The 125,533-nt window shown below is 32.5% G+C and overlaps 8 protein-coding genes and 1 long non-coding RNA gene across 9 annotated transcripts; 4 read left to right on the forward strand and 5 right to left on the reverse strand.

Moving 5' to 3' along the window:
* The first annotated feature begins 8,990 nt into the window (after positions 1-8,990).
* Positions 8,991-16,653, forward strand: LOC11442457 (DNA-directed RNA polymerases II and V subunit 8A). The gene is made up of 5 exons (XM_003620743.4): positions 8,991-9,226; positions 12,997-13,126; positions 14,324-14,457; positions 15,566-15,663; positions 16,349-16,653. The coding sequence occupies exons 2-5, from the start codon at positions 13,054-13,056 to the stop codon at positions 16,464-16,466; spliced, it is 423 nt and encodes a 140-aa protein (XP_003620791.2). The 5' UTR covers positions 8,991-9,226; positions 12,997-13,053; the 3' UTR covers positions 16,467-16,653.
* Positions 16,654-24,610: 7,957 nt separating this feature from the next.
* On the reverse strand, positions 24,611-25,148 carry LOC11442666 (programmed cell death protein 4). The gene has a single exon (XM_003620742.4). The coding sequence runs from the start codon at positions 25,080-25,082 to the stop codon at positions 24,813-24,815; it is 270 nt and encodes an 89-aa protein (XP_003620790.1). The 5' UTR covers positions 25,083-25,148; the 3' UTR covers positions 24,611-24,812.
* A 145-nt stretch (positions 25,149-25,293) lies between these two features.
* LOC25496992 (arginine--tRNA ligase, cytoplasmic) lies at positions 25,294-36,038 on the forward strand. The gene is made up of 18 exons (XM_013597746.3): positions 25,294-25,556; positions 25,653-25,771; positions 28,030-28,181; positions 28,326-28,401; positions 28,728-28,829; positions 28,974-29,192; positions 29,727-29,807; positions 30,389-30,472; positions 30,555-30,659; positions 31,408-31,586; positions 31,819-31,903; positions 32,185-32,371; positions 32,498-32,567; positions 32,723-32,792; positions 33,609-33,698; positions 33,981-34,049; positions 34,250-34,351; positions 35,618-36,038. Exons 1-18 carry the CDS (start codon positions 25,478-25,480, stop codon positions 35,726-35,728), a joined length of 1,980 nt encoding a protein of 659 aa, XP_013453200.1. The 5' UTR covers positions 25,294-25,477; the 3' UTR covers positions 35,729-36,038.
* A 2,097-nt stretch (positions 36,039-38,135) lies between these two features.
* Positions 38,136-39,525, reverse strand: LOC11427632 (uncharacterized). The gene is made up of 2 exons (XM_003620739.4): positions 39,192-39,525; positions 38,136-38,615 (listed from the first exon to the last, which is right to left on the reverse strand). Exons 1-2 carry the CDS (start codon positions 39,419-39,421, stop codon positions 38,330-38,332), a joined length of 516 nt encoding a protein of 171 aa, XP_003620787.4. The 5' UTR covers positions 39,422-39,525; the 3' UTR covers positions 38,136-38,329.
* A 13,787-nt stretch (positions 39,526-53,312) lies between these two features.
* LOC11437265 (mitogen-activated protein kinase kinase 6) lies at positions 53,313-59,032 on the reverse strand. Its single transcript, XM_003620740.4, has 8 exons — positions 58,813-59,032; positions 57,132-57,216; positions 55,541-55,675; positions 55,029-55,253; positions 54,739-54,921; positions 54,188-54,411; positions 53,709-53,754; positions 53,313-53,606 (listed from the first exon to the last, which is right to left on the reverse strand). Exons 1-8 carry the CDS (start codon positions 58,884-58,886, stop codon positions 53,514-53,516), a joined length of 1,065 nt encoding a protein of 354 aa, XP_003620788.2. The 5' UTR covers positions 58,887-59,032; the 3' UTR covers positions 53,313-53,513.
* Positions 59,033-62,886: 3,854 nt separating this feature from the next.
* On the reverse strand, positions 62,887-64,443 carry LOC11435754 (30S ribosomal protein 3, chloroplastic). The gene is made up of 2 exons (XM_003620744.4): positions 64,139-64,443; positions 62,887-63,343 (listed from the first exon to the last, which is right to left on the reverse strand). Exons 1-2 carry the CDS (start codon positions 64,337-64,339, stop codon positions 63,059-63,061), a joined length of 486 nt encoding a protein of 161 aa, XP_003620792.1. The 5' UTR covers positions 64,340-64,443; the 3' UTR covers positions 62,887-63,058.
* An 8,681-nt stretch (positions 64,444-73,124) lies between these two features.
* Positions 73,125-76,913, forward strand: LOC25496993 (glucan endo-1,3-beta-glucosidase 13). The gene is made up of 4 exons (XM_013597747.3): positions 73,125-73,328; positions 74,663-75,946; positions 76,242-76,272; positions 76,377-76,913. Exons 1-4 carry the CDS (start codon positions 73,271-73,273, stop codon positions 76,525-76,527), a joined length of 1,524 nt encoding a protein of 507 aa, XP_013453201.1. The 5' UTR covers positions 73,125-73,270; the 3' UTR covers positions 76,528-76,913.
* A 1,228-nt stretch (positions 76,914-78,141) lies between these two features.
* LOC11426971 (mediator of RNA polymerase II transcription subunit 4) lies at positions 78,142-83,458 on the reverse strand. Its single transcript, XM_003620685.4, has 3 exons — positions 83,240-83,458; positions 79,129-80,450; positions 78,142-78,438 (listed from the first exon to the last, which is right to left on the reverse strand). Exon 2 carries the CDS (start codon positions 80,371-80,373, stop codon positions 79,171-79,173), a length of 1,203 nt encoding a protein of 400 aa, XP_003620733.2. The 5' UTR covers positions 80,374-80,450; positions 83,240-83,458; the 3' UTR covers positions 78,142-78,438; positions 79,129-79,170.
* A 6,886-nt stretch (positions 83,459-90,344) lies between these two features.
* LOC120580847 (uncharacterized) lies at positions 90,345-91,883 on the forward strand. The gene is made up of 3 exons (XR_005646615.1): positions 90,345-90,479; positions 91,476-91,640; positions 91,807-91,883. It is a non-coding gene; the product is annotated as an uncharacterized lncRNA (long non-coding RNA).
* Positions 91,884-125,533: the final 33,650 nt, after the last annotated feature.

The raw sequence follows: 125,533 nt of genomic DNA on the forward strand, positions 1-125,533 counted from the left end.
AGGAACAAGTTCACGTGCTTCGTCTTCTTCGCCGCCAAAACCTCGTTCCGAAATTTCACTGTAGAGCTCGAACTATTACGCATTTATGTAACAAACATCCCAACAAAGAAATATTTTTTTAGAGATGTTTGATAGAGAAATACTTACATGAAAACAAACCTAAGAGCTAATTTTTAGAAACGACCAATTAAAACGCTACAACACATTAAAAATTAAAAAATATATTATAAATTAAAAAGTACAAACCGTTTCTTTTCTCTCTCTTCAATGAACTTTTTTTTTCTTCCTACTATTGATACCGGGTCATTATCTTTTTCCTATTTTTTATTGAAGCTATCCTTAAATCAAATTGAAAAATAACATTTCACTTTATACTAAACCATTCTCATCTATTTGCGCACCTAAATAGTAAATATTGTGTCTGAATATGATTTTCTTTATAGTAAATGAGATTTTTTAGTACACAATACTTTCTATATGACACACTTTTCATTCCACATGCATTATTCTACTGTTATAATTAACTATAACATTGTTATAATTACAATACATCAGTTTTAATTTTTCATGCTTAAAGACAAGATTGATTTGTCGTGGAAGCAAATGAGTGTTACGATTCTCTGAAGGATAGATTGGGTCTCTACGATCAAGCTATTATGTCTCATTGTGTCAATAATGTTGAATGTTTACTTTGAAATGAAATTTTTGTATAATAAAATTGTATTTGAAAGAAAAAGTAAGGATGGTGTGTTTTTTTTTTTTGTACAAAGGATGATGTTTTTTATTTAAAAGAAAATGTGTTTCAAATTTTAATTATCATATTTTTTTTTGTAGGTCGTGAAAGAAGAGTGAGTGAGCATTAGTCGAAAGCACCACTTTGAAAAAATTCATGATTATTATCTGCTTTTAGTTATAGGTAGTGGATCAAAGATATTTTTTAAAAATTAATTTACTACACACACACCATCAAATACTTCGAGTTATACTGTTAAGAAAAATACTTTGAGTTATAGTTTAACACATTATCTTTAAATATAACATCTTATTAGATTTCAAATGATGTTACAATTAGATATACCATCAAACAAGATAAAAAATACTCCATTAATATATTTAATTGCATGCACTGATCGGGATCTATTTATTCTTTTCATATTCATAAACTATTTCTTCCATATTTGTAAATTTATTTTCCATATTTTTCTGTAGGTACTCTGATACGTTTGTGTACATTTGCAAATTTCCGCGAACAATTACGTGGAAGTATCACGAATTGGTTTGCGTGAAACAATTCGTGATTCTCCATAGGGTAATTACGTTTCATATTTCAGTTGGTAAATGTCATAACACATAAGTTTATTTGAAAATAAAAGAGAGAGGTATGATGGATTTTGTTAAACAAAAAATGACATGAGATGTTGATGAAGGGAAAACTTTTACCCTAATTGGCACACTTGAGTTGGAAATACAAACTAACGTAGTTGGTTGAAGAATAATTTCAATTGTCATAGTTGCGTCTTAGCTATTGTGAACTTTGAAATGCTCCATACTTGAATTATATTGAAATAGAATGTACATTTGGAACAGTAAACAAGTTTGTAGTGAAAAACAAATGAATTGTTAAAGTTTGTGTGCTAAACAAGATTGATAGTTACATAATATGAAAACTAAAACTGAAGTATGATATTACCAAGTTTTCATTTATGTAATATAATGTTGCAATGTTAGAAAGCCTTAAAATTGGTTTGCACAATATAATTTTACTTTATAGTTAGTATAAAGTAAATAATATTTACCTTGTTTACTTTATAATTTTACTTCGTAGTGAAAATTAGTATAACTTAAACTATATCAATTGCATTGAAATGAAAATCACTAACTATTAAAAACTATTAAGGGTAAAAGATTAAATGATAGTTTGTTAAAAAAAAAAAAAAGTAAACATTGTATTTTTTTTATTAAAAAAAATATGTTCCAAATTTTAATTATCTTATTTATATTATTTTGTTTTGTAGGATTATGAAAGAAATACGAGTGAACGTCATTAAAAGTATCAAATAAAAAAACCCAAGATTACCAACTTGTTACTATTATATATATAATAGTTATACATCGAAAAAATGAATATAGAATCAAATATGTTGGTTCTTGGTACAACTTATATGGATATTCATGTTCGATAATTATGAACATTTGATCTGGTTCTCATTAATGACACATATTTACCTAATAAATTAATGATCTAATGAAGTAAAATGAAACCAAATGTTGTCATGGGAGTAAACATTTAAGACAAAAAAGATGTGCAAGAATTCAATGAACATACCATATACATCTTAAAATTCAGAGTCATTTGTGTCAAATATTTACCAGCATAATCAACAACTAAATCAACTACCTAATAAACTATGATATCAGTGATGATACCAATTTATTAATACCTCAAAACTTGAAAACTAAACCCTAATTCACTTGTAATCGAAATAAGGCATAATGAGCATCAAAACTCTCTAATAACCTTCACCTCAATAATTGCTCATTTATTCAAGTAACAAATAATCGAAATTCAAACAATCAGACACCAAACAAAGAACATGTAATTTAAAGACACCATAATCAAACAACTAATAATCATAACAATTCAAGTTTAAACTTACACTAATAATAACAATAAAATTAATCGATAAAATAAGAGCAACAACAACACTGACAATCCTAGAAAAGTAGGAAAATGCACAACCTTCATCCTTTAATCTCCACTATAACATGTCCAATTCGGTCTTCGTTTTTTAACTCTTCTTTATCACTTGAGGAAATAAACCATTTGAAAAATCTGTAGGAGATAAACTTGATTTCAAATGTATTGTCGTCCTCCTCGCCGTTCTCTTCAGGAACAATGTTGGGAATCTTTCCTTTCCAGTTTATAGGAGTATATACAATTGATGTTAAATCTCCGTCGCGCAAGTTATCATTAATGACACCTATTTACCCATTAAACTAATGATTTAATGGAGTAAATATTTACGACATAAAAGATTTGCAGGAATTCAATGAACATACCATATACATCTTAAAATTCAGAGTCATTTGTGTTCAATGTCTACCAACATAGTCAACAACTAAGTCAACTATCTAATAAACTCTGATATCAATGTGCAATGATTCCAATCTATTAATACCTCAAAACTCAAAAACTAAACCCTAATTAACTTGTACCTGAGATAAGGCGCAGAAGCATCAAAATTCTCAAGAACCTTCACCTCAATAATAAACACATTTATTCAAGTAACAAATAATTGAAATTCAAACAATCAGACAGCGAACAAAGAACATTTAATTTAAAAACATCATAATCAAACAACTAATAATCATAACAATTCTAGTTTGAGTTTAAAGACACAATAATCAAATAACTAATAATCATAACAATTATAGCTTAAACTTACACTAATCATAACAATAAAATCAATCGACAAAATAAGAGCAGCAACAACAACATTCTGATATATCAATCTTCAACTTCATCCTCTATTTCATCATCACCTTGTAGGTGTTTCAGAGGATCAATCCACAACTTCTTCAATGTATCTCCAATCTAGTCTCTATTTCTCAACTTTTCTTTATCAGATGTGGAGTTGAACCAATTGAAAAAGTTGTAGGAGTTAAGTTTTACTTCAAATGAACTGTTGTCCTCCTCATCGCTCTCTTCATGAACAATGTCGGGAATTTCTTTTTTCCAGTTTATATGTGTTGATTAGGTTGATATTAAATCTCCGTCGCGAAAGTTAAAATGTTTTGAAATGCGATCATCGTAAAAATTGTCATTTTTAGTGAAATCAAATATGATCGAAAATCCTAATTTTGAATCTGCCTCATATACAACTTCAATAGAAGTGAGATGGTTCTTTAAAATATCAGAATTTGTTTTATTCAACTGGTTACCAAGGTTTGGATCAACTTTAATCATCTTAAACCAGAATCCAGGTAAGCGCGTAATTTGTTCTTTGTGGTTATGACAATGAATGGTTAGTTTGTCAACAAAACTCTGACATATCCTTGCATGTACAATTTTCTCCTCATGGAGAGTCTAAAATAATAATAATAATCACAATTAAATTACATAAAAATGATAAAACCCTCACACAACCGTACACAAACAAGAGACTTAAGTTTGTTTTATTTAATATGAGTCTTAGAGTTCAATAAATTCAAGGATTTATAAGGAGGTTTAATGAGACGAATAAATAAAATAAAAAAATTAACATAATTTAAAATTTTTATTTCTAAAAATACTTGAATATGATAACTTATCATATTCAATAAATGGAATTCTCTTCAATATCCTACAAACATAACATTAGAAATAACAAGTCTCAACATATCATATTCAATTAATGGAAGCAAGTACAATTACAAATAATTTATAAGATTGAAACATACACATAACAATCTGGTTGAAAATGTCTAAGTCCTCAAGTATTTTTAGAAAAAGCATTCCAGTTAATTAAATTGGCAAACGATTCTTTTTATCATTAACTAATATTACAGACAACCAACTTATATTTAGTTTTGCTTGAACAACATATATCTAATGTCGTTTATTACATTGAAAATTAATAAACAACTAATGGATATATGAATACCTTTTTGATGTCATGTTTTGTTTTAAAGATATCAACAATTGTCTCCTTGATAATTTCGGATTTGAAATTGTATTCCAATTCGAACAAAGAGCAAACCGACGATCTTCTTATTTGCCCTTGGGTCATATTTCTTCGGCTTCTTCTTGAATGATCCATTCTTTCTCGTTAAAGTGTAATAATGAGAAAAGTGGGTTAAGTAATGAAATAGTTAGTTAAATAAAGATAAAATATTTGGGTAAAACAAATGTGAGACATTGAGTTAAAAATTATGTTACATGATTATGGTTTTGTTATTATACATACAATAACGAGTTATATAAAATAACTCTTTCTCTAGACAAAAAAGTATTAATAAATTTACTTTTCCTTCTTTCATTTTGTGTTTTTTTCTTTCAAATAATAGATTCTATTTAAATATATAATAATAAAAAAATGAATTTTTGAAATAAATAATGTTGTGGTATTTAAATGATAATAAATGTTAAATGTATGATAAGATGACCGTCTAATTGTTTTTCTTTTCTAAAGAACATCTAATCGAATTTATATGCAAACTTATGAATATATTATATATTTTAACGAGTAAATATACAACATCATTCAGTGAAATAGTTATCAAATCAAGATTTAAATCATTATAATTTAGATTAAATCAATATGTATCATAATGAATTATAAATCATTCAATGAATCCAGAGAATGAATCGTGATTCAATTTGATTATGATATTCATGTTCAAAATACACTAAATCAATTGAATTTATTTTTCATCAAATTGATATTTGCTCGCATGTAAAATAAAACAATGATAACTATATTTGACACATTATTTTAAGAAGCAAAAGAATTTTTTTATTAGATAAGAATAAACACACTATATGTAATTATGTATAACACCACACCAATGAGACAATAATTACAAATAAGATCAATTTTATGTAGGTGTAACAAGATCCAATGAACATGATCTTAATAATGGGGTTATGAAGATAAAAACAATGTCTTAAGTATAAGACAATTAAAACACCAAAGTTGGTCTCCTCCTCAAATGTCTATTTTGAATGCAATATATCAATTGTCTTCGAATAAATCCTAGACGGGCTTCTCCAAGGTTTTTGAAAGGGGTGTTTTGGCTTGAAGTATGACATCTTACTTTGAGATGAGTAGGTTACGGAAGAGAGTGAGGAGTGAGGGTCAGTTTGAAGAACTTTGAATAATTTTAATTTGGGGCTTTCAATATACTTATTTACAAAATATATTTTCTAGATTGGTTTTCCAATTAAAGATTTTACGAGTTTCTTTTTTATGAAGATGATGATGAATGGGACACCTCTCAATACAAACTCTTATGCAAATATGACATTTCTTCATTACAGTTTTGATTCAAGTAGAATAGATTGTAGTGATGCGTGTCATTGATAAGTGCTCAAAAGTAACATATTTCATGTGTTAACTTAGGCAAATTAGTGACTTGTTTTGCAAGTTATCTAAGGAAATGCTACCATTTGAGTGCAATTTTACCATTTATGCTTTACATGCCTGATTCTATCCAATTTATGCATAAAATGACAAGCAAGGACCAAAAGAAGGAAGCTCCTGAACCAATGTCCGTTCGCTTAAGCGAACTCCTGTTCGCTTAAGCGAACCAATTACAGAGAGCAACCGTTCTGTTCGCTTACAAGCACGCTTCCAGTTCGCTCATGAAGAAAGGTCATTTCGCTTAAGCGACCTATGGTTCGCTTAAGCGAACAAGTTCCAGTGAGCTCCAGGAAAGTTCGCTCACACGTCCGCTTGTGCTTCGCTTAAGCGAAGTTCATCCAACTTCAGAAGATAAGGACCACGTGGCAGCACCTCAATGGTCAACTGGAGATTTCCTGGATGTTCGCTTAAGCGAACTCTGCTTCGCTTAAGCGAACTAGCACGCAGTCAGCCCATATAAATAGTTTTCTCTTCTCTTTCCAAATATTTTTACATTTTTATTGATATTTTCTGGTTTTTAGAGAAAGACTAGAGCTTTTCTAGAAAGAGAAACACAAAGCAAGGTAGTTAGGAGTAGATTCAAACCAAGATTTGTTGAGACATCATGGATCTTGTCATGGAACCTTCACCCTTTCTTCATCCTTTGCAAAGCTATCATAGACATATGTAGCTACATCTACTCTTGTAGTTTTGAGGTATTCAAACAAGCTATTATGTAATCTTTTGATCTTTTAATATATGGTTCTAGCTTATTTATTCAATATTGTTGTTATTCTTGCTTTTATTGTTTTATTGAGATTCAAAATGATATGGACACATACTTTTGAATCTAGAAATAGAATAACAATCTATCTTAAGTTATCACTCTAGACATGGATGTTAATATTTGATAATCACTTTTAATCTAGAACTTAATGCTTTTGGATAATTTAATCGGTTGGGAAATCGTCGATTAAACTACCCAAACGACTTTGTGATCGTTTAAATGTTTGGGAAATCGATGTTTAAACGATCCCTTAGAAATAACGATATCATTTGGACACGAATGATATTGTCGAGTGATTGTGGTAATTTAACGCTTGGTTGATGTCTCTGACCGCAAGCGGAATAGCCCTATCTCTTCTCGTTTTACTTTTATGTTGATTAGGAAAATAGTTTTACACAAACAAACAATTTATACCCAAACACTTAGAACAATATTGATTGTTGAATGGCTTGAATATCGCGCTAGTCTCTGTGGAGACGATATACACAAAAATACTTACTTTTGATTGATAGAAAAATACTACATCAGTCATAGGTCAAAAGTCAAAATAGTGTTAGAAGTTCTTTCAATTATTGGGTTTATCTACTTCGTCACAAAATTGATTGAATAGGCCTAATTTATGTTTTAATTAGAAGATTTTTTTTTTATTATCACTACTAACTTGCAATTTTTTTTTTGCTTGGATAGCATTCAATTTTGAATTATATTTTAAAACTGATCAAAATATAACTCAACTGAATATATAAAATTTAGCACTTAACTTATTTTATTATAATATATTAAATTATATTATATGAACTTTTCATTTGAAAAATTAATATAAAGTACTTGTATTAGTCTAACTAGATCTCCTACCCGTGCTGTCGCACGGGTCATATATAGTGTGTAATAAAAGAAAGCAGAAAATAACATATAATATCTGTAAATGTCGAAGAAAGTCAAGTACAAAATAAGCTTCAAGACTCTGATATATAGTATCTAATAAAATAAAGCAGAATATGACATATGATATTCAAACATCAAACTACTTCGTATGATTGGTATTTCACAAAAGAACTTGATAAAAATACAATATAGAAATGAAAATCATCCTAGTATGCCTTTCAAGAAAATTTAGAAGAGGGAAAAAACGTCATACTTTATATATGGTTACAATATTTTTAAACAAAACGGCTTAAAATGAAATACTACATGATAACCTCGCTCAATAAAACTTACATCAAATCAAATTAATATGTAAATTAATAGTTCACAATGAAATACTCATGGTTGCTATAAATTTAAATGAAAAAAGTATTATCACAGTTGGATATGAATATAAAGAATTGAATACGAAATTCAGGTACTTTTTTTTTGGTACAAATTCATCAAGTTTTTTATTACATGCAAAATGAAGGTATTGAAAAACCACACCTAAGTACAATATATGCAAGGATGAAAAATTACAAAATTAAGTTTATATATTTGAAACGACTACAACGTTAGATAGAAATGATACCAAAATCATGATAAAAGCACCATTTCAACAATAGATGTATACATGGCACCACTTACAAAACACTCTATCTACCAACAAAGAAACACCACTACCAATTCCATGAAGGTAGCAATACATGAAAATATCTTCATGAATTCGTCAGTTATGGAGACACTTTTGCAAGAATGCAACACCAGAAACTTCTACATCTCTATAAGTTGAATCTTGCAATAAACACTCAATGGAGTGGTCAATACGCAATAAATGGACAAACAATATAGGGAAAATTCTGCATAAATTAATCATCAAATGCTTCAAAAGTTAAATAGCCTTTGGAATATAAATTAACATTAACATAATCATGCTTCTGACGATGTACCAATAGCTGTCAACTCGTACGCCAAGCCAATATGCTTCAAAAATCCTTTATATTTAATCCTAGCAGTAATGCTTACCCTAATTCTAATTTTTTGGCTCCAAATCGTTCCAGCCGTTGGATTAATCTATGTTGCTTAATTCAAACGAAAATTAGCCGTTGAATGCATATGTGTAGATCTCCACATAATCCATCTATTTTCAATAAACACCGTCTTTCAATTTTAAGTCAGAACTGCATTGGTAACATATACCCACTGTTTCTAATCCAATAAACACACACCAATATTCATTCTCCCACCATTGCCGTCTCTCTCTCCATTGCCTCCGTCTGTCGTCTCATCTTCCACGTCGTCAGCTGCGGTGATCCCGTTACAATCCCGCAATAAACGAAGAGTGTTTCATTAGGGTTTTCTTCTCTGCGAATACAGTCACACAGCAAGCACTCAGCAGCCGGAGTTTGCATCTGCATCTTCTTCAGCTAAGGTACAATTCAGTTACCCTTTTACGATTTATTGCTCTATGTGATTTCTCATCCTAAATCAATGTTAATTGAATTCAAAGTTCTCATTTTTAGTTTCTTTCTAAACCATATTTTTTGGTACAACGATGAGATGATTGGGTATTTTTTTCTGTTTTATTTTACTTTTATTGAACTTTCATTTGAAATTTAATAATGGGGTTTTTAGTTGTTGCATTTTTATCAAATTTTGTTGCACTGATTTATATGGTTAATTACTTGGCTTTGTTGATTTGTAACCTGATATGAATCTTAGGGCCTGTTTGGATTGGTTAAACCACTTATTTGAAGCTTAATTTATGCATAAGCTTCCATAAGCTATTGTTATATAAAGAGATAAAGGGTCTGTTTGTATTGGCATATGATTTGTGAGACAGTTTGGGAGAATTTATGAAAACAGCTATAGATGAAGTTAAACCTATTTATGGAAATAGGTTTAACTTCCAAAATGGAGTAGGAGATGCAGAAAAATTATCCTAACTGAAAATGCTCAATAACATAATGTTGTGATTACAATTTATATTTACTTATTACTTGAGACACCAAGAAAGAAATCCTTCTTACTAGTTACACCAAATTAGACCATTTCCGTTAAGTGACCAACAAACACCATTTGTTTTTCCTCAAGGGAAAGTCATGTTCCTTATGTGTCATCCAACCCATGGTGATATGGAGACTTAATTGGATATTTGATCTCTCGAGTTTTTTTAGGTTTCATTTTCGTTCCTTACATACTAAAAGTTTCATATTTGGTCCAAATGTCACACCCAGTTTTCATCTCTTCCTCAAAAAGAGATCTAGGGAGAAGAGAAGAGGAAAGAAGTATAAACTAGAAACGAGGAGGGGGAAGTAGCATGTGGTCGTGAGATATAAAGAGGGGATGAGGGCATGAGAAGGCCACCGCAACAGAAGGAGGAGATTTGAATCCACTGGATGGCTCTTGAGATAGATAACCCAATAGAATATTGATGCAAGAGACCACACTGGTTTAATTTCATTTCAAGGAGTTTACGGCTCTTTTAGATATGACCGTTTAACAGTCGTTTTTTGGATCTTTCTCAGATGGGTCAACTACAAACTGGAGTCCTATATTTCAATGCATGGACATTTAATCACATGAAACTCAGTGCCCTGTCATTCCAAATTTACCTTGACTGGCCTATGTTGCCAAATACAGGCAATACAGGTTTGGGTAAGAGGTATTCCAATTTTTTAATATGACGTATCAAAAACTAAGTAAGAAAAATGATTAACTTCTTAGGCAGAACCAGTAGAAGGAACCTCCATAATCCACATAATATGTGAGAGATTGAAAGAATGGTTTTATGGAATGGGTCCGCAAAAGATCAAGTGGATAATAAAAGCATATATTAGGGTTGAACTCTGTAGATAAATGTCTGCTTTTATACTGGATAAAAATATAATATAGCATGGAACCACAAACAAAATGAGCATTAAATTTACCTTGGTATTTAAAACAAGAGATGGAGATAAAGCCAGCAAGAATTTTTCCTTTCTGTCCATAGGATAAATCTCTGTATTTACATCTAGAAGCATGTGCATGCCATGCTTCTCGCTACGTGCAACAATCCGAGAAACTATAATAAGATGTTCATGAAATTGTTAAATTCATGCCAACTTAAATTTGATAATTTGAGCTTTAAAAGAATGTAGACAGGAGGAAAGCACATATACAAACAGAGAGGATTACAGAGCTATATCACTAAATGAAGCATGTAGAAACGAGTGTCAAAATACACAGGGATTTGATATCTAAAATGACATCTGAATAGTATAATTATTGCATATTGCACAACACATTGCAAAAACTGTATGCGATTTAAATGAAGCACGGACACCTCAAGGACTAGGCGTGTCGCGGTGTCCGACAAGCGTCGGTGTCCGACACTCCAATGACACTTGTACGACACGTGTCGAACCGGTGTCCTAAATAATTGTTTTTTTCTTTACTTCGACACTCCTACGATTGGTGTCCGACACCTATATAACACTCATACGAGCCGTGTCAGACAAATATCTAAAACAAAACAAAGAAAAATCTTTCTTGCTTCCGCACACCATAGATACAAGAGTTGCACATGTTTTGAGAAATGGTGATCAATTAAGAGTTAAATAAATGTCAAATACTATGATATCTTGTTGTAGAACTTTTTATGATGACATAAATTGCTCGAGTTAGATGTTTATATATGTATTTTAATTTTCACTTTAGACGGTCTTTAAATAAATTAACATATAAGTAACGGTGTCGGTGTCCTATATTTTTTACATTAGCGGCGTCGACGTGTCCGTGTCAGTGTTGTGTCACGTGTCCGTGTCAAAGTCCATGCTTCATATCTCTCTAACAGACTGCCAAATCTGCATCCTAAGTGGTGAATGTTTCCATTATTAAATATACTAGACTTCTCCAAGGTTCATAATATTTTGTCATCTAGTACACTTTACTTACAGAGCAAAAGCAAAACTTTTTTCCTCAATTTTCTTAATTGACTTCTGCTCTATATGATGCTCTGATTTACTCACACACATGATATGATTCCTCAATGACAATAACACCCTTAAATAAAATTTAATTCCCAATTCACCCAGAATCTTTGCAATTGCTCTCTCCTAAACCCTTCCTTCATTGTTATCTTCTCTCCCAAAACAGTTCTTCTCGAATCAATTTTGAAACAAACAAGGTTAGAAAATTGTGTTTTGATTTGGTGTTTTTCCCTCATTTCAATTCATGCCATTGTTGTGTCTTTTGCGTTTGATTTATGCTTTCAATTTGGTATGCATGTTCCTGCGTTTTCCAATTTCTATATAGTGCGTTTTGTGGGTTGCAGAGGCAAGCGTGAACTAATCTCACGTAGAACACGTGAACTTAGATTAGGTGAACATCAGTTTTAATTTTTTGTGTGTATAGTCAATTTAGATTACATTTTTTTTTTGGAAGGAAATTCTGATTACTCTTCATTTAAATTGCCATTAGTGAGTAGTGACTGCTTCTTCGATTAATCAAACTTAACTTTTATGATGCTAATACTGATGTATTTGGATGTGGGTGATGGTATCAACTTATTGTTCTACTCCAGTTAAAAAAAAGACTAATTGTTCTACTTTTTTGTATGCATACCATCTGTTTGAAAATTTGTCTCAACAAAGTTGATTGCCTTTTTATTAAAATTTGGATGACCTGAGTATGATAAGGGTAAAATGGTTACAATTTACCTCTGTCCATTTCTTCATTGAGTATTCATCGAGTTCTATGTAAAATGGTTCCTTTTGTTTTGTTAATGATGTGAATTGAATGATTCATTTGATTTATTGCTTCTTTATACACGAACATAAGTTAACCTAACAGTGACGAAGTTATACATAATCTGTGCCAGTTCATAAACATTGCATACAGCTGTTTATTAAAAGGACACCTTCGCTTTTATAAGTTTAATTCGGATTGAATTTTACTCATTCAGAGGCTAGAAGATATGATTAAATATATTATTGTAATTGCTGAAATGTCATATTTATTGTTTTCTGTGTATGTTCTACTCATGTTATGTTACATTAGGCATTATATGTGAAAATCTTTTGATTTTGATGTTAGAAGGTTTGTTGTGGAAGTAATTTCATTTTAATATGCACAATATTCTAATTTACAATATACTATTTAATAAATAGTACGATGCTTGATAAACTCTGATTCTAATATTTATTTTATTTGTGTGTTTAGTGGGAGACTGTTCTTTTGATCTGAAGTGGACTCAACACACCTAATTGACTTAGAAGGATGAGCGAGCTTCTTTTCGATGACTTTTTTAAGATTGTGGATGTAAACCCAAATGGTGAAAAGTATGACAAGGGTATGTTGATCTCTCATTTCTTTTTTATTTTTGAAGATTAAAGCAAAAAAGGTTCAAATTGTATTTGTGCTATGGGGTCTTTCAGATATGCAAAGTTGTTTTATTGAGTTGATTATGTGATTTTATACTGGGTGAAGCAGCACCCCGTGTCTTGAAGGTTGCCTCAACAGAAATCGTTGATGGTTATGCTATTTTTTTTCTTCCTGTTATCTATTTGAAATTACAATGTTCTGCAGATAGATATGTGATATTTACTGAGGAATCATATCATGTGTGTGAGTAAATCAGAGCATCATATAGAGCAGAAGTCAATTAAGAAAATTGAGGAAAAAAGTTTTGCTTTTGCTCTGTAAGTAAAGTGTACTGGATGACAAAATATTATGAACCTTGGAGAAGTCTAGTATATTTAATAATGGAAACATTCACAACTTAGGATGCAGATTTGGCAGTCTGTTAGAGAGATATGAAGCATGGACTCTGACACGGACACGTCGACACCGCTAATGTAAAAAATATAGGACACCGACACCGTTACTTATATGTTAATTTATTTAAAGACCGTCTAAAGTGAAAATTAAAATACATATATAAACATCTAACTCGAGCAATTTATGTCATCATAAAAAGTTCTACAACAAGATATCATAGTATTTGACATTTATTTAACTCTTAATTGATCACCATTTCTCAAAACATGTGCAACTCTTGTATCTATGGTGTGCGGAAGCAAGAAAGATTTTTCTTTGTTTTGTTTTAGATATTTGTCTGACACGGCTCGTATGAGTGTTATATAGGTGTCGGACACCAATCGTAGGAGTGTCGAAGTAAAGAAAAAAACAATTATTTAGGACACCGGTTCGACACGTGTCGCACAAGTGTCATTGGAGTGTCGGACACCGACGCGTGTCGGACACCGCGACACGCCTAGTCCTTGAGGTGTCCGTGCTTCATATAAATCGCATACAGTTTTTGCAATGTGTTGTGCAATATGCAATAATTATACTATTCAGATGTCATTTTAGATATCAAATCCCTGTGTATTTTGACACTCGTTTCTACATGCTTCATTTAGTGATATAGCTCTGTAATCCTCTCTGTTTGTATATGTGCTTTCCTCCTGTCTACATTCTTTTAAAGCTCAAATTATCAAATTTAAGTTGGCATGAATTTAACAGTTTCATGAACATCTTATTATAGTTTCTCGGATTGTTGCACGTAGCGAGAAGCATGGCATGCACATGCTTCTAGATGTAAATACAGAGATTTATCCTATGGACAGAAAGGAAAAATTCTTGCTGGCTTTATCTCCATCTCTTGTTTTAAATACCAAGGTAAATTTAATGCTCATTTTGTTTGTGGTTCCATGCTATATTATATTTTTATCCAGTATAAAAGCAGACATTTATCTACAGAGTTCAACCCTAATATATGCTTTTATTATCCACTTGATCTTTTGCGGACCCATTCCATAAAACCATTCTTTCAATCTCTCACATATTATGTGGATTATGGAGGTTCCTTCTACTGGTTCTGCCTAAGAAGTTAATCATTTTTCTTACTTAGTTTTTGATACGTCATATTAAAAAATTGGAATACCTCTTACCCAAACCTGTATTGCCTGTATTTGGCAACATAGGCCAGTCAAGGTAAATTTGGAATGACAGGGCACTGAGTTTCATGTGATTAAATGTCCATGCATTGAAATATAGGACTCCAGTTTGTAATTGACCCATCTGAGAAAGATCCAAAAAACGACTGTTAAACGGTCATATCTAAAAGAGCCGTAAACTCCTTGAAATGAAATTAAACCAGTGTGGTCTCTTGCATCAATATTCTATTGGGTTATCTATCTCAAGAGCCATCCAGTGGATTCAAATCTCCTCCTTCTGTTGCGGTGGCCTTCTCATGCCCTCATCCCCTCTTTATATCTCACGACCACATGCTACTTCCCCCTCCTCGTTTCTAGTTTATACTTCTTTCCTCTTCTCTTCTCCCTAGATCTCTTTTTGAGGAAGAGATGAAAACTGGGTGTGACATTTGGACCAAATATGAAACTTTTAGTATGTAAGGAACGAAAATGAAACCTAAAAAAACTCGAGAGATCAAATATCCAATTAAGTCTCCATATCACCATGGGTTGGATGACACATAAGGAACATGACTTTCCCTTGAGGAAAAACAAATGGTGTTTGTTGGTCACTTGACGGAAATGGTCTAATTTGGTGTAACTAGTAAGAAGGATTTCTTTCTTGGTGTCTCAAGTAATAAGTAAATATAAATTGTAATCACAACATTATGTTATTGAGCATTTTCAGTTAGGATAATTTTTGTTTCGTGCTATCTACAATAGATATATGTGAAAGTTATAGCAGTTTAAATGATTTTATTTTCTCACAAGTACTGGATATTGCCTTTACACTAAATTGGTTTTGCCTCCAGGATGGCCCTGTTTCAATTCAAGAGAAGTTCGAATATATCATGTATGGAAGATTATATGACATTAAAGCTGATGGACTTTCACGTTCCCCACCTGAAGTGTATGTAAATGCTTCCCATGTTATATTGTTGTATTTGTATTACTTCATTTTATTTTAATCAGAAATATCACCAAGGAATGTAGTATCTTATAATGTTTTGTCATTATACATGATATCAGAAAATGCTTTGATTGATCCATATAATCTAAGTCGACCTTAACTAGTGACATGACAAGCTCAGCTTCACCTGACAAAGTGAACCTCTGGATTAGGAGTTTTTAGCTTTCTGCTTATTTGGATGAGTTTGATTATATTACTGTTTGCTTCTAGCTAAATGAATCAAGCCTTTGTTCCTATAATTGTATTGCGTGCAACACAATAAAATGCTTTTCAAAGGGTCCTCAGGGTTGCAGGAATAACCAGAGTGCAAGTTCTTTTTTATGGAAGTAATGTATCATTTTTAAGAAAGGAAAGTAATATATTATTTTATAATTAATATCAATGGGGTTTGAGGTGTTCCGCAAATGATTTGTGGGCCTTGAGGTGCCAATCTAGTTTGGATTTCAGACTCCATTTTGATGGCTTTGCATGTCAATCTGGTTTTTATCAAGAAAAATAAAATCAATCGGGTCTTTTCTTCTAATTTTGTAGTTTCTATTTGGAAATGCATGAATCCAGTGACTTATAGTTTTGTTTCATGAGACTCTAGTAATTTCTCTCACTGAGCTATTTTATCTTGCTCCAGGGAGGTATATGCATCATTTGGTGGACTTCAGCTGATGCTGAGAGGCGATCCTTCCCACTGTGTCAAGTTTGCAGTCGATCAGAAGTTGTTTTTACTAATAAGGAAGCTTGAAAGTTGAACTGCTGATCGTTACCTGTTGCTGAAATGATAAACACACTAGCATCATCAAGTTCTAAGTAATTATCATCTTGTGTTGGTAATTTGTTTAAGATAAGTTGTGTAGCATGTATTTTTTGAGCATATTAATCTTTTAGGTATGGAAATACTCTAAAATTTCAGAATTTAATTCAGAACATTTTTACAGGCTATGACTATTTATTAAATTCAGAGATTTTCACAAAATTTGTTTCACCAGGTGGTTAAGAGTTAGATTTTTGATCAACAAGTTTATGTAGTTAAGTTCTTCGAATGAGAAAAAAAAAAAGTGTTGGGCTGAGTTTTATCAATTCAACAGGATTATCATGCTTAGATTTTGTGATATAAATGTGAAGAAACCACCTTCATTCGCCCACTTCTACAAGAACATTCCATCTCCACTCACAACTCAATCTCACACATGAAATCACACCTTTTCTTTTGTTAAAGAGATAGAAGTGTTGATTATTTTCGAAAGTACAATAATACCCTTGAACTAAAAACACATCCTATTAAATTAACTAATTGATTATTTGATTTCATTTATATTAGATTTATAAACTAGATCAACTTAATTAATTATTTTTGGGCGAACATGTATTAATTTAATTATTTTTTAAAATATAACTTATATAAGATACTATATTTAATTTGTACAAGTACATTGATGTTAATTTGTCATGCCAACGTGATGAGAGATAATGGCTACTTAGTAAATATCCAACTTTCACATATCTCTTTCTTCTTTCTTCGCATGCATGTGAAGCAAAGAAAAGGTGTGGGCCCCACAGAATTTTAGTCTTTCTCCTCTATCTCTCTGATGTGTCAAACGGTAGAAATTACTTATCTCTTCTTAAACGAACAAACCATTAAAGATTTGGATTGGTGAATATGCTTAAGGAAAATGTTTAAAAGAACGACTCTTTTAAAATAGTTTGAAGGTTGATAATGTTATTAGTTTGAAGCAATATTTCTTTTATGTTAGTTACAATGATAACTAATTTTTATGTTCTTGATATTATTTAAAATTTATATAGAATCGGACCCTTCTTTAACAATTGGATTTATATATCATAATTTCATTTTAATATTTGAATAGGGTCTCCAATTTGATTGGGACAACTCAGATTACAAACAAATGCATGCACAATGTATAAGGTAACAATAGAAACGTGCATAATGTATCAAAAATAAAAGATTTCTCCAAAACCAGAGGACTTTAAGCATCAAAGGTAATTGTATCATTCATTCTTAAGTAACCAAAAGAAATGATGAAAAGAACAAAGCCAAGATGTTTTAGATGATCATGTTGATACATCAAAACTTGAGATTCAAGACAAAGCATAACAAGACATTCTCTATAAAAATAATCATTATTCAAAGAAGAGATTATCTGATCGGAGATCTTTTGTCAAAAATTTACATATAAAAAATTCACACATCCGATCAAAAGAGGATCATAATACAAAAAGATCAGATTGCACAAACTGAGATCAGATTCGATTTCAATTTTTTTTTTTGAAGAGGCTAAAATGAAATATATTACCAAATCAAAGAGTCAATCCTAGCACAAAGTGTGCCAAGGAAAAACATCACGTCTTAAACAATATTTACAAAAATGGGAAAGTAAAGCAACATAAGAAAAATACAAAGATGAAAGAAACTAACAACTAGCCATAACCCAACATTGCTAGGGGACTAAGCCACCATCCATGGTAATTGAGGGATAATTGAACAAATTTTTCCTTCAACCACGAGAAGGATTAGTAACTTAATTTTGTCCACTAAACGCAAAATCGAGCAATCTTTACCATTAAAAATCCTGTTATTTCTTTCCTTCCATATTTCCCACACAGTAGCGAACCAAATGACGCTAAAAAATGCATGACACACCCTTGGACCACCACTACCATAACCGAATTGGGTGAAATGATTTCAAGTTAAAAATCATTCTAAAACATCATAAATAATGTCAAACTCTCAAGTTGGGTATATGATTTGTTTTGAAAAATAGATGGCCCTAGTTTTCCAGTGAGAGAAGCTTCAATTTTTGTCTAAACTTTCTTTCTCCTTCGTTCATCGAGGATGGAAGGTTTTAGGTCATTTTTTGACCTAGAATCACCCCTCTACATCTCTTTACCCATTTTCTTTCAATTTAAATAAGTGGTTTTCACATATATCAAGTTTTTCCTTTTGTGTTTTTTGTGATTTCGTCGTCTAAGTGTGGCGTTGTGTTGTTCGTCGTCTTGTGAGACGTTTGATTTCATGTCTTGTCGCGGTGTTCGTTTAGTTCCTATTGAAAGATCGAGATCAGTTAATTACAAATTCAACTAATGATTTGGGCGTCAACGTTGCAGATCCGGAAGCATGAGTATTTCAGTGACTTATGTTTTATCATATTATTTGTAGGCATTTTACTGTTGTATATTATTATCTTGGGTGTTGTGAGTTTGTCTGCAGATTTACCATTTACGTTTTTAGCGATGTTTGTATCTAATATACTCTATCAATTTAAATGAATGAATATCGTTTTGTTTTTATCAAAAATAATAATCTCAAATACACTTAAGCCTGCGCTATATCTTTGTATAAACAATTTAAAGTGTATTTCTTAGATAAGATCCACTTTGTAAGTGAAATCAAATTGATCAAATTAGACAAAGATCACAAACAATATCAATTGCATCACTAATCATCCTTGTGGTTACAAAATTATGAAGAGGTTGTGAACTACTTGCAATGTCATGTAGAACATAAAAAGAAGAGAGCGCAAAAGTTTGAGAGGTATCTCAAAGCACTATATTGGATAATCTCACATACTATAAGGAATAGAATAATCCAATTTTGGTGAATCATGATAACTTTCTTGTCATTCTCTATCCTCAATTTATTCACTGTAAAAGATAATAAGCATACACATACACTTATACTCGTCCTATATTAAATTTAGTTTAATACATACTTGATACTTCAAATTCACAAATTTGAATCACTTCTCAAAGTTGAGATCAAGCCAAAAATTTCAAAATGTCATAATTCAAACCTCACTGCATGTCTGCTATTTTAAATGAAAATAATCTCACAAATGATTGAAAAAATCTATATCATTCTCCACCCCGCATTGCCTCTTCAACATCCCTAAATCTATATCATTTTTCATGCTTAAAACGAATTAAATGAAAATAATCTCACAAATGATTGAAAAAATCACAATATCAAACCGATCATTTATTCAAAAAATTCTCGAACAGAAGATAATTTAAGCTGACATTAGTTACACTAATTCATACTCTTTATATCTCTCTATCTCTCTATCCATCTCTCTTTCAATTTAAGATAAATGTGACGTAGATTATAAACATATGCAAAATAAAACTTATTTTAAACTTTTTTTCATATCATTTATAAGATTAAAAGATATGCAGCGTCGATATAAAATTGTTTTACACTGACAACAATTCGTCAACACAACAAAAAATTAGTAGCCACGTTTTATTTATGATGACTGATATTTGTACAACTAATTTTGTACAACCTTTGTGATAACCACTTTTTCTCTCTTCTTATTGGACAAAATCAATAGAGAGAGAAAGAAAAAGAGAGAGAATAAAAACACATGTGAGTATGAGAGAGAGTTTTATTTATTTATAGAGTGTTACATGTGAAGCTGTTAATTAAAAAGTCTCGATTAGATGTCAGTGTCAACCAACTTTACACTAACAATGTTGATAAAGTGCCAATTTTCAGACAAAAATTATGTGATTTTCGGAATAGAGCTTTGAGAAATCATCTTCAACAATCAATATATCCTCTTCTCATCATCCATTGTAAGGTTAATGTGTGTAGCTAACTTTTCTTTTGTTTGGATTATTTTAAAATTAATCACACTTTTATGTATTAATTTTGATTTGGCGGTTTTTTACACTGTCAATATATCGTAACCGTCGAATCATTAAAAATTGTTTGACTTTTTTTTAGGCAGATAATCGTTTGACCTTAACTATAACTGCAAAACTTTTTACATTAACGGTCTATACAACTGAATCTCAACAAATTTTCGTATAAAATTCTTCTAATAATTCAAACACAACTTTTATATCACTCACATAAACATAAATCTAAATCTAGATTAAGCAAACTGCAACACGTTTCTTCATAATCTCATTTTCACATTTTTTTTTTGACAAATCTCATTTTCACAATTCACACTATTCAATTCAACACGATACTCCCCTCTCTTTTGTGAGCCGTCAGTTAAAACCGCAGTTTCTTCTTCTTCATCTACCAAAGAGGGGTGGTTTAGGGTCAATTTTTGACCCAACATCATCCATCTACGTTGTTTTTCTCCTTCCTTTTTATTTTAATAAGTGGTTTTTACATTGAATTAGGTTTTCGTCGTCTTAGTGCGACGCTGTTTTGTTTGTCGTCTTTGTACGACGTTGTTTGTTTTTCCTCTTGTTCAGGTGTTTGTTCAGATCAGATTGTCAGATCAGCCTCGATCTAGTGTAGATCCAACCAATGACTTTGGCGTAATCAACGTTGCAAATCCGGAGGCACGACTATTCCGATGATTTTAATATAGTCATATTTGTAGGCTTATGTACTTTGTCGTTTTATGCTATTAACATGTATGATGTGAGTTTGTTCACAGATTCATCCTTTTTGTTTTTAGCGAATTTGTATTGCATCGATGTACTCTATCAATATGAATGAATGAATGTCCTTTGTTTTGGGTAAAAAAAAGAGTAGTGATATTTGAACATCCATTTGAGACAACTTTTTTAACAACTTCTTTTCTCTCTCTTTTCATTGGTCAAAAACAATAGAGAGGGAAAAAGGAAGAGAGAGAATAAAGATATAATATGAGTATGAGAGAGAAAATTGTCAAAAAATTGTTGGTTGTACAAATATCATTTCTTAAAAAAATTCAACACGATACTCATTAACTACAATCGAAAGAAAATATGTGATTTTACCCATGGAACTTTGAGGAATCAACTTCAACAATAAACATATTCTCTTTTTTTTTTTGGACAGAAAATATATTCTCTTCTCATTATGCATTGTAAGGTTAATGTTTGTGGCTAATTTTTCTTTTATTGGGAATATATGCAAATTAATCATATCTTATGTAATGATTTTGATGTAGCGGTTATATATAATCTTGTTTTTATTATATTGATGAATTATTTTCGGTCTTAATTCTATTCAAACCACTTAGTAACACCTTACATGTATATCTTTTCTCTTTTATCTTTAATATTTTCTTACATTGACCACGTGACACATCTTAATTAACCAATGTTATATACCATTGAGATCCAAATGATATACAAGTGTTATCCCGAAACTTATACTTTTGAAATTGAGCTTTTGATTTACTAAGTATTTGGCATAGACTTTTTAGATAACCGATCTAGAATAATTTCATTTGTGGATGTTAGTTGTTAGACTTAAAACTAGGTTTACAAAACGGTTAATAGTGTTTTTGGCCCCTGTAATATAGTGCACTATTGGTTTTAGTTCCTGTAATTTTATTTTTTTTAGATTCCACCCTTGAAAAATGAAGATTCTTCAGGATTGACCCCTCACCCCAATGTGTCAGTAGAATCTCCTATGTGGCAGTGACATGTCATTTTTTTTTCATGCCACGTGGCATTTGTGATTTACGAAAAAAACTTAAAAAATTAATAAAAAGAATGATTTTTTTTTTTAAAAAAATGGAAAAATTAAAAATGATTAAAAAATCTGGTAAAATAAAAAATAATGAAAAAAATCTGGAAAAATTAAAAATATAATTTTAAAAAACGTGAAATTTAAAAACGAAAAAAAAATCTTAAAAAATTAAAACAAAACCTGGAAATTTAAAAATTCTGGTAAAAAGAAAAATAATGAAAAAATTCGGGAAAAATTAAAAAAAAATCTGGAAAAGATTAATATATTTAGAAAAAAAATTAAATTTCAAGATTTTTTTCAATTCCGGTAAAATTAAAAAATTCTGGAAAAAATTCATATTTTTATTTTCAAAAGTAAGAAGTTTTGTTTAAATCTTTTCCATAACTTTTTTTCGAATAGTTAGTTTTTTTAAATATGATATTCTGGAAAAAAAATATTCGAAAATTTCAATATATATTAATCTTTTCCATAATTTTTTAAAATATTTCCAGATTTTTTTTATAATTTTCCAGATATTTTTCACTATTTTTTATTTTACCAGATTTTTTTAATCATTATTAATTTTTCCATTTTTTTAAATTTTTCAGTATTTTTATTAATTTTTTAAGTTTTTTTCGTTTTTAATTTTTTTTAATTTTATTTAAAAAAATCACAAATGCCACGTGGCGTTCATTTACACGTGTGGCATGAAAAAAAAGAAAAAGAATTTGACACGTCACTGCCACGTAGGATATTCTGCGGACACATTGGGGTGTGGGGCCAATCCTGAAGAATCTTCATTTTTCAAGGGTGAAATCTAAAAATAATTTACAGGAGTTAAAACCAAAAGTGCACTATATTACAGGGGCAAAAACACTATTAACCCTTTACAAAAACAAACCACTGTTGGATCTTAATACCATTGTACACATCAATCAAGATTATGTAAGCTTGCAAAATTAATGAACAAAAGGGAGGGCATGACCAACCCCTGCATGCCTTGGTGAGCATCCGTCCCTGACACTGATTGGAGGCTCTTTTCTCAAGCCTTGAACCTAACAAGCACACCCATTAACTTCCCCTTCTAATCATAAAGAGGAAATAAACTATATAGTTTTCTTTCAACTTTTACATATTCTTTTGTTTTCTTATGATTTGTTTCGTCTATAGGACAAACTTTAGTTTTTTGTATTGTTTTGAGTTTTGTTTTATGTATTTTTTCTACCTTCAAGCCATTATTTGTTCTATTCATTTCAATATCTCTCTTTTTAACAATTAATCCCTTTGACTCCACTAACGTTCTCCTATTTTTTTTGTTTAAGATCTTTGGTTATTTTATCTCAAACCGTGGCGGAGCCAGAAAAAAATGTCAGGGTGGGCCACTAAAATTAACTATTGAAAAATTGTTTAAAGTCTCGCAAATTAGACTTATAATTGAATTATTTAAATTTTTCGGGTGGATCACTACACCAATTTGCGGGAATTTGGATCAACCGAAACCTAAAACCGACATAAAATTGTATAAAATCTCGTAAAATAGATCTATAATTGAATTATTTAAATTTTTGGGTGGGACACTACACCACTTTGCAGAAATTTAGATCAACCAAAACATAAAACCGACACAAAATTATATAAAATCTCGTAAAATAGACCTATAATCGTTGATTTTTTAATTTTTTCAGGTGGGCCGTAACCCATCCCAGTCCATAAAAGGCTCCGCCATGTCTCAAAGGATGACATTTGCCATTTGCCATGGTTCCTAAATTCATGAGACTGATTCTCTCCCGTGACATGATATAGTCCAGTCAAATATGGATCAGAAAAAACAAAACATAGGAAATTTAAATATCAAATGTATTTTAATTGTGTGGATTATTCACATGAGATAACTCAATTTATATTATTAAGGCTTATTTGATCAAATGGTCCCTCAAATAATTTTAAGTTTTCATTTTGGTACCACAATTAATAAAACGTACCTTTTGGTCCCTCACCTTTTCCTCCGTCATCGTAGATCTTATTAATTTAAGAAAGTGTACCGTTTGTCCACTTTCTTTAAAAAAGATCAAACGAAGGAAAAAGTTAACCATCGAAAGTTATTTGACAAACGGAGGAAAAAGTGAGGGATCAAAATGTACATTTTATTAATTGTGGGACCAAAATGAAAATTTGAAATTATTTGAGAATCATTGGATCAAATAAGCCTTTAATTAATTCAATCAAAATTATAACAAACACACTAAATACGCATTCGTGGCAAGTGTTATCGCTTTTCACATTTCCTCATTCGTAAACTACAGGTTAGTTTTCAATTATAAACACATTGTCAGTGTAAAAGTTTTTTACACTGTCATCAAATCGTAACCGTCGGATCACTGAAAATCGTTTGATCGTGTAAAACTTTCTACACCGACAGAGTATACAACTAATTCTCAACAAATTTACATGCAAATTACTTCTCAAAACAAATTTAAATAGTCATGAAAACTTTAAACTAGTTTAATATCACTGATTAATTTACAAAACTATATAGAAAATGACATAAACATAATTCTAAATCTAGATTAACCAAACTCCAAAACATTTCTTCATAATCTCACTTTCACAATTCACATTATTCAATTCAAATTACTCTATTTACATAACCAGTAACGAAACACAACCACCGCAATCAAACGGTAACAGCGGCGGCGACGGTGTCAGTGTCGGCGACGATGATTTCTTCATGATCTTCAAAATTCGGATCCTTAGAATCCAAAGCAGCTTCGTTTTCAGCACCGATCTGAAGGTGATCAGATCCGATCCATGTGAACTTCCCTCCGTGACCTCCTTTCTTCGGTGAACCGCTCATTCCAGAGGATGATTTGCGATCTTTGCGAGATTCTGATGCGGAGGAGGATTTTCCGGTGGTGGATTTGTGGCTTTTTCCGGTGGATTTCATTGTTGAAGCGTTGAAGATAAATGAAGTGAGAGAGTGATAGTGATGAATGAGTGTGAATAGTGGGTATGTGAGGTTTATATAGAAAAAAGGGTGAGGGTAGTTTTGTAATTTGGGATTTGATGATTTGATACTGTGTGTGATTTGAGATTGGGGAGGTGGAAATGGATAAGGAGGACGGTGGGGGAAGATTGTATGCGGTAAGGTGCACGTAATGTTATCGTGAAAACTGAATGTTACTACACTGTAATTTTTTTAGAATCACGGTGGTGGCCCACTAGAGCTATATCTTCAGCAACAATGCTTGCTTCTTCTTACTCGTTCTACTTCCCAACCGTGGAAGTTCAATTTCAAAACAAAAAACTGAAAAAGAAAGAAGAAGAAGAAGAAGAAGGAAAATGTTAGGGTTAGGTTGCTTAAACCTGAATCGATTATCTCATTTTCATTCTCCACCTTCTCTTCAACCTTCACGTTCTGGTCAGCTTCTTCTTCTCTTTCTATCTCATCGCTTCTTCTTCGTTTTCGTTTTTCAATAATAATAACAATGTTAATTTTTGCTTATTGTGTAGACAGATTTATTGAAAGTTGCAACTCGAAGATTCACTGCTTTATCTGTTGCCAAAACTCAACAATCTTCATCATCACCTTCATTGAGTTCTAAGACTCAATCATCTCCTCCTACCTTATCTATTGTAAGTTTTCATTATTCAATTCAAGTTAGTTAATTTACTACTAATTACTTCATTAATTCGATTAGTTTGATTAATTACCTGTTTGTTACTATGTACGGATACAGACACAGACACGTGCTGACAATGCTAATAGTTTGAAAAAAATCAACATTATTGAGTGAATTGCTTAAGTAGAATTGATTTTGGCTAAAAGTTAGTTGAATGTAAAGTGAGTTATGGATTCTAATTAAGGTTAACCGTGAGTTGAATTGATTAAGCGCCCGTTTGTTACTGATTAAAAAAAAAAAGATTTTGATGCTTAATAATTTAGAAATTAGTTTTTTAGTGTACTTGGTTGATTTTGGCTAAAAGTTAGTTGAATGTAAAGTGATTTGTGGATTCTAATTGAGGTCAACAGTGAGTTGAATTGATTAAAGTGACTGTTTGTTACTGATTAAAAAAAAAAGTAATTTTGATGCTTAATAATTTAGAAATTAGTTTTTTAGTGTATTTGGTTGATTTTGAGTGACTTGATTATGTAAAATTGATTCTTGTTGAAAGTGATTTGAATAATAAATTCTAGTATAAAAATCAATTCTCAATCATCACCGAGTTCTAAAACTCAATCATGTACTCCTACCTTATCTATTTTAAGTTTTATTTTTCAATTTGTTCATTAATACACTAATTTACTACTAATTACTTCATTAATTCGATTAATCTGATTAACAGACTGTTTGTTACGGATTATAGAAAAGTGATTTTGATACTTAATTGATTTTTAGAGATAGTTTTTTTAGTGTGTGTTTGGTTTTGCTGTGACAAGAATATATTTTGAGTGAATTGATTCTGGCTAAAAGTGAGTTGAAGATAAAGTTATTTATAACCCATTTGGATTGGGTTGACTTAGGACCTTGGAGTTTGCTCATCCTCAAGGTCTCAGGTTATGATTCTCCCGGTTTCAATTTGGATGGGTTAGTTTAGCTTATTAAAAAGAAAAATATGAAGTTATTTATGTTTGGATGCGTATTCATGTAAAAATGAGTTGAATAATTAATTTAAGTGTAAAAATCAATTGTAGAAGCTAAAAGTTTCAAATTCTAAATTCAAGTTAGAATCACTTAATTGATTCCATTAAGTTTCCGTTTGTTATGGATTATGAAAAATATGTGGTTTCGTTGCTTAATAATTTAGAGCTCGGTTGTTACGCATTATAAAAAAAAGTGATTTTGATACTCAATTTTTAGAGCTTTTGAAAAAAAGGAGAAGCAGCTTTGTGTTTGTTTACCGGAATGAAGATCATTTTTTAAAGAAAATCAATTATGAAAAAATGATTTTTTTGAGAAGCTACTAAAAACGTTCTCATTTGAGGCAGTTTTTAGATATTTTTTCAGATTATGGTTTTTTTGAAAATCTGTAACAAATGGATGAAAACTTTTAAAAGTGATTATTTTGTTTAAGAAAAGTGATTTTTTCATGAAAAAAGTTGTAACAAACAGGCTCTTAATTTTTTTTTATTCTTTACATCAGCAAAAGCCATTGTGTTTGTTTGTTTGAAAACACCAGTCATCAAATATGATTTTTCAAGAGAAGCTGCTCAAATCAACTTTCCATTTGAAGCAGTTTGTTTACTTAATTCGATTAAAAGTCTAACTTTAAGGTAAGATTTGTAGCTGGTGAGTCTAAACGTGATTTTTACTTTGAATTTTTTTGTTCAACTTACTTTTGCATATATGTATGCAAACATTGATTTTGAGTGAATAGTTTTTGTAAAATTGATTGTGGCTAAAAGTGAGTTGAAAGTGAGACGGTTTATGGTTAGATATATTCATGTAAGAGTGAGTTGAATAATAAATTTGAGTGTAAAAATCAATTCTAGAATCAAAAGCTTCAAGTTAGAATCAATTCTAGCGGCACAATCAATTTTATTCGAGAGCAACTTAACATGTCAAAATCAGTTTTGGTTCCTCCAAACGTGGAAGCAAACACACCAGAGATTTTTAAAAAAGATAGAAGTTGTTGTGTTTGTTTAGCAAAATGAAAATCACCTTTTTAAAAAAAAACCAGTTTTCGAAAGTGATTTTCAAGAGAAGCTACTCAAAACAGCTTGCCAATTGAAGCAATTTTTAGAGTCTTTTTGGAGTCTCATTGTTTTGAAAATCTATAACAAACAGATGAAAACTTCCAAAAGTTATGATTATTTTACATAATAAGCTGTAATAAATGGATTCTAATTTTGTTTAGTGATGTCAGTTTACGTGTTTTGAATTTGGTTATAGGACATTGATAATCCTGCTAGTGTGAAAAGACAGTTAGCACAGCTGTTTGATGTTTCTCTAAAGACAATTGTGCCAGATGAGGAAGATGTTGTGCCCTTAGTTGATGTTTGCACCGCCAAAACTGGCAGTGTAAAATTCGGTGATTATCAATGGTAAGTTCACTTTTTTGGTCACAAATATGTTTGTTGTAAGTAAAATAAGTTCTAAGGTTTTGTATTTCTATAAGCCAAAGTATTTGCACTGTACATTTGCTACTGGGCATATGTGGAAGGTAAAGAGTTTTTTAATTGGTGCAGTAATAATGCAATGGGTATATGGTCGAAGCTCAAAGGGAAGGAAACTGGATTCAAAGGCCCCCCTGCTATTGGACAGGTATAATCGGACACATTATTTTTGTTTTTCCTGCAACCCATATGTAATTGCATTTTAACTGATCACCAATGAGTTTAATGACTATGTACTGACAGTGTAAAATAAATTCTATTCATAGTTTTCCATCTTACTACAATATAAGTAAATTCTAATATGTAACCTGATGATGTTGTGAGATTGTAAAATATGATTAGATGTTTGTATAAAACTTGTTCAGAGTGTATATAGTCGTTAAACTCTTTAGTCATTTTTTGTTGAAATTAGGTTTTGATTTGTTGTCGTCAAATCCTAACCTGTGTTTTATTTTTAATTTTTAATTTCTGTAGGCCATCATTAAGAATCTTCCTCCATCTGAAATGATAGATTCATGCTCTTTAGCTGGTCCGGGATTTGTTAATGTTGTCTTGTCAAAGCACTGGATAGCTCAGGTGATTGCATTTTCTATCGTATAATTCTACTTTAGAAAGTCTGATATACACGAATTTTATGATTTTTACTTGCGTTTTGATTATTGAGCTTATTCAAGCCCTCTGTTCATGTTTAATGAAAAAAAAAAAAAAATCCTACTGCAGAGCGTACAAAGGATGCTAAATGATGGTATTGATACCTGGGCACCTCGACTTCCAATCAGGAGGGCTATGGTTGATTTTTCCTCTCCTAATATAGCAAAGGAAATGCATGTTGGTCACCTTAGATCTACCATAATTGGAGACACATTAGCCCGCATGCTTGAATTTTCACGTGTGGAACTTGTTACCCGTCGGAATCATGTTGGTGACTGGGGAACACAGGTAGATTTAATTTCTGAAACTCTGCTATTTTTGTCCTACTTGTTTGAATATAGTGTATGTTTAATCTGGAGATAAATTATTTATGCCAATTATCGGGGCTGGATCTTTGCTATACACTGTAAAAGCTAGGCTTCTTCATATATCTCTTGGCTTTGGGTGATTCATTATTGCATTTACATTAGTTGCACGGGAACTGATTACGTAGGGATAGTTGCTGATGTAAGTTGAGTTTCTAACTGTTTTCTTGATAAAGAACATGCATTACATTCCTCCTAATTAAATGTAGTTATAGTGTGTGCTCTGTGTTAAACAGTTGATGTCCTAAGACAGTGCTCTCTCCCCCTTAAATATAATATTTTAGTTATCAAAATAATCAATTAATTCAGTTAGTCACTAAATTAGTAATGGCCATTGATTTTTCGCTGGGATAGTCTAATGAGATATCTGCTGGAACTCTAAAACATTTTACTAGGAAAGTTCTCATTTTTTGGTATTGGCACCATAGAGCTCAAAGTCCATGCATTTGTTTTGCAGTTTGGGATGCTGATCGAATACCTTTTTGAAAAATTTCCAAACCAAGAAGATGTTAGTGAAACAGCCATCGGAGATCTTCAGGTGAGAACATACATTGAACTTACTTCTAGTTAATCTTATTCAGGTGTTTAATCATATATTATTTTATTGGCATTTTTTTGGTTCGGATAGAAACGACATAATTTTGAGTTCATCGTACCACATGCTCATGCTCACTCTAGTTCTAATTCTTACCGAATACATTTCAAAAAGGGAAGTAAAAACAGTTCCAAGCTATCCAGAAGTGATGTGCTATGATACCCTTAACCCTTGCTTGGAAATATAAGCTGCTATCACATGACCAATGGCATATAAACGATTGGTTTTCTATGCATGCAATTGTCACGTTTTACCCCTTAAGTACAAAGAAGTTAAGGACTGACATCTGAAAAAACGATTTCGGTTATGTTTGATAAAAAATGTTGATCCTTGTCAATTCTTATAAATGAACCTCCAGCATTGAAATGACAATGTTTATAGGTCTCTGAGGGGAACATTCTCATTAATTGTCATTGTCACTTATTTTTTCACCTTTTGGTTTTTGTCTCTTAAATATATTTCCTCTGGAAAAGTGATTTAGTATAAGCGATATTGAAACTGACATGAGTTGGTACATTTTTTAGGCATTCTATAAGGCATCTAAAGTGAGGTTTGATGATGATCCCGAATTTAAGCTGAGGGCACAACAGGCAGTGGTTCTGCTCCAGGTATAGCCCGAGTTTAGCCCCTACTCATGAGATATCGGGAAACTTAATTTTGACTTGTAGTATGCATTAATTTTTATCTCAGAGTGGGGATACCAGGTATCGCAAGGCATGGCAACAAATTTGTGATATTAGTAGGGCTGAGTTTGACAAGGTCTATCAACGTCTTGGAGTTCAACTGGAGGAAATGGTAAGGGTTCTAGTTTTGTGTTTTTCATTATCTGTGGATTTTATCCATGATGTCTATGTTTTGTACCTTCCTGAAGGAATTTCTGAACTGTTTTAGTACCATGCGTTATCAGATTATTATGAATTCTATACATACTTGGTATTAGTTTGGTTTATTATAAATTCTGACAGTTGCTTTGCTTTTTAAATTTATCACGTGGATTAGATACTCCCATTTAACCAGACCTACCGTATTATGACCGAAAGTTTGATTGGTTTCTGTAAATTAGTCTCAGGAACTCGCGTTATCTCTACCATGCGTTATCAGATTATTATGAATTCTATACATGCTTGGTATTAGTTTGGTTTATTATAAATTCTGACAGTTGCTTTGCTTTTTAAATTTATCACGTGGATTAGATACTCCCATTTAACCAGACCTACCGTATTATGACCGAAAGTTTGATTGGTTTCTGTAAATTAGTCTCAGGAACTCGCGTTATCTCTCTCTCCCCCCCCCCTCATAACATGACCAATAACTGTTTTTTGTTGGATGAAACACAATTCCACTAATGCTTTACAGCATTTGCAATGAAAATTATCATTATTGTGGATGAAGGGACATTGCTTTCTACTGACTATCATTAATGTCATGATGTGCGATTAGTGCATCACTAAATTTATGTTGCAGTAATTACAGATGTTTCTTACTTCAATCAGTGATTTTGACAATTTTTTTACAGCGTACTGAATGATATGTTTGACCACAGGGAGAGAGCTTCTATAATCCATATATCCCCGGGGTTATTGAGAAGCTGGATAAATTAGGATTGGTGGAAGATAGTGATGGTGCTCGTGTGATATATGTTGAGGGTGTAAATATACCAATTATTGCTGTGAAAAGAGATGGTGGCTACAACTATTTTTCAACCGATCTCGCATCGCTTTGGTTAGTTTTCTTCTTACAGGTTTTTTGTACATATTTTTGAGTGATCAAACTTTGTTATTAATTATTATATGCCAATTTTATTTTTTTTATCTTGAATGTCTAAATATTCTTCCCTGTAAATTTTTGGTATGCCTATTTCTATTTTTCTATTATTATCTAAGAATAGAACATGAAATATATTGACTTAGGAAAATAAACTGTTTTGTTTATCTGAGCTATTTGAACCGTGTAGGTATCGTCTAAATAAAGAAAAACTCGAGTGGATTGTATATGTTACTGATATTGGGCAACAACAACACTTTGATATGCTATATAAGGTATATCTCAAATCATGATTTTCATTGTATATTATGGTTACCACATTATATTGTTGTTGTCACTATCCTTTTTACTTGCTTTACCCTGTAGTGAGTTGTTATCAACTTCTTTGGGTTTTGCTGATATCACCCTTATATAATAGTTATCTGTTTAAGTGCTTTTATTGGATCAGTCGTTTCATTTTCTTTGCTTTTTTTGAAAGAGAATAATCACCGACTAGTGCTACTGCTAATATTTCAATGAGTTAAAATGGCTGAGTTCTCCTTTGATTTTCTTTCAGGCCTTTAGGCGTGCAGGTTGGCTTCCACGGAATGAGAACGCGTATCCAAAATGTACCCATATAGGTTTTGGTCTTGTTCTTGGGAATGACGGAAAACGATTTAGGAGTCGGAGCAGTGAGGTTGTTCGTTTGGTTGATTTGCTTGATGAAGCTAAAAGGCGCTGTAAAACTGCCCTTCTTGAACGTGGTAATGTACAAGTTGTTTCTGCTTGATCAAGATCTACGAATGACTGTGCCTATTTTATTTTCCTTTGGTGAGATTTTAGTGTCTAGACATCGGAAAGGTAACATTCCATATTCTATATTCTTCTAGATACAACTAATGATTGGTCTGAGGAGGAGATTGAGAGAACATCAGAGGCAATTGGTTACGGGGCTGTTAAGTAAGCTTCTTTAACTTTAAGCCTTTTTCATTTTCCTGCTTTAAAGCAAATCAACATCCTGTAATGGAAGTCTTCACAATCATGTCACTTGCAATTTCTAAATGACTCCTAGGCTTATAGTCCCCTATGTTTGTTCTTTTGATTTGCGTTTACAGGTATGCTGACTTGAAGATCAACAGATTAACGAATTACAAGTTCGATTTTGATCAGATGCTTAGTGATAAGGTAAGGTGGCATTCACTACATACAAATTGAGAGTTGGTTTGTGAACTTACAGTAAAGAAGCCGGTAGATTTAGTAGCCATTTTCTTTGGGCCCTGTCCCACTATATTTGGACCCTTTGAAGTATAGGATAACTTTTGATAACAATGGACTGAAAATATCACTATTCTAAATTTTTTATTAAATACTACAAGATTCTGTAATTTCTGTGTGTCTATCTAAGACCGCGCATGTATTTAAAATTGTGTTACAATAAATACATTTAATTCTTAATGAGTGAGCACTAACCTAGGAAGTTGTACATTTAAAGGAATAAGTACAGATTCACTTAATTCTAACAAATACCATCATATGGATAGCAAACCATTTATTTGTGGAAATCCGCTCCTTTGATTTTGTTTTCAGTGGTTATCACTTGCATTCAATTTTCTAAAGTGCAATTGATTGGAATTAAAAACCAATTGGAATGAACAATGAAATTGGTTTTGTATTTCTGTCAAGAGAGGAATAATTCCTCAATTACAAATACTGAAGTAGTTTTAGCAAAGGGAATTAAGTGAATGATGGATAGAGCAAATCTTCTTACAAGATATCAGAAAAGAAAAATGTACGAGTCTAAGGAAACCCCCTGCTGAGAGAGAGTCCTTCCTTACTCAGCTAAATTGCTCATGAAAACCTTATGAAAATTTCTTTCCAAACAGCTTAGAAGATTTGGTTTGAAGCTCCTTTAGCAATTGATGAACCATTTCTTCATCCCCAACAAAACTAAAAGATCTGAAGTTATTTATGTCTCACCTTCCTAAGTTTATTGTGTAACAGGGGAATACAGCAGTTTATTTGCTCTATGCACATGCTAGGATTTGTTCTATCATCAGGAAATCGGGTAAAGACATTGAAGAAGTAAAGAAGGTAAGTTTATTTTTCTTCCTGATTTGTTGACCTACCATATCTATTACTTTATTTATTTGTTTTTCTATTATATGCTTAATTTTACAATATAAGATACAATACTTGTGCCTAGTTTAGATCCTACGTGGTTGATTCGATACGAGTCAATTAAGCATTCATCTATTACAATTGTGATATGGCTCAGTATATCATGTGTATACATATTTAGTTATGTTCAGATGAAATCAAGTTGGCATATTTCTTACTGTGTATTTTATGTCCCTGTCATCTTTGTTGCGACAGAATGGGGTTATTGTTTTGGATCATGAATCTGAGCGTTTATTGGGGCTTCATATACTACAATTTCCTGAGGTAGGATACATGAATAGTTTATGTTGTTTTTGAGCTTTAGACTCTGCATACTACTTATAATATATATGCGTTCCATTTTCTTTAAACAGGAGACTTGATATATTATTATTAAAGTGGATCGGCATTTTTGCATAGTATTTTATAATCTAAAAAGATACTCTCGCTCATATACGGGCTTTGTGTATTGTTTAATTTTTCAGGTTTTTGAGGAGGCATGCAGCAATTTATTGCCTAGTGTGTTGTGTGATTACCTCTATACCTTGGCAGAAATCTTTACGAAAAAGTTCTATTCTAATTGTCAGGTATACTTCTGAAACAGTCATCTTATGCTACATATTCAAATTTATACGGCTTTTCTATTCCTATTTCCCAGTGATGAGATTTGCATAAAGCTGCCAAGTAGAATACTTGTTGTATTATTTACTGTGCAACATGTTAAAGATAAATACTATACATCTTACTGGTCATTGTTTTGTCGGTAGAGTTTAACATGGGAAAGGAGAATTGCTTCCCACCATGGGAAAGTTATTTTAAACCATTGGATCAAATAGAGAACATAGTTTTATCATGGACTTTCAGCATCAAATTTTTTTCCCACACTCACCACTCACCCACAAACGGCTGTTGCTGCAACTCTCTTTCCTCCTCTTCTTCAAACCTAGAAAAATTGATCTTCCATAAACCATTGCCTTGTTACTGTCACTGAAATTCCCATGGACATGTGATTCTCTCTACAAGTGACAAATAATTAAACATGAATAAATTAAAACTAACATCATAGAAAAAAATTTCATTTAGAATTGAGGAAAAGATACAAGCTTTGTTAATGGGGATTGAAGTCTCTATCCGATCTGCTACTTTGTACAACATAAAAAACCATTCATGTTAAAAATTCCATTGAACTTGTGCTTCTCTTTAACCTCTGAAGACAATTCCCCCAAACTGAAAAACCACACCCAAATCCAATCCAAGATTTTTTCTCTCTCTTTACTTTGCAATTCGTTCTTGGAATTTTGGGTCCTTGTGCTATTTTTATTATTTAATTTCTATGGATGTGTGAGTATTTTTATTGATTGAAATATGAAAGATGTTGCTTAATAATTATATGAGGTTGTGGATTGGGATTGACATGTTTAAGCCAGAAGAAAGCTTCTTGGCTTTGTTTTGTCTTTGAAAGCTTCATGAAGCTTTTGTGGAAGAACCACTTTTTTTGCCAGAATATAAAAGAAATTAGAAAACACAGATACCGGAGAGGATGAAGGAGAGTTGTATGTGGGTGAGTGTGAGAAAAAATTTGGTGCTGAATGTCCACTGTAAAACTATGTTCTCTATTTGATCCAATGGTTTAAAATAACTTTCCCATGATGGGAAACAATTCTCCTTTCCCATGTTAAACTCCACCTGTTTTGTCAAGTACTTGCTGATGGGTTATTAAATCTCTAAATCCACTAAATATTCTTAAACTTTACTTTCAATGTCATTACACAATCTAAAGTCCTATTTAAGATGCTGCCAAAGTATAATTTTTAGATTCAAGCCTTTTGATTCAATTTCTTTCCCTTTGGCAGGTTGTAGGAACACCTGAGGAAACTAGTAGACTTTTGCTATGTGAAGCAACTGCAGTTGTGATGAGAAAGTGCTTTTATCTCCTTGGAATTGAACCTGTTTACAAATTATAACCCATCTGAAGGAGTTCAAATAATATTTTTTTTTCATAGGATTATTATTATTATTATTTTTATAAAAAGCTTCCAAAATGAAATTTGTTTTGGCAAATTATCTCATCCTTTTTGTTTATTGTATTTGCATGAGAGGTGTAAGAGGGAAAGTTGTAATTTTTTATAGCATTGTTACTGGAAACTGATAAGGTTCTCAAATTCATTTCTTTTGTTACAAGAATCCATGTATATTCTGCTTAACTTGCGTTCCAAGTGAAATGACAAGATTTGGACGTTATGTGGATTCTAATGGACTAGGCAAAAATGAAAATGTAAAAATCATTGCACACTCAATTTAAGTATAAAGGGGCAATTGTTGTTAAAAGGTTTAGGATTTATGTCGAGTCTTTGAGCTGGTGAATTTCATTTGGTGTTTGTATCAATAACCATCACCATATTTTCAGTCATGATTTTAGTGCATATTTAGTATCATGGTAAGCTTGCAAATCACAGTGATGAGCCACCATTATAGCAAACATTCTCAGTTAGATTGTCAAGATTAATGTTGTTAGAATGATTATACTCCATCCGATCCGGTCCTAAATATAAGAAGAAAAAAAAAAATCCCTTTTTTAAGTTCATTGAATAATTGATGCATATAGTCTATAATACAGATTAAACACATCAGTTATTCAGTGAACCTGAATTTTCTTTCTTATATATAAGATTGGATGGAATATTAAATACCGTCCATTCTGACATGTCACAATGCATATACGATGATTTCAGATTTATATGACCATTATTGCAGTAGAGCCCTCTTTAACTGTCTTTTTCTCAATTCATCTCTTTTCTCCATCATGTGCCCATCATCTCTTCATTTCCTTTGTCCCTTACTCTTGTCTTTTTCTGTTGCATAGCATTTATATAGCATTGGACATGAGAGGATCCAAATACTCTTGATTAATGCCTGGATATTGCTCTAGCAAGATCATGAATAACCAATTTTAGTACTTTTCTTCGTTGACTTATGTATGGATTGTGATTGCAGCTACCGACTGAGTTTTCTGTGATTACCGCTATTTGCGATCACTACGACATAGATTGCGATTAATGTAGTTTTTTTTGAAAGATTGCGACTAATGTAGTTGTGAAATACTTTTATGCTCGCATTAAATATATATTTTCTATATATAAATTATTAGAATTCTTTATATATTTTTTATTTATACTTTAAGCTGATTATTTATAAGATTTTTTTAAAGCTAGAAGTAAAAGTATGATGACTGCAAGTTGGACTCAAATTTTCTTTCTCTTTGTAGACAAAAATTGTTATGTGCTTAATTGAAGTCAATTGATTATGTATTTGCAAAAAACAACAAGAGCTTATTTTGAAGTCAATTGATTATGTATTTGCAAAAAACAACAAGAGCTTATTTTATTTGTCAAAATTTGTTTCCACAGGACATGATTCAGTTCTTTCAATTGATATAATTTGAATTTGAAACTGCAAGGAATCAAAAAGTAGGTTCAAATTTTGTTACATATCCAGGTCAGTTCTACTCACACTCATACATTGAACAAATTTTTTAAATAAGATAGATTTCCTTTTTACCTTTATTTTTCAGTTGAGAAATGATATTTGAACATCCATTTGGTGATAATTTTTGTGATAACTTTCTCTTTCATACTCATATCATTTTTACTTTATCTCTTTATTGTTTTGATTTTCGTGCAAATACATACTTTTTCTTTGTCACATAAGTTGTCAACTAAATTAGTTGTTCAAATAACACTCATCTTTTCAGTTATCATGATTATTACCACTTAATTACCCGATGCATATACCTAATTAACAATATTTGAGTCAGTGGTAAGTGGTAACTAGTAACAAGTGTGGCAGACAAGGGATAATGTCATAAATTCACAATAGAAATCGCACATACAGAATTTAAGTATTTCTATATTGATTTATTTGAACTTATCTACTAGCATAAGTACTTGTGAGAGCTTATTTTTAGATTGAATTATTTAAGCTTAACTATCGGCATAAGCACTTCTGTGTCTATTTAGAAGAGCTTATGAAAACAACTTATGTTATGTCTATAAGTTTCTTTTTTTGAGGAAGTGTTATGTGTATAAGTTGTTTTCAACTTTTAGTTTATATGAAAATTTATGAAAACAACTTATGTTGTATCCATAAGTTATATTTAGCTTTTAGTTTATAATAAAATCATTTGCGATTATACTATAAGCAACTTATGTTGTATCTATAAGTAACTTATGCATAAGCCCTTACATGATAAACACTAATACTATAAGCATTTAATTAAATTGTTTAACTAAAGAGAGTCTTAATATTGAACCAATTACTAATATGGCTTTGACTCAAAATAAGCTGAAGTTGTAAGATTAAAAAAAATTCTGATTTTGCACATGGAACCTATAAAGCACAAACACATCAACACTGATACAATTTTGAAAAAATGATATAATTCAAAGTAGTCATTTGTATCGGTATTGTGTCGGTTTTTAGAACACATGTCAGATGCAGAACATGCCTTCGACTAAAAGTGTCGGTTCTATAGAACCTGAAACAAACTATCTCTAATTAATTGATTTTCAGAAGTTCTTGTGTACAACAATTGAAGGTCTAGAACGTTCTAAGAAACTCCCTCTTTTGCCTAATAAAGATGAACTTAATGGCCCTCTTGAAGCTTTTTTTGATATTGTAGCCTTTGGACTATACCATATTCTATGATTATCCAAACCTCCTCCATAACTTCTACATGACTTCATTCTTTTGTTGTAAGATATGCTTTTCTTTGGAAGATCTTCAATGTTTTCTACCTCAGCCAAAGAAGTGAATGATTGAGCCTTCCCTTGATAAAACATTGACAACCCTCTCCTGCAAAAGTCATAAACTAATTAATACAAAAACTCATACCAATTCACTACATCTAAAAATTAAACATCATCGATTATATCAATTGATCTATCTACAACTCTACATATTTATCCAGATCTATCAAGCACCAAAACAAACACATTTACAATAGAGACACATCGACACTGGTAATAATTTTAAAAAATAAAATATTTGAATACAAGTGTATGTGTCTTGTCAAACAAATATAGCAATTTTCTTTTGACAAAAATGGCTATCTATATTTGAGTCTTTGATACAATTTTCAGCTATAAAAAGTAAAATAAAATGAAGCTTGTAATAACTATGATTCTTTTAGCTTTTGCATCTCAATAATTTTAGAAAGTATCATGTGATTTCTTTGTAGATATCTATACTTATTAATTTGTTCTTTTCATAATCGAAGAATCATAAATTTATTTTGATCAACAAGATTATGTAAACCAAAAACTAATCTAAACTACGCATACATATTTGTTAACTTAATAGATAGATAGATATATACTAGAGACATTTTTTTGAATAAAACATATAAATATGTAGGATGAAATTACATACTTCATAGGAAGATTGTTCATGAGCTCTGAGAAATCACATAATGATCCTATTGAATGTGATGATGAAGAAGAATCAGCATCCTCAGTCAAATCAGATGAACAAGAACACATAGAATTATTTGAATCTTCTGAGAATGTTCCAATGGATGTTGTTGAATCACTATTAGTTTTCTTAACCATCCACTTCATGTTTCTTGCACTATCATCACCCATTATTCCCTTCACATTCATTTCAAGAAGAAATATTTTTTTTTGTATTAAGAAAGAAATGAAACAAGCCTTCAATGAAAAAGCATAGAATATGTTGAAGCTTATATATATAAGAATAATTGGATTGGATAACATTGACCAATTATATCCTAGATTGTATTATAAATTTTTGTCACTATCCGAAAATGTTATATATGGTGGGAAATGCATGGGTTGTATGAGACAACTAGGATAAAAGATAAGATCTAAATTTGAATACATCTATATCCATATGTTATATTGAGTCACCTCTTTAATTAACATATTTTAATTTTGGTTGGGTGAAGCTAAGGTCCACATCTACCCAACTTTGTTTCATAAAGGCACGACAGCTTGGTATATGATACATTCCTATCTTTTTAATGCACCATTATCTATGACAACGTATATATCTAAAATGTAAATTACAAAACTAAGGAAACTATTAAATTATTCCATCTTTTTTTTTTGAAAGTATTAAATTAAATTCAATTAATCCCTCTTGAGCAGCCCTCTTTTTTTTTGCCAGAATAAATGTTGAGTTTGAACTCCGATCATTGCATTTCAATGTCATGAGCTACCAATTGAACTAAATATTTTATCATTTTTATATTCAGATTTTTGTTTAAAAGGATTATTAGAAATTAAATTAACAACTCATTTTATGTGGAATCGTTGAATTTAAGTTTGTGTGATTAGTCGCACACCGATCATAAATGAGATAAATATATTAGATATATAAAAGAGATGATTCATACATATATCTATTGTTTTAAGAATAATATTAACAATATTCATTTTAATACGTTATATTTTTTTTACAATACGTTATTTATAACACTCTCTCTCTCTTTTTTATTTTTATTTTTTATTGTGTGGAATATATACGAGTGTGATCACTTCACGTGATGGCTATTTCTGAAGTATTGGAATCTAATATATTTCACCAAATAAAAAAGAAAATGTTAAAAAAAATATTAAAATGAATGTTACTATCAATATATTTTAGACGAAGATGTTACTTTTATTAACTCGTTGTTAGTTTTGACACACACCTCTTCCCCAACCCCAAACTCTTCAAGAGGAAAAAGAGGGGTTACTCTAAAGCATTATTTTTTTGACTGTTTCATGCAAAAATAATTTTTGCAAGAACTTATATTTCATGCAACATGCTCAACATTTAATACTTTGTATCATAAAATCCAAATTCTCCACAAGACATTGCCTTGCAGACTAGCAGCTAGGAGAGTGAATTTTACTCTAACTTCCATATACAACTTTAGATCAATGGCTAGTATTAATCTTGGTCCAAGTTGGACCAATCTTCTCATTGGTACAAATTATACGCAACCTACCGGCATGGGCCCTAGGCCGTCGCACTCGTGGTCTATGCCCTAGGGCCGGCCTTGAACCTTTCTAAGGAATAATCTTTTTCTTTTAACAAAAGATATATATGTTGAATTGCATAACCATTTTCACAACTAGTAGAACACTATGTCTCCTTTGTCAAACAAGAAAAAAGAACATTATGTCTCCATTAATCACGCATGTCATCACCATGGTCATATAACGACCAAACCCATTCTTCATCTCTAACATAAAGAACACTTGATTTTCGTGACTTAGCTCAGTTGATAGGGATATTGTATATTATATGTAAGGGTCGGAGTTCGAACTCAGACACCTCATTTCTCCACAATTAAATTGTGTGAGGTCTAACTACTAGGTTACTTGACCAAAAAATAAAAATAAAGAACACTTGAGTTTTGTCACAAATTTTTAACATAAAAGAGAATAGGATTATTAAAATCAGTTAAAATCCTCTCCATATTTTTTTTACAAAGAATCCTCTCCATATTATCAATTTATAAAAGAAATCATTAAATTAGTGTGATCTGAGTGATAAGCAGCTCATATAATATGAATACGTGATCATATATTTGATCTTGTTTATTATAAAAAAATCACTGTTTAAGAACAGAAGTTCTATATATTGTAATTAATTGCAATACAAGTTCTTTTGTTATTTAAAATGAGGTGGATTTGGATAAGAAGATTGACTTGGACTCATAAGTCATGAAGGGTTGGTGTTTCAATATATGTGGAGAATAAGAGTGCCACTCACTCATGCATATCTTGTTTTATTCTTGAGTCAAAAACAAAAAATGTTTATTCTTTTTTATTTTTTCGTATATTTTTTCTAATCTTTTAAATGATAATTTTCAGAGAAGAGAAGAGAGTCAAAGCTCATCAAAAGGGCATGGATTTTTTAGAGACTCAAAGCAAATATTAACCTATTTTGACATTAAAAACATTAACAACCTACATTATTCATTTTTTTTTTTAAGGTTGAACCTCTTACACCAACATTACCTTGGTTCAAGTGGAAAATACCTATTTAATAAATTATTAAATTACTCCATCTGAAATTAAATATAAACAAAAATGATATTTGAAAAATTGTTTCGTTATGGATTGCATATTATAATATGTATCTCAAATTATTTATCATTTTATATTACTTATATAATATTTATTTTTCTTTTATTAATTTTACTCTAGTTGAAAATATGTGATTTAACCAGTAGACTTGAATGATACGATAAATGATCTCTATTGATTTAACCAGATGTCTTAAATTCAAATCCAAGTCTTGAGACTTAAGATATTTGGAATATAGAAACATTGAATTTAAGTATGAATCTCAAGACTACTAATTAATGGTTAATATTCACATTTCTCATATACTTAAACTCAACGTTTCTTGAGTTCGAACTTATCTTGAGAGTGTAAAAAGTTTTTCTCTTTGTTAGTCCATTGTAGTTGTTTCGCATGTTTTTTTATTAGGGCTTCCTGATTTTTTTTTTTTGGTAAAATTAGGGCTTCCTGATTATTAAAAAGAAAAGAGAGAGCATGGATACTTTTCTATTCCACATGTATTTAGTATGGATAAATTTATAAAAAAAAAAGTTTTTCTTTTTCATTGTTCGAAAAAAACGGATGAGTGTAATCTTTAAGAAATCAATTGGGGAGATAAATGTATTTCTCAAAGAGAGATTATAGATAGATTTTGATTGCCACAATCTCGTTTATTTTCTTGACTAAATTTGCAAATGAATAAGCTTACATTTTTTTAGTGTAACTTGTACACGATAAACACTAAACTATTATTCTTCTTCTAGTCCTTAGGATCTCATTTGAATTGATGAGTTCTCTAAGTCTTTCTCTTCTCATTTTCAAAGTTCATTATCATATATTAACTGTTGCTTGATTAAATATTGAACCCCCGTGTATATTAAGTGTTAACCTTTCTTAGGTATAATATTGTTTTTTAAAAAAGAATGCATGGTATAATATAGCATTGAACATTATGTCTCCGTTAATCATGCATGTTTGTCTATCAAACCTATTCTTCATATCTAAAATAAAAAAAACACTTGAGCTTTTGTCACAAATTTCTAACATAAAAGATGATAGGATTATTAAAATCAGTTAGAATCATCTCCACATATATTTTTTTGATAAAGAATCCTCTCCATATTATTAATTATAAAAGAAATCATTAAAATTCACTATTTAAGATCATAGTGATAAGCAGCTCATGTAATATAAATATTTGATCTTGTTTATTATAAAAATTCACTATTTAAGAACAGAAGTTCTATTGTCTATTGTTAAGCAGCTCATGTAATTTAAATATTTGATCTTGTTATTTAGAATGAGGTGGATTTAGATAAGAAGATTGACTTGGACTTGCAAGCCATGAAGGGTTTGGTATTAGAATAATATATGTGGAGAATAAGAGTGCCACTCACTCACATGGGTATATCGTTTTATTTTGGATGATAATAGCGAGGCAATTTCTTGAGTCAAACACAAAAAAAAAAAAAAAAAAAATCTTTTTTATTTTTTCATATACTTGAAAATGATAATTTTCATAAATGAGAGACAAAATCCATCAAAAGAGAGGTTAAGAGCGAGGAAGGAAAATCAATTGTGATTAATTTACAAATGAAAAATGTTTGATGGACACTCATTCATCCATTCTACACTTTGATAAAAATAAAGATTAGAATAGGTGAATGAGGTATTCATCAAACATTATCTTTTATGAAAATAGACAGGGCCGGCCCTAGGGCATAGGCCGCGAGTGTGACGGCCTAGGGCCCATGCCGGTAGGGGGCCCAAAAATTTTTTAAGGTAAGGGAGTGTATATAGAAATATTTGGATTTCGGGGGATATATATAGAAAAATTCTCTGTAAAGGCCCAAACTTTGACATGATAAAGAAATGGGTTGACATCTGTTAGTATTTTTAGCCATTTTAGTGAGATTTGCTATATATATATATATCCCATGTAACACAAATATTTCTATATACACCCTCCTATAAATTTTTTTGGTTGTTCTTGATAATATGCTCAAAAATTTATTATCGAAGAAATTGGTGATATTTTTTTGGGCCCTTTGTTCCTAATAATGTTCTTCATTAATATTAAAAATATCGACGATATTTATTATCCAAGAAATGGGGATAATTTTCATAACAAAGCAAATTCTATTTTAGTTGAAAATAGGGTGCTAAAATTTCAGTCTACTTCACATGTGCTATTTTTCTCTACTTCTACGGTATTTTTATTTTGTTTTGGTGTGTATAAAATATTTAATTTATTTTCAGATGTTGTCTAAAAAAACATTTATTTTGTAGTGAAAAGCGAAATAAAAAAAATAAAATGAAAAGCAAAAAAACACAACAATGAGATAAAAAAATTATGATGCATTATGTAAGGGCCCTTTTTTCATATTATGCGTAAGGCCCGTAAAACTCTAGGAACGGGCCTGAAAATAGAGACATGAAACTTATGATCTTTTTTAGAGAACAAAAACAAAATAATTATCCTATTTTGAGATTAAAAACATTAATGACCTACATAATCATTTACTTTATTCAAGGTTCAACCTCCTACCCCAACATTACTTTTGTTCGGATGGAATTAAATCTTTTAAGCAAGGTCGCAAATTTCAACTTTATAAATGAAAAAACTATAGTTGGAGGAGAGACCCTATTAAAAATGGTTAACTAGTTCTTCATAAGAGATTAATCATCGATAAATTCAGTAGATAATTTGCACCAAAAATATGGTAACTAATTTCTGATTTCGACTAATTTTAATAGGTCTAAAAAATATAATAATTATTAATTAAAATGATATCAATGATTGTTTTAAAATTGTATGTTTCATGAGATTACAAATGTTTAATCTAAAATTAATAATGAAAATGTTTTTTTTTTCACCCTCCATATTTCTAAAAAGTCGCACATGTTTTCAAGAATGTACTTTTAAACCACATATTTTTCTCTCTCGTTAGTGCCCTTCCAAACAACACAATGTTTAGGTTTTATTTTATGTGTCTTAAGTCATGTTAGAAATGAGGAAAGTTCTTCCTAAATAATGTCTATGCAAAATCTTATTCATGATTCTATCTCAATCACATATTCAATAGAATGTTTGGTCCCTTTAATAGCTTGTCACCACTGACCTCATCACTTCGTGTTCTCTTTCTTCTCAAAAGATATATAATAACACCCTACAATAACCTTTATTTTATTGGCAACACTTTGTATTAAGCATAGCGGTTATTTGACAACACTAAGAATAACTATCACTAATAATTAGTAAAGTTGTAATTAAAGTTAACGTAATTCACATTGTAATAATAACGTCAAAGATCTTTTCATAATTAATATTTGATGATATCAGCAAACTACAATTTAGAGAAGGTACATCAATGATTATTCAATAGATAGATGAAAAATGTGATACAAATCATACTCTAGAAGATTTTATCAAAAAGCTTAATATAAACCTAATCTATTTCCCCGCTCTTATGAATTAACTCATTTGTATCATTAAACTAGGCAAAAAAGAAACTGCATTCATTCACACACATCACACCATACTTAATTATTTATTTCTTCTCACAATAATTTAGATAAAATATACTCACTCTATTTCTTTTATTGTGATGTTTTAGCTGATTGCACAAGTATTAAGAAATCATTAAAGTATACAAATAGTTGTAAGGTTTAGACTAAACTGCCCTTATTTATGTTTTTTGACAACACCAATATTCGTATACTCACCAATATGCTTTAATGATTTGAACCACACAAAATTCCAATCTTCTAAATTATGGACACTCACCATACAAATTGAAACTTCTAATCTCCTTAATTATCGACACTCACCACACAAATTAAAACTTCAATGGCATATATATGGTGTATGAATAGTTTTAAATACTATCATGGATAGTTGAAGTAAATTGTATTACTACCTCGGAAGTTGTATACTCCATCTAAATCTTTTAACTCGTCTTTTATTTCAATTGTGTTAAGTGAAAAGTCACAACTTATTTAATTATCGTATGGTGTGTTTTTCAACAAGGGTAAAATTGGATAAAAATATTAAATTTTTTAAAACATCAAATATTTTGAATAAAACATCAAAAGAAAAGAAAAGGAGGGACTAAGAATATGAATATTTTTAAGTAATGTCTTAGATCAAAATCTAGGGCGTTGCAACAGGAAACTCCAAAAAAGAAAGAAATTGAACTTTGAATGGAACGACGTGGTAAGGTATAAGTAATGGATCGTGAATGGTGGTTTGATTATCAAAAGATCCCAAAGGTAGAAGAAGTATCATCGAAAGTTGTGATTTAGAAACAATATTAATCCAATCATTGGTTTTGGTGTCGCGAGAAACAGATGTAATCCATAGATGATACATTTGTTCGTTCACATCCAACTCCGAGTCTGACGACACTTACTCCGTGCCAACTCTGACGGCTGTGCCAGAGAGGTTACAATGAGAGCAAACAGAACGCGGTGGTGAGAAGCATGGTTGAGTGAGTGAAGGAGAGTTTAAGGGTTTATGAGTAAGATTTCTTTCTTTCTTTTTCTTTTTATTTATTTCTTTTTTAAATACAAAAAATGCAATAATAATAGTCAACAATTCTTAATAAGATCAATTAAATGTCATAAGCTACTCAATCTAATTAAACAAGTGATTGGAGGGATCATGATTTACTCCTCTCAACTCTCACCGTAAATAGTACAACCCTTATATAATTTCACTTTATAATGAGAATCATTAAACTAGATTTTGGTAGTGAGAATTAGTATAATTTAAACTAAATCAATTGCATTGAATTGAAAATCACTAACTATGAAAAACTATTAAGGGTAAAAATTTAAATAATAGTGTATTAAAAAGAAAAAGTAAACATTGTAATTTTTTTATTTAAAAAAATGTGTTCCAAATTTTAATTATCCTATTTTTTATTTATTTTGTTTGGTAGGATTATGAAAGAAATATGAGTGAACATCATTAAATAAAAACAACTCTAAGATTACCAACTTGTTTATATTATATATATATATATATATATATATATATATATATATATATATATATATTGTTGAAATGTTGTTTGTATTACTTTTGTAACAAACAAAACATTCAGGTTATGCCTTGAGTAATTCAGTATATTAATTATATCTTCTCAGTATTAGAAGTTTTTTTTTTTTTTTTTTTTATAATTCAATATTCAGAGTTTATAACAACACTTTTAATATGAAAGAAATATGAGTGAACATCATTAAAACCATTAAATAAAAACAATCCTAAGATTACCAACTTGTTCATATTATATATATTGTTGAAATGTTGTTTGTATTACTTTTGTAACAAACAAAACGTTCAGGTTATGCCTTGAGTAATTCAATATATTAATTATATCTTTTCAATATTATGATTTTTTTTTATAATTTAATATTAAGAGTTTATAACAACACTTTTAATATGTAAATAATATAAATAACAACAATACGTTTTATCTCAAAAAGTACACATAAGGAATTTGAAACGGTTCTTCTAGAAATTGCTAGAAGTGATGGATGTTCTTATGGCAAGTGATGAAATAAGAGTTGAACACATTAATGAGGAAGAGGTTATACATTTCTTAGATGTGTTAGTTGATGCCGAGGATGTGCTCGAACACAACCACTTCCATCATTAGTTGACGATGTCAACCTGACCGGTGTGTTATGAGAAATGGCTAATATAATGAAATATTTTGTTGTTTACTTATTGGGAAGCTCCATGACTTCCCGATGTTACAGAGTTGTTTGAGCTGTTTTGTTGGACTTTGAGTGGCTCTCAATTATTGAGAGCTAAATACTAATTTCAGCATGAGAAATGATATTTGAACAACCATTTTTTACAACTTTTGTGACAACTTTCTCTCTCATACTCACATTATCTTTTTATCTTATCTCTCTATTGCTTTGGTTTTTGTGCCAATATCTCTTTTTCTTTGTAAAATTTTGGTTGTCACAAAAGTTGTCACATTTATGGATGTTCAAATAACAAAACTCTTTCAGCATCTCCGTCTAGGGCCACCTTTATTAATGCAATATATTATTAATGGAGTTGTAAATCGTGCTTCTGGTGATATAAAGAAAATAAATAATGAGCGTAGGATCTACGAAGCAAGTGCATGTGATGCCCTACGATTTGTCGAAAGAAGGGGTTGCGATTTGGACGCTAATGTTCCGTTCATAGGACATCGACAAGATGACATGCCATATGTTGTGCTTTACAGGGAGAGAATGATACGTGAATTTGTTTCATGTTGACGGTTGGTCTATTCACCGTAGTCTAGACCTCTACTTAAGATAATTTTATAATCTATTTGTGTTGTTTTTAATTTTAATATTTTCCGTTTGGGTAAACCTCCATTTTGTGGATAAATTGGTTAGGTTTATTCCCCCAATTTTTGTTTTGTATGTTTTCCTTTTTTTTAATAATATATTTATGAGCATCTGACAAATTAGAGTTGGGTACCGACTTAATTGCTTTGGCTTTATCTAAAAGAAAAAAAAAAACTTTTTTAATCACATTAAATTGAAAACAACTTTCAATGGATTTTAAGAATGTCATATTGACGTCACTATCACACATATACATTTCATATTTTCAAGAACATTAAATCCTTGCATAGTATTGGATGCAACTTTGACGTCGTTAAACTGATAAATTAATTTTATGTGCAAGAACAAAGGTAATTTATTGATCAATGTCTTTAGTTTTGTTCTTTATTATTATAGTTTTATTTTAATAGAAAAGGTAGTTTCAATTTTGTGAGAACATCTACCAAATTGTTCTAACATCGAACAAATAAATATAGGCACGAATATGTTGGTTTTTGATACAAGTATTTCTTGTTGAAAACTTAATTTTTGATGATTTATCATATTCTTATAATGGTACAATGTTTTTTTATTATGTTCTAATTTTTGTACTAACTTTTATTTATAATAAATACATATGCATTTTTTATTCTTAATCAAATACCATTAAAAGAATCAATGATATAGACAATAATAATGGCTATAAAGTAAAATAGATGGTGAAAAACATATAAGAATAAGAGTTGTGTTATTTGAACAACCATTTTAATTACAACTTTGGGGACATCCATAAATTTACAAAGAAAATAAGGTATTGACAATAAAACCAAAACAATAAAAAGAGAAAGTAAATATATAATGTAAGTATGAAAAAGAAAGTTGTTAAAAAACGGTTGTAGAGATATCATTTATCTAAAAAATAATTATCATTATTAATAGAAAGTTAACTTCTATATATGTTCATATACAAATAAATTGTAATGAACATATATGAACTATTCATCGGATATATATGACTAGAGGAACAACATTGAATAAAATGGTATAGAATTAAAAGTGTTTTGATTTGAATTGCATAGTAAAACTTTTTATTTGAATTGTGAATAAAATATAATAATTGACCATCAAACAAGTTTAATAAGCATTAAATTTCAAGCAATAACAAATTAGGACCGGAACATCTTAATTACATAGGCAAAAAAAATCATATCTTTTTATCGAAATCAGTAAAAAATCCGTTAAGTGTAGGATGGTTAAAAAACTGCACAAAAAAATAAGGCATCACAGTTTCAAAACATACAATAAGCAAAAATACATAACCTAAATGAAATTTACAATATTTTTTAAACATAACCAAACTCACAACAGTTTTCTAAAAAATAGAAATGTTTTTTATAATTTCACTACGGTCATTACAAATATTTTTCTTTCTCTCCATATACTTATGTTCTAAGTCCAAAAGGAAAATCCATTTCTCTTCAATATCCTAAAAACATAACATTAGAAGTAACAAGTTTCAACAATCATATTCAATCAATGGAAGCAAGTCCAATTATAGTTAATTTATAAGATTGAAGCATAAACGTAACAATTTGTTCGAAAATGTCTAAGTCCTCAAGTATTTTTAGAGAAAACAATCAACTTAAATAAATTGGCTAACAATTTTTATTTTATTTTTTTATCATTAACAAATATTACAAACAACCAACCTATATCTAGTTTTGTTTTAACAACCTATATCAAATGTCGTTTATCACAATGAAAATTAATAAACAACTAATAATGGATATGAATACCTTTTTGATGTCTCGTTGGGTTTTAAAGATATCATCAACTGACTCCGTGATAATTTCAGATTTGGATTTGGATTTGGATTCAGATTTGAACAAAGACTAAACTGACGACCTTCTTATTTGCCATTGGATCATATTTCTTTGGCTTCTTCTTTGAAGATCCATTCTTTCTCTTCGGAGTGTAACAATGAGAAAAGTGAGTTAAGTAAAGTAATAGTTAGTTAAATAAAGGTGAAATATTGGGGTAAAACAAAGGTGAGACATTGTGTTAAAAATTGTGTTACATGATTTTGGTTTGGTTATTATACATACAATAATGAGTAAGATTAAGTACTGTAATTAATTAACTTAGAATTGAGAGATTTTGAGTAACACACTATCCATGGATGCATGCTCTAATTAATAATGTGTAACACTCATTCAACACTAAGTAAAAATGATCGACCAATTCTCAAGCAGAGATTAATCATCGAGTAGATATATTGCACCAAAAATATGGTTGCTAATTTTTGGTTCCAACTAATGTTGTTCTTAAGGATGGTTTCGACTAACGTTGATAGGATTGCTTTTAATGTTGAGTAACACACTATCTATGGATGCATGCTCTAATTAGTAATGTGTAACACTCATTCAACACTGAGTAAAAATGATCGACCAATTCTCAAGCAGAGATTAATCATCGAGTAGATATATTGCATCAAAAAATGGTTGCTAATTTTTGGTTCCAACTAATGTTATTTTTAAGGATGGTTTTGACTAATGTTGATAGCCTAAAAATTACAATTATTATTAATTAAAGATATTAATGATTGTTTAATTTCATCATAGTTTTCTCTTTTTTCGAGCATGAGCTCTCTTTATAATAAAAAAAATAACTGCATGTTTCCTCTTTCTAAAAATTCGTACATGTTTTTAAAAGTGTACTCTAAACTACGTATTTCTCTCTCTCTCTCTCTCATTAGTGCCCTAAAAAAAAATAACACAATGTTTAGGTTTTATTTTATGTGTCCCAAGTCATGTTAAAGATGAGGAAAGTTCCTCCTAAATAATGTCTATGCAAAATCTTATTCATGATTGCTATGATCATGACTCTATCTCAATCTATTGCTTCACCTTACAAAAGACTAACACCCACATATTCAATGGAATGTTTGGTCCCTTTTAAGAGCTTGTCACCACTGACCCCATCACTTCCTGTTCTCTTTCTTCCACAAGATAATAACACTACTATTCGCATCAATTCTCATATGCAACATCAATAGTCAATTAAATTCAATTTGTACTTAAATTAAATAAATAATCACTCCACATAACCTAAAATAGCAACTAATTTTTGTTAAAATTTGATCATTTTGGTTCTGATTAGTATATATTAAAAACAAAGACTTTATAGAACCCAAAAAAGGAATCCAAATTCCTTATAGACACTAACGTCAAGACGCACACTAATATATTTGTCTTTCCGTTTTTATTAGTTAATGACGATAAAACGGTAAAAATTAATTAAAAGAAAGGTAGAATTGGAAGTTAAAAATATTACACCAAAATACACTATTTTTTTACATAAGGTCAAAATAATATTTTTTTTTTAATAGTGTCCAATATTGTTCCTATTTTCAGTGATTGTTTTCTATTGTTGTTGTTGATTGTTCCTATTATAATAAAATTTAACCAGTTTTTTTAATTGATAATTTAAATAATATTATAGAAATAACAAAATAATTGATACGAAAGGTAAAAATGGAAGAAAAAGTCTAACTCAAAAAAGAGTGTGTATTCCCTTATATATTTGTATAGATATAATCTTGGATTCACATCCTCAAGCAGGTGGCATTTAGCCTGAACCAATGAAAGTATTGGTCCATGATGGACCAAAAATTAAAGTCATTAGATTAACATGTAAACACAATAACACTATACATCACACACATCTGATACATTTACTTTCTCTAAAGTTTCCTTTACTTTCTCTCTCTTCCTTGTGGAAGACCATTCACATCTCTTCAATTTTGGGAAAAAAATCTTAATGAACAACATGATGATCTACCTCAAACCCACATTCAACGCAACAAAAAGTATTTTCAAGACAGGTTCATTCAACTCTCATGTTTAATGAGAAATTATCCACTTCATATGAATTACACAAACACTGAGAATGATTATTTACCAAATGATTCAAACACTAGTAATCATTGGTTCAACCAAACTAGATAAACTTTTGATATGAATTTCGACCTGTTTAATTTCAATTCCATAACAGCCATATTTCTTCCTAATTCTTTTTGCAGCAACTATTCACTTGTTATTCCCTCAAACAATGTTTCTACAGAGATGAGAAGTAGCAGTAACACTTCAAAAGTTAAAATCTACAGAACAATTTTTATTCTTGGGGGGTGGATGGAGAATCATACAAAAGAATTTAGTGAGGATTGATGGAAAATCAACAATTTTTTGAATCTGGAAAGAAAAAAAAAACCATCCGCAATTGGTATTTTGATACTTTGGGGGTCATTCTACCTCATACAAAGCAAGAACAAGAAATATGAAGACTCAAATCGTAACGTCACCACTAATGCTGCCACTGAAAAAGAGAAAGGAAGTAAGGAACCATTCCTGATTTGGATGGAGATAAACAGAGAGAGAGAGAGAGAGAGAGAGAGAGAGGCGCAATGACATAGATGGAGTTGGGGTTAGATTTGGTATGAGTGGACCAGGGTAAGATTTGGTACATGGTCTAATCTAACCATAAAAAAAAATGGTCCATGATGAACCAATATTTTTACAAATCCATTTTATACTGAACCCCTCAAGCAAATCTATAACATTGGAAAGAAATAAAAGTTTGACAATTAAAGCAAAATTTCAAGACACGTGCCTTTTGATTTTGTTTCAAATGCTAAGATCACTCGTGCAGTCAAGAGTTATATTAGGGAATCTATTTTCTAGAGGAAAAGAGTTTAAATGTTTAATGTATAGTACCAAATAAGAGTCTAATTATATTTCACTATTTTGTTATGGTGTGTTATTGCATGATGTAATAATATAGTCAAATATGATTGAGTGATTATGTGAATGAAATTCTGAATTGTTCTTATATTATCATTTTATTGGGGACTGGCTGAACACATAATTTTGAAAACTTCTACCCTATGAAGCACTATAGCCGAATATAACACTGACACATAATAATTTCAAAAAAATTAAAGTGGTCAAATATAACCACGCGTATCAATGTTGTCAAATATTGGACACACCTTCAATTCAATGTCGTGAATTTATTCAGTTTTTGGCATTCTATAAAGCGTCACAAGTGAGGTTTGATAACAATCTAGAACTTATGCAGAGGGTGCAACAAGAAGTGATCCATAGAGATAAGGATAAAGACTATTTTACAAATAAGAAACAACTATTTTACATATCAGTTCCAAGAAGTTGTAACTAAGACAACAAGGATAGAGACTAGTATATTTTATAGTAACTAGGAGAAACTTAACTCCATAAAAGTTATGACATTCGAGTACAAATTTTACACCATATATCTTAAGAAATTATCTAGGAAAATTTACAGGAGGTTCCAAGCCACCTACTAAAATTCCAAGATCTAGATCTTTATCTTCAAACTTTTTTATGAATGGATGATCCTGAAAGCACAATGAGATTGAAAGAATCAGAAATGAAGAATTTTAACAAAACGTAAGAAGTAGTTTTTTTTCTAATTAAAAAGAACGGCTTATCATACTCACCAAAAGCTCCAATGACGTTGATCTTTCGCGAGGGTCCTTTTTTATGCTGTAATTAAACAAAGAAATGAACTTAGAAACAAAACAAAGCGACTAAGTGAAAAAGGTAGTTTATATACTGGAGGCACAAGGTTTAGAAACTACAGAAACAAGTCAAAAAATAACAAAGTAACAAAGCTTAAAACGCAACTGAACACGTAACAGAATTTAAAAATTAATCACCACATTTTTAGATGAACAAAGTTTACAATGCAACTGAATAAGTAACAAAAACAGCTCACAATGCAGTCCTATGTTTGAAACACTTGAGTATCATATCAGGTTTTTTGGGATTGAGTCTAAATTCTGTTTGAAAACACGGTGAATTTCTTATATACGCACGTCCATACTGAAGCTCAATATTGCAGCTTCCGCGCTGATGTGTATTGAGACACAGTTCAGAGAACATAGTAAGAAAGTAGTAAGAAGGAATAAAAAATTACCAGGACGACACAAATGAACAAAACTCCGGCGAGAACTGGTCAGGAGGAGCAGAAGGTGGTGGACTTTCGACAATTGCTTGCAAAAGCTCATAGAAACTAGGCCATGCTTGCTGATCTTCAGATTGTATATAAGGAAACCGCCCTATGGCACATTCGAGTACTACCATCCCCAAACTCCAGATGTCACAGCTATAATCATAAGTACTGCCACTGATTCTTTCTGGCTACAAAAAGGAAATCAACAAACCAATACATTAAGTATCATAACGTTCTCCATTTGACTGTGAATGCAAGAGATAAAAGGAGAATGGAGGCATAAACTTGATAGAATGAGATGCTATGCAGTTTCTGGTAAGAATATTGTTACGAAGGAGTCTGACAAGAAATGCAAGAATAATATGTGAAAAGAAGTAACACTTGACAAATAATAGGAGTGATGATTGGCCAAATATCCTATTGTCGTTCATTATTGTCTCGTACAAATCCTTCGTAAAAAATAGCATTGCTTTTCTGGTAATGTCAAACAAGCTTAATGAAGAAAAGTTACATACCGACATGTAATTATAAGTTCCAACAAATGTATCTCTTTGGCCCATTGTGCTTGCCAGCATAGCACTGACGCCAAAATCAGTAATCTTCACCTCCCCTTTGTGGTTTACTAAAAGATTGGATGGTTTGATGTCCCTATGTATGACATGTCTTTCATTGTGCAAATAAACAAGGCCCTGTAAAACCTGGAACATAGACACAAATGATTAACATTTAACAAAAAAAAAAAAAGAACATTGCAACGACAAAATCTGCCAATTTCAAAGAAAAATAGAAGTATGGTCAAGGATACCTGTTTACAAACCACAGCAAGATATGGTTCCAGAATTGTATTAACTTGTCTGATTACATCTACGAGAGAACCACGGTCCATGTATTCTAATACAAGAGATATAACTCCATTGTTATAGAATGAGTGATAGCAAACTACAACATGTGGACACTGTGATGCTTGGTTTATTTTCAATTCCTGAACAATCTGTTTCCGAATATCCTCTTGTATATTCATTGGAATGGCCTGCAATAAAAAGTCCAACAGCATGCTTTAATTTCAAAAGCAAATGCTTAACAACGACGCAAGAACATAATGGTAAACTGTGTATCAAAACATTGTTTTATGGATATTATTACATATCCTAAAACAATATGCATGATCACATGTTATTATAGGAAGAAAACTATTCCAAACTTAAAACAAGCAATGAGATGGAGAGCACATTCATACAAATTACGATAACATGTCGACAGAATAATCATATAGAAAAATCTAGTGATAAGCGATTGAAAATAGCTATGAATGACAACCTTTAAAGCAAACAATTTTCCGACCCACTTATGGCGAACAAGTTGCACTACGCCACCGCTGCCTTTTCCGATTACTTTGACAGTCTCAAGGTCGTCCAATGTGAAGTCAAAGTCGAGATCCTTAGCATCCGAAGGCTGCTCAGAGAGATACATTGCAAGTCTTTAGATTAGATGTTTGAAGCCAAAAACAATAAACAAACCAAACCCTAAATTATACAATTGCAAATTGTTGGTGATAAAGTAAACTCAATGTAAGCATGTAGAGTGAAAATAATAAACATTGAACGCCATTAAATGAATCAAGGCTGGTGCAAAAGTAGGAATGGGCTGTTCAAAGTTCTGCATACTACTGTGTCATGGTGTAATTCATAGACAATAGTTATCTCCACATAGAAGAGAATTGGATGCGAATTTCGAAATTAAAAGTCCCAAATAAAGTCAAGTTGTTTCTTTGGAGGACTGCAAGAAATTGTCTTCCAACTAGAATTAGTCTCCAACGCAAGCAAGTGGACTATCCTAGCATATGTCCTTGCTGTGACAGTGAGGATGAAGCAGATTCGCATCTGTTTTTTTACCTGTGCACAGGCTGAAGCAGTATGGCCAGAAGTAGGACTATGGAACTTGCTGACAGCCGAGATAAATTCTGCACGAGACTTTAAGGAGTGTCTCTTTAATCTATTGGCCTCTATTTCAGCGCTACTTGTCTGCAAGTTTTTCATGCAGCTTTGGTGTCGGAGAAATGACCAACCGCTACTTGTCTGCGAGTTTGTCATGCAGCTTTGGTGTCGGAGAAATGACAAAGTGCGCGACAATATTGTTAGACCAGTTTGGCTATCAGTCTAAGTAACCAGTGAGTATTTACATGAATGACAAATGGCAAGAAGGAAGCAAGATTCAAACAATTTTTCTAGCAGGCAGGAGCATATTATGCAGACACAGGAGAAGCCAGGCAGTAGGAAACTTAAATACAACATAGATGCTGTAACTTTTTCACAACTTAGGCAATATGGTATCAGCATATGAATAAGAGACGACTCTGGTAGCTTCGTACGCGCAAAAACAGTGGTTCACAGCAGTTTTGTTAGCTTCAAAGGTGGAAGCATCAGGATGTTATGAGGCGCTGGTTTGGTTGCAGGAATTGGGTGTTCAAAGAGTCAACATCGAGCTGGATTGTGAGGTAGAGTAGTAGACGGGAACTAGGGAAATCAAACAAATGTAACTGAATTTGGCTCAATTTTGCAACGATGCAAAAATATTATCCGTCATTTACAAAACCTTAGGGTTAGTTTTATCATGTGGCAAGCGAATTTTGTTGCTCCTACTCTTGCAAGAGCATCAAGGACTCAAGGTTTTATGCTAGCTCACAAGTTTTTGATGTTATTCTCGAATCCCAATTGTATTGCAAATTTGATCTTAAATGAAATGCAATAAGTTTGTTACCATAAAAATAAAATAAAAAAAATAATAAATCAAGGCATGCAAATTCTAGGTTCTACAGAAAAAAAGAAAAAAAAATTGAAATCTGAAGTAGTATACATCTATAACTGAAACTATTAAAACAAAAACTACTGGAGAAGTGAAATTAACTTACCCTTGATTCCTTTTCTTCAGAAATAAGACGCATCCCTTTCTGGTTCAACATCAGATCTCCATCATGAAATGTACCACTTGCAGTCCTAATAACAATTTCAACACAAGTCAATTTCATAAACACAAGAAGAAGAAGAAATAGCTATTTTTTTGTTGGAAACACCAAAATATGAAATATTCATTTGGTTTTCTCACTGAAATAATTAGTTTCAAAATCCTGATAATACTAAAACAAAATTCTAAGCTATTTCATATTAAAGGGTAGTTAAACCCTCAAAGCATTCAAAGCCTCAACCAAACCCTCTTCCGCGACACCTTGATCATGCATAGAATCATGGAACTTCACCATTGATCCTTGTTCAGTTCCTCATCGCACTCACTTCATCTGTGGGTTCACCTACACCTTTGATTCCACACACATCAATCAAATCACCCTCAACCCTGCAAGCTACTCAGGCTCACTCACCTCACTCATCTCTCAACTCACCAAACTTGTCACACTATACCTATCCGGCAACAACTTCTTTTGCGCAATCCCTATGAAGCACGGACATGTACACAAGACACAAAACTGACACAACAGTAATAATTTGAGAAATGACATTCATCGTAATCACACGTGTCAGTTTCTTCAATCTAACGAGACACCAAAAAAGGTACACAGACACTAGACACAGACCCATGCCGTACACCGGACCTTGCTACAGAGCTCAATACCTCTTAAATCTCTTTCCTTCCAAGTCAATTCCTTCTCCGGTTGAATCCCTCCTTCTTCCATAACCAACCACCCTCAAATCTCTTGACCTTTCACACAATACCCTATCTGGGTCTCTCGAAACTCTATTAATTCTCTCGAATCAATTTGAGCTTCAATAAACTAAACAATTCAGTCCCAAAACCACAACCCAATTAGCTATAACTCACACTCAAGGCCCAATCTTTATACAACCCTCTTAAAAAATCAACATTTGATGGATCAAACTAATTAAACCCTGAATCTAGCAATTAGACTATAGTAATAAATGGGAATAAAAATGCAAACTTTATACATAAATTGGATTAATGAAAAACAAAAAAAACAAAATGGGTTGGTAAAAGAAAGATAAAAATGTATGAAATCAATTCTCCTTTTTAGTTTTCAATTCCAAAATGTGAAATTTTCATTTTTCTTTCAAATCATGATAATAATACTAAAATTTAAATCCATTTCAGATTAAAGGGTAGTTGAGTCCTTCAAAGCCTTAATCAAACCCTCTTCATCACACCATTGATCCTTCTCAGTCCCAGAATCTATTAAGCATTGACACATACACGGACACAAACACTAATAGTAATATAAGAAAATGACATAATTGACTGTAATCACATGTGTCGGTGTCAGACACATGTCGAACACCATACATGTCTTCAATCAAAAATGTCAGTGCAACAATCCTAGAATCAATTTGAGCTTCAACAAACTAACCGGATCAATCCCAAAACTACAACCCAACTTACTAAAACTCACAATCAAGGCCAAATCTTTATCTGTGCCACTTCAAAAAACAACCTTTGAGGGATCAATTAACAGAGACTATAATAACACATGTTAATAAAAATGCAAACTTTATTGATAAATTAGATTAATGAAGCAAAAAAAAGAAATGGGTCGGTAAAAGAAAGATGAAAATTGAAGAAATTACAGGAATGAAGTGATGGGTGTTTCTTGAGCTGGAACTGAGAGCTTGAGCTGCTTCAATGGCGTCTTGGTCTTCATCTTTGTTGAATGAAAATTTTCAGTGCTATAGTTTTTAGGGTTTAAGATTCAATGTTGATTTGAAAGTTTTTCATACAGTGAGAAAGAAATGGAAAAAGGGAATGAAAAGAAGAAAGAGAAAGAAAAAAAGTGATTAATTTTGAACTTTGAAGTGTGTTGAATATAGAAAAGTGATTATTAAAATTCAAACTAAAGTGGCCGCGAAAATTATTTAATTAATTAAATATATTTTATTTTGAATTGTTGATTGCATATAAGATCCGGTTGTGCACTTGAACCGGCTGGGTTTTCAGATCAACCTGTGAACCCGTGGTTTGTTGGACCGGACTGGTTTTCACATTTTGCATTTTGTTGAAGCTCTCATGGTGGGTGGTGGTGTGTGATGGTATGCAATTTATTTTTTTTTTTTTTAATTGAGTATCATCTGTTCGTAACTGATAATATAGTAAATGAAATTAGAATAAAAAATATATATTAATTAAGCATATGTGCAATGAATCTATTAAATAATAAATTTGGTCTTATCTTAATAGGATATGACTAGCTTAATTGAATGACACTTTGCACTAATTTTAACGATGAGATGAACTTTTTACTCTTCCACTTTCACTATAAATACCTACACCCTTGTCTTAAGTTACTCACAAGCAAACCAAAAATATTTCACTTAGCAACTAAATATGAATTACTCACCTTCCTTGGCCTTCTAAACTAGTATCACCTTCTAGCTTTCATTTCATCATCTTAAAGTAAAAATATTAAGTTGGAAGTTGTGCATCCCACTATTAGATCTCATATTCACTACACATTCTATTTATGTTTTTATTTTCTTTAGGTGAAATTTTCTCTTATTGTATGTGCACTTTATGATTTGTCATTAGTTTACTTTTTAGTTTCTTAAATTAAAATTTTCAGAAAGTCGTTAGAAAACTAAGCATCTTCATAATTGCACCATTTTGTTCAAAACTTTGAGTCACATATGAAGCATTAAAAGACACATCCATCCTCTTGTTCTTATCACTAAACATTACCTTCAAAGACACTTCAATCAAGATATTGAAGACCTTTCAACCACTCCAAGAAACTTGCTTGCAAGAAGCTCTAGCTCAATCTGTCATTGCCTCTACACTGATTTTCGCTTACTCTCCAGTGAATTTCTCTCAAAGGGTGTTAACCTTTTGAGTGCAATTGTTATACCAATTTTAAGAACAGTTTTGTAAGAAAAAAAGGAGTAAAATGCCATTAAAATACAACAAAGTCACAACCACAGATCAATCTCACATTTTCAGGCAAAACCACACTTTGTGATTCGATATCACAACTTTTTTGCTTCGGCGCTTCCTTACTTGGGTCAAGTCAGAACAATAGTTAATCCAGTGAAGCATGCTGTTAAAACAGTATGAATGAAGATAAAAACATTCAAGGATGTTCATGGGGCTCGAGAGTGCATCGATTTTCATTATCATATTATCAAGTTTATTCAGGAAGTCAGGTGGACAACTGAAAAGCACTGCGGAGATTGAAGAGAGCCTGCAATGTTGGCTCGCGTTCATAGTTTCCAACTCTAAAAGAGCAGTACAACAGTGCATGCTACCTAGTATAGCTGTTTTTTTTACATACTTCGATAAAATCAACCAATCATCACAGAAAACAGTTGATTCAATTCAGAGATTGAGAGTTAAGTTTCAAGGCAATTTTGATCTGTACTCAATTGTATTCATAGTTGATGCAAGATCATCAGTATCAGTTAGTAAACTCGCTCATCACATCAGAAAAAAGTGCAAAATAATTCTCCAAAGAGTACGACAACTTTATCAACTTTGCAATGATCTTACACAGGTTTCATCAGACAGGAGAACGGAGAATTACAACAAGCCAGCAACGAAGTGGAAGAGAGTTTGGTGAGCTATGCCAAGTAAAAGTCCCACCTTTGAGAATTCGATCAAGACATTATATTAAAGAGGCGGTAGGAATGAAGCAAAACGGTATTGCGATTTGTCTTCGCGACATTGGTGAAGTGATTTATTTTGATGAGTTAGGGTGTCAGCTCATAAAGTTGAATGTAAGAAAGCAGCACTCTTCAGAAAACAAAACGGATTCATCATTAGCATGAAGGAACTGGAAACAGTCTCAAAAGGAAGTTTACAAAGCCTAACTCCTGGGTATGGGATCAAAGGTATTTGAGAACTTAGATGCTAGTGATCTTGTGAGAATGGTGCTTAAACTTGAACTTTGTTATAAGCAAGATCCCTCAGATCGAAATTCGTCATGATTGACTACATCCATTCTTGAGGAAAGGTAGAGGAATTCCTCAGAGGTGGCAGATAAGCTCACCAGATTGCCTTTAAGCCGGATGCAGTCTTGAATGTGACAATTCAAGTCATATTTTTCTAACTCTAGGATTCTTCCCCCTCTTACAGGCAATAGTTGCAAAAACATATAAAGTGGTTTGGAGGGGAACATCATTAGAATTTTCATATTTCGATTTTATAAGTTTATAACATCATGCACAAAAAACTAAGTATATGCTACACATTTACAAACTGATTCTATTTTGATCTTTATTCACAAGTCTTTAAAGCTATAATCTCTACGATTTCCAGTTTGTACCCTGACTACAATTTTCTGATTTGGTGCTACAGGTGCACCTTAACGGAATCTACATAAGAATTGATCTTGGAAGACAACTTGGTTAATATATTGACATCCTTGCATGCTCCACCCGAAACAAATGCCAGAAGGGCTAACAATAGTATATTGGCCAAAGAGAACCAATTCAACAATTCAAAAAATAAGCCAATGTCAGGTCTAATTAACAAACAAAACAGCTCCATATAAAACTCAGGTGATTGAGATCCAGGAAAAGACAAAGTTGTACAATTTGGTAATGGCATGGAGCCATGATATTGACCTTTTCATCATCTCATTAAATGAAAATGCATGTAGAAGTCTTATTTAGCAGAAGCACAAAAATGTTTAGCAGGTCTAGATCATTTGTTATTTCAAAACACAGGCCTTAAAATCTACATCATAGCAAAACTGCAGAAAGAACCAAATATCCAATACTTTAATAGGGTGATTCTTTCACATACAAACACAGGAGCAGAAGCAAAAATGCAAACAGGAGCAGGAACGAGACAGCAAGGAGTGGGACAGGAGAGAGTAGAAAATCAGTCGATAAGATTAGAGAATAAAATGAACATTGGAGCATTTTCTAACTTGAAACCTGGACCGGCAATGGATACTGATCAGAAAGTAAGTTTGGAGACGTAACGTTATATATATATATATAAGTGAAGTATCAGGAGAGCATGTTGGCATTTAAGACCCCCTAACAAATTCTCTAACGACAAACTGAAGACATAAAAGTATCCGCAAAAGTGGGATGAGAATAAAGAAAAATACAAGAAAATAAGAAACTGAGTGAATCAAAACCGGGTGGTATAACGCTTGCCTAGCTAATTAGAAAGGTAGCATGTCGATAACAGAAGTTGCTAAACAACAAAAAAGTAATGTTCAACCAATTATTGTAAAATCAGGACATCCAGTGATCTCAAATAATCACAAACCAAAGTTATGGATGTTCAGAAAAGAATTGGTCAAATTTGGAAACCAGAATAACTATAAACTAACAATCTTATCGAAAAATATTGCTAATGCTTGCTGTGAGTGTCACATGGTTCAGTGTGAGCAACAGACTTGTAGAAAATCTTGATAAGAAAATGATTGATCAGAAAACAGGTAATTTGGGTATCAGGCAAAGTTATACCAATTAGTACCTGTCGTTATGTTATAAACAGTTCTAGATGAAAATTTGACAAATGCATTCAACAAAAATTGCTTAGAAGCTTACCTTCTACTAACATATAATAGATATTTTGGATTAAATATCATATGAATACGGGAGGTAATATTATTTGCAGTGGTGAACAAGAGTAATACTACGCACTAACACAAATTACAGTTAGCAACTCAAATTTTTTGTCACATGGAAAATAAGTGATAAAACTATGATGATAGAACAAAAAGTAATTATTCAACTAAAAGAATGTGCCACTTGTCTAGTGTACATAATAACAACAAATGCAATACAACAGAGCAACAATAACATTAAAAGGAGAACATCCTATCGACAGAAAAAACATCGTTTGAAATTATCCTACATTTGAACCTTAGGAGGACAAGTTACCGCCGCTCTGCTGCCACAAATTGATAATATCAGTGGCTTGATTGAGAAGAATAATCATTTGCTTTTGTGATATCCAAGGCTTACTCTCTAGCAACTCCTTGAGCTCTTCCCAAGCATCTTTCCTTGGCCAAAAGTAATAAGGGCTTAGAGGAATGGTTCCATGGCCAGGTATCATTTGATCAAGTCCAATACCAATGTTCTTTTCCATCCAAATGAACTTCAACACAAGTCTTGGTTTGTCTGTTGGTTTCACAACCACTCCTAGCTTCTACATCACAGCAACCATCGTAACAATTAAAAAAGTGTTTAAATAAGAGAAACTAAAGAACTTATATTATGCTTGGCTTCACAGTCACATGAATATCAACGTGTGTCAAAATGGAAGCTTGTGGTTGTAGCTTCTGCATCCAAACACAGGCTTCGTGTGTGTGTTTGGTTTTACTGTAGGGAGAGTCTAATATGATTCCTTAAACATAAAATTGATTTTGACATGTTTTGAGCTTCTTCATCCAAACATAGGCTTCGTGTGTCTATTAGAATTGATTTTTCCTCTAGAACATGATTTTTACATTCAAATTTATTGTTCAACTCACATTCAAATCATTTTATTAAGATTTCAATAATCAGAGATAACAATATCATAAGTGTAATTCTGGTTCCGCTTTTGGAGGAGCCAACGTTGATTCTACAGGTGTAGAATTGATTTTGACATGTTTGGTTCCTCCGGTAGAATTGATTCTACTATAAGCTAGAAATTGTAGGTTCTCATTCTAGAATTAACTTTTACAATCAAACTTATTGTTAAACCCACTTTTACATAAATATAACCAAACATAAATCACTTTAGCTTCAACCCAATTTTAATCATAATCAATTCACTCAAAAAATAATTTTTCTCACCGTACAACCAAACATACACTAAAATTACAATAACATGTTTCTGTTTATCAACACAAAAACTTCAGCACCTCTATAAGCATTTTCATTGAAATTACAACAATAACAATTTAAGCACCCCATTTGAAACAAAAATCACAATTAAGAGCATAGAAAGAGAGAGAACCTGAGATTGAGGTGGAGGTTGGAGGGAAACAGCAGCAGCATCTTCAGCAACAACAGCAGAAACAGTAAACCGGTTTGTTTTCATCTTCAACTTGTTCATATGTACGTTGTTGGGTCGAATTGAAAAAAGAGGTTTTGAAGTTGTTGGAAGAAGAACAGACATTGATGATGTTGTTGATGATGATGATGCTAACATGTTCATTGTTGTTGGATTCGATTCTGTCGAATGTTGAAGTGAATGAAAGAACAGAACCAGAGAAAGAGTTATCGTGTTCTAGATAAGGAAGCTGTTTTTACTTGCACTCGTGTAATTTTTGAAATTTATTTTATTTTTACTTTTTTTTTAAATAATTTTTTTATTAAAAGTGATGGATTGTATAGCTCATCAAGTGTATTATTTCAAAGCACGAGAAGAAGAGTTGTCCACAAAAAAATATATTGATATATCCGATGAGAACGGTTGATTGGTAACAACGGCAGAGAATGTTTCAGTGTGACGGTAACGACTTTTGGTATGACGGTAATGAGTCTTCACGGTAGAACGAAAGGTGTGTGCAGGCACGTTAACACTATGACGTTCAAGTCAGTAATGAAACTAAGAAAGAGTGTGTAAGAAGTGTTGTGAAAAGTGATGTGTACCTTGAGGGTGAAGCAAGTTCACCCTTATATAGGCGCGAGTTGGCCATAACCGTCACCGGGTTATGCGGCACGTGATTAGGGGCGAAGTAGGACACATGTATGGTGATCCTTGCGCGAAGGCGCGCTCCTGTGTGGTACGTGTACGCAAGATGGCGTGCTTCCTTAAGTGTGGAGTCTTAAGGAGGTGTAAGTTCGGCCACTGACCGGTCCATAACATATATTATTTGAGAGTACGAGAAGAAGAGTTGTCCAAAAAATTGTCATTATATAGTTGTATAAACATCATTTCTCAACGGTAAAAAGGCATAAAAGCCCTACAAGGTCAACTGACAAAATATTATTTTGGTAATGGATTATCCATATGTGTGCTCTTCTTTTTGGAAATGAATGACTTGTATGTTATTAGAGGAAGAAGACAATAATAAACATAGCTCTCCTAGTTTAATTGGATTTGAAGTTAACTAGTTTAGCTTTCTATATTCTACCTGATTTAGCTTGTTCATAGGTGATTTGTACTTTACTTTCTTCCTATAAATACCTGATGTACATTCATTCACTATCATGAGAAATGAGATCATTTTCACATTTTACATTCCATAACATGGTATCAGGAGCTTTTTTCTCTCTCTTCCATGGCGGAAGTTAGTTACGATCCATTTCTTCATCTACTTCGTCTTTTGCTTTGCATTTCAACATGGTTCGCAATAATCAACCTGATACTGAATCCGTGTTCTACGTTCATCCAAGCGAAGGACCGAATTCAGTGTTTGTAACTCTTCCATTGGATGGATCCAATTACCTCGCATGGAATCGTTCCATGATTCGAGCTTTTGGTGCGAAAAACAAATTGAAATTTATTGATGGATCTATGGAGATTCCAGATGAAGATGATTTGAATCGCAACGCCTAGGAACATTGTAATCATCTCCTTCAGTCTTGGATCATCAATTCAGTTACTCCTCAAATTGCTCAAACCCTAGTTTTTCATGAAAACGCCATTGATGCGTGGTTGTATCTTAAAGAACGCTTCTCTAAAGCAGATCGTATTCGTATTGCTACTCTTCGTTCTAAGATCAATAATCTGAAGCAAGGTTCAAAATCAGTGTTAGACTACTTCACTGAAATGAAAACTCTTTGGGAAGAGTTGAATTCCCATCGTCCAATGCCACATTGTACTTGTCCTCATCCATGTCGTTGTGCTGCCATGAGAGAAGCTCGTAATTACAGGCTTGAGGATCAAGTCATCCAGTTTCTGACTGGTTTGAATGATCAATTCAACGTGATTAAGACTCAGGTGCTTATGCTTGATCCACTCCCCTCAATTAACAAAGTATACTCATTGGTTATACAAGAGGAAAGCAACAATAGTTCATTACACTCCTCCATTGATGAACCTTTATCTGTCATCAATGCTACTGATTCACGCAAACCTCAAGGCAGAGGGAGAGGATATTTTTCTGGCTCCAAGCCACCTAGACACTGTTCATTTTGTGGCAAGACCAATCATACTATTGAATATTGCTATCAGAAACATGGATTCCCAAATCCAAATTCTCAGAAGCAGCATTCTTCTGTTAATGCCTCAAGCAGTTTTGATGAAAAAGAGGCTTAATCAGGAAGTTGCAATGATGCATCTTCATCTTCCAGTACCAGTATTTCTCAGGAGAAGTATGATCCATTGCTTAGTTTGTTACAACAAGTGAATTTGCTTCCTGCACCAGCAGTTTCCACTCCTTCAAGTGCTAATCACATCCACACTTCATCCAATTCAACTTCCATCTCCAATATTGAGTCTGGTATATCTGCTTCCATTTTTTCATGTTCTATATCATCTAAATTTGATATTTGGTTGCTAGACTCTGGTGCTAATGAACATATAGTGTCATCTTCACATTGGTTCACCTCATTTCACAAAATTGCACCAAAACCTGTTAATTTACCTAATGGTTCTTATGTTTTAGTTGAATATGCTGGTACTATACACTTTACACCTCATCTTTATCTTGACAATGTTTTGTTTTCACCTTCATTCAACTTCAACCTGATTTCCATATCTAAGCTTTGCTCCTCTCTCAATTGTTATGCCACTTTTCATAATAACAAGTGTTTATTACAGGACCTCCATTCCCAGAAGATGATTGGTTTGGGTGAACCTTTTGCTGGTCTATATAGATTAGTTTTAGATTCAACTGCTTTTTCTTTACACAATAGTTTTTCAGTTAATCACGTTTCCACAAATAAAACCTTAACCATTCCTTCTTCTGCTTTATGGCATTTTAGATTGGGACATGTTTCTCATAAAAGACTGTCTCATATGTCTACTCTTTACCCTGCATTAACCTTTGATCACAAAGCCACATGTGATATCGGTCACTTTTCTAAACAAAAACAGTTACCATTTTCCAATAGTGTGTCTATTGCTTCCAGTAAATTTGAATTGTTACACTTTGATATTTGGGGCCCTTTGTCCATTCCTTCTATGCATAATCACAGATATTTTCTCACTATCCTTGATGACTATAGTAGATTTGTTTGGATTGTTTTGTTAAAGAATAAGTCTGAAGTATCACAACATGTCAAAAACTTCATTACCCTCATAGAAAACCAACACCATATCACCCCTAAAACTATTAGAAGTGACAATGGTCCTGAGTTTCTTTTAAACTCCTATTATGCTTCCAAAGGCATTTTTCATCATAGATCTTGTGTTGAGACACCTCAACAAAATGGTAGGGTTGAGAGAAAACACCAACATATTCTTAATATAGGAAGAGCTCTCCTTTTTCAGTCCAAATTACCTGCATCATATTGGTCCTATGCTCTCCTACATGCCACCTTTATCATCAACAGGGTCACTTCCCCAACTCTCAACAACAAATCTTCTTATCAATTGCTTCATGACAAAGTCCCTGACATTGATTCTTTCAAGGTTTTTGGTTCATTGTGTTACTCTACATCACTTCATTCTCATAGAACCAAACTTGATGCCAGAGCCAGAAAGTGTGTCTTTTTAGGTTACTCTGTTGGTTTTAAAGGATCTGTCCTATTAGATATTCACACTAGAGAGATACATATCTCTAGACATGTCACCTTCCATGAACACATATTACCTTATCCCCCATCTTCATCATCTGTTACTACTGATTGGGACTATTTTCCCTCTGATGCTTCCACCACAAGTAACCCCTCTGATACTCAATTACCACAACTTCCACCTCCCTTTATTGACATTGATCCTTCTCATCCTGCTTACACTCCCTCCCCACCACCTCCTCTCCCACCACCCACCTTGAGAAGGTCCTCTAGAACTGTTAACCCCCCATCACATTTACAGGATTTTGTATGCAGTCTTAATCATGCATCTGCTTCACAAACCAAGGATGTTTCTTATCCAATTCATCATTACATGTCTTTCACCAATTTGTCACCTTCTCATTGTGCTTATTCTTTGTCTATTGACTCCCACACTGAACCAACTACATATGCTGAGGCAAGCAAATTCAGTTGTTGGAATCAAGCTATGCAAGCTGAGATTTCTGCTCTTGAAAACACAGGGACATGGAAGCTGGTTGATTTACCACCAAATGTGAAACCTATTGGTTGTAAATGGATCTATAAGATCAAATATCATGCAGATGGGTCCATAGAAAGATACAAAGCACGTTTAGTTGCTAAAGGTTACAATCAGATAGAGGGTTTGGACTACTTTGATACATACTCTCCAGTTGCCAAATTAACAACTGTCAGAACTGTTATTGCATTGGCTTCCATCAATCATTGGCACATTCATCAGTTGGATGTCAATAATGCCTTTTTACATGGAGATCTGCAGGATGATGTTTACATGCTTGTTCCTCAAGGTATCACTCCTTCCAAACCCAATCAGGTCAGCAAACTAGTTAAATCACTCTATGGATTGAAACAGGCCAGTAGAAAGTGGTATGAGAAACTTACATCTCTTCTTATCACTCATAATTTTACTCAATCTACTTCTGATCATTCTTTGTTCACCAAGAAGACCACTACTTCATTTACTGTGTTACTAGTCTATGTGGATGATGTGATTATTGCTGGTGACTCTCTTTCTGAACTTCACTCCATCAAATCCATTTTGCATTCCTCTTTTAAAATCAAGGACCTTGGTCAATTGAAATACTTCCTTGGCTTAGAGGTTGCTCATTCTTCTGAAGGCATTTCTCTATGTCAGAGAAAATATTGCCTTGATTTGCTAACTGATACTGGTCTTCTGGCTTGCAAACCTGTTTCCACTCCATCTGACCCTTCTTGCAAGTTACATAATGATTCTAGTGCCCCTTATACTGATGTACCATCCTATAGGAGATTGATAGGCAGGCTTATCTATCTCACCAATACCAGACCAGATATCACATTTGCCACTCAACAGTTGAGCCAGTTTCTCACAGCTCCAACTGAACAACATTTCACAGCTGCAACTAGAATCTTAAGATATCTCAAGAAATGTCCTGGTCAAGGATTAATGTTCTCTAGGGACTCATATCTTTGTTTATCTGGCTACTCAGATGCTGACTGGGCTGGATGTTTAGATTCCAGGAGATCCATTTCAGGCCAGTGCTTCTTTCTTGGCAAATCCCTTATTTCTTGGAGAACCAAAAAGCAACTAACTGTCTCCAGGTCTTCTTCAGAAGCTGAATATCGTGCTTTAGGAGCAGCTACTTGCGAATTACAATGGCTTCTCTATCTGCTTAAAGATCTGCATGTTTCCATTGCTAAACTTCCTGTGCTTTACTGTGACAACCAGAGTGCCTTACACATTGCAGCTAACCCAGTCTTTCATGAAAGAACCAAGCACCTTGAGATTGACTGTCACTTGGTTAGAGAAAAACTACAAGCAGGAATAATGAAGCTTCTCCCTGTTTCTTCTTCTGATCAGCTAGCAGACTTCTTCACTAAACCTTTACTTCCTCAACCATTCACCACTTTACTTTTCAAGCTGGGAATGTTGGATATATACCATTCTCCAGCTTGTGGGGGACTATTAGAGGAAGAAGACAATAATAAACAAAGCTCTCCTAGTTTAATTGGATCTGAAGTTAACTAGTTTAGCTTTCTATATTCTACCTGATTTAGCTTGTTCATAGGTGATTTGTACTTTACTTTCTTCCTATAAATACCTGATGTACATTCATTCACTATCATGAGAAATGAGATCATTTTCACATTTTACATTCCATAACATATGTGAATCTTGATATCTGAAAATTGAGTGTCGACATGCTCCAAGAATGATGGATACCAAGTGGTAAAACTATCACCCAAAGTAAACTTATCATGTAAATATTGTTTCAATCTACTATGATAATATTCAACTTTGTTTGTTGTTATGTTACCAAAATCTATAATACGTGTTATCCTGGCCATCATAATTTTCTCCTTCAAAGGATTCAATACAATACTTTCAACATAATTCAAGAATTTTGGAAGATTTTCACACACCTTTTTGAAATTGTATAGATTCATCTGCATATAGTTCCTTAGAAGGAGAATGCACTACAAATTTCCAAGCATCCGGCGATGTGTTACATACATAAATTCGTCAACTTCACCATTTTGATTTGGGGTATTTGATTTTGCAATCCTTTCTTGCACCTAACTCTCGCATTTTTGGGAATATGATGTTTACATACTAAAGTAATAGATGATGGAAACGTATTAACAACATCATTCATAAGTGCGGTATCCCAGTCAGTAACAATTACCTTCGACAATCTTGACTCACCTGCCGTTATATATATACTTGAACACGTAGTTGTTATCTTCCAAACACTTGAACAATTGCTGCATTTATTTTGTCGAACTTCTTATGGTGTTTTTGTATCTTTGACGTGCATTTTAAACTTGCTTTGCATTAATTAATGGTTAAATTGTCTTTCCTTCTGTCTTTCAAAGTCGGCAAAATATTTATGATGGTCTCATTTGTCAATAGAGATCTTTGCTCCACCAACACCAAAGGTGCAAGAAGGTGAGCCTGAATAAGCAAAATTTGTAGAAAAACTACCATAAGTAGAACAAGCTCAAGCTAGTTCATCAAGAACTTCAAAAGAAGGTGTGAGAATAGCTAAGAAATCATTACATGATTGGCCAAACATTTTAGGAATCTCATCTATAATCTATACGAATGGGTTCACAACACCTGCACCCACAAGGTATCCTTCTTTGCACTTAGATTCCAAGTTCCAACCAATATTCATTAATCTAAAAGAAAATCATTGTCTCCCAAAAAAAATCATATGCATGCTCTATTTTTTTGATCATCTTCTCCCAAAAAAAACATGTATGTCAGCATTTTTAAAAGGTCTTTTATTATTTTTAAAATATCCTAAATCACTATTATCTTAACTTTTTTTATTTGAACATCAAGTACATTATATTATATAAAGATCAAATTAAATACAAAATTTACTTAATCCAGAGACCAAGACTGATTATGAGTTGATCTTGACCCAACACAACATCATAAAACCTCGCCCAGACCAACATAATATTATCTAAGAGCAGGGCCGTCTCTATGGAACTAGAGACCCGACTCTCAAAGTAAATACATTTCTAGAAGAAGAAAAAAACAAATTAAAATGTTTTTTAAAGAGGAAAAAAATGTTTATAATATTTTTTTTTGAGAGAATAATTATAATGTTTGTTATTAGAGATTTGCTATTTTATACCATAAGTCTTGACGCTACTTTGTTGTCTTTCGAGATTTTTCATGGGATTTATATATATGTTGCATGCTTTCTTTCGTTTGTTTTATTTGTTTATTTATGTGATGTGATATTTAGCTTATTCGCAGTCTCACAATTCCACACATTCATTTTGTTTGTGACATCAACAGTCGTTCCATCAAAATCAGATAAACCGTATTTAAATTCGATATTCATAATCATAAATAGAAAACAAAAGATATACTATCTTCCTTAAAAACAATGTATCATCTAACCATTTCGATCCAAATCGAACAGCTATCAATATTTCAAATGCGGGAATGCGGTGATTTTTCGACAATCAATATTTACATTGATAAGATAAGGGTGTAGGTACGGTAGTGGGAGACAGAACAAAAACAAACATACTATTATGCCGTTAATGAATGGACGGAATCGAGAAAAATGTATAAATTATATTTGAGGTCCATTGTTACTTTAATTAAACATATGCTGACACATTACTCTGAGCTCAACCCGATGATACTTCACTATCACAGTGTATAGAGTAGCTCTATTTATTTATTCACTCATTTCTGTTTCTGTCTTGTGGGGCCACAACCACATTAGATAGCCTTTCTTTGTTTTGCAAAATGTTGTTACTTTTTCTTTTAGCTTCACTTGTTTGTATTATTATTATATCATGCATTTAATTATAAAATCATTATTTAACATTTTTTCATTCTTAAAAATATATATGAATTTTTGATTAAAAATAAATATGATATTTTTATTCTCCCCAAATTTTTCATTATGTTTTTGATCTATAACGAGTAGTTTATGTTCATATTAATATTAAAGTTATGACTATTTTATATTTAAGATGTCTGTAAACTTATGTTACATTATTATGTGCATTCTTATGTTCATATTATGTTAACAAATTAGTATAAAAAACAAATGTCAAAATTATGTCTCTTGATTATATACATATGAAAAATTTGAATCAAGTTGGTTCATATTACTTTCTACTTGAATTAGTTTTATATATAAGAAAAATTTGAATCAACGAAAATTGAAGTATTTAGATCAAGTTATAAACTAAATCTTTCAACTCTTTCTTCTATAGAGGTAGTATTTCATAATACTAACATATAATCACGTTGTCTAATACACTTTAAATCCCACGATGATAATTGTTGCATTTGACAATTTCATACAAATTTTATTTTAAGTTAAGGGGGAGGTGCGTGCGGTGAGATCGAACCTAGACTCATGTCTTAGTAGTGTTTACCACTATGCTACACTCATGTCTTATTGTATTAATCATTGATGTATTTTAACTGTCATAAATTCAAAGTAGAAAATAATAGATTTGCAGTGATGCAAATCATATTAATTAGATAATACATTTGAAAAAATGAATTAAAATTAAATTGAAAATGACAATCTTTTAGATACAATTTTGTTTGCAAATGTTGTTGTTATTTTGATTATTATTATTATGAGACAATTCATTTTTTGTTAGTTATTTTGATCATTAATTTAGTTCATAAAATTAGAAATAAAAGTGACAATGATGATGTGTTTACTATGTGCTAAAAGTTCACACAAGGAACAAAATCTCTATTTATCCAATAAAAAACTATGTGCTGCTGTAAATCTTATTAAAATGATTTAATAAACAGTACACTCCATTCTAGACTCTACACAGGAAACAAGTACCGTTACTTTATGTCTTTATCTGAACCAAGCAAGCAAGCAAGTAGAACAAGAACAAGTACCAGAGCAGTGAGAATCTAGAGATAGAGAGAACAATGGCAAGAGGGTTTTGCTTCATCTTTGTTGTTTCATCAGTTTTGCTTATGCTTCTTGGTTTGTACTTCTTTCTCTTTCTTCTAACACTTTGCATTATGTTTATGATCTAAGTACTTTTGTTGCATGTTTCTTGGTTCATGATGTTTTTATGTTGTGTTTTTGTAATGTACTTGTTTCTAAGTACTTTTGTTGCATGTTTCTTGTTTCATGATGTCACTAGTTTCTCATAGCTATATTTTCTCTCACTTTCTTTTAAAAGTTGTTTGTGATGTTAAGCTTGTTACCCTTTATGGAAAACATGAGAAATGGAAGACTTCTATGTTTTGAACTAGAAAGAAGATAGGTTAAAAGCAGTTTCTAATGTTGTTGTTCATAGACATCAATCTCATTAAGTGGTTTGCATTATCAGTTACGTTTCATGTGGATCTAACTTTTCTAACCATCATTAACCAACCATATGTAGTGTGTGTTCGGTTATCCGGTGACAAAACTTGATTTTGAACTATGAAGCACGGACACTCCTCGAATTAGAGGTGTCCCGGTGTCGGCACATGTCGTGTAGACACCGACACGACACCGACCCATATAATTACACTGAATTATGAGATTTTCTCAAATTATTAGCGATGTTGGCATGTCAGTGTCCGTGTCGTGTCCAGTGTCCGTGCTTCATAGATTTTGAATAATTAATTATGTAAAATTGATTCCGCTTAAAAATGAGTTGAATGTAAAGTTATTTATGTTTCGATACACTCATGGAAACTTCAGGTTGAAGGTGCGTCTGAGTGTGTCCAACATTCGTACGATAGTGACACATAATCACTTTCATTTTCTTAAATTACTATTTACTACTTTGTCTACATATCAGTGTTTGTGTGTGTCCGAGTCCGACGGTGTCCCATAGGGTTTAACTCACATTTGAGAGATTTGGTTTTGATTTCGCAAAAAAAAGAAAGCTAGGTTGTTGGATATCTCAAGCCTAAACTACTTTTGTTCCATTTAGCATGATTAACTAAAATGAAGCTTTGTAACATCGGTTAAGAATTTTTTGGCTAACTATGTCATTAGTTAAAGTATCCTCCACACACAGACTTAGTCGATGATTGATATCCGTTGGGGAACCTGGTTGGACTACCTTTTGTGTGGTCTCCCCTTACAACCACATTTGTTCCATCCACAAGGCTCCAACAAGAAATATTACTTAAGGGATCCGAGTCCAGTTTCACTCGAATCAATGTAATGTTGGTTGGTTAAGACTTAAGCATTTGATATCGAAGCAATTGCAAGTTAATTAATTATTGTTTTGACTTGCAGATACTATTCTCAATAGTAATTCTTCTTTCTTCTTTAATTCTTATTTATTTTATTTGATTTTATGAATTTTTTTCCAGATTGTTGCTATGGGAGTTTTGTTGGAATTTGCTATGGAAGAAATGCTGATGACCTACCTCCACCTGATAAGGTGTCACAGTTGGTTCAAGATCACAAAATTAAATATGTTAGAATTTATGATTCTAACATACAAGTTCTAAAATCTTTTGCAAACACTGGCGTCGAACTTATGATTGGAATTCCAAATCTAGATTTGCTTCCATTCTCTCAGTTCCAAACTAATGCAGATACTTGGCTGAGAAATAGCATCCTTCCTTACTATCCAGCCACTAAGATCACATACATAACTGTCGGTGCCGAAGTCACAGAAAGTCCTGAAAACATTTCCGCATTAGTCGTGCCAGCGATGACTAATGTCCTTGCAGCACTCAAGAAAGCTGGACTTCATAAGAAGATAAAAGTTTCCAGTACTCATTCACTTGGTGTTTTGTCTCGATCGTTCCCTCCTTCAGCCGGTGCTTTTAATAGCAAACATGCTCATTTCCTGAAGCCACTGCTAGAATTTCTTGCAGAAAATCAGTCGCCTTTTATGATTGATCTATATCCTTATTACGCATATCGTGACTCTCCAACCAAAGTGTCCTTGGACTATGCATTGTTCGAGTCCTCCTCCGAAGTTATTGACCCTAACACTGGTTTGCTTTATACAAACATGTTTGATGCTCAGATTGATGCTATTTATTTTGCATTAACAGCGTTGAATTTCAGAACGATTAAAGTCATGGTAACCGAAACAGGTTGGCCTTCGAAAGGTTCACCTAAGGAGACAGCTGCTACTCCTGATAATGCACAAACATATAATACCAATCTGATAAGACATGTTATCAATGAAACCGGCACACCTGCAAAGCCGGGAGAAGAGCTAGACATCTACATATTTTCGTTGTTCAACGAAAACAGGAAGCCGGGTTTGGAATCTGAGAGGAACTGGGGAATAGTTTATCCGGACCTAACAAACGTGTATAGCCTAGATTTTACCGGACGAGGTCCTGTAGACATGACCGCAGATGCAAATGCTACTAGTCCAACTTCAAATGGAACAAAATGGTGCATTGCTTCGAGTAATGCAACACAACTTGACTTACAGAATGCGATAAATTGGGCATGTGGTACTTCTGGAAATGTGGACTGTACTGCTATCCAGCCTAGCCAGCCTTGTTTTGAGCCGGATAACTTAGTCTCGCATGCTTCATATGCTTTTAATAGCTATTACCAGCAAAATGGTGCTTCTGATGTTGCTTGTAGTTTTGGAGGAACTGGCGTCCTTGTTGATAAGGATCCAAGTATGTTCATATCTCATCACTTAATTAATTTGCTTTACTTTTTTCTGTTTTTTTTTTTCCGTATACTTATCTTCTCGGCAGCTATTGCATGGTTTTTTGAGGTTTAAATATGTTATGGTCCCTGTAAATATACAATATTTTCCATCTGTCCTTGCTATTTTTTTAGTCCCGATAATCGATAAAATTTGTTCATGTTTGAATGATCCTGTAATATGTGTAGATGATTTATTATTGCTATAGCATTTTTATAGACTGTTTTGCTTACTGAACAAACTATTTGTTTTCGATTTTGCAGCCTATGACAACTGCATCTACATGAAAACTGGGTATGTTCAGTTCTTGAAAATTTCTTTGTTGGTTTAATGTCCTTAAATTGTTATATTATTTGAAGCATGACATTTGAGTCTTTTTCTCTCTTTCTTTTGAGCAGAAATAACCAAACTTTGGCAAGTAATAATACAACGGCAACGTCAATATCTTCACCTCCATCCTCCTCAAGCAAAGAAGTCTACACTTCAATCTCTACTAGTGCTCTTCTTTTGATCTTTCTCCTCTTTCTTTTGGATATCGGACAAGCCTAACAAGCTTGATCGATGACAAGAGGAAAGCTTTCGATTGTTGAAAAGGCAACATGATTAATTTTTTACCACGTTGAGGTGTATGCTGCTTTTGGCATGAAGGAAAAGTAATGATTTCAGAAGATTTTTTAGTAGTGCATCAAAAAAATGTAAATTTGTATGAAATTTAACTATTGCATGTAGATTAGAGCAATCTGTCTTCTAGTTTTGTATTCCAAGTGACAGGCCAAAATAGCAGGATGAACATTTTCTGTGGTTTAGTTTTGTAAGTGTTGCTTCAACTTTTGAATGTGGAAGTTTAGGTACAGTCTCAATAGTTTCATGTAGGGAATGTATAACAATGGATTCATATTTTCTATTACATCAATGCATGTGTTATTAGTGAAAAATGACACTCCAAAAGGTCTGCAGTACCAAATTTGCTTGTAGCATCAGCATTCATTTTTCATTATTATATACATGGCGAAAATGAATGTTACCTCTGTAACATCGACACTCTAGATTGAAGGCATGGTGTTTGACAGTTATCGGTATCCAACACAAACACATGCAACACTGATTTATAGTATGTTATTAGTTTGTTTACAAGCTTATGCTGAGATGATTTATCAGTGCCTGTTACAATTGTTGAGGAACATACATATTTTGTTCAATTGGTTTTAATAAACATTTTTTTGCAGCAACAATGAGCAAATCTCTTCCTATCTGTTTATTTTTTGGTCAGCTTAATAATATTTACCAAGGGGGCTGCTTTCCCCACCACTACTAAAAACCTCCATGTTTTTGGTAATATGCATCCCGACTGCACAAATTGGTCGAGCACACGCATATGAACTACATAAATTTGACAGTTGTTTTAGATGCATATGTATCGAATTCCCCATGACATAACAGTGATTTTGCATGATCTTTTCAATGTTTTTGATTGTTGGCCCATTTGTGGTATTCATCGTTCAGATTATGTGCAGTCAACATTTTCAATGATCTATGGATGGAAAACTAAAGGTTTTAGTGATAACATGGAGCTGAAATCCCAGCTTTGACGTTTCTCATAATCTTTTTCCACACCTTTTTGACACATCCTTGTAGCTTCCTGCTGAAAATTCAGTGCATTGCTTCCTCGTATGTCATGATTAATTTATGCGTGCAACAATTAGAACATGCATCACATACAGCGTAGCATTTGAGATAACTCAAAGCCCCTCGTTGTTGAGCCAAAACCAGCAACTTTAGATGCAACATCTTCACCACTTACAAATACACAACTAACGTTAAAATCAGTTATGCAATGCAAACCAACAACAATAAAATAAAAGGGTTAATAGTGTTTTAACCCCCTGTAATATAAATCATTTCCGGTTTTCCCCCTGTAAAATCTTTTTTTTTTTGAATTTCATCCTTGTAATTTAAAGATTTTATGGTTTTGGACCTTCATGAAAAATTTCACCCCCTTTAAATTGAGCAAATTTAGGTTTGTCCACTTGTAATTTGAGCAAATTTCGGTTTACCCCCTGTTAATTTGAGCAAATTTCGGTTTACCCCCTACCATATCTTCGATTTTGTACAGTCAAAATTCATGATGTTAGAATAATTAATCAAGTACTTAGTGGAGATATATTACTGGGGATAAAACACCATTAATAAAATCATCAGCCTACTATTCCTTTTGTTAAGAGCTTTTCAGACCAAGACAATAAAGTAAACTCATTAGCACCCTATACGAAATCCAGAAATCATGAAAATTATAGTTACAAATTGTCACAATCAACTAATTACATTTAACTTCTACTATCTCAGGTTATCTTCTACTAATTACATTTAGCTAGATGACCCAGTACGATTCAACTGCTTTCCCAGTTGCTTACCCTTCTCAGCCTTTCGCCCCTTGCTAAACGTGGCCCTCCTGTGCTTAATCTGAGAATCAATGTGCATGAGTCAAAAGTCTGAATGTTTGTATGAGCATAATCACTGCATAAAAAATAAGCGAGTGCGCATGCATGGGCTTGCAATGAGTATGATGCGTAAAAAATAGGGCAAAAACGTGAATTAGGGTACTTGTGAGTGATTATAAAGCATGAGGCATGCTTTCTTCCTTCTAGAGGCTATAGGACAAGATTATCCCTGCTAGTAGGGCCCTAGTCCTAGCCGCCCACCCCTTTTTTTGGGAGCATTCATTTCTCTTTCTTTTGCAGGTTGTTGGGTGTTTTTTTTTCTTCTTTTTTTTTTCAGGTTGGACGCTTACAGGAGGTGGTGTGTTGAGCAGGTCTTTTTGGTGGACGGGAGTTTGATGGATCCACTGCCCAGCTAGGAGCTCTGGTGTTTGTCTTGGCTTTTTTCTTTTGGCTGGTTTTGAGTACGGCTTGCACTCATTTTTGGTGCATTGTTTTTTATGTTTTGTTTTGGGTCCCCTGGATTCCTCTTTTTACTCATTATTGCACCTAAATAGTTGCCATTTAAACAAAATGAAAACTAAAACCAAACACAGGCCTGCACGATAGGCCAGTGAGATAAGTATCAAATGCAAATGTGCAGACTACTAGAATGAAAATATTGATGCTATTAATTTACATCGATCAAGCTTTTTGAACTATTTTAAATAATCACCTGTATATTCGCTGATTTGAGAAGATAATTATCAAAACCTGCTCAATCTTCATCATCAGTGCTGGCATCATCGCTACTATAGTCACTACTATCACTTTCTCCAAGATCCAAATTAACTGGTGCCACTTGAATAATTTCTGGCAGCTTTGGCTGAGGAACATGAGGGTGTAACTGTTGTTCCTCAATCCTTGGTATTGAAAGGGAGTCCAATGCCACAGGATCCCCTGGTTTCCACCCAGGTGGGGGCTTAATTGGTATATCAATAGGCAACTGTACAGGCATTCCAGGCTTCCAACCAGCCGGAACAGTAAAATTTGGAGGTAGCAGTCCTTGAATTCCAGGCAAATTTGCAAGTGAATTGGCATCCACAGGCTGTAAAGGTGGAGGCTCAATAATAGCCTCAATTGTTTTCTCCGTGGTTTCAGCCGACTTTGGTAATCCAATATCCAGATCTGCAAAATTATATAACTGTGAAGCTCTCATTTGCTCGTCTTGCGGTGCAGGTGGAAGTGCACCCCGGAGAGGGGCCTGCCCTGCTCCAAATTCTGGAGGTGCAAACGTTGTATAACTTATTCGATGAGCATATGATAATATATCTGACAGCTTCAGCTGAGACGATACTGTTGATGTAGTCAAAGAAACATCTTCACTTCCATCTCCTAATTTTAATCTCTTGGTTTTGCTGCGATAATCAGAGTAATCATCAACAAGAATATCAAGTACCCTCTCAGCATCTTTGAGTTTGTTGGCAAATGCAAGTAGTGCTGAATCTTTTGAGCAAATTTCCTGGTCGATCTTTTGCTTAGCATCTTTTTGATCAAGAACTTCCTGGAGTTCGGAAACAGCTTCAAACATTTGGGTTTGAAGGTTGGTGAAAAGTGAAAGGATTTCTTTGGTGGTAGAAGGAGACGAATCGAGCGATGCAGAAGAACGTGGTTGGCCTTGTGAAGAAAGGAAGGTCGGGAGTGATCCACGGAATGCACTAACCCAAAGGGACTTGTTGGGTGATACTTCAAAGAGCTTAGTAGATAAGGAAGCCATTTGTTGAAGAAGTGCTTGTGCTCTAGGAAGGGGTGGGAGAAGAGAGAGTAGAGCAGGAGAAGGGGTTGCCAAATGACGGTCTTGGTGGTGATTGGTGGTCTGTAGAGGAGGGAGCTTTGGAGGGGTAGGGTTTGGAATCAACGGTGAGTTAGGGTTTGTTAGGCCTAGCCTAGCAGGTGACTGTACAACTTGGTGTTGAAGCATTTTTTGTCAATGATTCTTGTGTCTCCAACAAGGTAACAGAAGGGCTTGAGCCAGAGCTACCCACTGATAAATGTCACCTGTGCAATAGAATGTCAACGGACAAGTATTCAGTATACTACGACATGTCAACTAAAGTAACAATTGATATCCTATTTTCTTAAGACTAAAATCCAAGTTGAAAGTGAGGATATCAATTTATCAAATGACTTGTAACAAACCCAATGCATAAATCCAGGCTAGAAATTACAGGTCTAATTTGTAAAACAGAAACAGAGGGAAAAGTTGAAAAAAAGCATTAATTATATTGTAGATTCCTAAAAATCAATAGTTACGAAATAGAGGGAGTACTACATTTGACAAAGTTGATGATCTATTGATAACTAGGATAACTAGGTATTTTTGTGAATTCCCTTTGAAAATATCTGATACGATCAGATTGAAACATGCAGATGATACAAAAAGTGTGTGAAAGGTAGATAATTTCCCTGCACCGTAAAATATACCGTACTAGTGCAAAAAATAACTGATATAGTTTATATAGGTGAACCATTATGCTAAGGAAATTATATACAGGTTGTTCCATTCAATATTCTTCGCTCTGCTCAATTTTCCGTAGGACTTGAGCAACATAGAAATCAAAATAGCAGTTGATGTATAAAACTGCGGACATTTTTAATGATTTTAGAAAAATCGCTGTTTTGATAAAACTGAACACATATTTTACCAAGATTACATATCGAAGGGGAACTAAAACACATTGTGTTCATCAGTATAAACAAGAAAGTTAATCTAATCTTAGATAACCGTATCAGTTAACCAAGAGTAGATTCGGATAAAAAAAAAAAGTAACTCCTAAAACATTATTTTTGAAAACTATGGAACCTCTTTAGATAAAATGAGTATGTGAAAGAATCGGTTTAGTTATTGTATGCATATCTAAAGTAATTATTGTTATCTTATTATAATTAATTATGCTTATATGTGCTTCACAAAGACCTATCTAATGATTCTTATATACACTTTCTAGGCTTGTCATCCACTGTTGTTCATCACGGATTGCAAAAAAGAACGCTTTGTTCAAATTCTGCTAGGCTACACAGCTATAGTGCCACAATAGCCGCAGTTCAACAGTATTTTGTACTAAATAGCGGATTGCCGGACAATAGCGACTAGTTCAAATTCTGCCACACAATAGCACTATAGTGCAGTAATAGCCACTATTTGACAGTATTTCTCTTACCTATTTTTGGATTTGAAACAATCTACTACACGAAATACTAGGTCAGTTGTTACATCCAGTGCACTTTTAGATTTCTAGGAGCCATGCTTTCTGAGCTTCTAACCAACTGGACCATCTATGCAAATAAGGTACTTTATATTATAATCTTCTGTATTGAAAAACATGGAATGTGTCCGTAGGGACAAACTTTAAGCCATGGTTCCTCCAGTGTGAAGCTTTTACAAGTCTACTGGTCGGCCTAGATTTGGCTGTTAGATTGCTACCTCTTGTGGACAATTCACCTACTATAGGAGGATTTCTTGCAGAGGTTTTCCTTGGTCTTGTTTTGTTCCACTCAACTATGACTAAGAAACAAAGAAACCTTTAATTATTGTTGTTTCAATATGAGATATATTCCAGCTTTTATATAGCCTTTGCAGAATCGATAAAAATCACTGAGATCTTCTCCAAAGCATTCCGCTTTCAAATTAACGCATGATAAAACATAGCAGAATAGACATCACTTATCACTCAATTTTAACCAACTATACTTCATTGTCCATCAGTGTTGTCAAATTTCCACCACAGCAGCACCGTGACTTTATAGAATGCGGACCATAATCCGCAAAACCTAATGTACCTGTCATGTTTCCGCCATAGGCCGCAACACTATGTTTATATGGCGGATTTTCAGATGGCCAACATAATTTGGCATCCGCCATTGATAACACAATTAAAATTAAAATTAAGCATTATCCCTTATAATTGGGGCAGAAGGCTCCTGCCAAGTGGACTCTAAGAAGGTTAAATCTACACAGTCTTACACCCCATAAATGGAGAGATTGTTTCTAGAATTCGAATTCCTAACTTCCCAATCACAAAGCAAAAACCTTAACGTTGCACCAAAGCATTATCATCGATTAAAATACGGCTAAAAAATTAAAACATGAAATTCAAAAAATAATCCAACCTATGAAAATTCAGAATTAAAAAAAAAGGGGGGGGAAATGGGAAGCTAATCAATTATTATTAATATCTGTGACCCTAAATGAACATTTTACAACTATCTCAAGTGAATTCGAACTCCGTCTCTTGATATTACAAAGTCAAACTCTTAAACAGAGATCCACAAAATCAAGCTCAATCACTGTTCATTTATGAAAATTAAGCTTTCCTAATCTCATAACACAATATTCACATTGATCAACAAAAACCCAATCACATAATTACCATGAAATTGTAAAAAAACCTAACTTTATGATTTTCACTTACAAAAAAACCATAACACTGACAAACCCATAACTTAAATTCCAAATATTCTAATCTCATAACACAATACTCACATAAATCAACAAAAACCCAATAACATAATAATCATGAAATTCCTTAAAAAATAAATAAATTATCATGAAATTGTAAAAAAAAACCTAACTTTATGATTTCCACTTACAACAATCATACACTAATTAACTTATAACTTAAATTCCAAACTTCATAATTTTTTTATTTTATTTTAAATTTCCCATTTTTTTCTTCTAAACTTCATCAAACCCATCTTGAAAGTAAAGTAAAAGGCGTAATCGGGTTTATGTAAATGAAATTACAAAAAAAAAAAAGATTTTAAAAGAAAATGAATGAAAATTTTACCCCAGCAAGTTTTGATTGTTTGAGAATGAGAAGCTAAGTAGAAGTTGATTCTCAGAAATACTCTGCCGCTTGACGCCGGCGGTGGAGAATTGGTGATCAAAGACGGAAGCTTTTCTCATAAAACCATAACATTCAATGAGTTAGTGCATGTTTGGTTAAGAAGTGATTTTGAAAAAAATTGATTTTACTTGAAAAGTAAATATCAATGTAAAAATTATATTTCGACTCAACTTTTTTAATTCAAGTTAAAAAACCAAGACTTAAATATATGAATCTTTTTTGACTAAAAAGATAAATATATGAAATTTTGTTGGCTTAATCCATCAGTACCTTAACTTATTTTTAGTTTTCACTTTGGTCTCCTAATTATAAACTGTCTCAAATTTGATCTCATAAATTTTCAGTCGTTTACTATTTTGATCCTTTCTGTTAGTTTCTAATGTGTAACATTTCTGATATAATTTCAACCATTCGATTGCAGGTCCATTATATACAATAGTGAACCATCACCACATAATTTTTTCCCTCTCTTCATCTTCTTCCGTACACCACTTCTTCATATTCATACAAAATTCAAGGATTTTATTTTTATAAAAGGAACATTTTATTAAATAATTAAACCAACATTACAAATGGGCATACATTTCCATCATTATTACCATCTTCATCCCTCTTCTTTGCCTTCATTTTATCACAAGGCTGCAACTTCGAAAGCCAACTCTCGCAGAATCCATTTCTTTGTCTAAACAATTAACAACCTTTCCTTATTCCTTCTATGCATGTTCAAACCCAATTACAAAAAATCAGAGGTTGCACAAATAACTCCTAAAAATATGATTTTTAAAAAAAAAAAAAAAAAACATACAAAACAAAACAAGATTATTGTTCTTTCTTTCTGCTGAAAGAAAATGAAAATGAAATTAATGGAAATCATGCATATTCCATTTTCACACATTTTTTTTTATGATGTTGTTGTTGTTGTTTCAAGCACCATGTTGTTGTTGTGTTGTTGATGTGCTGAAATTGGAGAAATCTATTTTTCTTTAATTCATGATGATGATGATGAAAAGAATAAAAAAGGGTTGAATTTGATTTCTTGATGTGTTGTTGCTGCTATTGATGATAATTTCTAGATTTTTGTAGAAAAAAAATTCTGGGTTTTAATTCTATTTGAATGTTAAGTGTTTTAATTTGATGAAATTTATTGTTGTTTTAGTTTGAGTTTTCAATATGGTGCTACTGATAGGATTGATGAAGATGAAGAAGAAGAAGATGAAAGATGAAGAAGAAGAAGATGAAAGATGAAGATGAAGAAAATGATAAAAGTATTAGGTGTTAGTGGTTCACAGTAAAGTACAATAGACCCTACATAATTCAACGGTCCTCATTTAAAGAAAAAATCAAATGGTAAACGACAGAAGATTTATGAGACCAAATTGAGACACTTTATATTTAGGACCAAAGTGAAAACCAGAAATAAGTTAAGGGACCAAATGATGTATTAAGCCAATTTTGTTTACTTCGACATGAATCAAAAGTTGACAGAAAACTAAATTTAAAAAACAAAAAAAAAAACTAAATTTAAAATATTTATAAATAAAAAATTATTTGAACATAATTTTTTTCCAAATGTGGAATATAACAAAGGCTTAGTTTAATTTAGACTCAAAATAAAATTTTAATTAATTATTTAAAATGGTTTTATTTAGATATTTTATATTGTTTAAAATATGTATTTATATTAAATTAAAATGTTCTATGATTTTACCAAATATAATTATATTTGAACAACTATTTGTATGACAACTTATGAGACAGCTATAAATTTGCAAAAAAAAAAAAAAGTAGATAATGACACAAAAAGCAAAGTAATAGAAAGAAAGTGAAAATATATTGTTGAATATGAGAGAGAAAATTGTTATAAAATGATTGTCCAAATATATTTCATTTTGAGTTTTTCTATTCACACCCTATATATTTCTGGTTACACCAAGTTTTTTTTAAAAGTTTTTGATAATATCAAAATTGTCCTTTTATATAAATTTTTTTAAAATCTTGATTTCATTCATTCTCACTCTAAATTTGCAAAAAAAAAGAAGGTAGATAATAACACAAAAACCAAAGCCATAGAAAGAAAGTGAAAATATATTGTTGAATATGAGAAAGAAAATTGTTATAAAATGATTGTCCAAATATATTTCATTTTGAGTTTTTCTATTCACACCCTATATATTTCTGGTTACACCCAGTATTTTTAAAAAGTTTTTGATAATATCAAAATTGTCCTTTTATATAATTTTTTTTAAAATCTTGATTTCATTCATTCTCACTCTAAAATTCCACTCTCTTTCACACACCAACGATCAAACAATCCTGATATTCAATTAATCTCTATGGAAGATTAAAGAGTGATCAAAACATCTTTCATTCATACTCGATTGCATATAAATAAGTGATTTTTTTTTTCTTTTTCAATAACGCTGGTTTCAATTTTCTTCTTCTTGTTCAATTGCACTGTACGACAATTTCAGTTTTACATTGTTGAGGTTAACTTAAATTCAGTTTAAGTAGGTTCATGTAAACTTAGTTTACATAACCTACTTAAACTAAGTTTACATGTACATACTTAAATTGATATTACGTATAATCATTGAACAAGGTTGAATTTTTTAGATGTACACTTAAACTCAGTTTACATGGCCTACTTAAACTGAGTTTACATGACCTACTTAAACTATACTTAAACTAAGTTTACATGATCTACTTAAACTGAGTTTAAGTATGTACACTTAAACTTAGTTTACATGACATACTTAAAATAAGTTTACATGTATATACTTAAACTGAGATTACGTAGAATCATTGAACAAGGTTGAACTTTTAAATGTTCACTTAAACTCGGTTTACATGAACTACTTGTACACTTAAACTCAGTTTACATGACCTACTGAAACTAAGTTTACATGACCCACTTAAACTGAAGAGGAATTTTAGGGTATAACCAAGAAAAAAGGAAGATGCTTTTTGAAAATTAAATTTTATGGAAGGATAATTTTGTCATTTTGGGGTGCAACCAGGATTACACAGGGTGTAATTAAAAAAACTATTTCATTTTTACAAAATCTTCTTTTTGTTCTCTATTTTCATATTTATTTCAATCCATGCTTTTTACTCCAAAAATAAGTTATTTTTGGCGTAAAATAGGGTGATTTATTGTGTCAATGTTGATTCTAAAGACATATATAATTTTTGAGACCAAAATCAACATTTTTAGGCCAAATTGGTGATACACAACAACAAAAAATACAACCAAAACAACAAATTAGAACCAAAAAAACTTGTTCATTACATATGTTGGTCGAAACATTACAAATTCAAAGAAGTTTCCTTAATGTCCCTAAATGTTTCAACTTTAAGATCATTCAACTTCTCTAGAGTTGATTCACCATCTCGATCTATCTTTAGGCTCATCATCATAAACTTGAATTGGCTTTGAGTTCAGTTTGAGGTGCACTAAGTTTGATAGGTCCAAAATTAAAATATACAGTCCTTCCCACTCCTTCTTAATATGGTGAAATCAACCTTTGTAATTAACTACTTTTGCATGTTTTGTCTTAGGAACTAGTGGTGCAAGTTTTTCCTTAAACTAGTTCATCATGTTTGATCTTATGTAATGGTTCATCATGTTTTGTCTTAGGGGCTGATTCAGATTGTGGTCGTAGGATTGATTCACGTTGCAGTCCTATGATCGGGGCGGAAAAGACTTTCATTGACACAACTCTAAATAAATATTATTTAGGCACACTCACATAAAACTAACAAAATAAATAAAAAGTATTTAGTCACATCAATTGATATATTGGTTCACGCTGTAATTTTTTGGTTTTGTGTGTGTACCCAAATATTTTTATTTGGGTTTGTGCCCATCCAGGTGTGTCTATGCCTCTGATTGGAGTATATCATATGTCTATCTTGAGTAACAATCATTAACCTATATCACATGTCATATGTCTATCTTGAGTGACAATCATTAACCTAATCCTTAGGTTTTTGTGATCTTGACATGGTAGCCACGACATGTTTGCATGGATTACCCACTAATTTCCAAAGTTTACAATTACAAGATCTCTTTGCAATGTCTACAAGAAATCTACTTTCTCGATGGAGTTTCGACTCCAAATTTGTCATCATCTGTCCATGTAGTCAAGATCCTCTCCATTTAGTAGTCTCTTCATTTATTTATTTATTAACATGTTGGCACACAATTAACGAATTAAGACCAGTATTGTCTCTATTTCTTTCATTTTAATATGTACAGAGATATTGAACTTTGAAAAACTATATAAATAATTAATAGTAGTGAGATCCACTTATTAATAGTGGTGGGATGCATTTAATGATAGGATCCATTATCTATTTTTTGTATTCTACATCTTTATCTAACCTGTGCATAATCATATCTTGGCATGCATCCATCAAGAAAATATATAGTTATTGCAATCCTATTCATGAGATATCCTCCCAATCCACTCACACATTATTATACTTAGGCAAATGAACTAGTCCACACTAACATCATTCACACCATGTTCAGATAAATATTGACCTTACAGTTTTTCTTCGCAACATATAACCTTACCAGCTTGCACCCTATTCAATCTAGCAAAAAGAATAAGTGTTACTTTCAAGGACGAATCTCAATTGTCAATTCAATTGCGAACTTATTCACGTCTGTTCACCAAGAACACGATTTTGAACAACGATTCTCAAATACAGATTTGAACTTGAACACAATCAAGAAGAAACATCAATGAACATACTTTAAAACCTTTGAAATTTGCATGAGAATAAATCATTCTTTTTACAAGGACCAAAACCGAAGCGACACCCCCCGACCAAACACATATTGATTTGGCTCATAACATAAAAAATTGAATAATACATAATTCAAGTTCAACTCATTTATTAACGAGATTATTTGTCAAGTTAGGTTAGACTAATTTGATAAATCATATTTAACAAATTAGTTACTAAATCAAATCTTGAGATATTTTTGAGTTGGTTCGGGTCATTATTAACCATACAAAAAATCAATGTTTGAAAACCATACCGGTCATTAATCCAATAAAGACAATTGTTTTAGTTAAAATTGTGATTGAACCAGAATTGAACAGATAGTCACTGAGGACACAAATCAACATGATACTATCTTTTAATTTTTTTTATAAGCAAGAAATTTTATTAAATGGGAGCACAAAAGGTACTCTATCTCATTAAAACATCTAGTGTTTAACACTTAACATGAAATACAAAGTAATGGGCATGAGTACCTTTGTAATGTAGGAAACACATGAACAAAGTCCACAACAAAGTTTTGATGATGTCTACCAACAATGATGCATCATCCATGGATCCTTTAAAATAAAATTTCGTTCCTCATCAACCAAATGCTCCATAGAGTAACTAGCCAAAACATTTTTTTTTTCTCTTCTTCAATCCTATTCTCTTTAATCTAGATCGAAATTCCAACAAGTGTTCAAATTGGGAGAAAGTTAATTTTTTTTTTTTTGGTAAAATGGAGAAAGTTAAATTAAATACAATATACGGTAAAAAAAAAATAACTATGTAAAATACGAGTCTCTTACATGGACATTCATATTTTCCTTTCCTTCATTCATCCGTCACACTAGTAAATTTGATCATTCTCTCTTCTCTTCTTGGCTTTTCCTTCATTCACAAGCACACTCACAAATCACAAATGGTGGTGCCGTTACCGTTGAGGAAATCTTCATATCTTCAACAACAATTGCCTGAGACCAATGAACCATCGATTTACGTCCTTTTTTCGGTTTCTAGAACTTCCCTCGGTTATGATGTCAGTCAAAGAAAAAAGAAAGGAGGCTCGGGCTTAGGCTTGGGCTTGGGTTTTCAAATATCATTCAGCCCAGTGGCCGAGCTAGGAGAAGATGATTTTTTTTTTCCATTAATAAATTTAGAAGAATTTACATAAGAAATTACAAAAAATTTGGGCCGGAGCCCGGACAACAGCCTAGGCTCGCTGGGGTCCTTAGAACCGCTCCTGATTCAGCCCACAAAACTTATACTCTTATTTATTACCATATATTCTTACCTATCTCTACAGTTCTTCACAATTTTCATTTCATTCATAAGTTTTCTTAATTTCTCCGATAGTCATATATCAAGGTAATTTCATTCATCTTCTTCTTTTCTTATTATTAATAATATTTGTGGAAAAAAAAATCATCTTCTTCTTTTATCTTTTTTAATTCTAGTTGTTAATGGATGTCTCTTGTTACCTTTCAATCTGTTAAGTGATTAATGCACTTTCTTTAGGGTTAGGGTTTATACAAACTTTTTAAATTTGGGATTTTTTGTTATATCAATTCAACGAATCTTTTGTTTTCAAATTTAGTCCTGGACGAATGCAATACGGCGCCTGTGTGTTGAGGGTTCGGGTTCATGTCATTTTCTTAAATATTTATCGATACCCGGTGTTCATGTAACTTATTGTGTCTAACTTGTAATTGATGGTGTCTTATATACAACATATGTTGTTCCTCATTTTACTTAATTATTATCATCGTCGTCATCATCATCAAATTAAATTTGTCTTTTCACATTTTTGTTTTTTCCTTTTACCCGTGCAGCCGAGTCTCTTCGCAATCTTCAAGATCTCACAAGCGCAAATGGCTAGAAGTAGAAATAGGCTATGTTCCTTTTGTGCTGCTGCTAGGGCAAATTATTTGGCAAGTTTTTTCTGAAAAATATTACGGCAGTCTTAGCGTTTTTTTATTAAACAATTTTTGTTTCTTTGTATATTTGATGAGTTCTTTAATATTAATCTCTATATATGCAGAAGCCGCCGGAATCATTTGATAATATGCTGGCTAGAATTCGAAGACACATGAATGAGTGGGATTGTGAGCATAAGTTAACATACGAGGCAAGTTTTATTTGGATATGTAATAAAGTTTATGGGGGGTAGCCTTTAGCAATGATTTTGATTCAAATTTCACAATTTTGATTTATTTTGTTCATATTTGAGTTCTTTAATACTAATTAATCTCTAAATAACAGATGCGGTTGCTAGAGCATGCGCAGAGTCGCAATGATTATCTTCAAAAGGAGAATGCTGCTGATTTTCTGAAAGAGAATGATGAACTTCAAAATCTGAGAGTTATTCTTCAAAAGAAATATTCAATTCTTCTTGGATTTGGGGGTCAGATTTTTAAATTTTCTAGCCTTCAAAAGAAGACTGAAATTTATCATTATTTATTATTATATCTCATCTTTCCTTTCAATCTCTTACGTGATAGATTGGTCGAAATATTCAAATCTTCTCGGTTGGGGGGGGGGGGGGGGGGGGGGGGTTATGTTTTTAATTTTCTGAATTTTATTGCTTTTAAGTTGGTTCTAGTTGCGTTGCCATTCCTCATATGCCAACTTTGGACTCTAGTGGGCCGATCATTTTTGCTTAATTGGAAGTTAGTGCCTAGTTTCAAGTTTGTTGACTGGTTAATGTATTTGACTTCTGTGGTGGACCGAGAGTTGAAGGGTGCCTCAGTGATTTTTTTTTTTAGAGTCTGGTGGGTCGATCAATTTTGATTCGAGATCGGGAGTCAGTTTCTAGACTCAAATTTTTGGGTTGTTATGGTGTCTTCTCCGACACGCTGGGGGTCAGTTCAGGTGTTTAATAGCGCTCAACTGAGGTGATGAGGAGAGTTTTTAGGGGTTTGGTGTGATGAGTAACGGTCGATAGGTTATTGAATTTTGTTTATGCGGTCATTCACGATGACGTTGAGGTTTAAGCTCAAGTTTGGTTTATGTTGGTTCATAGGGGGGGGGGGGGGGTTAACGTTGTATTGGTGGTTTTATTTTATTGGTGTTGACGGTACCCCTTGATTGGGATTTTTCTATATGTGTGATTATTATGAACGAGAGGTGTATGAATTTTCTTTTGGGTGTTCCGCCTATATACGCCGCCCTTTGTTTTGTTGTTCGTATATTGTCAATTTTTTCTCGTCTTGCACAAATACTTGGTTATTAATAAAATTTGCTCTTAAAAAAAATGCTTCTTGTCAATGGTTCAGAACCATTTTCATTATCTCTTTCTCCTATTTTCGTAAGCACGCTAATTCAATTATTTCCTTACTATTCTTTCTTTTTTCAATTCAAGTTTAAACTTGGAGGTTTTATTCACCATGTGTATGCACAGAGAGAATGAATTGGGCAAGTTTAAGTGAAGATCTACAGATAGAGATATTAGTTCGTCTACCGAAAAAATCATTGATGCGTTACAAAAGTGTTCAACGATCTTGGAACATTCTATTTGAAACTCCTTCCTTTGTCAATAAGAGGATGTTGCACAATTCTCACAATGGTAAAGCCCACAGTCTCACCATCCTTTCTTTGGGGGTTAGGGTTTATTAAACCCTTTTTTGATCCTTTTTTTTATATATATTGTCTTGGAATTTAACTGATTAATTTTTTGCTATTTTATTTTTAAAATTTTCGATTTTCAATGTTCATTTTATTTGTTTTGAAAGGTCGTGCTGCAAATGAATCATTCAAGTTTACATACCCCAAAAGGAGTAGATACCCGAAAAGGAGATCTTGGGTAAAATCCAAGGCAAGTTTTTTTTAAGAAATGTTAAGGAACATGTAGAAATGCCTTTGATTCTAACAATATTAGTTATGTGTCGATATCTGAGTTCTTCAATATTAATCTCTATATCTGCAGAAGTTAGTGGCAGAGATGTCGCATGATGATGTCGTAGCTGAAATTAAAAGCGGCTTGAAAAAGGCGAAGTGTGCGTTTGATATAAAAACTGAGGCAAGTTTTTATTGTTGAAATCTTAATAAAGTTTATGGGGGCCAACATTTATCGATGCTTTTGATTCAAGTTTCACAATTTTAGTTTCCTTGTTCATATCTGAGTTATTTAATATTAATTAATTTACCTTTAAACGAGCAGATGAGGTTTCTGGAGGATGTGTTGACTTGCAAGGCTGAACTTGAAAAGGAGCTAGCTGCTAAACATCAAAAGGATAACATTGAAAGTCAAAAGCTGATAGCTGCACTTCAAAAGAGGATCGATGAAGTTCGAAAGTTGACAGCTACTACAGATGATGCAACAGGAGACAAAAGTGTTGGAGGCTTAGGATGAGGCACTTCAAAATAGTGGAATTTAATCGACTATTTTGAACCTTTATTTCTGTTGGACAAAAAAGGGTTGATTTACATTTTAGTTGATTGATTAACATATCTCTTCTAGCCTTTGATTGTGTTATGTGATAATCCTGATTTCTTTGGGGGTGAGGGTTTCCATCACTTTATTACTTGGTAAACGATTTGGTACACTTTCCATATCCGACCATCAGCTGCTCAGTCTTTGTTTTTTGGGTGTTATGGTTTTATAGTGTCATTAACTTTTTTGGGTGTGTGATGAGAATGTGGTGTTTGATTTGTATTAGGTGGTGTTATATGATTGTTAATGGAGTTATTTCTTGTGTGGTGGCCGCCTCTGTGTTGGGTCCATATTCACCGTCGCTAACTCTTGTCGTGTTTGGGTGCTTAGAGTGTGGGTGGTATTTGAGTTGAACCTGTTTCATTTTCTGTCACGATTTCGGTTAAATCACCGCCCATCCTATCCAATGCCTTACTGTTTGGTGCGTTGGATGTTGGTGGACCGATTAGTTTCGCATGACGTCGGCGGTGGAGAATTGGTGATCAAAGACGGAAGCTTTTCTCATAAAAGCATAACATTCAATGAGTTAGTGCATGTTTGGTTAAGAAGTGATTTTGAAAAAAATTGATTTACTAGAAAAGTAAATATCAATGTAAAAATTATATTTCGACTCAACTTTTTTAATTCAAGTTAAAAAACCAAGACTTAATTATATGAATTTTTTTTTGACAAAAAAAAAAAATGAAATTTGGTTTACTTCGACATGAATCAAAAGTTGACAGAAAACATTATTTATTTTTTTTTTGAATAATTTGACAGAAAACATTTGGGTTCAAAAGATATGAAATTTATTAGAGGTTTTAGAAAACTAAATTTAAAAAACGAAATAAAACTAAATTTAAAATATTTATAAATAAATATTTATTTGAACATAAAATTTCTCCAAACGTGGAATATAACAAAGACTTAGTTTAATTTAGACTCAAAATAAAATTTTAATTAATTATTTAATATTGTTTTATTTAGATATTTTATATTGTTTAAAATATGTATTTATATTAAATTAAAATGTTCTATGATTTTATCAAATATAATTATATTTGAACAACTATTTGTATGACAACTTATGAGACAACCATAAATTTGCAAAAAAAAAAAAAAGTAGATATATAAGGACACAAAAACCAAAGTAATAGAATGAAAGTGAAAATATATTGTTGAATATGAGAGAGAAAATTGTTATAAAATGATTGTCCAAATATATTTTATTTTGAGTTTTTCTATTCACACCCTATATATTTCTGGTTACACCTAGTTTTTTTAAAAAGTTTTTGATAATATCAAAATTGTCCTTTTATATAAATTTTTTTAAAATCTTGATTTCATTCATTCTCACTCTAAAATTCCACTCTCTTTCACCCACCAACGATCAAACAATCCTGATATTCAATTAATTTCTATGGAAGATTAAAGAGTGAATCAAAACATCTTTCATTCATACTCGATTGCATATAAATAAGTGAATTTTTTCTTCTTTTTCAATAACGCTGGTTTCAATTTTCTTCTTCTTGTTCAACTGCACTGTACGACAATTTCAGTTTTACATTGTTGAGTTTAACTTAAATTCAGTTTAAGTAGGTTCATGTAAACTTAGTTTACATAACCTACTTAAACTGAGTTTAAGTATGTACACTTAAACTCAGTTTACATGACCTACTTAAACTAAGTTTACATGTACATAATTAAACTGATATTACGTATAGTCATTGAACAAAGTTGAACTTTTCGATGTACACTTAAACACAGTTTACATGACCTACTTAAACTTAGTTTACATGACCTACTTAAACTGAGTTTAAACTCAGTTTACATAAGCTACTTAAACTAAGTTTACATGATCTACTTAAACTGAGTTTAAGTTTGTACCAAAATATCACCAAAAAATAATAAATTAGAACCAAAAATCATATATGTAGCCCAAAAAATTATATATGTAGGCCAAATTGGTGATACACAACAACAAAAAATACAACCAAAACAACAAATTAGAACAAAAAAAAACTTGTTCATTACATATGTTGGTCGAAACATTACAAATTCAAAGAAGTTTCCTTAATGTCCCTAAATGTTTCAACTTTGAGATCATTCAACTTCTCTAGAGTTGATTCACCATCTCTATCTTTAGGTTCATCATCATAAACTTGAATTGGCTTTGAGTTCAGTTCGAGGTGCACTAAGTTTGATAGGTCCAAAATTAAACTATACAGTCCTTCCCACTCCTTCTTAATATATGGTGAAATCAACCTTTGTAATTAACTACTTTTGCATGTTTTGTCTTAGGAACTAGTGGTGCAAGTTTTTCCTTAAACTAGTTCATCATGTTTATCTTATGTAATGGTTGATCATGTTTTGTCTTAGGGGCTGATTCAGATTGTGGTCGTAGGATTGATTCACGTTGCAGTCCTATGATTGGGGCGGAAAAGTCTTTCATTGACACAACTCTAAATAAATATTATTTAGGCACACTCACATAAAACTAACAAAATTAAATAAAAAATATTTAGTCACATCAATTGATATATTGGTTCACGTTATAATTTTTTGATTTTGTGTGTGTACCCAAATATTTTTATTTGGGTTTGTGCCCATCAAGATGTGCTCTGCCTCTGATTGGAGTATATCATATGTCTATCTTGAGTAACAATCATTAACCTAATCCTTAGGTTTTTGTGATCTTGACATGGTAGCCACAACATGTTTTCATGGATTACCCATTAATTTCCAAAGTTTACAATTACAATATCTCTTTGCAATGTCTACAAGAAATCTACTTCCTCCATGGAGTTTCGACTCCAAATTTGTCATCATCTGTCCATGTATAGTCAAGATCCTCTCCATTTAGTAGTCTCTTCATTTATTTATTTATTAACATGTTTGCACACAATTAACGAGTTAAGACCAGTATTGTCTCTATTTCTTTCATTTTAATATATAAAGAGATATTGAACTTTAAAAATTTATATAAATAATAAATAGTAGTGAGATCCACTTATTAGTAGTGATGGGATCTATTATCTATTTTTTATATTCGACATCTTTATCTAAACTGTGCATAATTATATCTTGGCATCCATCAAGAAAATACCTAGTTATTGCAATCCTATTCATGAGATATCCTCCCAATCCACTCACACATTATTATTTATACTTAGGCAAATGAACTAGTCCACACTAACATCATTCACACCATGTTCAGATAAATATTGACCTTACAGTTTTTCTTCGCAACATATAACCTTACCAGCTTGCACCCTATTCAATCTAGCAAAAATAATAAGTGTTACTTTCAAGGACGAATCTCAATTGTCAATTCAATTGCTAACTTATTCACGTCTGTTCACCAAGAACACGATTTTGAACAACGATTCTCAAATACAGATTTGAACTTGAACACAATCAAGAAGAAACATCAATGAACATACTTTAAAACCTTTGAAATTTGCATGAGAATAAATCATTCTTTTTATAACATATTGATTTGGCTCATAACATAAAAAATTGAATAATGCATAATTCAAGTTCAACTCATTTATTAACGAGTTTATTGGTCAATTTAGGTTAGACTAATTTGATGAATCACGTTTAACAAATTAGTTACTAAATCAAATCTTGAGATATTTTTGAGTTGGTTCGGATCATTATTAACCATACAAAAAATCAATGTTTAAAATCCATACCAGTCATTAATCCAATAAAGACAATCGTTTTAGTTACAATTGTGGTTGAACCAGAATTGAACAGATAGTCACTGAGGACACAAATCAACATGATACTATCTTTTAATTTTTTTTTATAAGCAATAAATTTTATAAAATGGGAGCACAAAAGGTACTCTATCTCATTAAAACATCCGGTGTTTAACACTTAACATGAAATACAAAGTAATGGGCATGAATACCTTTGTAATGTAGGAAACACATGAACAAAGTCCACAACAAAGTTTTGATGATGTCTACCAACAATGATGCATCATCCATGGCTCCTTTAAAATAAAATTTCGTTCCTCATCAACCAAATGCTCCATAGAGTAACTAGCCAAAACATTTTTTTTTTCTCTTCTTCAATCCTATTCTCTTTAATCTAGATCGAAATTCCAACAAGTGTTCAAATTGGGAGAAAGTTAATTTTTTTTTTTTTGGTAAAATGGAGAAAGTTAAATTAAATACAATATACGGTAAAAAAAAAAAACTATGTAAAATACGAGTCTCTTACATGGACATTCATATTTTTCTTTCCTTCATTCATCCGTCACACCAGTAAATTTGATCATTCTCTCTTCTCTTCTTGGCTTTTCCTTCATTCACAAGCACACTCACAAATCACAAATGGTGGTGCCGTTACCGTTGGAGAAATCTTCATATCTTCAACAACAACTGCTTGAGACCAATGAACCATCGATTTACGTCCTTTTTTCGGTTTCTAGAACTTCCCCCAGTTATGATGTCAGTCAAAGAAAGAAGAAAGGAGGCTTGGGCTTAGGCTTGGGCTTGGGTTTTCAAATATCATTCAGCCCAGTGGCCGAGCCAAGAGAAGATGATTTTTTTTCCATTAATAAATTTAGAAGAATTTACATAAGAAATTACAAAAAATTTGGGTCGGAGTCTGGACAACTGTCCAGGCTCGCTGGGGGCCTTAGAACCGCCCCTGATTCAGCCCACAAAACTTATACTCTTATTTATTACCATATATTCTTACCTATCTCTACAGTTCTTCACAATTTTCATTTGATTCATTAGTTTTCTTAATTTCTCCGATAGTCATATATCAAGGTAATTTCATTCATCTTCTTCTTCTTTTCTTATTATTACTAATATTTGTTTAAAAAAAATCATCTTCTTTTATCTTTTTCAATTCTAGTTGTTAATGGATGTCTTTTGTTACCTTTCAATCTGTTAAGTGATTAATGCACTTTCTTTAGGGTTAGGGTTTATACAAACTTTTTGAATTTGGGATTTTTTGTTATATCAATTCAACGAATATTTTGTTTTCAAATTTAGTCTTGGACGAATGCAATATGGTGCTTGTGTGTTGAGGGTTCATGTCATTTTCTTAAATATTTACCGATAATCGGTGTTCATGTAACTTATTGTGTCTAACTTGTAATTGATGTTGTCTTATATACAACATATGTCATTCCTCATTTTACTTAATTATTATTATTATCATCGTCGTCATCATCATCAAATTAAATTTGTCTTTTCACATTTTTGTATTTTCATTTTACCAGTGCAGCCGAGTCTCTTTGCAATCTTCAACATCTCACAAGCGCAAATGCCTAGAAGTAGAAATAGGCTATGTTCCTTGTGTGCTGCTGCTAGGGCAAATTATTTGGCAAGTTTTTTCTGAAAAATATTATGGCAGTCTTGGCATTTTTTAATGAAAAATTTATAGTTTCTTTATGTATTTGATGAGTTCTTTAATATTAATCTCTATATATGCAGAAGCCGCCAGAATCATTTGATAATATGCTGGCTAGAATTCGAAGACACATGAATGAGTGGGATTGTGACCATAAGTTAACATACGAGGCAAGTTTTATTTGGATATGTAATAAAGTTTATGGGGGTATCCTTGAACAATGATTTTGATTCAAGTTTCACAATTTTGATTTATTTTGTTCATATTTGAGTTCTTTAATACTAATTAATCTCTAAATAACAGATGCGTTTGCTGGAGCATGCGCAGAGTCGCAAGGATTATCTTCAAAAGGAGAATGCTGCTGATTTTCTAAAAGAGAATGATGAACTTCAACATCTGAGAGTTGTTCTTCAAAAGAAATATTCAATTCTTCTTGGATTTGGGGGTCAGATTTTTAAATTTTCTAGCCTTCAAAAGAAGACTGAAATTTATTATTATATCTCATCTTTCCTTTCAATCTCTTACGTGATAGATTGGTCGAAATATTCAAATCTTCTCGGTTGGGGGGGGGGGGGGGGGGGGGGGTTAGGTTTTTAATTTTCTGAATTTTCTTGTTTTTGAGCTGGTTCTAGTTGCATTGCCATTCCTCACATGGCAGCTTTGGACTCTAGTGGGCCGATCATTTTTGCTTAAAGATCAGAAGTTAGTGCCTAGTTTCAAGTTTGTCGACTGGTTAATGTATTTGACTTCTGTGGTGGACCGAGAGTTGAACGGTGCCTCAGTGATTTGTTTTTAGAGTCTGGTGGGCCGATCAATTTTGATTCGAGATCGGGAGTCAGTTTCTTGACTCAAATTTTTGGGTTGTTATGGTGTCTTCTCCGACACGCTGGGGGTCAGTTCAGGTGTTTAATAGCGCTCAACTGGGGTGATCAGGAGAGTTTTTAGGGGTTTGGTGTGATGAGTAGTGGTCGATAGGTTATTGAATTTTGTTTATATAGTCAGTCACGATGAAGTTGGAGGTTTAAGCTCAAGTTTGGTTTATGTTGGTGAGTAGGGGTTTAACTTTGTATTGGCGCTGACCTTGTATTTGGAGGTTTGTTTTTATTGGAGTTGACAGTATCCCTCGATTGGGATTTTTCGATATGTGTGATTATGATGAACGAGAGGTGTATGAATTTTCTTTTGGGTGTTTCGCCTATATACGACGCCCTTTGTTTTGTTGTTCCTATATTGTCGGTTTTTGCTCGTCTTGCACAAAGACTTGGTTATTAATAAAATTTGCTCTTAAAAAAAATGCTTCTTGTCAATGGTTCAGAACCATTTTCATTATCTCTTTCTCCTATTTTCGTAATCACGCTAATTCAATTATTTCCTTTCTATTCTTTCTTTTTTCAATTCAAGTTTAAACTTTGAGGTTTTATTCACCTTGTCTATGCACAGAGAGAATGAATTCGGCAAGTTTAAGTGAAGATCTACAGATCGAGATATTAGTTCGTCTACCGAGAAAATCATTGATGCGTTACAAAAGTGTTCAACGATCTTGGAACATTCTATTTGAAACTCCTTCCTTTGTCAATAAGAGGATGTTGCACAATTCTCACAATGGTAAAGCCCACAGTCTCACCATCCTTTCTTTGGGGGTTAGGGTTTATTAAACCCTTTTTTGATCGTTTTATATATATATATATATATATATATATATATATATATATTGTCTTTGAATTTAACTGATTAATTTTTTGCTATTTTATTTTTTAAATTTTCGGTTTTCAATGTTCATTTTATTTGTTTTGAAAGGTCGTGCTGCAAATGAATCATTCAAGTTTACATACCCCAAAAGGAGTAGATACCCGAAAAGGAGATCTTGGGTAAAATCCAAGGCAAGTTTTTTTGTGGAAATGTTAAGGAACATGTAGAAATGCCTTTGATTCGAACAATATTAGTTATGTTTCCATATCTGAGTTCTTCAATATTAATCTGTATATCTGCAGAAGTTAGTGGCAGAGATGTCGCATGATGATGTCGTAGCTGAAATTAAAAGCGGCTTGAAAAAGGCGAAGTGTGCGTTTGATATAAAAACTGAGGCAAGTTTTTATTGTTGAAATCTTAATAAAGTTTATGGGGGCCAGCATTTATCGATGCTTTTGATTCAAGTTTCACAATTTTAGTTTTCTTCTTCATATCTGAGTTATTTAATATTAATTAATTTACCTTCAAACCAGCAGATGAGGTTTCTAGAGGATGTGTTGACTTGCAAGGCTGAACTTGAAAAGGAGCTAGCTGCTAAACATCAAAAGGATAACATTGAAAGTCAAAAGCTGATAGCTGCACTTCAAAAGAGGATCGATGAAGTTCGAAAGTTGACAGCTAGTACAGATGATGCAGCTGGAGACAAAAGTGTTGGAGGCTTAGGATGAGGCACTTCAAAATAGTGGAATTTAATTGACTATTTTGAACCTTTATTTCTGTTGGACAAAAAAGGGTTGATTTACATTTTAGTTGATTGATTAACATATCGCTTCTAGCCTTTGATTGTGTTATGTGATAATGCTGATTTCTTTAGGGGGTGAGGGTTTCTATCACTTTATTACTTGGTAAACGATTTGATACACTTTTCATATTCGACCATCAGCTGCTCGGTCTTTGTTTTTTGGGTGTTATGGTTTTGTAGTGGCGTTAACTTTTTTGGGTGTGTGATGAGAATGTGGTGTTTGTTTTGTATTAGGTGGTGTTATATGATTGTTATTGGAGTTATTTCTTGTGTGGTGGCCGCCTCTGTGTTGGGTCCATATTCGCCGTTGCTAACTCTTGTCGTGTTTTGGTGCTTAGAGTGTGGGTGGTATTTGAGTTGAACCTGTTTCATTTTCTGTCACGATTTCGGTTAAATCACCGCCCATCCTATCCAATGCCTTACTGTTTGGTGCGTTGGATGTTGGTGGACCGATTAGTTTTGCTTCGAGACTGGGAACTAGTGTTTAGCTACAAGTGGTTTGGCTGGTTATGATGTCTTCTTCTACGGATTGGAGATGAGAGGTACATTACTGATTTGTCTTTGGAGTCTGGTGAGCCGATCACTTTTGATTCGAGATAGGAAGTCTATTCTTTGATTCAAGTTTGCTTTGGTCAATTAGGTGTTTTTTTTCTTCGGTGGACCGGGAGTAGAGAGGTAGTGGATGCAAAAGGACTGTTGGAATATGACTTTGTGGGTGTGGTTTAACCATGGGGAGGTGAAGAGGATGTTTGATTGCGAGGGGTGTTTCTTTGGAGTGAGTAGCGGCGATGGGTGCTTGTGGATTTTGTTTCAGGTGGTTATTGTGATGGAGATTGTTTTAGGCGGTGAAATTGATTTTGTGGTTGTAGGGTTCATGGGTGTTGAAGGCAGGTCTTAGGTGGGTGATGTGTGTATTTTGTGTCTTTATTGGTGTTTATTTTGGGTATTCAGCTTATATACGATGCTTTTGTAGTATATAATTAACCGGTCTCTATTCGTCTTTAGTAGAGATCGAGTTTTAAATAAATTTTGCCATTAAAAAAAAGTATGTATACCATCAACACTTTGAATTGAAGGTGTTTCGGCATCCGTTACAAACAGTGTCTGATGCGTATAAATGTGGATATATTCAATCACTTTGATATGATAGGTCATTTGGTCCCCTAATTAATTTCAAGTTTTTATTTTTGTCAATAAAACTCATGTTTTGGTCCCTCAGGTTTGTTTCCGTCGGTCAAATAAATCCTAGATTGTTAAGAAATAAAATCATTTTTTTTTATAAAAATAATCACTTTTAAGAGTGTTGCATTCGTTAGTTACAACTTTTTAAAAAAATCGAAATCTAAAAAAAGCTTCGAATGAGAATCTCTTAAGAGAAATCTTCTCAAAAAATAGATTTTTTCAATCTCTAAATTATTTTATTGAAAAATTACTTTTATGTTAATCTGTAATAAATGGGGCCTATATTTAAAATAAACTTTTAAGTTATAGAGTCAAATACGTTTTTAACCCTCTAATATATGAAATTTTGTTTCTTATTTGAAATTTGAAGAACACTAGCAACACACATTTTAACACACTTTATAAAACACTCTATTTGATTGGTTAAAATAATTTAGGTTCCCACTAAATCACATGGATCTCATGTAAATTTAGTGGATCCCATGTGAATTTTAACCAATCAAAGAGATTATGTTGAAAAGTGTGTTGCTAGCAATTTTCATTAAATTTTGTTTACTTAGACATGAATGAAAAGTCAAGTCATGACCCAAAGTATTTGGAACCAAAACTTATGAATTTTTTTTAAGGGTTTAAAAACAAAATTTAAAATATTTATAAGGATAAAAAACTTATTTAACCATAAAATTACTATGGGGACAAAATCGATTTGATTTCAAACATGTCAAAATTAGTTTTACACCTATAAATATTTTTTTTTGTTTCCAAATGTGGAATACAACATAGGTTTAGTTTAATTTAGACTCAACATAAAATTTTAATTAATTATTTTAATTAAATTTGTTTCAATTTATACATAAAAAATGTTTGATTTAAATATTTTATATTGTTTTAAAATCTATATTTTATATTAAATTAAAATATTGTATGATTTTACAATTTTTTTTTATAATTACATGTTTGGTTCCTCTATTTTTTTAAACTCACGAAAATAATTACCTTTTTACAAAATCTTCAAATTTCTTTAAAGACAAAATATCTTTTATGAGGCGAAAGTCCACTTTTTTAAGACCAAATTGGTGTGATACACAACCAAAACAACAAAGTACAACCAAAATAGCTTGTTCATTACATATGTTGGTTTATTCCATGAATGAAAAAATGTGAAACATTACAAATTCAAAGAAGTTTCCTTAATGTCCTTAAACATAGTCCAACTTTTGCATGTTTTATCATAGGAATTAGTGAAGAACAAAGAAGTTGCATCGACTCATTCTCTTTCTCTATGAACACAATTACAAATTAAAATCCTAATGTTGGGCGCTTCTGAGTTTAATAATAAAATCAGTGTTTTAAATTAAAAAAGTTTATCTTTTATAATATCAATACATATATTTATTTGTTTTTAATTAAAAAACTTTTTAATTAATTATAATATAATTATGACATGTCATCAACACTTACACAATAAGCATGTGCCAAATCAACACAAAACTCAAGGACTTTTTTTAAATATTTTCAAATTTTGCAGGAGAAGAAAACATTGTTTTTAGGGTAAATATTCACTTTGGTCCCTACTTTGCACACAACTGTCACAATGGTCCCGAACTATAGATAAAATACAAGGTAGTCACTAGATGTGTACGTCCATTATCAGTTTAGTCCTTGACATTAAAAATTTCCGTTAACAGATGAGGTTACAATTGTTTGAAGTTGACAAGGATGAATGATGGGTCGTAGGGACCAAAGTGAAAGTACTCTATTTTATCTTTTCAATATAAAATTTATTGCTTAATTCCTTTTTTTTAGTTCGTCTTTAATTTTTTTTTGTTTTGATAAGCATGAAATTTTATTAAATGGAAGTACAAGAGGTACTCTTTTTTGGTCAAGTAACCTAGAGGTACTTCGGCCCCTGCATATAATATGGAATATCCTTACCATCCGAGATAAGTACAAGAGGTACTCTATTCCATTAAAACATATAGTGTTTAACACTTAACATGAAATACAAAGTCCTAGTTTTGTAATGTTGCTACACATGAACCAAGTTCACGACAAAGTTTTGGTGATGTCTACCACCAATGATGCATCATCACCCATGGCTCCTTTAAATTAAAACTTCGTTCTCATCAACCAAATGCTCCAAAGTGTAATTTCTTTTTACATTTTGACGTGTAGCTTCTTTGTGTCTGTCACACATGACATTCATCTTTTCCTTTCATTCCTTCACCACTCACACAGTCGCACCAGTAAATTTGATCAGTCTCTTCTCTTCTTGGCTTTTCCTCCTTACGTCAAAAGCATATTCACAAATCACAATGGTGGAAATCGTCGGTTCTGCAACCGCTTTAGACCGGAAAACCATCAGTTTTGTCGGTTTTTTCTGTTTCTGGAGCTTCCTCCTGTTGTTATGAAGTCAGTCCGAAAAGAAAGAAGGAGGCTCGGGCTCGGGCTTGGGCTTTCAAATATTATTTCAGCCTACGTAGTTTATGTTGTATAAAATGCTACGAAGACCTGCAAAACAAGATCAATAAGAAAGATCTGAGACGTGCTGGACGCACTGTCCTCAAGGATTTTCCGCGTGTAAAACGCTAACCCTTCCAAGATATAACAGACCCTTCCCGGCAAACCGAGGATTCAGAACTGACAAGAGATATGAGACAGGTAGTGTAACCAGAAAGAAAGATGGAAGTGTGAAAGGGATATGTTTTGTTGTTTTCGTGAGTTGTGTTTTTTTTCTGTATTTTAATATGTGCTCCTCCAAACAATTTATATAGGCCATTTCCAATAACAAACTGCTGAGCATAATAAAACGTGGGATGTACACATACTCAGCACTGCCACTTCTTGGCATAAAAATAGGGATACTAGTAAAACTAATTTATTGTGCACGTTATAGTGATGTCAAGACCAAGTAAAACCAATGCAAAGTAATTGAAAAGGAAGTTCCACAAATCATGGCAACGTGATATTCTGCCAAATCAGCTTCTTAGGAATAAGTCAACAAGGCTAATTTTCTTAATAAAATTAGTTAAACCATTTTTATAATAAATAGAAAATGAATAACTTTTGAAATATCTCAAATATACAACAATCCCCCACATATTTCAAAAGTTTAAAAGAAATTATTTAAAGACTTTCTGGGTTAACACGTGGATGTGATGCATCAAACTGGTGTAGCAAGCTATATGAACCAGTCCTAGAATGGTAAACTTAACACACAGTGAATTTGGTGTAGCAAGCTATATGAACCAAAGACACTTGTGTATGTTAGAGGTCTATCACCCGCATCGCACCCCCACAATTCTTGTCGTTGGCGCTGTGGTGCGCAAATAGGCCGTGCGCGTGCTTGGATATTTTCATGAGTGCTCTAGAGATTTCGCCAATATCTCATGCAAGCGGCCCCACTTGACACTCACATAGGTGACTTGTTAGCATAACTAATGAGTGACTTGTTATTACCCATATGAACCTTATTCATGGGATCTCCAATCACAAAGGTTGGGTTCCTATCACTTATTAATTTCGAATGGCTCAAGTCTAATTCCCCTCGATGTGTCACATATTATTTTCCTCCCTAGGGGTTTTATCGGATCCGTTAAATTCACAAATATTGATTAAGACGTTTCTTAATCAAATAATCTCATGTTTACAAGTCTCATGAACTCGGTGTATATAATAAAATTTATACAGGTCTACTTAGATATTTACTAAGCGACAACACCCCCACAATGAGTAAAATTAATACTCATTGATTTCAAATCAAATTAACCTCATTGCATTATTTTACACAATGGCTCGTACACTCTAACCAATATTACAATTCACATTATAAAGTAATTTTGCAGAGAATGAAAATTTAATGAACCGCTGCAATAGTAACCTTGATTGCCATCAGTTTGGACTCTAACCTATCAAGGTCACTATCACAAACTTACTACAAAGGTTGTTGCCTAAATGACTTTGGTAGCTTTACGAATACATCTTCCTACACTAAAAAGGTTCACATATACTTACCAAAACATGCACATTCAAAATTATGATTTTCTAAATATAAGACTTGTCATATGATGATAGTAATGTATTAACAAAATAAAATACAACACCTATCTAAAATCATGATGACAGTGCAAAAATGAAATGCTGATAAAATTACATATAGAACTTGAGTTATATAGAAAAGAATTGCTTACTTCCAGTCAATGTGCAGATTGTACAAAACATTATATTAAAGTATATTCAAATCAAATAAGTTCTTATTTAATACTTCATTTAAATGCCAACGTATTTCATGATGTAGACTATTAATATAATGTTTCATAAAATTACAAGACCTTAATATAAGACCTTGTTTCATCTAGTTTGTTCAACACCAGAATATTAAGCAAAGTAATTTCAAAATTGAATAGTTCATACAATCATACAATGAATTAAATTGTCATATCTCAATACAGTAACATATATATGACAGATAAATACCAGGATTATATCCAGAAGGAGAACTAATTCAATTTCAAACTTGAGAAAATAACATGGCATTGGCATCCATACGTGGCTAGAACAATGACCGTTTTAAATTAAGAAAAGTACTCAAATTAAGATCATGTAAAACATATAATAGTAACACAGAAAGCAACTGAATTCAATTTAACAGAATGAAATGACATGACTGAACCAAAGCTTTTCAGCAATGTTTATTCTAGGTGCCATACTAATAAGCAAAAGAAAATTTGACCCCTCTAAAGAAGGAACCTAATTATGCATAACTTCAGCAATGTTTAGTACAAACAGACCCTTGTCACAATAACCTTTCCCCACAAATACATTATCTTTTGTCATTACAATCTTGTCAGATTCAAATGACACTTTAATCCCACCCTTGCTCAAAAGAGCCACTGAAATCAGATTGGTCCTTATATTAGGCACATGTAAGACATCACTTAGAGCCAAGGTCTTTCCTGATGTGAGCTTCAACATAACTTTCCCTTTTCCCGAAACAGCAGCAGTTCGAGAGTCACCAAGGTAAACCAGTTCTTCTCCATCCCCCACAGTATTGTAGGAGGTGAAGGCATCCTTAGTAGCACATATATGTCGGGTAGCTCCAGAGTCTACCACCCATTTGTTCACATCAGTCACAATGTTTGCTTCAGCAATGACTGCAGCAATAATGTCATCATCTCCTTCAGCCAAATTAGCTTCAGGAGGATTCTCATTCTTCTTTCGGTGTCTGCACTGAGGTGCATAGTGACCTATCTTACCACATACATAACAGTGTCCTCCATTTCCATTTTTGAAAGTGGGATTAGTAACACGAGGAACATGATTATTTTTATTGTGACCAGATTTACGATTAGGTTTGTTATCATACCTCCTTTTCTGATTAGTGTTGTTCTGGATCAGATTTGCTTGGGAAGCTAAAGCCCTGGCCTTGGCAGCCCTGCTCTCCTTTCGGTTGGTATCCTCTATGATGATGTGTGTAATAAGATCTACCAACGGCAACTGCTTCTGCTTGTGCTTCAGCTGGTTCTTGTAATCGTTCCATGATTCAGGCAATTTTTCAATGAGAATTCCAGCAATGAACTCGTCTGGGAGAGGAATATTTTCAGCCTTTAATTCTTCAATCAGTTTGTGATATTCATTGATTTGATCCTTAATATCTTTCTCTTCTAACATCGTCCAGCGATAGTAATTGCCTATGACGAAGTTTCTCTTTCCAGCATTTTCAGCGGTATATTTCAGAACCATGGAATCCCATATTTCCTTCGCTTCCTTGTACGAACAGTAGACATCGAATAACTCATTAGACAAGGTAGTCATAATAGTGTGACGACATACTTTATTTGCATGTTCCCATGTGTCGACTTCTTTCTGAGTTGATGAAGACGGTGACTTAGAGTTGGTGAGGGCTGAAGCGACACCGTGTAAGTCGAGTGTTGAGCTGATGCGCTCCTGCCACCTTCGAAAGTTCTGACCCGCAAAGACTTCGATCTTTGAAACGTCGGGAAACGGTTTGGCATAGTTGATGGTCGGCACAACAAGATTTTGTTATTGAACCTTTGGAGCATCGTTTTTGGGAGAGCCGTTGTTGGAGTTGTCTTCAGTAGTCATTGAAAATCCTTGAGATTGTTGTATAAAATGCTACGAAGACCTGCAAAACAAGATCAATAAGAAAGATCTGAGACGTGCTGGACGCACTGTCCTCAAGGATTTTCCGCGTGTAAAACGCTAACCCTTCCAAGATATAACAGACCCTTCCCGGCAAACCGAGGATTCAGAACTGACAAGAGATATGAGACAGGTAGTGTAACCAGAAAGAAAGATGGAAGTGTGAAAGGGATATGTTTTGTTGTTTTCGTGAGTTGTGTTTTTTTCTGTATTTTAATATGTGCTCCTCCAAACAATTTATATAGGCCATTTCCAATAACAAACTGCTGAGCATAATAAAACGTGGGATGTACACATACTCGGCACTGCCACTTCTTGGCATAAAAATAGGGATACTAGTAAAACTAATTTATTGTGCACGTTATAGTGATGTCAAGACCAAGTAAAACCAATGCAAAGTAATTGAAAAGGAAGTTCCACAAATTATGGCAACGTGATATTCTGCCAAATCAGCTTCTTAGGAATAAGTCAACAAGGCTAATTTTCTTAATAAAATTAGTTAAACCATTTTTATAATAAATAGAAAATGAATAACTTTTGAAATATCTCAAATATACAACAGTTTATACTCTCAGTTATTATTACTAACTATATATACTTACTTGTCTCTCTAGGGCTTCCCAATTTTTACTAATAATCTTTCTTAATTTCTCCGATTTTCATATCAAGGTATTTTTTTTTTTTTTTTGTTGGTGGTAAGTATTTTCTTTCTTCTTATTCTTATTCTTATTATTTATAAAAAAAAACAAGAAATTCTTCTTTTTTCCTTTTCAATTCTAGCTGTTAATGAATATCTCTTGTTGCACTTCAATCTATTTCGTGATTAATACACTTTCTTTCGTGTTAGGGTTTATACAAATTTTTTGAATTTGGGATTTTCTGTTATGTCATGGAATGATTAAACTAATTTTTATGTCCTTGTTTGGATTTTAATTTCCCAATTCAAGTCAATGACATTGATTCAGTGCCTCTTTTGTTTTGATTTTCGTCGCTGGATGGATGTAATCCGGTGTTTGTGTGTTGAGGGTTTAGAGCCCCATCCGTGACTAATGTATACACATGATTACACAAAACAATGCTTTAGATTCAAACAATTTTTATTATTTTCTTTGTCTAAATTTGAGTTCTTTTTAATATTAATTTGCATACCCACAGAAGTCGGTGGCGAAGATGTTGTATTCTGATATTTTACAAGGGGAAAACAAAAAATGACCTATATTAGAGGGGGGTAAAACACCATTAATCCTTGTTTTAATGGACCAAACATAATGTGGGATTTAATTTACTATTTTAAACCTTTATTATTTAAGTTTTACAATATGAAAATGTAATAGTTTATATGGTTTTTATTTCTAATTTTTTATTTTCTATGTTGATTTACCTTATATTACATTAAAGTGTTAATAGTGCTTTTCAGTTCTGTAATATATGTCATTTTCGGTTTTCGCCCCTATAAAATTTTCGGTTTGATTAGCATCCTCGTAAAATAATTTTTTTTTTCTTCCGGAAAACACCCTTAATAGGCCATTCAAAAACCAAAATTTCTTGAATTTTTTTTTTCTTCTGAAAATGGCCTATTAAGGGTGTTTTTCGGAAAATAAAATTTTTACGATGACACAAATCAAACCGAAAATTTTATAAGGGCGAAAACCGAAAATGACATATATTACAGGAATGAAAAACACTATTAACCCTTACATTTAATTATAAAAGAAGGAGACATGAAGATAACATTAGAAAGACAACAGACACAAAACAATGAGTCTACTCCTTATTGCTTCCCTAGTTCTCTCCCTTCTTTGGGGTTAGTAGTGGCGATGAGTGGTTATGGATATCGTTTTTAACGGTGGTTTGCAACGGAGTCTGGTTTTGGTGGTAAGGTTTATATTGGTGGTTATTGTCCTCATGGGTGTTGAAGGCAGGGCGTGGTTTAGATCTTTTATGGTGTTTATTTTGGGTGTTCCGCCTATATTCGACAATTTTAATTTGTAGTCTTTGATTCACCGATTTTGGTTTGTCTTGAGCAAGGATCTGATTTGTTTAATAAATTTTGCTTGATTTACCTTTTCCATACTAGTTGATTGAATATTATGTCTCTTCTTGCCTATGATTTACCCTTATCTCTTCTACCTTTTTTTGAATTCAGGATTTTCTGTTCTGTCATAGAATTCTTTCATTGAGGGCTAGGCTTTCTACCCTTTTCAATCAAGTTAAGCACTTAAAAACACTCTTTATAACTCATTAAAAAAAAAAAACACTCTTTATAATACTACGAGATATTATAAAGCAAGTTTCAAAGCAAAGTCATTTAAATATTTAAACATTAGAATACAAGTTAATTAATAATTAATTTGATCTGACATTGTTGTTGTCTGTGACAACTGATCGCTGTCGTGTGTGGTCAAAATATTGAGATTTTTTAAAAGTAGTACAAGGTTGTTAAACCTTGGCCGTCTCACAAGGAACTCTAATTTATCAATATCAATAACATAAATAAGAACAATGTCATAAATATAATTAGGGGGATTCTTGTTTGTAGAAAACAATGTCCAATTTAATGAAATAATAATTTGGCAAAACAACAAATCACTGGTTATCGATTATGTTCAAATGTATCAATTTACTATAATTCAATAACTTGTTTGATTAATAATTTAATCGGATAAGCATCAACCGATTCATAAGAATTCCTACCGGTTATATGAACAAGCGTGTCGATATAACCTAGAATTTGATTAATCATAAATATGGAAGAAGCGTCACAAACCTGTGACTAACCTAATAACTGAATTCTATGAAACCGATAACGATGCGTTAAAGAACCTAAAAATCTTCATTCAATAATAAGTTAAAACAAGTCTCTTAATTAATTCTCGAATAACCCTAAGGAAGTGCACAATTACAATTTAACAGAATCATATTAGAATGGAAACAAATTAAACGTTCAAACACATACACAATTATGAATTGGAATTGATAGAATCAATACGAATCAAAACAAGAGTTTAAACATATATGATCATACAAAATTGAAGATTGAATGAAAAAAAACATTAAATCAAGAAAACAAGTGTTTGCATCCCTCACCTTACCAAGTCCTCTTACAAGCAATTTTATCCCAACTCATCAAGTTGATCCCTTTGTCGTTAGAGTTTGTCCGTATGAAATTTCGAATGGTTTGATCGGGTAGGTCACAAATATCTCGAGTGGTTGAACCGTAATTAAATCAATAATAATTAATTATTTATTTTGTATAAGTAGTCTAGTGGTTAGAAAATTACCTATTAAGGTGAATAAATGGGGTGTTCGATTCTCGAATCCGACTCTAAATAATGTCCATACCAACTGAGCAGAATTCAGAAGGACTAACAAATAATAATTAAATAATACTTTTTAATATGTTTTAAATACTTTTATTTAGAGGATTTTTTTAATCCTTGTATTTAATTTGTTTTTGGTGGGATACTTGTTTTTATTTTTATTTTTTAAGGATTGGTGGGATACTTGTATTTAGTATTATATTGGTATTTTTGTTAGAAAAATATTAAGATGATATATCATACATTACTTGTGCTAATATTAAGACGATATTTTTATTTCTATACTATTTTATTAGTTTAATCGACCGCTCAAATTGGGAGAAAGAGAAAGTTATTTTTTTTTTGGTAGAATGGAGAAAGTTAAATTAAATACAGTATACGGTAAAAAATAATAACTATGAAAAATACGTGTCTCTTACATTGACATTCATATTTTCCTTTCCTTCCTTCATCCATCACACCAGTAAATTTGATCATCCTCTCTTCTCTTCTTGGCTTTTCCTTCATTCACAAGCACACTCACAAATCACAAATGGTGGTCTTTCAAAAAAAAAAAAAAAAATCACAAATGGTGGTGCTGTTACCGTTGAGGAAATTGTCAGATCTTCAACAACAACTGCTTGAGACCAATGAGCCATCGATTTACGTCCTTTTTTTGGTTTCTGGAACTTCCCCCGGTTATGATGTCAGCCGAAAGGAGGCTTGGGCTTGGGTCTTCAAATATCATTAAGCCCAGTGGCGGAGCCAGGATTATTATAAAGCCTAGGCAAAATAAATTGCAACACATTTACAAAGGTTTACATAAGAAATTGCAAACAAATAATAAAAAATCTAAAGAAATTTCCCAATTTATACGGGTTTATATAAGAAATTCAGAGGAATTTACATAATAAATTACAAAAAACGTGGGTCAGAGTCCGGACAACTACCTAGGCTCGCTAGGCCTTAGAACCTCCCCTAATTCACCCCACACAGCTTATACTCACATTTATTACTATATATTCTTACTTGTCTCTACAGGGCTTCACAGTTTTCATTTCATTCATAAGTTTTCTTAATTTCTCCGAAATTCATATATCAAGGTAATTTCATTCATTTTCTTCTTTTTTCTTTTTCAATTCTAGTTGTGAATATATGTCTCTTGTTGTCTTTCATTCTGTTCAGTGATTAATGCACCTTTTTAGGGTTAGGGTTTATACAAACGTTTTGAATTTGGGATTTTCTGTTCTATCAATTCAATGAGTCTTTTGTTTTCAAATTTGGTCCTAGATGAATGCAATATGGTGTCTGTGTGTTGAGGATTCATGTCATTTTCTTAAATCTCTACCGATACCAGGTGTTCCTGTAACTCATTGTGTCTAACTTGTAATTGATGGTGTCTTTTTTTTTTTTTACCAAAGAAAAGTTAACTATTATCAGTGTTCAATACGAGAAGGATAAGAATAAAAAATACGGTGACTAGCCCAAGAACATGCCGCCATAGCTAAGCTATGAGCAACCATGTTTGCTTGTCTCCTAACAAACTTCACCTCGAAGTTCGAATGTAAAGATAACTGAAAAATAATACTAAAAACAATAGCATAAAATTCTGAATCACCATGGTCCGGAGACGATAGCGCTTGCACTAGAGTAGCTGAGATGGTGTCTTATATACAATACATGTTGTTCCTTATTTTTCTTACTTATTATTATTATTATCATCTTCATCAAATTAAATTTGTCTTTTTTACATTTTTGTTCTTTCATTTTTCCCGTGCAGCCAAGTCTCTTCGCAATCTTCAACATCTCACAAGCGCAAATGCCTTGGACTAGAAATATGCTATGTTCTTTGTGTGTTGCTGCTAGGGATAATATGCTGGCTAGAATTCGAAGACACATAAATGAGTGGGATTCAGAGTATAAGTTAACATACGAGGCAAGTTTTCTTTGGATATGTTAACAGTTTATGGGGCTAGCCTTTAGCAATGATTTTGATTAAAGTTTCACAATTTTGATTTTTTTGTTCATATTTGAGTTCTTTAATACTAACTAATCTCTAAATTAATAGATGCGGTTGCTGGAGCATGCGCAGAGTCGCGAAAATGATCTTCAAAAGGAGAATGCTGCTGAATTTCTGAAAGAGAACGATGAACTTCAAAAACTGAGAGTTGTTCTTCAAAAGAAATATTCAATTCTTCTCGGATTTGGGGGTTAGATTTTGAAATTTTCTAACCTTCAAAAGAAGACTGAAATTTATTATTATTTATTGTTATGTCTCATATATCTTTCCTTTCAATCTTTAACGTGATTGATTGGTCCAAATATTCAAATCTACTCAGATTTGGTGTTTGGAGGGGGGGGTTCAATTTTCTTAATCTCGAGCTGGTTCTAGTTGCGCTGCCATTCCTCATACAACAGCTTTGGACTTTAGTGGGGAGATCATTTTTGCTTCGAGATCGGAAGTTAGTGTCTAGTTTCAAGTTTTTTTTATTGGTTTATGTATGTGAGAGTTGAAGGGTGCCTTAGTGATTTGTTTCTAGAGTTTGGTGGGCCGATCACTTTTGATTCGAGATCGGGAGTCAGTTTCTTGACTCAAATTTTGGCTTGTTATGGTGTGTTCTCTGACGCACCGGGGGTCGGTTTAGGTGTTTAATAGCGCTCAGCTGTGGTGATGAGGAGAGTTTTTTGGGGGTTGGTGTGGTGAGTAGCGGGCAAAATATTTTGTTTATATGGTCATTCACGATGAAGTTGGAGGTTTAAGCTCAAGTTTGGTTTATGTTGGTGAGTAGGGGTTTAACTTTGTATTGGCGCTGACCTTGTATTTGGAGGTTTGTTTTTATTGGAGTTGACAGTATCCCTCGATTGGGATTTTTCGATATGTGTGATTATGATGAACGAGAGGTGTATGAATTTTCTTTTGGGTGTTTCGCCTATATACGGTGCCCTTTGTTGTGTTGTTCCTATATTGTCGGTCTTTGCTCGTATTGTACATAGACTAGGTTATTAATAAACTTTGCTGTTAAATAAAAATGCTTCTTGTCAATGGTTTACAACCATTTTCTTTATCTCTTTCTCCTATTTTCATAACCACGCTATTTCAATTCTTTCCTAACTATTCTTTCTTTTTTCAATTCAAGTTTAAACTTAGAGGTTTTATTCACCTTGTGCATGTACAGAGAGAATGAATTGGGCAAGTTTAACTGAAGATCTACAGATAGAGATATTAGTTCGTCTACCGAGAAAATCATTGATGCGTTTCAAAAGTGTTCAACGGTCTTGGAACATTCTATTTAAAACTTATTCCTTTGTCAATAAGAGGATGCTGCATAATTCTCAAAATGGTAAAGCCCATAATCTCACCATCCTTTCTTTGGGGGTTAGGGTTTATTAAACCCTTTTTTGATCGGATTTTATATTAGTTTGTCATGGAATTTAACTGATTAATTTTTTGTCCTATTTTATTTTTAAAATTTTCCATTTTGAATGTTTATTTAATTTGTTTTGAAAGGCTGTACTGCGAATGAATCATTCAATTTTAGATACGCAAAAAGGAGTAGATACCCGACAAGGAGAGCTTGGGTAAAATCCAAGGCAAGTTTTTTCTGGAAAAGTTAAGGGACTTGTAGAAATGCCTTTGATTCGATAAATATTAGTTCCATGTCCATATCTGAGTTCTTTAATATTAATCTCTATATCTGCAGAAGTTAGTGGCAGAGATGTCACATGATGATGTCCTAGCTGAAATTAAAAGCGGCATGAAAAAGGCGAAGTGTGCGTTTGATATAAAAACCGAGGTAAGTTTTTTTTGAAATCTTAATAAAGCTTATGGGGGCTAGCATTTATCGATGCTTTTGATTCAAGTTTCAGAATTTTAGTTTCCTTGTTCATATTTGAGTTATGTAATATTAATTAATATACATGTAAACCGCAGATGAGGTTTCTGGAGGATGTGTTGATTTGCAAGGCTGAACTTGAAAAGGAGCTAGCTGCTGAACATCAAAAGGTTAACTTTGAATTTCAAAAGCTGAGAGTTGCACTTCAAATGAGGATCGATAAAATTCGAAAGTTGACAGCTACGACAGATGAAGCAGCAGGAGACAAAAGTGTTGGAGTCTTAGAATGAAGTACGTCAAAAGAGTGGAATTTAATTTACTATTTTGAACCTTTATTTATGTTGGACAAAAAAGGGTTGATTTACATATTAGTTGATAGATTATTATATCACTTCTAGCCTTTGATTGTGTTGTGTGATAATGCCCATTTCTTTGGGGGTTAGGGTTTCGATGCTTTTTTGAATTTATGATTTTCTGTTCTGTCATCGAATTTAACTATTTTTCTCTCTTTTTTTGTTTTGAATTTTCGGATTCAATGCAATGCACCAGTAGAATTGGTAGAGGCAAAATTAAGAAATGACAATTGATCCTAAAATTTCCTCTCCTTATATTATGCATAAGTGGGGTCGTGATTGTAGTTGATCCAAAAAATTTCACATAGTTATTGTCTACCACAACTCCCAATTTAGGGTCGAATAAAAACATAAAAAGACCGGAATTGGAAAAAAAACAAGTTAAAAAAATATGGTATCAAAAAACAAAATAATCAAATCTTGAAGAATTTCCTAACCTCTTAACAACCATGTTGCATTGTCCAGGAGTAACATGTTTTTTCAAAAATGCCAAAAACTGGAGCTTGACCAATTTTCCTTATGGTTATACCTCCTTTTTCGTACAAAATAAATGTAAAAACCAGTTGTCTCTGTGTAGTATGTATACCATCAACAACAAAGTAAATTTTTTTTTGTTTCTCTCTAGAAACACTTCTCTCTAGATTTCCACCGTTTCCCTCCTCCCACCCAATCCGAACTTTCTCCAGTGTGATGTAGATGCAATCGTTGGGTGGTGCGATGATTGGCTTTGGCCATCCGTATCACTCAACCACCTGTTTCTCTTGGTTGCTATTTTTTACATGCTGGATGGTTCGTGGTGGTAACATATTCATGACACGTGGCAGTGGATCCTTGATCCTGCTGACGGTTACTCCGTTAAGGAGACTTACCAATATCTTACGAAGGTAGATTCACCTCATGAGCGTGGTTTGTTCGATGTGGTGTGGCAGAAGCAAGTTCCGTTAAAGCTTTCCGTGTTTGCTTGGAGACTTCTTCGCAACAAACTTCAAACCAAAGACAATTTTGTTCGTCGGAGAGTCCTTCATCAAGAAGACAGTTTATGTGTTCGAGGGTGCGGCTCCCTCGAGACCACGATTCATCTTCTTTTTAGTTGTGACATCATTGGCAGTGTGTGGCACCTTTTATATCAGTGGCTCAACATTTCTTTTATTGCACCAAACTCGGTTCGTGATCACCTTCATCAGTTAGGTCATATAGCGGGGTTACTGCGATTTACACATTCTTTCCTCAAAAATAATCTGGCTATCTTGCGTCGGGTGATATGACTGATGTGTTTAATCCGTAAGTGCACGGTTCTATCAAAGTAGTAAAAATATCGTTCCATAGGGAGTTATTGTAATTATTGATTGTCTTTTCAATTGCGATTAGCTGAAAAATTTCAAAGTTTATAGTTTTAGCAAATTGGTTGATCTAAAATAATAAAAAATGCCTCGGGATTATTGGTTCATCATAATGACAAATCACTTACAATCCAAACCTATATCTAAATCTTATATTAAATCCGTTTCTAAAGACAAGTTTCTCTAATGTATTTTATGTTTCCTCTCAGAATGCATAAGTGTATTTCAATGGCAATCACGCCTATTCTCATGATTGATTGCTATTGAAATCCATTAAGAACAAAACTCTTAAGGTCTCAAGGTTTACTAGACTATTCTCATGTTTATCAAACCTTGTCTAATGTCACTTGTTCTAATATTAACCTTCATCTTTCGATCCTTCGGTAATTATTTGAAATATGAATTAAGAACGGTGAGATTAGATTAGAAATTAGATTGACATAAATTAGGGTTCTAGGCTTGGTTTGATAGGGATTAGGTCATTAGACTCATTCAACAATCCCAAGACAAAGAGATCTATTCACTCATGTTCATTGTAGACAAAAAGATTAAAGTGATGGAATAGAAAGACATGAGATTAAACGGCTGAAAATAAAAGTGCAGAATTGTAAAGAACAATGCGTGCAACGATCTTGGAACATTCTATTCAAAACTCCTTCCTTTGTCTTAAGAGGATGCTGCACATTTCTGAAAAAGGTAAAGCCCATAGTCTCACCATCCTTTCTCTGGGGGTTAGGGTTTATTAAACCCTTTTTTGATCGAATTTTATATTATTTTGTCATGGAATTTAACTGATTAATTTTTTGTCCTATTTTATTTTTTAAATTTTGCATTATCAATTTTATTTCGTTTGTTTTTAAAGGCCATGCTACAAATGAATCATTCAATTTTAGATACCCCAAAAGGAGTAGATACCCGAAAAGGAGATCTTGGGTAAAATCTAAGGCAAGTTTTTTTTCTTCTTCTGAAAACGTTTAGGAACTTGTAGAAATGCATTTGAATCGAACAATATTAGTTCCCTGTCCAAATCTGAGTTCTTCAACGTAAATCTCTATATATGCAGAAATCATTGGCGAAGATGTCGCATGATGATGTCCTTGCTGAAATTAAAAGCGGCATGAAAAAGGCGAACTGTGCGTTTGATTTAAAAACCGTTTGATTTATCGATGCTTTTGTTTCAAGTTTCACAATTTTAGCTTCCTTGTTCATATTTGAGTTATTTAATATTAATTAATTTACCACTAAACAAGCAGATGAGGTTTCTGGAGGATGTATTGATTTGCAAGGCTTAACTTGAAAAGGAGCTAGCTGCTAAACATCAAAAAGATAACTCTGAAATTCAAAACCTGAGAGCTTCACTTCAAAAGAGGATCGATGAAGTTCAAAAGTAGACAGCTAAGACAGATGAAGAAGCAGCAGGAGAAGAAAATGTCGGAAGCTTTGGATGAAGTATTTCAAAATAGTGGAATTTAACTAATTTTATCTATTTTCTTAGTTAATGCCCTAATAGAATTGGTTGAGGAAAATTAACAAATGACAATTGATCCTAAAATTTTCTCTCCTTAGATAATGCATAAATAGAGCCGTGATAATTGATGAAAATTATCGTCATCTCTTTGATACTCTCTAGTAAACTATTGGGATAAGTACTTATACTTAATTGTTTTAGTTTCTTGTATGTACTAAGAGTATCAGAGTATCCATTATTCTCGTTTATTTCTATTTGTTTGAAACAAAGTACTCATTCATAATTAAATGATTATTATTGTTTTATTGGAGTGATACTGGTATTGACAAACTTTGCAAGTTAATAGCATTCCTTTGTAGTTCCAAATGGGGTAGGCTGTGTCATTTGTAGGGGGGTTTCGAATCGGATGATCACTGGTTTGTCACTCGTGAGGTTGCATTTAGAATTTGGTATGCTATTCGTAGGTGGTTAGGTTGGGAGCCCATTTTATGAAGTAGTTTGGGGAGGCTTTTAAAGATTTTTGTATCCTTTGGAAATAGGAAAAGCTTTAGGTTAGGTTTTATTATGGTATATGACTGTTTCCCTTTGGGCTGTGGTGGTTTGAGGTACCATTTTGTTGTTGATTTATTGGTGTGCTTGAGAGTTCTGTTTCCTCATTTTTCGGTCCATGTCAATTTTTCTTGGAACATTTTGCCTCCTAAAAAATATAGCTCAGGATAACTCTAGACACATACCGCACTAAACCTATAGTACAAAATGTTTTCTTTGTATCTATGTTTCAAGAGAGTACAACTCCAATCAAATGATGCCTAAATTCCAGTTAACTGGATTAACAACGTATCATGTATTTTCTCCCAACAAGTATCCAAATCATCCACACTATTGCTCAAATATTTCTTCAATTCACCATGAGTCCTTTCAACTCTATTGGTGGTTTTGTAGCCAAGATGCAAGACACGGTCTGCCCATGCCTTCACTGTTTTTTTCTTAACGGTATCCAAAATGGTACTTTCAACATATTTAAGAAACTTTGATTTTTTTTTTCAAACATCTCAAAATCGCATTACCGCACTTGCATATGAATCCTTTGTAGAAGATTCAATCACATAATCCCATGCTCTCATTATGGTGTTAACTATATCACCTGGCTTCACCTTTTTTACTACATTTTCTTTCCCATCCAGTTTTACATCCTTCGGTTTCACTTTGCAGTATGTGATGCATTTTGCTCTAACGTTTCTACCAACATGATAACAACAAAGTATTACACTAGTTTTAGGGAGACCAGTTGCAATGACATTCATCAAATCCATATCCCTGACAACCACCTTTGGCGTATCTTTCTTTGAGTTAAGAAGTTGAAGCAACATCTGTAAAACCCAAGTAAAGTTCTCCACTTTCTCAACTATCAGAAATGCAAAAGCAACCAAATATGTCATATCGGCTGAGGTGACCCTAACTATCTTAAACATCGGCATCTTGTACATGTTGGTTTGATAGTTGGAGTACATGATCAAAATTTGTCAGAAAACTGTTAAACAACTTAACTGATTCAAGATGAGCCCAAAATATGTCCTGGATAGTAGCACTAGGTATTGCATCTCCCCGTCTTGTCATCTCTACCCGACTTTTTGATTTTTTTGACATTTTATACTTGATTTATATTTTCCAGACACTCTTGTTTTTCCCTTCAAATTCGACAAATTTATTTTTGGTTGCTCCAAACTCTTGGTCAAGTCACGTACAATCTTCTAGTCATCTTCCTTTAATCTTCCTGCAAGAATTTTCCCTTCTAACTTTGGCGCCATCTCATGGTTGTGAACTCCATTAAGAATAACCAACATCAAAGCCTTTATTTTCCTATTTACATATCCATGAAACTTGAACATACACTCACATTTTCTTGATCCCATTGCTTCATGCATCAATCTTTTCTTCAGTACTTTGTGATCGTCACTCCTTTCACAAACCAACTCCAACATTAGAATCTTTATACTAGATCTTAGTATAAAAACTGTAAGTCCGGTCCTATGTCCTTGTCGACATATCCAACTAAACATGTCATCTATATCTTTCCAAGTATATTGACTTGAAAAGAAATGAGCCGTGTCAGCTTTGTTGACACCAAGTTGGGACACATCGACATATCCAACATTGACGGAACTTCAACAAGAACGAAAGCTTCATCAATATTTGGTTTGACATCAACCGAAGCATCAATCTTAATTAGGAGGTTTAATCACGCTTGAATAATCAATATAACTAGGTTTTGTATGAACCAATCATCATCCGCATTCTCAACCATAACTATAAATAAATTACATAGAATGACAAAAACATTTAATTAATATTTAACTCAAAAGAAAAAAAAATTGAAAACCATTATTTAATTAATTTCTTTTTTCATTTTTTCTTTACACAGTCACCTAATATTTGACTTATTCATGAATTAAAATTAAAAAAAAAAAACCATCTTTTCATAAATTTTCATCTTCTTCGTTTCTCTTTTCTTCAACCCTCTTTTCAATCCATCCAAATCTTTCATTCTCTTCTCCGTTAGAATCTCACCGGAGTCTTTTTCGGAGTCAGCGAAGTGTCACAACCTTAAACAATAACGGTGGATCCGAAGGGTTTTTGGATATAAGAACACAACCATAGCACACTAGACTAGAAAATCGTTAATCACCACTATAAAAAAAATCAGGTGCTCATCGAAGTACCCATTATTGCAAACCAACTATCACCAACAAGCTATCTCACAAGCATTTATGTGTTGTTCTTCAACTTGAACATAGAAAATACACCAGACTTTTTGAATTCAAATATGGTGTGGTGATTGATGAGGGAGGGTGTGGTCAGTGGCGGAGCCACATACAAGTTAGGGGATGCACATGCATCCTCTCAACTTTTAAAAAATACACCAATAATCCATTTTTTTTGCACTATGAATCCCCTTAGTTTTTTTTATTGCATACCCTCAACTTTTATCTGCACTTTCAACTCACTCTATTTTATGGATAAACGGCTAATCCTCTTTTGTCTACTTTTTTGTTGTCTTGGCCTATATTATATTTCGCATCTCTTGGCCATCAGGTGTTCGTTTTGGACTTAATCCTCGAATAAGCTTTTATTGTATTGTTTTTGTCCTTACTTTGAACACATGATTAAGTGAGTTCTCTACCGCCCTTGATATGTGGTGGGTATAGAGTTGCTTAATATGTGTGTTTGGACCTAAATTAATGAAATGAAATTTATTTATTGAAGTTAAAAAAATTGAACCCCCTACTCTAGGGTCCTGGCAACGCCACTGGGTGTGGTGGTGATTGATTGATGAGGGAGAGATGTTAGTGGAGTGGGAGAGATGGGTAAGAGGATCGAGAGACAGAAGGGTGTAGAGGGAGAGGGAGAACGAGTGTGGTGGATGGTGGCAGACGGAAATAGTGGCTGGAGTTGAAGAAAGATGGAGGTAGAAGATGAAGGTGGCAGAGAGAGAGAGAGATGAGAGGAATAAGGGATTTATTATTTTTTTTTTTTATAATTTATTTCTTTGAATTTTAAATAATGAAAATAATTATGAATTCCATGTGGATTAAAAATATATTAAAATTACATAGTCAGCGTGACACATCAGCATATTCTGCTGACATGTTTAAAAGAGAGATCGAAAGTGAAAGAATCTGAAATTACATTGACAGAACTATTTTTTTTTTACAGGACTAAAACCGAAATTCGCTAATATTACAGGGACCAAAATGGTATTAACACGGTCTTTTTACAGAATTATAAGCTTTATGACATTCATCTTTTCGTTGAGCAGACCATACACAAAAGAGGGAGGCTTGGGCTTGGGCTTGGTATTTCAAATTTCATTCGGCCCAAATAAATACTCTTTCTCCCTATATATATATAACTTGGCTCTCTAGAGCTGCATGCAATTTTCATTCGTAATATCTCATTCTGGCTAGAGGTACGGTATCTTTTTCTTCTTCACTTCCTTTCTTTCTTTCTTTTTCAATTCTACTTGAATTATTATTATTATTATTATTATTATTTCTGTTCTTGCCTTTTAATCTTTTCTGTGATTGATTGCACAAAATATTCATTTCTTCTTGGATTTTGAGTATAGGCTTTTCATTTTCTTATTCAATGCTTCATGTCTAGGTTTATTTATCTGATTTACATTTTATTTGTGCAGTTGAGTTTCTCCTCAATCTTTCAAATCTAATAACCGAAAATGAGGCCAGATTATCTGTTAAGAAGAGGTATTGTCAAAAGGCCAACAAACTGGCACAACTACATCCCAATTGAGGCAAGTTATTTCTGAAAATTTTATGGGCATGTAGCAATGATTTTTATTCAAACAGTATCAGTTTATTGGTCTATATTTGAGTTCTTCAATATTAATCACTAAACTTCAGGAGTCGAAGCAGTATGATGCTAACGTTGCTGAAATACGAAGAGGCATGAATAAAGTGAAGTCTCAGTCTAGATTAGAATCAGAGGCAAGTTTTTCTGGAAATGTTAACAAAGTTTATAGGGCACTTTAGTAATGTTTTTGTTTCAAGTTTCACAATTTTAGTTTCTTTGTTCATAGTTGAGTTTTTAAATATTAATTAACTTCTAAACCTATAGATGAGGATGCTGGAGAATACGAAGTTTTGTAAGGATGAATTTCAAAAGGAAAAAATGGCTGAACTTCTGAAGGAGATTGATGAACTTCAAAATCTGAGAGTTGATCTTCAAAATATATATTCAAATCTTCTCGGATTTGGGGGTTAGTTTTTAATTTTCTTGCCTTCGAAAGGAGAAGGTTTACCTTTATTAGTATGCCTATTCTTGCATTGCTCGAAATATTCAAATCTTTACGGATTTGGTGGTTAGGTTTTTAATTTTCTTATTCAAGGCTTTTTGTCCAGGATTCATCATTTTCATAATCTCTTTCTCCAATTTTCATAATCAAGCTATTTCCATTATTCTTTCTATCTTTTTTCAATTCTAGTTTGAATTAAAAGTTTTACTTACCTCGTGTACGTACAGAGAGAATGAATTGGGAAAGTTTAACTGAAGATCTACAGATAGAGATACTAACTCGTCTACCGGAAAAATCGTTGATGCGTTTCAAATGCGTTCAACAATCTTGGGAGATTCTATTTGAATCTCCTTCCTTTGAGAAGAAGTGGAGGCTGCACAATTCTAAAAATGGTAAAGCCAATAGTCTCATTATGTCTTTTTTTTGCTTTTTTAATTTTGAAAACTCAATGTTTTTTTGTTTGTTTTCAAAGGCTATGATGAATCATTCAATTTTTGGAGATACTCCAAACGGAGTAAATACCCCAGAAGGAGATCTTTGGCAAAATCCAAGGCAAGTTTTTTCGGGGAATGTTAACAAAGTTTTTTCAGTTACTTTAAATTTTAATGATTTTTTTCTAATATTATTTTTTATATTCTTAGAATTTGGCGGCGAAGATGTCACATGTTGATGTTGTTGCTGAAATTCGAAGCGGCATGAATAATGCGAAGTGTGCCTATGATTTAAAGACTGAGGCAAGTTTTTCTTTTTCTGGAAATGTTAACAAAGTTTATAGTTCCGACCATTAGCAATGCTTTTGATTTAAGTTTTATAATTTTAGTTTCTTCATTCATAATTGAGTTCGTTGATATTATTTAACCTCTAAACCAGTAGATGAGGATTTTGGAGAACGTGTTGACTTGCAAGGCTAAACTTCAAAAGGAGCTATCTGCTAAACATGAAAAGGATAACGCTGAAATTCAAAAGCTGAGAGTTAAACTTCAAAAGAGGATAGACGAAGCTCGAAAACAGACAGCTAAATCAGATGAAGAAGCAGCAGGAGGCTTAAGATGAAGTACATCCAAAATTTGATCAGTTAGTTGATGAGTAGAGGAACTATCTTGTTTCCTTCATTTGTTTTATTGCAATTTAATTTACTATTATGAACCCTTATGTTTGTTGGAAAAAGAGAGTACTAGATCTTTGAAGTTGATGAAATAGAAGTTCTAATGCAGATTTAATAGTTTGGTTCCATGAGAAAATTTTGTATCCTTGAATATAATTGGTGATGCACATTTGGTGGAATTTTATTTTGGTGTGTTTAAAGCATAGGAGTGGTGAATCCCGGATAGCGGTGCGTAGTGGCAGACCCCAAAAATGGGATAGCGTATAACGGTATGACAAATAGCAGTCATAGATATCACTAGCACCGTCATAGACTGGACAAGCCTCTAACGTCAACACATCGGAGCACATGCATGTAAAGATCAAAATGTCTTTATTAAGGTTGTAATGGGGCCAAAATAAAGGTGAGATGATCCTAAAGGGGACTAGGAGTCTAGGATGTAAAATCAAAGAGGGTGACATGAAAAATCACTTTAATATTAAGCATTAAAGACAATTGAACTCATCCAAGTGATGACAAAATAGAACTCTGCAAGACATTTGAGCTCAACCGAAGATAGTTGAATCCAACACAATAACTTTCTTTTACCCACCTAAGATATTTGCACGAGTAGATTTTTTTTATAAGGATTAAAACCCAAGTGATGAATATTTGCCTATGTCCACCCATACACATACACATATCGAGTTGGATCATAAACAACCAACTAAACCATACATAATTTAAGTTCAACTCATTTATTTGATGAACTTAATTATTAACTCAAATTTGACTCATTGGATTCTGAACTCATGTTCAACGAATTAGTTACTGAATCATATCTAGCACTATTTTTGAGTTTATTCAGTTTATTGTCAGCCATAAGAAAAATCAATGTTTTGACAGCCATTTCTGTCATTGAACGGATACAGACACGAATTTAAGTTTCAGTTGCGGTTTTGGTTACGAAGTTAAAGGGAAAGAGAAAGAAAATAAGCAAAAAAAAAAAAAAAAAAAAAAAAAAGAAAAACTAACCTCTACATAACCAAGTTCCCATAGTGTATGTGAAGAGGATGTCCGAGAGACCGGCTGGAGGGGAGAGATGAACCATGATATCAATGCTAGAAGAAGCTCTTGACTTAGCAAGGATGTCCGCACAACTATTTTATCATGGAGTATATCAATCTTGGTGAAGAAGATCTTTGATGTCTTTGATCAAAGTAGCATATTTGTGAAACCTTGACATTTGATCATGTAGTATATCAACATAATGAAGAGAATCTCTGAAACAATGTATGTCATTATAATCGAACTGCTTGGCCAACAAAAGTCCTTGATATGAACAACATGAAGCTCAACATGAAAAATGTCAGATGCTCCTGAAAAGAATCCAGAGAAACCAGATTTCCATACCTCATAAGGATGACGAGGCAAACCACCAAATCCAGTCGTGACGGGGTTGCCAAGGCAGCTGCCGTCAACATTAAGAACGGTGCAAGAATTATTGAAGGAATTCCATTTGACCCATCTATCCTCTTGTATCGCAGGTAGAGGACTAGGAAAGCAATAGATAAACGTGGAAGACGAATTGGAACCGTAATTGAACCAATAGTTATTAAATAATACTTTTTTTTTTTTTATAAAAA

This window comes from Medicago truncatula, chromosome 6, assembly GCF_003473485.1.
Source record: "Medicago truncatula cultivar Jemalong A17 chromosome 6, MtrunA17r5.0-ANR, whole genome shotgun sequence".
Taxonomy (NCBI): Eukaryota; Viridiplantae; Streptophyta; class Magnoliopsida; order Fabales; family Fabaceae; genus Medicago; species Medicago truncatula.

Coding starts and splice junctions, on each gene's coding strand:
- LOC11442457 (XM_003620743.4), top strand. CDS start 13,054: ATGAGCGAGCTTCTTTTCGATGACTTTTTTAAGATTGTGGATGTAAAC. Junction 13,127..14,323: donor TGGTGAAAAGTATGACAAGG/GTATGTTGATCT, acceptor ATCTTATTATAG/TTTCTCGGATTGTTGCACGT. Junction 14,458..15,565: donor CTCTTGTTTTAAATACCAAG/GTAAATTTAATG, acceptor TTTTGCCTCCAG/GATGGCCCTGTTTCAATTCA.
- LOC11442666 (XM_003620742.4), bottom strand. CDS start 25,082: ATGAAATCCACCGGAAAAAGCCACAAATCCACCACCGGAAAATCCTCC.
- LOC25496992 (XM_013597746.3), top strand. CDS start 25,478: ATGTTAGGGTTAGGTTGCTTAAACCTGAATCGATTATCTCATTTTCAT. Junction 28,182..28,325: donor AAATTCGGTGATTATCAATG/GTAAGTTCACTT, acceptor TAATTGGTGCAG/TAATAATGCAATGGGTATAT. Junction 29,808..30,388: donor CAGCCATCGGAGATCTTCAG/GTGAGAACATAC, acceptor TACATTTTTTAG/GCATTCTATAAGGCATCTAA.
- LOC11427632 (XM_003620739.4), bottom strand. CDS start 39,421: ATGAATGTGAAGGGAATAATGGGTGATGATAGTGCAAGAAACATGAAG. Junction 38,616..39,191: donor ATGAACAATCTTCCTATGAA/GTATGTAATTTC, acceptor TGACTTTTGCAG/GAGAGGGTTGTCAATGTTTT.
- LOC11437265 (XM_003620740.4), bottom strand. CDS start 58,886: ATGAAGACCAAGACGCCATTGAAGCAGCTCAAGCTCTCAGTTCCAGCT. Junction 54,412..54,738: donor GAACTTATAATTACATGTCG/GTATGTAACTTT, acceptor TCCTTTTTGTAG/CCAGAAAGAATCAGTGGCAG. Junction 53,755..54,187: donor TGTTCATTTGTGTCGTCCTG/GTAATTTTTTAT, acceptor GTTTAATTACAG/CATAAAAAAGGACCCTCGCG.
- LOC11435754 (XM_003620744.4), bottom strand. CDS start 64,339: ATGAACATGTTAGCATCATCATCATCAACAACATCATCAATGTCTGTT. Junction 63,344..64,138: donor AACCTCCACCTCAATCTCAG/GTTCTCTCTCTT, acceptor GCTGTGATGTAG/AAGCTAGGAGTGGTTGTGAA.
- LOC25496993 (XM_013597747.3), top strand. CDS start 73,271: ATGGCAAGAGGGTTTTGCTTCATCTTTGTTGTTTCATCAGTTTTGCTT. Junction 75,947..76,241: donor CCTTGTTGATAAGGATCCAA/GTATGTTCATAT, acceptor TCGATTTTGCAG/CCTATGACAACTGCATCTAC. Junction 76,273..76,376: donor TGCATCTACATGAAAACTGG/GTATGTTCAGTT, acceptor TCTTTTGAGCAG/AAATAACCAAACTTTGGCAA.
- LOC11426971 (XM_003620685.4), bottom strand. CDS start 80,373: ATGCTTCAACACCAAGTTGTACAGTCACCTGCTAGGCTAGGCCTAACA.